Source organism: Hyla sarda (assembly GCF_029499605.1).
Source record: "Hyla sarda isolate aHylSar1 chromosome 1 unlocalized genomic scaffold, aHylSar1.hap1 SUPER_1_unloc_17, whole genome shotgun sequence".
Lineage (NCBI taxonomy): Eukaryota > Metazoa > Chordata > Amphibia > Anura > Hylidae > Hyla > Hyla sarda.
The window spans coordinates 350,115-494,293 of record NW_026607578.1 but is presented as its reverse complement, the minus strand read 5'-3'; the positions used below and the strand labels follow the sequence as shown (position 1 = coordinate 494,293).

General features: G+C 44.8%; 2 protein-coding genes across 3 annotated transcripts; one reads left to right on the top strand and one right to left on the bottom strand.

The window, feature by feature from the left end:
- Positions 1 to 25,871: 25,871 nt before the first annotated feature.
- Positions 25,872 to 126,250, bottom strand: LOC130298028 (oocyte zinc finger protein XlCOF22-like). 2 transcript variants are annotated; one of them, XM_056550910.1, is made up of 7 exons: positions 125,897 to 126,250; positions 124,423 to 124,570; positions 120,435 to 120,611; positions 108,554 to 108,680; positions 108,406 to 108,470; positions 107,585 to 108,239; positions 25,872 to 27,354 (listed from the first exon to the last, which is right to left on the bottom strand). In XM_056550910.1, exons 2-7 carry the CDS (start codon positions 124,498 to 124,500, stop codon positions 26,012 to 26,014), a joined length of 2,445 nt encoding a protein of 814 aa, XP_056406885.1. In that variant the 5' UTR covers positions 124,501 to 124,570; positions 125,897 to 126,250; the 3' UTR covers positions 25,872 to 26,011. The 2 variants fall into 2 exon arrangements, with proteins under 2 accessions (XP_056406885.1, XP_056406886.1); XM_056550911.1 differs by lacking the exon at positions 25,872 to 27,354 and adding an exon at positions 100,075 to 102,365 and having other exon boundaries at positions 107,573 to 108,239; positions 125,897 to 126,245.
- LOC130298029 (zinc finger protein ZFP2-like) lies at positions 53,658 to 75,977 on the top strand. Its single transcript, XM_056550912.1, has 7 exons — positions 53,658 to 53,823; positions 55,144 to 55,291; positions 55,790 to 55,969; positions 58,216 to 58,342; positions 58,426 to 58,490; positions 58,646 to 59,213; positions 74,016 to 75,977. Exons 2-7 carry the CDS (start codon positions 55,214 to 55,216, stop codon positions 75,188 to 75,190), a joined length of 2,193 nt encoding a protein of 730 aa, XP_056406887.1. The 5' UTR covers positions 53,658 to 53,823; positions 55,144 to 55,213; the 3' UTR covers positions 75,191 to 75,977.
- Positions 126,251 to 144,179: the final 17,929 nt, after the last annotated feature.

The window sequence follows — 144,179 nt, the reverse complement described above, 5'->3', positions numbered from 1 at the left end:
AAAAATAAACATATGTGGTATCGCCGCGTGCGTAAATGTCCGAACTATAAAAATATATCATTAATTAAGCCGTACGGTCAATGGCGTCCGCGCAAAAAAATTCCAAAGTCCAAAAAAGCGTATTTTGGTAACTTTTTATAACATTAAAAAATGAATAAAAAGTGATCAAAAAGTCAGATCAAAACAAATCATACCAATAAAAACTTCAGATCACGGCGCAAAAAATTAGTCCTCATACCGCCCCGTACGTGGAAAAATAAAAAAGTTATAGGGGTCAGAAGATGACATTTTTAAACGTATAAATTTTCCTGCATGTAGTTATGATTTTTTCCAGAAGTGCGACAAAATCAAACCTATATAAGTAGGGTATCATTTTAACCATATGGACCTACAGAATAAAGATCAGGTGTCATTTTTACCGAAATATGCACTGCGTAGAAACGGAAGCCCCCAAAAGTTACAAAATGGCGTTTTTTTTTCCGATTTTGTCGCACAATGCTTTTTTTTTCCGTTTCGCCGTGCATTTTTGGGTAAAATGACTAATGTCACTGCAAAGTAGAATTGGCGACGCAAAAAATAAGCCATAATATGGATTTTTAGGTGGAAAATTGAAAGGGTTATGATTTTTAAAAGGTAAGGAGGAAAAAACGAAAGTGCAAAAACGGAAAAACCCTGAGTCCTTAAGGGGTTAAATAACAACGTTAGACGCAATAACGCAAAAAATCCCATTAGCCCCAATAACTTAAATAGTACAATTAACCCTTATAACTCAAATAATAACATTAACCCCAATAACTCTGAAAATCCCATTAGTGAGACTATATGTGTAAAACTTAATGGAAATGGAAAGTGTATGTTCACAAATGCCAGAAGCCTAGCAAATAAAATGGGGTAACTTGAGGCCTTGATACTGGAGGAACATATTGATATAGTTGGGGTCACTGAGACATGGCTGGTGATATAGTTGGGGTCACTGAGACATGGCTGGACTCCTCGCATGACTGGGCTGTCAATCTGCAGGGGTTTACATTGTTTCGCAAGGATAGAATGAACAGAAAAGGTGGTGGAGTCTCTCTGTATGTAAGAAGTGGTATGAAAGTCAGTGTGAACGATGCCATAGTGTGTGATGATTCTGAGGAGATGGAATCATTGTGGGTAGAATTACAAAAGGAGGGAAATACTGAAAAAATAATATTTGGGGTAATCTACAGACCCCCTAATATCACTGAGGAGATAGAAGTTCGGCTTCATAAACAAATAGAGAGGGCCGCCCGGGCAGGTACAGTGGTAATAATGGGAGATTTTAACTATCCAGATATAGATTGGGGTCCGGGGTTGGCTAAAACTACAAAGGGGAGAAAATTCCTAAATTTATTGCAGGATAATTTTATGGGCCAGTTTTTGGAGGACCCAACAAGAAGTGATGCCTTGTTGGATCTGATCATTTCCAACAACGCAGAGCTGATTGGTAATGTAACTGTGCGGGAAAACCTTGGGAATAGCGACCACAATATACTTACTTTTGACTTAAAATGTAGAAAACAAAGACAGGCGGGGAAGGCAAAAACATATAACTTTAAAAAGGCAAATTTCCCTGGGCTGAGGGCTGCACTACAGGACATAGACTGGGGGGAGGTGTTCTCAAATACTGATACAGAAGGTAAATGGGACATCTTTAAATCAACTCTAAATAACTATACAGCTAAATATATACCAAAGGGGAACAAATATAAACGATTAAAACTAAATCCTACATGGCTGACACATGATGTTAAAAGAGCAATAAACAACAAAAAAATAGCCTTCAAAAAATTCAAATCTGATGGGTCAGCGATAACATTTAAACAGTACAAGGAGCTTAATAAAATCTGTAAAAATGTAATAAAAACAGCAAAAATTCAAAATGAGAGACAGGTGGCCAATGAAAGCAAAACTAATCCTAAATATTTTTTTAGATATATAAATACAAAAAACCAAGGACAGAGCATGTAGGACCCCTTAATAATGATAATGGGGAGGTTGTCACGGGCGATCAAGAGAAGGCGGAGCTACTGAATGGGTTCTTTAGTTCTGTATATACTATGGAAGAAGGAGCTGACATTGGCCAGGTCAGTGCTGGTAACACATCATGTACAGGTCAGTGCTGGTAACACATCATGTACAGGTCAGTGCTGGTAACACATCATGTACAGGTCAGTGCTGGTAACACATCATGTACAGGTCAGTGCTGGTAACACATCATATACAGGTCAGTGCTGGTAACACATCATGTACAGGTCAGTGCTGGTAACACATCATGTAATGTACTGAACTGGCTTAATGTAGAGATGGTACAAGGTAAGTTAAGCAAAGTAAATGTAAGCAAATCTCCAGGGCCGGATGGATTGCACCCAAGAGTTCTAAGAGAGGTAAGTTCAGTAATATCTGTACCCTTGTTCATGATATTTAGAGATTCTCTGGTGTCTGGTATTGTGCCAAGGGACTGGCGCAAGGCTAATGTGGTGCCAATCTTCAAGAAGGGCTCTAGGTCTTCGCCAGCAATTATAGACCGGTAAGTCTAACGTGCATTGTGGGTAAATTGTTTGAAGGACTTATAAGGGATTACATACAGGAATACATAGGGGATAATTGTATTATAAGTGATAGCCAGCATGGGTTTACTAAGGATAGAAGTTGTCAAACCAATCTAATTTGCTTTTATGAAGAGGTGAGTAGAAGCCTTGACAGAGGAATGGCTGTGGATATAGAGGGGGGCTGTGTATATAGAGGGGGGCTGTGTAGATAGAGGGGGGGCTGTGTAGATAGAGGGGGGGCTGTGTATATAGAGGAGGGCTGTGTATATAGAGGGGGGCTGTGTATATAGAGGGGGGCTGTGTAGATAGAGGGGGGGCTGTGTATATAGAGGAGGGCTGTGTATATAGAGGGGGGCTGTGTATATAGAGGGGGGCTGTGTATATAGAGGGGGGGCTGTGTATATAGGGATGGGGGGGGCTGTGTATATAGAGGGGGGGCTGTGTATATAGAGGGGGGGCTGTGTATATAGAGGGGGGGGCTGTGTATATAGAGGGGGCTCTGTATATAGAGGAATGGCTGTGGATATAGTGTTTCTGGATTTTGCTAAAGCATTTGATACTGTCCCTCACAGATGTCTGAGAGGTAAGTTAAGGTCTTTGGGCTTGGAAACTTTAGTTTGTAACTGGATTGAACACTGGCTCATGGATCGTACCCAGAGAGTGGTGGTCAATGATTCGTACTCTGATTGGTCCCTGGTTATTAGTGGTGTACCCCAAGGTTCAGTACTGGGCCCGCTGCTGTTTAATTTATTTATCAATGATATAGAGGATGGTATTAACAGCTCTGTTTCTATCTTTGCAGATGACACCAAGCTTTGTAGCACGGTACAGTCTATAGAGGATGTGTATATAGTGGGGGGGCTGTGTATATAGAGGGGGGCTGTGTATATAGAGGATGGTAATAACAGCTCTGTTTCTATCTTTGCAGATGACACCAAGCTTTGTAGCACGGTACAGTCTATAGAGGATGTGCATAAGTTACAAGATGACTTGGATAGACTAAGTGTCTGGGCCTCCACTTGGCAAATGAGGTTCAATGTGGATAAATGTAAAGTTATGCATCTGGGTACTAATAACCTGCATGCATCGTATGTCTTAGGGGGGATTAAACTGGCAGAGTCACTGGTAGAGAAGGATCTGGGTGACTTGTAGATCACAGACTACAGAATAGCACAATGTCAGGCTGCTGCTTCCAAAGCCGGCAGGATATTGTCATGTATAAAAAGAGGCATGGACTCAAGGGACAGGGACATAATACTCCCCCTTTATAAAGCATTGGTACGGCCTCACCTGGAATATGCTGGTCAGTTTTGGTCGCCTGTACATAAAAGGGACACTGCGGAGCTGGAAAGGGTGCAGAGATGCACGACTAAACTAATATGGGGCATGGAACATCTTAGCTATGAGGAGCGATTAAAGGAGTTACAATTGTTTAGTCTTGAGAAGAGACGTTTAAGGGGGGATATGATAAACGTATATAAGTATATAAATGGCCCATACAAAAAATATGGAGAAAAACTGTTCTAGGTTAAACCCCCACAAAGGACGAGGGGGCAATCCCTCCGTCTGGAGAAGAAAAGGTTTAGTCTAAAGGGGCGACACGTCTTCTTTACCGTGAGGACTGTGAATTTATGGAACGGTCTACCTCAGGAACTGGTCACAGCAGGAACAATTAACAGCTTTAAAACAGGGTTAGATACATCCCTGGAACAAAATAACCTTAATGCTTATGCAGAATTATAAAACTACATCCCTTTCCCTTATCCCCTTACACCCTTCCCTTCAATTCCCTGGTTGGACTTGATGGACGTATGTCTTTTTTCAACCATACTAACTATGTAACTATGTAAGATCATTAGGGGGCGGTGGTGCAGATCATTAGGGCAGTAGTGCAGATCATTAGAGGGCAGTGTCAAAGATCATTAGGGGGCAGTAGTGCAGATCATTAGAGGGCAGTGGTGCAGATCATTAGGGGGCAGTGGTGCAGATCATTAGAGGGCAGGAGCAGTGGTGCAGATCATTAAGGGGCAGTGGTGCAGATCATTAGGGCAGTAGTGCAGATCATTAGAGGGCAGGGGCAAAGATCATTAGGGGGCGGTGGTGCAGATCATTAGGGGGCAGTGTCAAAGATCTTTAGGGGGCAGTGGTGCAGATCATTAGGGCAGTAGTGCAGATCATTAGAGGGCAGGGGCAAAGATCATTAGGGGGCGGTGGTGCAGATCAATAGGCGGCAGTGTCAAAGATCATTAGGGGGCAGTGGTGCAGATCATTAGGGGGCAGTGTCAAAGATCATTAGGGGGCAGTGGTGCAGATCATTAGGGGCAGTGTCAAAGATCATTAGGGGGCAGTAGTGCAGATCATTAGGGGGAAGTAGTGTGGTAGTCGGGTGATACAAGCTAGCTCAGGGTCTGGTGGTATTAACCCTGTGTGGGGACAAGTTGGTATTAACCCCTTATTTGTATCGTGACGCCAGGGTGCAGGTTTTTCCAGTTTGTTCACTGCCGCTAATCTGCCCAGAAACGGTGATGGAAGTAATAGAATGTCCACGGCTGAAGTTATGCAGAACGTTAACTCTTTCCTTGTAGCTTGTGCAGCAATAACAACCATTAACAGTCTTTACGGTTCTGAGGTCTCTGGTTTGCAGGTAACCTCGCACACTTGTCAGGACTGAGCATATACTTGAGTGAACCACTGTGCTACTGTTACTTTGGCTTGGAAGTAGTCCCGGAGTTATAAGTGGCTGCTGTGAGATGGCTTGAGGCCTATCCGAGATGAGTAGAGATAAGAGATAAATGTGTGCTTGTCTTATCTGATGATACCGGAACTAACACAGGAACAAACAGGAAGAAGGATCAGAATACAGTGGTCCCTCAACATACGATGGTAATTCGTTCCAAACGAGCCATGGTTTGTTGAATCCATCGTATGTTGAGGGATTCGTGCAATGTAAAGTATAGGAAGCTGTACTCACCTGTCCCCGCCGTTCCGGACCGCGACCCGCCGCTCCCCATGCTGTTCCCGCCGCTCCCGATGGTGACCCCGGGCCTCCGCTGGGCTCTCCTGGTCTTCTCCGGTCCTCCGCTGTCTTCCTCAAGGCCTTACTGGGCCTGCGTAGCGACGTCATTACGCCACTGCGTACGCCGTTCCTATTGGATGACGGGACGGCGTGCGCAACAGCGTATTGACGTCACCGGAGAGGGCCGAGAAGACACCGGAGGACCAGCGCTGGACCCGAAGGGCACCCCGGAGCATCGTGGAGGGGTAAGTAATACTCACCGCACCACACGGGGAACATTAAGCTGCTATCCGGCAGCAGCTTAAGCATTTTGTGCTGCCGGATAGCACTTAATGCGATGGCCCCGACATAAAACGGCATCGTATGTTGATGCTGACATCGACATGCGATGGCCTCTGAGAGGCCATCGTATGTCGATTTGATCATATGTCGGGGGCCATCGTATGTCGGGGGGGGGTCACTGTACAGCCCTTTATATAGTGTGGGCTAGACTAATGCTCATTGGTGGTAGTTGCTTAGTTACCTGTGACCATTGAATCATGGGTACATCACATGACTCGCAGGTCCAAACATATAACTCTATACAAATATCACATGATAAACGTATCACATGACTTAAGGTTTTATATATCACCAATCACATATACCATACAATTTATACAACTTCAATTATAACTGGCAGAGAATATAGAAGAAGAAATAGGGTTCTTGTCATAAACGTCCACGGGGAGACAGGGATCAGAGCCAAGGGCATGAAGTGACTCTGATTAAGGGGACTCTTACCATGGGACAGAACTGTTACGACACTCCCCGACAGGTAGAGGAAGCCGCCGCTTGGAATGATCCCCTTCTCCAGGAACGCAGGTTGGTTCCAGCCGAACGTCCAACTCCCGACTGGAGGATACGAACGCGGCCGCTCCCGATCAGCAAATCAGTCGTACTCCTTCCATAGCTAGAAATAACGAAAGCGCTGTCCCAATAGTAATTCCCCCCCACAAACGAGACCAGCTCCGTCTTGAGGGTCAAATAGGAATGACTTTAATGGGGCTACCTGCCCGGTATTTATGCAGGTCTCCACCAGGTGGACACACCCCTAGGGGACCTGATGGAAGACTGTAAAACATAGTGGACAGTATCCAATCGAGGTGGCTTAAACATAAGCCCTTCCCACTTTACCCATACCTCCCTCCTATCTATCCCCCAGAAAACTGGGAAGAAATCCAATTATCTCCCAGGACGAAGAAAGCCAATTATCTCCCAGAACAGAGACAATCGCCATCCCAGAACACAACAAGAAAACACATTGAAACATATAAATGACGAAAAAGAAGGCGGGCGGCAGCTTCAAGCGGTGTTTGGTAGATAAAGGGTCCGTTTTTAGTTCCATAGGATTTGTACCGAACACTGCTGATTTTTCCTCGGGTCCAAAAACCGCCGCCGCCTCGTGGTTGGCGAACGACGACCACCCGTACGAATGGAATGGAGAGGTGTCTGCGGTTAACCACAACGTTCTAATTGGGGCCAAGAGGTTAACCAGCAGATGGATCCGTCACACAGCTCCCCCCTTGTGGGACACTCCGACAGACCCGGCTTGACCCTTTTGGCGGGTCAACTTGGGGATGACCGGACTAGGAGGTGGTAAGAAAGTTGGTTTGCCGAGACAATCCATCTGCATCCAGGGGCATCCAGGACAGGGGCATTCATAAGAGCTTGTTTAAGGGCTTGAACTCAGCTTCACAAGCTGGAGACCACAGGACCTGCTTAGGGAGATTTTTCTTGGCCAGGTCAGTCAGGGGTTTAGCAATAGTGCTGTAGTCGGGGACAAAGCGTCTATAGTATCCTGCTGTCCCTAGGAAGGCTAGCACCTAGGTCTTAGTGATAGGTGTGGGCCAGTTAGCTACTGCCTCTATCTTGGCTGGCTCGGGTCTCTTGCTCCCACACCCCACTCTGTGACCCAGGTATTGGACTTCAGCCATGCCTAAATGTCACTTTTCTGGCTTCAATGTCAGGCCAGCGGCCCGAATTTTGTACAGGACTACCCCTACATGCACCAGGTGTTCCTCCCAGGACCCACTGTAGATCGCAATGTCATCCAGGTATGCACAAGCAAATTCCTGGAATCCATCGCTGGAAGGTAGCCAGGGCATTCTTCATCCCAAATGGCATGACCTTGAATTGGTACAAGCCAAATGGGGTGATGAAGGCCGACTTGGGGATAGCATCCTCGGCCAGGGGAATCTGCCAGTAGCCTTTACACAGGTCTATGGTGGTCAGATAGCGCCCCCTGGCAATGCGGTCTAATAATTCATCTACCCGGGGCATCGGGTAGGCGTCAGTGGTGGTCCGCTCTTTGAGTCGCCTGTAGTCCACACAGAACTGGGTGGTCCCATCCTTCTTAGGCACCAGGACTACAGGCGAAGCCCACGGGCTATCGGAGGGTTCAATTACCCCAAGCTGGGTCATCTCCTGTATCTCCTTCCGCATTCCTTCTCAGACTGCTTCAGGGATACGGTAAGGGGGTTGTTGCAGAGGGTTCTGTCCAGGGGTCTCTACCTTATGTACAGCTAGGGTAGTGTAGCCGGGCTCTTGGGAGAATGTCGCCTGCTTCTCCCATAGAAGCTGTCTTGCCTGTTCCTTCTCTATGGGGCTAAATTGGTCACCTAGCTGTACAAGGCTGGTAAGGTCAGTCTGGGAGTCCCTCTCTAACAAATCTGGTAAGGGTAAACTCTCTGTATGTCTGCAGCAGGGGCACATACTGCAGCGATATCCTCCGGTCTGTCCTGATACTCCTTCAGCATGTTCACATGAAAGGATCGCTGGATCCTCTCATCTGAACAGCTGGCTATAAGATAGGTAGTATCACATACCTGAGCTAACACCATATACGGGCCCTGCCAAGATGCTTGCATCTTGTTTGCCTTTACAGGTTTGAGCACTAGCACTTTCTGCCCAACCTGAAAGACTCACTGTGGGGCACCCTGATCGTACCACCTCTTCCGTCTCCCCTGGGCCACCTGGAGATTTTCTCTTACCATCAGAGACAGTTTCTCCATGCGGTCCCGGAGTTCCAGGACATACGTCACTATGGGGGTCCCTTCTTGCTCTGTCTCCCCTTCCCAGTGGCCTCTAATGAGATCTAGGGGCCCGCGGACCCTTCTCCCATATAGCAACTCAAAGGGGGAGAACCCAGTACATTCCTGGGGCACCTCTCTGTAGGAAAACAACAGATTAGGCAGGAATCGCTCCCAGTCTCTGCAAGTGTCGGAAAAGGTCCTCAACATCTGTTTGAGGGTGCCATTAAATTGCTCACAGAGACCGTTAGTCTGTGGATGATAAGTTGAGCGAAGCAGTGGTTTAATGCCGCACACCTTCCACAGTTGTTGGGTGAGCACAGCGGTAAATTGGGTTCCCTGGTCAGAGAGAATCTCCTTAGGGAACCCAACCCTGGTAAAAATCCTAACCAGGGAATCAGCAACTGTCTCTGCCTCTATATTAGACAGCGCTACTGCCTCTGGGTAGCGGATGGCGTAGTCCACCACGGTGAGAATATATTTCTTACCGGATGGGATAGCCCTGGCCAGTGGACCTACAATGTCAACGGGTATGCGGGCAAAGGGCTCCCCAATGATTGGCATAGACATAAGCCTAGCTCTTGGGTGGTCCCCCCGCTTTCCTACCCGTTGACAAGTATCACACGTACTACAATATATCCGCACAGCCTGATTGAAATTTGGCCAAAAGAAGTTCTGCAGGATCCTATAGGCTGTGCGGCGGGATCCTAGATGTCCAGCTAGCGGAACATCATGCCCTATCCGCAGAATCTCCTGCCGCTATTTTGCGGGTACTACCAGCTGTCGATTCGGCGGAGGGGCAACACTCCTTGGGGAAGGCTTAGGGATCCTATATAACCTGTCCCCCACCCACTCATACCGCTCCCTATCTACTCCTTCTTCTTCAGTATCCGCCCTGTCTCTGTACTTCTGGAGCATCGGATCTGCTTGGGTTTCCCTCCAAAACTCCTCCGGGGAATCCCAGCTAACAAAGGTCGGTTCTAGGTTACCAGTCGGGGAATCGGGTCTTACCTGGGTCTCAACAGCAGGTGAGCTGGTTCCAGCAGCACGGGTCTGAGCACGGGTAGTCACTGGGTTAACATCCGCAGGTCCCATTGGAGCATAAGCGGAAACCAAAGGGGCCAAGTCATTCCCAAGCAAAACATCGGCAGGTAAGTCTTTCATGACCCCCACATTCACATGTCCAGAGCCCGCTCCCCAATCCAAATGAACCCGGGCAACAGGTAGACGGAACATGGCGCATCCTGCTACCCTCACTGCTACCATATTTCCAGTATGTTGGTGTTCCGAAACCAGGTTCTTTTGAAGCAGGGTCATAGTGGCTCCGGTGTCTCTCAGACCAGTGACCGTTTTTCCATTCAGTTTAACGGTCTGCCTGTGCTGTTGATGGTTATCCTGCTGGGCTGCTTGTACTGGGTCCGCCTCATGTAGTATACCCCAAACTTCCTCCTGCTCAAGACAGTGAGCGGAGGATTGGGGTAGCTGCTGATTTCCGCCGGCTGGTCTTCTCTATGACTGGGCTTGGTTGGAATTGCTCAACAGGCACTCTGGTCTCTTGTGCCCCAATTGTTTGCACCCATAGCACCGGATAGGCTGGGAGTAATCTCGGGCGTTCAATCGGGCTGGTTGAACATAATTGTTCGCTGGTGGCATTGTGGGGTTGCGTTGCGCTGGGGGTGATACACAGTAGAGGTTGGAGGTGCTGCCGTTTTGTACTCCACTCGGGTAGGGACCTTGGTTGTTTCCCGGTCCAGCTTCCGTGCATCTGTGTACTCCTCAGCCAGACGAGCAGCTTCGGGTAAGGTAGCGGGTTTGCGGTCCCTAACCCACTTAGGATTTGTACCGAACACTGCTGATTTTTCCTCGGGTCCCAAAAACGGCCGCCACCTCGTGGTCGGCAAACGACGACCACCCATATGAATGGAATGGAGAGGTGTCTGCGGTTAACCACAAAATTCTAATTGGGGCCAAGAGGTTAACCAGCAGATGGATCTGTCACAAGAACCATGTTCTGTACCAGGACACCACAAACCCCCTTACTTGAAAGAAGTCGTCCCCAACGTAAGTCCCCTGGCAGAGGAACGGAATGGCCAAGGCCTGATGCAGTCCTGGAGCTCAAGTTCGTTAGTGTCCATTCCAGGCTGATGGGGAAAAATAAATGAGGAAAGTAAACAAACAGTCTCTTGTATTCCATAAGAAAGTCCATGTATGCTTTGTATGCTCCGGCACTGTTTTGGAAGTGTCCATGCTTATATAACCGGATAAAAGACAAATATATATATATATATATATATATATATATATATATATATATATATATATATATATATTGTTTGTTTGTTTTTAAACAGGATGAGCATGAACAGGGTTAGCTAAAATATCAGATTTTTCTAGCTCACCAACAGGATTAGCAATAACAAATAATAACCTGTAACTATTGTGTGTATTTTTATTTTATTTTTTTCTGTATGTATCATGTATGTTATACTATTTCATGTGTGGTATAACTCTATACCCTTAATTATTTGGTTTTGTAGTGTACATAGTTACAGTTAGTATGGTTGAAAAAAGACATACATCCATCAAGATTAACCAGGGAATTGAAGGGAAGGGTGTAAGGGGATAAGGGGAAGGGATGTAGTTTTATAATTCTGCATAAGCATTAATGTTATTTTGTTCCAGGAATGTATCTAACCCTGTTTTAAAGCTATTAATTGTTCCTGCTGTGACCAGTTCCTGAGGTAGACTGTTCCATAAGTTCACAGTACTCATGGTAAAGAAGGCGTGTCGCCCCTTAGACTAAACCTTTTCTTCTCCAGACGGAGGGAGTGGCCCCTCGTCCTTTGAGGGGGCTTAACCTGGAACAGTTTGTCTCCATATTTTTTACAATTGTAACTCCTTTAATCGTTCCTCGTAGCTAAAATGTTCCATGCCCCATATTAGTTTAGTCGCACGTCTCTGAACCCTTTCCAGCTCCGCAGTGTCCCTTTTATGGACTGGTGCCCAAAACTGAACAGCATATTCCAGGTGAGGCCGTACCAATGCTTTATAAAGGGGGAGTATGTCCCTGTCCCTCGAGTCCATGCCTCTTTTTATACATGACAATATCCTGCCGGCCTTGGAAGCAACAGCCTGACATTGCATGCTATTCTGTAGTCTGTGATCTACAAGTACACCCAGATCCTTCTCTACCAGTGACTCTGCCAGTTTAATCCCCCCTAAGACATACGACACATGCATGTTATTAGTACCCAGATGCATAACTTTACATTTATCCACATTGAAACTCATTTGCCAAGTGGATGCCGAGACACTTAGTCTATCCAAAGCTTGGTGTCATACAAAGCTTGGTGTCATCTGCGAAGATAGAAACAGAGCTGTTAATGCCATCCTCTATATCATTGATAAATAAATTAGTGTAGTAATACTATAACTATAAACATCAAGTTAACTTATGTAGTACTGAGGTTGTGGAGTATGTATACTATGGTGAGGCTAATACATACTGAATACATTAGAGCATAAATCACATTTGAGTACAGTTCACAGTTGAGTATAGTTCACATTTGATTTTGCATAAAGTTGATATTACGCCACTGACATTTTAGACACTTATACACTGTTTTCGGATTGGGTTGCCTGAGGCTATCTCCCCAATGCCTGTGCTACTAGGGCCTATCGATAACCAAATACCTATCCCTAGAACATTAGATACAGATAACATTTTGGGTGCTATCACCTTTAAGTTTTGACCTTTAACGTGTGTTTTCTGTTAGCTACAGGTATACTTTCTGGCCACAAAAACATTCCTGACACGTAAAGACAAACTAAGCAAGAGAAATGAAAGACATTGAGTGTATAAGGTGGCTTGGAACTGATATGAATAATGTTACAGTCCCTGACGTACATGTACTGAGTAGTGAGAATCATGTACTGAAGTTTATGTGAACTGCAAAGTACTTATTTGTTTGTGTACACTGAAATCAATATTATGTGTACTGAATTAGTGAGATAGATTAGATTAGTCTCGGTATCTAAGTGGAAGCTGCCCTTGTGTCGACCTTTGAGCCCGACGCAACACCACCTCCTGGGTTTAAGGTACTGCTTCTTCTCCCGACACTGCTTCTTCTGAGGCACTCGGTTCTTCGGCCCTTGAGGGACCAGCTTGAGGGCTGGATTCCAGAGTTTCACTTGGACCTGGGCTGAGAGGATCCATAAGGATTGGAGAGACAGGATCTCTACTTGTACTGGAATTTGTAGAAGGTGTTGTCGGAGACAGACTCACAACTGGAGAGGAAACCAGGGTTGGTTGTGTTAGAGTCGGACATGGCATAGCACAGAAAACAGTTGGTTGATGAGGGGAGAACATTGGCACATCCATCGATGGATGAATCCCCTCGCCTGGTACATATTCCCTGACGGGCTTGGTGACTGTGAGAACAGGAGGAGGAGGAGGCTCGGGTAGATCCTCTCGGAGGCACAACTTTATCCGATTGCGATGGACCACCTGCGGTTCAAACCCATCTTTCTGTACTTCATAGACGTCTGTGTCTGGGTATGGCAAAGCGGTAATGGTGTAGGGTTCAGTCTCCCATATGGAATCGAGCTTGTGAGTTCTGGGAAACTTCCGCAGCCATACTCTGTCCCCTAAGTTCAACAGTTGAGCAGAGGCATGTCGGTTGTAGACCCTCTGCTGCCTTTCTTGGGCCTCGCCCATCTTCTTCCCCACAATTTCTTTTGCTTCCTGAATTCGCCTCTGGGGATTGGAAATCCAGTCTTGTGAGGTCTGTGGGGAGTTATTGAAGGATGCTTGCAACCCAAAGGCTCTATCTTTAGGAAGTTGCCCATGTCGGCCCATCATAAGATAGAAAGGATTATATCCTGTGGAGCAGTGAACAGTATTGTTATATATCTCCAGTAGCTTGGGCAAAAATTAGGGCCATTCGTCATGCTTGGACGGTTGCTGCTCGCAGCATGTGTATGAAGACTTGGTTTATCCTCTCACACAACCCATTCCCTTGGGGGGTGGTAGGCTGTTGTCCAAAGCTTCTTACAATCGTGAAACTGGCAAAACTCCTGAAACAGTTGAGCTTCAAAGGCGGTTCCTCTGTCTGTTAGAACCCAGGATCTGGACCCAGTGAGAGTAAAACATCTGTGCAGCAGTCTTCGCCATGAGGTCCTTGATGGGCACTACTACTACCCACTTGGAGTAATGGTCCACAATAGTGAGGTCGTAAGTACACCCTGATCGGGTGGCTGTCAACTTCACATGATCCAAGGCGACCAGCTGGTTGGGTCTTTCCGTCTGGATGGAATGAAGAGGTGCTCTCGCATCCTTGCGGAGGTTCTTGGTGACATTGCAGACAGTGCACTCTCCACACCATTTCTCGATGTCTACCTTCATCCCAATCCAATAGAACCGTTGTCGGACAGTGGCTTCGGTCTTATGGATTCCAATGTGTCCCGATTGGTCGTGGTAAGCATTCAGGACCATTGTTGCATCTCTTCTAGGGATTAGAATCAGATGAAGGCGTTCGCCTGTGACTGGATCCAATGAATTCCTATACAGCAGTCCCTTATGAATGAACAACCGATTTCTTTGACGCCATAAGCTTCATAATTCGAAGTCACACTGGGCCCGGCATAGTCGGGTGGGGACCTTCTTCAGAAGTAGCTAGTCGACCAAATCCCCCATAACATGGCTTTCATCCTGCAACATCTTCCAAGTATACAGGTCCTCGGGAACCTTTGTAGATCCAGGCTCTCCATCGGCCTGAGTTGCCAGAACATTTTGACAGACAAACCTTTGGTAGAAAGGGGACATCTCCCTATCCTCCCATTCGTCCTCAGCCAGGGGCTCTGCGCCAGGTGCCATGTGTGATAACACATCCGCGTTCATATTGGACTTCCCACTGCGGTACTTGATGTTGAACTCAAAATTGGCGAGTCTGAAGACCCAGCGCTGTTCTATGGCCCCCAACTTAGCTGTGTTGAGATGCGCCAACGTGTTGTTGTCCGTATAGACCGTGAAAAGGAGTGGCTGCCAGATAATCCTTGAACTTTTCGGTCACGGCCCAGACCAAGGCAAGGAGTTCCAATATAAAGGAGCTGTAATTGGTGTCATTCTTCTCTGCCCCTCGCAGATGTCTACTGGCATAGGTGATCACCCTCTCCTTGCCATCTTGCTCTTGCGATGGTACAGCACCTAGTCCCTCGAAGCTGGCGTCAGTGTATAGTCGGAAGGGCTGGCCATAGTCAGGATATGCCAGGATAGGAGGCTCAGTGAGCAGGTACTTCAGAGCTCTGAAGGCAGTTTCTTGCTCCTCGGCCCACTGGATAGGGAGTCTCCCATTGTAGTTCTCTTTAGCGGTACCCCGGAGAAGAGCGGTCAAAGGTCTAGCGATTTGGGCAAAGTGTGGGATGAATCGGCAGTAGTATCCCGCAAATCCCAGAAAGCTTCTTACATCCCTTACTGTACGTGGGGTAGGCCAGTCTTTCACAGCTCTCACTTTTTCAGGATCAGGTTGCACTCCATCAGCACTAACGACTTGCCCGAGATAGTGGACTTGTGGCATCAGCAGGTGGCACTTGGAGGGCTTAATTTTTAAACCTTGCTTGATGAGGACTTGGAATACTTCTTTTAAGTGATCTAGATGCTCTTGGTAAGTCTTGGAGTAGACTATGACATCGTCCAGGTAGAGTAGTACACTCTGGAAATTGAGATGTCCAAGGCATCGCTCCATAAGGCGTTGGAAAGTCGCTGGGGCGTTACACAGCCCAAAAGGCATGCTCTTAAATTCAAATAACCCCATCGGGGTCACGAAGGCCATCTTCTCTTGATCCTCTTTGGCCATTGGTACCTGCCAGTATCCACTGGTCAAATCTAAGGTAGAAAAATATGCAGCTGATCCCAGGGCAGTCAGGGACTCTTCAAAGCGAGGCAGAGGGTAGGCATCTTTGTGAGTGACGTTGTTTAACTTCTGGTAATCTACGCAGAAGCGGATGGTCCCATCCTTCTTCTTTACCAGAACCAGAGGTGTGGCCCAAGGGCTCTGACTCTCTTGAATGACGTCAGCCACTCCTCCCACTTAGTCTCTGGGGGTATTCTCATCCCCTCTTTGCAACTGTTTCCACCAGGGTTGCGGCTGACTGTGTCCGCTTCTGGGGACTGCCTGGGTTGTCCCTTGTCGGGCTACTTGTGGCCGGGTGAGTACATCCATGGGTCCTAGATGGCATAGCTGAGCAACAGGAGTGTACTTCGGCAATCAAGTAACAACATCAGACAAATTGATCAGTCGCACAGGGACTCGCCCATCGGACACTGTGACCAGACTTCTCACTGCACGGACTAAGGGGTAATCTTCTGGCTGGATTGGGTCCAAGTAAGGATTGATAACTCCGATTCTTTACCCCTGGTCGAGCCCGACACCAGATAATGGTCTCCATCTGCGGATGAAGTACTACAGAGCGCATGTCCTCAATCCTGACTCAGCAGATCTCTCCTTGTCGGTTAACAAACTTCTGTTCTGCTTGTAGAGTCTTCAGGAGGTGTTGCACAGCTCGCCGGCCTGTGGGTGACATGTGTGGAAGAGATGCATGCAAGGACCCCACTATCTCCTTAAAACAATATCTCATGATATTCATCCCCAAGATGAAATCTGCTGCCCCTCTGTTAATTATATTTGTGATTATTACACCTTGTCCTCAGAGGACATGCTCCCCAATTTGGATGGTGGGCTCCCAGTATCCATGCCTGGGTACTGGTTTCCCGTTCTCTGCCATTACCTGAAAACCCACATAATCTGGCTCACACAACATTTCAGGACCCCAATACTTATAAAACACATATTTTGGTATCGTAGAGACCTGGGAACATGTATCAATAAGGGCCTCTAACTGAACCCCCTCTACTATAACCTACACATAGGGGCATGGGGCTACGTAAAGGGAAAGTCCTGATCGGGTGTTTGTTGCATTTGGACCTGGTGACGATGCTCCTGAGGGGTGGTCCTCGACCTCAGGGGATTACCGTTTAATTTTTATAGAGCCGGCTAGGTTATGCAATTATTTCTTTAACTTCATTTCTTTAACTTCATTCGATACCGAATATTACACCACAGTCAAAGGGGATCCCTTTGAAAAACTAAAAAAGAAGCTAATATCACTGGTGAATACTGCTAAAGAGAAAGGAATACTATCCAGAAATGAACTACAATATATTCTTCAAACCAATCACAATAAACCATACTTCTACCAGCTGCCTAAAATTCATAAATCCAGCACCCAACCTCCTGGACATCCCATCATTGCATGCACAAATTCTACTAACAGTAACCTGGCACACTATCTTGATTTGTTTCTTCAGCCACATGCTACGGAACTCCAGAGTTATCTCAGAGATTCTACCCAGCTTATTCAGCACCTTCTCCCATTATCATGGAAACCGGAATACACCTTCATCAAAATGCGTATCTGATGCACTAGAAAATGATCCATCCGTCTCTCATACACACAGTGAATTCCTTATCAATTCTTTATCCTTCATTCTACACAATAACTATTTTACTTACAACGGCTCCACATACCATCAGAACCTCGGCACAGCAATGGGCTCAAAGGTCGCCCCGGTTTACGCTAACATCTTTATGGGCGCCTCCGAGTCCCATCACATCTGGGATAATCCACTTATCAACAAATACATTGCCATTTATTACTGTTACATGGATGACCTGTTCTTTATCATGAAAGGGCCTGACCACACCATCCTCTATCTTTTGCACCAACTGAATAACAACTCTTGGGGCATAAAATTCCCCCTCCATCACAGTAAGGAACAAATGGACTTTCTGGATATTCGGATTTCTCACAACAAATCCTCACTTCTTACATCCACATACTTCAAGACAGTAGACACAAACAGCTATCTTGATTTCCATAGTGCTCACTACCGTAGATGGCTTCTCAACATTCCATATAGTCAGTATAAGAGAATAAGGAAGAATTGTACAGATCCCCATGATTTCAAACTACAGTCCCGCATACTACAAGACCGGTTCTGTCAAAAACACTATCCTGAAGGAATTCTAAAAGACGCCTACAACCGAACAAAACAACTATCACAATCTGAATGCTGCATAAAAACTACAACACCTGATTTAATGTCTTTCAGCACTAATAAATTCACTTCTAATCTTATTACCACCTACAGTCAAAGATGATTTTAGCCAAACATTGGCATGTCTTGCTAGCAGACCATTTTTTAACCAGTTGCATCCCGAAACAAGTGGAGCTTCAAGTGCAGAAGACCTCGATGCCTTTGTTGCACACAAATTCAACATAACTGTACTAAAATTAAATCTACATCCACTGGCAATACATTCAATATTAAACATCATTTGTCGTGTTATACAGATCACGTTATTTACATGATTGAATGCTCCCATTGCCTCATGCAATACATAGGTCGAACCACTAGACCATTGCATTTGAGACTCAACCAACACAGGTTAAATATAAGGAAAACATTTTTACTCCATGGAGTTTCCAAACACATCACCCTTGCCCACCCAGGGACAAACCCACAGATCAGCATCGTACCAATTGATTACGTTCCAGCATCAATCAACAATCGGTTTGAACAACTTAAAAGACTGGAGATGTTTTGGATCTTCAAAATGAGAACTTTACTGCCTCATGGCATGAATGAAGTTAAAGAAATAATTTCATAACCTAGCCGGCTCTATAAATAAACCCTTGAACCCTCTCCCCCACCCCCTCCCCCCCCCCCCTCTCCTCCACTACCCCCTCTATAGTCAATTTATAAAGTTGTATATGTGGTGATCTCGACCAAGGAATTAGGTTTATGTATGTAATTGTCACTTCAACTATAATATTTTAACAATCCTACCACATCTTTACTCTTAAACCTTACCTGTGATCTATAAAACGCTGCTATCTCAGTTCAGTGAGCTTTGAAATAATTACGCCTCCTACCGATCATAACGGAGTCATACAGCTCACCGTCAGCGGTTTTCTGACAATGACATACTACGCATGCGCTAATACAACAACCTATGCCTGATCCCAGTGGCCGCAAGCAGCTCACCTCCAGTGGTTCTCGGACAGATACATACGGTGCATGCGCATCCATATACATCTGCGATTACTATACAATCCTTTATGACTGACACTTAAATCCTCTTTTTATTATGTGTTTATATGATTATATGTGTTTCTTTCAATTTTGAAGATTTTATCCATCTTATCCATGGACTAGTTCGGTTCCGGTTCGACCTTTGTGGATCCGAACCCGGAAGTGAAGCCTCACATTGTTTTATAACTATCCTCGTGGTTGTTTAATTTTATAACTGCCTGAAGAAGAGCCCGGTTCGGGCAAGAAACGCTTATATAGTTTTGTGCGTTGCATCTTATCCAATAAACCCAGCTTTTATCTACACCAAGGGTTGCACTCCTTTAAGGTTCCTTTTTCCCTGTGATCTACTTGATCCAATATTCTACTAACTACTGGACTCCCGAGTCGGAACTCCAGAGGAACCAGGATGCTGCACCTATACTACATGCTATACTAGATGTTATGCGCTCAGCATAACACCCTAAGGTAAGGGTCCACCCTGCTGGCCCCCCCGTTTGTTTTATTTTTATTGTATCACTGGTCTCCCAGTTTTACCCGCACAAGGTGCGCACCGGTCTTTTGTCTTTGTGTATCTGTTGTTAAACAAAGGTACAAAAAAAAAATGGCCAGTCAGGGCAATGGAGACGTTGTGCCTACATCTCACGGCCACATGAGCCCTGTGGGTGCTTGTGTAATTAGGTCCTTTGTACCCACACGGCGGGGTCCGGGACACAAAATTTTATTTAAATTTCAAATACTAAAATTAGGCATTTCAATGGTCTCCTCATGCTGCAGCCAACTCCAGGCTGCGTCATTCAGGTCCTAAATTTTTTGACAAAAATTTTCGTCAAAAATGTTTGTTCTTAGGGATTGTGAAGCTTTGGTGAGTACTCATGATGCATCAGCCAACTCTAGGCTGTGTCATTCAGGCAATATATGGTTTACTGATGCCGCTGCAGGGCCTGGGTCTGGGAATTTAAAATTTTCTCATAGGTAGCACCCGCTATCCAAAATCTTTTTCAAAAAATGTTGTGTTTTTTTGGGGGGATTGTGAAGCCCTATTGTGTACTTATGAATCAGCCAACTCCAGGCTGTGTCATTCAGCCAATATATGGTTTACTGATGCCGCTGCTGGGCCTGGGAATTTCACATTTTCTCATAGGTAGCACCCGCTATCCAAAATCTTTTTCAAAATTTTCTAAAAATGTTGTGTTTTTGGGGGGGGGATTGTGAAGCCCTGGTGTGTACTCGTGCATCAGCCAACTGCAAGCTGTGTCATTCAGGCAATATATGGTTTACTGATGGCGCTGCTGGGCCTGGGTCTAGGAATTTCACATTTTCGCATAGGTAGCACCCACTATGCAAAATCTTCGATTTCAATTTCTAAATTCATCATTTAATCTTAGGGATTGTGAAGGCCTAGTGCCTACTCATGCTGCTGGCAACTCCGGGCTGTGCCATTCATCCACTATATGGTCTCCTCATGCTGCCAACACCTCCATGCTGTGTCATTCAGCCACTATATGGTCTCCTCATGCTGCCAACACCTCCACGCTGTGCCATTCAGCCACTATATGGTCTCCTCATGCTGCAAACACCTCCACGCTGTGTCATTCAGCCACTATATGGTGTCCTCGTGCTGCCAACACCTCCACGCTGTGCCATTCAGCCACTATATGGTGTCCTCATGCTTCAGCCTCATCCAAGCTGTGTCATTCAGCCACTATATGGTGTCCTCATGCTGCCAACACCTCCACACTGTGTCATTCAGCCACTATATGGTCTCCTCATGCTGCCAACACCTCCACGCTGTGTCATTCAGTCACTATATGGTCTCCTGACACTGATGCCACCACCAGGCTCTGTCATTGTGCTGCTGTGAGGCAGTGATTCTAAAAGCAATGCCAGTAATCTGCATGTTATTCTGAATAACAGTATTATTTCACTCCAGCACACTCCATATGCGTTTTAGAACACAGCAAAGTGTTCTATACCCCTATAGAGGCTGTATGTAGGCTAGAAATAGCCTTTTTTAATATAGATTCGACACAAAAAATTTCGGATCTAAACAAACTTTTTCGGAAAATTTGGCAAATCGTCCGAATCAAATTTTTGAAAAGTTCGCTCATCTCTAGTCTTTTGTCTATAAAGCTTTTGATTCTGTACTGTGGCCATATCTCCGGGAGGTCTTGGGAGTGTTTGGGTTTGGCCCTAGGATTTGTGCCTGGGTCCGCTTGTTGTATGATTGCCCCAGGGCCCGTATTTGTACTAACTTTGATGTTTCTGCCCCCTTTTTATTGGACCCGGGGACTAAACAAGGGTGCCCCCTATCCCCCTTCCTTTTTGCGCTGGCAATTAAGCCCTTAGCAGCGGCTATACGTAGAGATCCCACTATCTGTGTCATCCCCAGGGAATCCATTGTGAAGGTTTCTCTCTATGCGGTTGACACCCTAGTTTATTTGGCAGATGCCGGGGGTTCACTAGTTTCTCTGATTTACTTGCTAGGTAGGTTTAGTTCCATTTCGGGTTTGCGGGTTAATTGGGGTAAATCCTCTCTCGTGGCCTTCTCACCTGACATTTCCCTTTCCTCTTCTCTCCCAGCAGGGGTGCAAGTGGTTTACCGATTTAGATATGTTGGGGTAGAGGTTACTGCATCTCTGACAGATTATGTGTCCCTGAATTTAGACCCACTTTTGTTTTCCACGGTAGATAGGTTGCATGCCTGGTCCTCCCTCCCTAGCTGGAAGGATTAATATTTTTTAAATTATTTATCTGCCTAAATTCCTTTATCTCTTCCATCTGGCTTCTGTGACCCCCCAGGAAGTACAGGGTGGGCCATTTTTATGGATACACCTTAATAAAATGGGAATGATTGGTGATATTAACTTCCTGTTTGTGGCACATTAGTATATGTGAGGGGGGAAACTTTTCAAGATGGGTGGTGACCATGGCGGCCATTATGAAGTCTGCCATTTTGAATCCAACTTTAGTTTTTTCAATAGGAAGAGGGTCATGTGACACATCTTATTGGGAATTTCAGAAGAAAAACAATGATGTGCTTGGTATTAACGTAACTTTATTCTTTCAAGAGTTATTTACAAGTTTCTGACCACTTATAAAATGTGTTCAATGTGTTGCCCATTGTGCTGGATTGTCAATGCAACCCTCTTCTCCCACTCTTCACACACTGATAGCAACACCGTAGGAGAAATGCTAGCGTATCCGTAGTTTCAGGTGCTGCACATCTCGTATCTTCAAAGCATAGACAATTGCCTTCAGATGAGCCCAAAGATAAAATTCTAAGAAGGTCAGATCGGGAGACCTTGGGGGCCATTCAACTGGCCCACGATGACCAATCCACTTTCCAGGAAACTGTTCATCTAGGAATGCTCGGACCTGACACCCATAATGTGGTGGTGCACCATCTTGCTGGAAAAACTCAGATTTTGTTCAGTGATGAGGCAAACTTTTATGTGAATGGTAAAGTTAACAAACAAAACCACCACTATTGGTCTGACACTAACCCACTTTGGATAGATCCCTCCAAGACTGTTGGAACACAAAAATTGATGGTATGGTGTGGTATATGGGGTACAAAGATAGTGGGGCCATTCTTCATCAATGGAAACCACAAGGACACTGGATATGCAAAATTGCTACATGATGGTGTTTCCCTCTTTATGCACTGAAGCTGGCACGTTCCCTGAGTTTTTCCAGCAAGATGGTGCACCACCACATTATGGGTGTCAGGTCCGAGCATTCCTAGATGAACAGTTTCCTGGAAAGTGGATTGGTCGTCGTGGGCCAGTTGAATGGCCCCCAAGGTCTCCCGATCTGACCCCCTTAGACTTTTATCTTTGGGGTCATCTGAAGGCAATTGTCTATGCTGTGAAGATACGAGATGTGCAGCACCTGAAACTATGGATACTGGAAGCCTGTGCTAGCATTTCTCCTGTGGTTTTGCTATCAGTGTGTGAAGAGTGGGAGAAGAGGGTTGCATTGACAATCCAACACAATGGGCAGCACATTGAACACATTTTATAAGTGGTCAGAAACTTGTAAATAACTCATGAAAGAATAAAGTTACGTTAAAACCAAGCACATCATTGTTTTTCTTGTGAAATTCCCAATAAGTTTGATGTGTCACATGACCCTCTTCCTATTGAAAAAACAAAAGTTTGATTCAAAATGGCCGACTTCAAAATGGCCGCCATGGTCACCACCCATCTTGAAAAGTTTCCCCAGTCACATATACTAATGTGCCACAAACAGGAAATTAATATCACCAACCATTCCGATTTTTTGTAAGGTGTATCCAATGGCCCACCCTGTATTTTAATACATTGTGTGGTGCTCTGGGATCCTTCTATTGGCAGGGGAGGTCTCCCAGACTCGGTCGGGCTCTTCTTCAAGCTCCTAAAAGGCATGGTGGATTAGCTTCTACCGATGTCTAACTATTTTCTTGCCTCTCAGTTGGTCTATGCAGCATGGTGGATTGACCTGGATCTGTCGAACTCGGCGACTGCCTTGGCTGGAGCCCTGATGAGTTTGTATGAAGCTCTCACTCACTCTACAGGTATCATTCTGGCTCCTCTTATCCCCTTCCCTTGCAAACTATAGCTAAGGTGTGGTCCGTGGTGTCGAGCAGGTTTCCGCAACCGTTGGCAACTCCTAGGGCACCCTTGTGGAGGAATGTAAATTTAGCTCACCTACATGTGTTACAGGAGGCCGGCTTTTGGGGTTCTCATTGAGTCAGATTTGTGCTTCACTTGTTCCGGGAGGATCAGGTTTTCCTCTCCTTTGCGGAAATGAAGGACAGATATGATATCCCTGGCAGTGTCTTTTATAGGTATCTTCAGCTTCAACATGCGGTCCAGGCGCAGTTTGGCTCCTATGCTCTTCTCCAGACTCTAGGGCCTAGCCCATTTGCGAATGCTTATCATAAATGGGTGGCTGATATCCCTGATCTGTCTTAGGGCCAGTGGAAGGAAGTTGAGGGCTCATATAACTCAACGGTGATGAGTAGCAGAGATATGCTGATTCAATCACGGTATGTTTTACGGTTATATTATACGCCTGCTAAGCTGAAACGTATAGAGTTGTCTTCATCGGATTTATGTTTTCGTTGTTCTGCGGAGGTAGGTACTTTTCTACATGCGATTTGGGAGTGTCCTGTTACAGCCTCCTTTTCGAGGGAGGTGATGGGGTTTTTGGCAGACAATCTAGATTTCTTGCTTACCCTGGTGATATGCCTGCTGGGAGTCCTCAATGAGGTGGTCTCTGGTGCGCATAGATGCACACTGATCCGTTTTTCATTATTTTGTGCCATAAGGTGGTTGTGATGACGTGGGTGAATATGGTAAATAAATATGTCCCATTATACCTAGCTTTGTATAAGAGTCGTAGGTGCCTGAGGAAGTTTGATAAGGTGTGGACTCCTTGGCTTTTACTGGATGTGTCGGGTGACCTTCCATCCTTCTGGGAGGGGGTCGGAGTCACTGGGATGTGTGGTAGTGTGAATGTATGCTCGTGTGTTGGGTCTCTGGACGGTGCCGGAGATGCTCCTTCCCTAGGTGTTTGATTGCCACTCTGTTGTCGTATCCATGTCATTGTGATGGAGTTGTCTTATGGACCTACAGAGACTCTGGTTGTATGTTGCACTTTCTTTATGTTTTGCAAAATTTAATAAATAAATACTTTAAAAAAATTAGAGGAGTCCCATACCCCCGACAATATAACTTATATGAACTTTCCTGTTTACAAATACAGGGGAGAAGCCACATGAGCACTAGAGATAAATCAGCACTGTTCTTCAGAGAGTTGGATATTCAGCTCCTCTTCTCATATAAGATGCATTTTGTTTACTATTAGGAGCAGAAGAAATCAGATAAGAATAAAGCTTAGTATTATTATTTACATAAATACAATCTCTCTAACCAATTTCGGGCACGTATGTTAGTATAACGCTTAAAACATTGGAGAGTAAAGATAAATTTACTTATAAAACCCCAGAAAGCCTGAGATTCCTCTATGGCCAAAGTCTTAGTAGAAGAATATAAATCTCGTAACGTAAAAGAATGTAAACATTCCCACAAAGGGGAATAGGGAAAATGTGTTTAGTAATAACCATAGGGAGTAAAGAAAGTGGGGTTAGGGGAGAAGGGAAATCAGAATCAGTCGTAGAGCAGTCTCGTAATACCGACAAAGTTATATATAAAAGAGGAAAGAACTAGAGAGGCCAAGGAGGAGTGCGGGGGCCACAAAAAGGGCCCTATAGAAGGAGGGACTGAGGAGAATTCCATATCCACATGAGGAGGAATATAAAGGGGAGGATGAGAAAAAGAAGAGCGAACGAGCTCTAATAATCCAGATGAAGGAAAAGCTTTATAATAAGTGTGTAAATCCGGAAACACAAAACCGCCGTCTAATGTCTTCAGGGTGAGCGTCTATACGGGACACGTGGTCTCTTCTGAATCATAACAAAATTACTAAATAACCATCAGATAGAAGAAAAATAACAATTCCGCACTATGATAGGGACGGACTGTAAAACATAAAATATTATTGGTAAATATAAGATTTAAGAACCTTTTTCCTTCCAATCCACTACATATATGGGAATTTACGAGCGTGTAACTGGGTCTTCAATCCGTGTAATAATGGCGCAAAGTGTAAAGTAAAGAGATCTTGTACCAGATGTGATCAGATCTCTAGGGATTTTATACCCCGGGGAGGACAAAGAAAAGGAAAAGAATTACACCGATGTTTACTGAACCCGGGGGACGCCGAGATATTGACTACTTCTCATATAGAAAAATGGATTTTATGATCTGAGATCGAAAATAGACGTCAAGACGGGAAACGATCGTCTAGGGTTTGTGTTAAATAAAAGTATCTGCAGCGTCTTATGTTCAGAAGAGACGATCTTCAAGGGAGACGCGCGGATCCTGTCTGATGCCTTGAATTAAAGTCTCTATAATCATAATGAGAAGGGGGCGGGGACAACACTGACGCATTATATTCCCTATATACAACGTCAGGGACAATATTACATTTATTATAAGTCCAGTGTGCGGAGATGATTATAAGAATAATAAATAATATAAGAAAGAAAACTTTTATTAACCATTGGTAACAAGTTTGGAGATGTAGTATATGATATATGTATAAATGTCAGATATCCTATGTACATGGATAATATATAGATGTGTTATCTGCATCATTTACTGCTCTGAATTGGCTTCTCTCCTGTGTGAGTTCTTTGATGTACAACAAGACTTGATTTCAGAGCAAAACATTTCCCACATTCTGAACATAAAAATGGCTTCTCTCCTGTGTGAGTTCTTTGATGTCGAATAAGATGCGATTGCTGAGTAAAACATTTCCCACATTCTAAGCATGAAAATTGCTTCTCTTCTGTGTGAGTTTTTTGATGTTGAATAAGATTTGGTTTCAGAGTAAAACATTTCCCACATTCTGAACATGAAAATGGCTTGTCTCCTGTGTGAGTTTTTTGATGTACAACAAGACTGGATTTAAAAGTAAAACATTTCCCACATTTTGAACATGAATATGGCTTATCTCCTGTGTGAGTTCTTTGATGTTGAACCAAACTTGATTTTACAGTAAAACATTTCCCACATTCTGAACATGAAAATGGCTTGTCTCCTGTGTGAGCTCTTTGATGTTGAACAAGACTTGATTTTACAGTAAAACATTTCCCACATTCTGAACATGAAAATGGCTTCTCTCCTGTGTGAGCTCTTTGATGTTGAACAAGACTTGATTTTACAGTAAAACATTTCCCACATTCTGAGCATGAAAACGGCTTCTCTTCTCTGTGAGTTCTTTGATGTTTAATAAAATTTGGTTTCAGAGTAAAACATTTCCCACATTCTGAACATGAAAATGGCTTGTCTCCTGTGTGAGCGCTTTGATGTTGAACAAGACTTGATTTTAAAGTAAAACATTTCCCACATTCTGAACATGAAAATGGCTTCTCTCCTGTGTGAGTTCTTTGATGTTGAATAAGATGTGATTTCCGAGTAAAACATTTTCCACATTCTGAGCATGAAAATGGCTTCTCTTCTGTGTGAGTTCTTTGATGTTGAATAAGATGTGATTTCCGAGTAAAACATTTTCCACATTCTGAGCATGAAATTGGCTTCTCTCCTGTGTGAGTTCTTTGATGTACAACAAGACCTGATTTAAAATGAAAACATTTCCCACATTCTGAGCATGAAAATGGCTTCTCTCCTGTGTGATTTCTTTGATGTACAACAAGACGTGATTTAAAAGGAAAACATTTCCCACATTGTGAGCATGAATATGGTTTCTTTCCTGTATGAGCTCGTTGATGTCCAACACCCCTTCTGTGACCTTTCTGTGATGACTGAGAAGACAGGACCTGTATATAAGGATGAGATGACAGATCTTGGCTGTGAAGGGCTGAGGGTGTATCTGGGATAATGGAATGTTCTTCATATGTATCTTGTGTGATATCATCATCTGCTTTATAATCTGAAGATATAAGATTCTCCTCTGATCTCCTGGTACAAGAATCTGCCAAGAATAAAACAGATTTTATTATCAGTATTAACCCTTAACATCCCAGGATATTTAAGCTTTTGTGTTTTTCTTTTTTTTTCCTCCTCTCCTCCCAGCCTAAACTCTTTTCTTTTCCCATCTACACTGGGTTTAAGAGCTTGTTTTTGTGGGACCGATCTTACACTGTATTGCACCACCAATGATTCTCACTAAGGCTGTATAAATGCTGATGTCAGCTTTGACTGTAGCATCTAAGTGGTTAATATCCAGCATCAGAGATTGCTCTGTGTCAGCTATTAGCAGCCGCCCTCAGCTGAAGAATGCAGCCAAGATCCAACAGATACAGAGGGGGCACAGGTCCCGGGGCCACCCCATACACCCTTAACTGCCCGATGAGGTAAATAAAAATCATAAGTCATTAAGGGGTTAAAATTTTCATATATTTTTGTTAAATCTTGTCCAGAATATTACACAATGGAACAATCATCATCCTACCTTGTGTTAATGATCACTGTGTATAGTCTCCTGTAATATCTCCATGATAATCTTCTCCTCGCTGTGTATAGTCCTGTAATGTCTCCATGATAATCTTCTCCTCGCTGTGTATAGTCTCCTGTAATGTCTCCATGATAATCTTCTCCTCGCTGTGTATAGTCTCCTGTAATGTCTCCATGATAGTCTTCTCCTCGCTGTGTATAGTCCTGTAATGTCTCCATGATAATCTTCTCCTCGCTGTGTATAGTCTCCTGTAATGTCTCCATGATAATCTTCCCCTCGCTGTGTATAGTCTCCTGTAATGTCTCCATGATAATCTTCTCCTCGCTGTGTATAGTCCCTGTAATGTCTCCATGATAATCTTCTCCTCACTGTGTATAGTCTCCTGTAATATCTCCATGATAATCTTCTCCTCGCTGTGTATAGTCCTGTAATGTCTCCATGATAATCTTCTCCTCGCTGTGTATAGTCTCCTGTAATGTCTCCATGATAATCTTCTCCTCGCTGTAGTCTCCTGTAATGTCTCCATGATAATCTTCTCCTCGCTGTGTATAGTCTCCTGTAATGTCTCCATGATAATCTTCTCCTCGCTGTGTATAGTCTCCTGTAATGTCTCCATGATAATCTTCCCCTCGCTGTGTATAGTCTCCTGTAATGTCTCCATGATAATCTTCTCCTCGCTGTGTATAGTCTCCTGTAATGTCTCCATGATAATCTTCTCCTCGCTGTGTATAGTCTCCTGTAATGTCTCCATGATAATCTTCTCCTCGCTGTGTATAGTCTCCTGTAATGTCTCCATGATAATCTTCTCCTCGCTGTGTATAGTCTCCTGTAATGTCTCCATGATAATCTTCTCCTCGCTGTGTATAGTCTCCTGTAATGTCTCCATGATAATCTTCTCCTCGCTGTGTATAGTCTCCTGTAATGTCTCCATGATAATCTTCTCCTCGCTGTATATAGTCTCCTGTAATGTCTCCATGATAATCTTCTCCTCGCTGTGTATAGTCTCCTGTAATGTCTCCATGATAATCTACTCCTCGCTGTATATAGTCTCCTGTAATGTCTCCATGATAATCTTCTCCTCGCTGTGTATAGTCTCCTGTAATGTCTCCATGATAATCGTCTCCTCGCAGTGTATAGTCTCCTGTAATGTCTCCATGATAATCTTCTCCTCGCTGTGTATAGTCTCCTGTATTGTCTCCATGATAATCTTCTACTCGCCGTGTATAGTCCCTGTAATGTCTCCATGATAATCTTCTCCTCGCTGTGTATAGTCTCCTGTAATGTCTCCATGATAATCTTCTCCTCGCTGTGTATAGTCTCCTGTAATATCTCCATGATAATCTTCTCCTCGCTGTGTATAGTCTCCTGTAATGTCTCCATGATAATCTTCCCCTCGCTGTGTATATTCCTGTAATGTCTCCATGATAATCTTCTCCTCGCTGTGTATAGTCTCCTGTAATGTCTCCATGATAATCTTCCCCTCGCTGTGTATAGTCCTGTAATGTCTCCATGATAATCTTCTCCTCGCTGTGTATAGTCTCCTGTAATGTGTCCATGATAATCTTCCCCTCGCTGTGTATAGTCTCCTGTAATGTCTCCATGATAATCTTCTCCTCGCTGTGTATAGTCCCTGTAATTCAATTACTATAGGTCACCTAAGTGACCCAAAAGTAACCCAATTTCCCATATATTCCCAAAACTTTATTATTAATTCTTAATTAAGCACACAATAATTTTAAAGATACAGTGTTTTCCCGCTCCTAAAGTAATAGCTGCTATATAGCACTCTCCGTATTTATGATCGGTGTACACCTGCAGCGTGTACAACCAATATAGGAGCTAACACTGATATTTAAAATCAAAGCTCAGCCCCCCTCAACATGTTTCGCTGCTGGACGCAGCTTTGTCAAGAGGTTAATGGGCACTGAGGTTAGCACGCCATAGTTAGGGTTTATAAAAACTCCCCTTGATGACTTCATTGAATTAGAAGCTAGTTACTGATTGGCTGACACGCCATCAGTCCTATCCGCTTGCTGTCATGTGTGTTTGACAGCCCTTTCACCCTATAGTTATGATCGTTCATCAGCAAATCAAATTCCCTGATGCATTGTCTACTCGTGAATGGTTAATTCCTTTATGACGTATGTGCGCAGAGAATCCTGCGCCGACACATAGCGCACAGGCGCTCAGAGATTCATTACCTGCGCACTAAATCCTGCGCGAATACTTAGTAAGTTTTTCATGCCGGCATTTCATCACATATGTATCACTGCGCACAAGAACCTGCGCGAGCACTTAGTCATACACATGTCGCACCATCATACATATCACTGCGCACAAGGAGCTGCGCGAACACTTGTTCATATGCATATCACCCTACTATATGTGAATTGCTGTGCACAGAGGCTGCGCGAACACTTAGTTCTTATCCGTTGTGTCTAGACAATTCTTACAGGTAAGTATAGTGCATCACTCTTCTTATTAGGATACTAAGACCTACCCCAATTGAATTTTATTAATAGATGATAGGAATCATAATCTTCAATTTATTTATATACTAAAAGACATAATGATGATAGTATATGTGACTATAATATCACAGATAGATATAACAGATGGTTTATCTAGGTATATGATTAATACTGATGTCAATATATCTGCTGTTGTATGGAGATAGCCTGTAATCCCCTCCTCCAGATGATAATCAAATTCACTTAATTGAGTTATATAGATTGCTGTTCAATCCAATATTTTGAGAATTATCTATATTCAATGTACCCTATCTCATTACCATCTTCTCCTTTTACAGTTCTCTAGGATGCCATATTTACTATAATCATATGAGGTAAGCGTCCTATCTAGTAGCATAAGGTTCTCTCTTTCCTATTGTCTAGGTGTCCATCTTATTAATATGATTCAGTTATACTATATCACTTATTATATGTCTGCAGTTGCTGACTAATAGGTGAATAAGACTATTATTGCAGTACACCGATATGTAAACATGTGGAATAGCTTCTATTTCATGTCCATCTTAGATTGGCCATGTGCTTCCAAGTTTAGAACAATATATTATTTTATGGTATTGCATGTAATGTCATATAAAAGGTGCGAAGGTAAATCCTTCATTTAGTCCTAATGGGCTCAAACTTTTCAAGCGCTGAATCCATTTCGCTTCCTCTCTTAGTAACTTTTTATCCAAGTTCCCTCTTCTAGGGCCTAAGGTCACTTTCATCAATCCCCAGAATTTGAGGGTAGTGACCTCCCCACCATGACAGTCGCGGATGTGTCTAGCTAACGGTGTGTCCTCTCCAGTGCGGATTGTGCTTAGATGTTTAGATATTCGTCTTCTAAGCTGTTGTGTGGTTTTTCCCACATATATCTTAGTACATCCGCACTGAACTATATACACTACCCCAGCCGTTTGGCAGTTGATAAAATCCCTAATTACATATCTGCGACTGTCAATCGGATTTATAAATTCTTTAACTCTGGGAAAAAATCCACAAAAGGAACAATTGCCACACGGGTATGATCCCTTTATAGTGGACCGTAGCCACGTTCCCTCCCGTTTGTCCTGATACAGACTGTGAACCAGATGTTCACGTATGTTTCTCCCCCTCCTATATGTGACAGCTGGATAAGGAGGGATCACCTCCTTAAGATCATTATCAGCTAAAAGTATTGGCCAAAATTGGCGTAGTAAAGCCATCACTTGTCTGTTGTTGCCATCATATGTTGCAATACATCTCACTGTTTTTGTTTGTGAGGTTGAAGGGATTTTATCTCTCAATAGTTCCTGTCAAGGGGTGTCTCTTGCCCTAGCGAATGCCCGGTGAAGTACTTTTTTAGGGTACCCCCTCCTAATAAATCGCTGATATAATAATCGGCTTTCCTGTAGGAATGTTTCATCATCAGAACAATTCCGTTTGGCCCTGAGATATTGTCCAACAGGTATTCATCTTTTTAATGGGGTTGGATGATAGCTACCCCATTCGAGGAAGCTGTTGGTGGAGGTGGGTTTCCTATATATCTGGGTTTTTACACTATCTCCAGGGTCCAGGGTGATTTCCAAATCCAAAAAATTAATAGTGTTTTCATGTATTTCAGAGGTAAACATCATCCCTATAGTGTTCTTATTTATAGTTGAGACAAATTCGTGAAAAAGTGCAATAGTACCATCCCAAAATAATAAAACATCATCTATAAATCGCCCCCAAAATAAAATGTGCTGAGTATATTGGTGAAGAGAATCAATAAAAACAAAAGTGTCTTCCCATCACCCAAGAAATAGATTAGCAAAATTTGGTGCACAATCCGTGCCCATTGCTGTGCCTTTGTGTTGTAGATAAAACTTATTATCAAAAATGAAATAATTGTGAGTGAGTAAGAAATTAAGGAGTGTCAAAATGAATTGATTGTGTTCAGTGAACTGTGTGCCTTTAATGCATAAAAAATGCTCAACAGCTGTGAGTCCCAATTCGTGCCGTATATTTGTATACAATGCCTCCACATCTAGACTGGCAATGTATGTTAAAGGTGGAAAGGAAATTTCCTCTAGTTTAGAGACTGCATCCGCAGTATCTCTAATGAAAGAAGGTAATGTATACACAAACGGGGCAAGCATCTGGTTCACATACTGGCTAATGCCTTCTGTTAGATTTTCATTCCCCGATATGATGGGGCGTCCCGGGATGGGAACTTTCTTTTTATGTATCTTGGGCAGCGCATACATAGTTGCCAATGTCGGTTTAAGATTGAGCATATATTTGAGTTCATCTTCAGTGATAATGCCCTTCGTCTTCGCCTCCAGTAGGATTGTTTTTAATTCGGTCACATATTGCTCAGTTGGATTCGAGCTCAATCGTTTATACGTACTAGAATCTCTTAATAGTCTTTGAACCATAGCCACATAATCAATTTTATCTATTATGACTATATTTCCCCCCTTATCGGAGGGCTTAACTACAATCTGTTGGTTCTCTTGTAGTTCTTCTAATGCCTGACTCTCTTGAGTGGTTAGATTTCTCACTCTTCTATTTGGCTTGATGTCCATCAGCTCATTACTTACCATTTGTACAAAGATATTAATATTATTGAACTGTCCAAAATTGGGGGTGGTTCGGGATCTGGGTTTCAATGTGGAGAAAGGGGGAGTAGATGTTCTTACTCCATTCTCGCTCTCCTCAAGAAGATCTTGCAGATCAATAAGAGCCTGTTGGTCCTGTCTCGAGGGCTGATCAGTATTGGCCTCTATCCTTTTATGAATTTTGCGTAGAGCGAGCTTACTCGCAAAGAGGTTGACATCTTTGACCCACTCAAATGAGTCATACTGGGGGGTAGGTGTATAGGAAAGCCCCTTTCTCAATAATCCCTCTTGTTCCGGTGTTAACATATGGGATGACAAGTTGACTATCTGCATCTCATCATCATCCTTATTTATTTGATTTTGGATGGGTATGCCCATTTGTCTCTGTCCCCTAATTGTACCCCCTCCCCTAAAAAAGATTGTTGTTGGTGAGTGCCTGCTATCTCCCCAGTCATCATCATTTGTGTAGAGGCACTGACCGGAGGTGATTGCGTCACTCGTGCAGTTCCAGGGGGCAAGATTGGCTGCATTGTGGACGGCATCTGTGCCATCTGTGCATGTCCAGTTGGCATTATTTGGGCAGCAGTAGTTATTACCGGTGGATTGAACAGCAATCTATATAACTCAATTAAGTGAATTTGATTATCATCTGGAGGAGGGGATTACAGGCTATCTCCATACAACAGCAGATATATTGACATCAGTATTAATCATATACCTAGATAAACCATCTGTTATATCTATCTGTGATATTATAGTCACATATACTATCATCATTATGTCTTTTAGTATATAAATAAATTGAAGATTATGATTCCTATCATCTATTAATAAAATTCAATTGGGGTAGGTCTTAGTATCCTAATAAGAAGAGTGATGCACTATACTTACCTGTAAGAATTGTCTAAACACAACGGATAAGAACTAAGTGTTCGCGCAGCCTCTGTGCACGGCAATTCACATATAGTAGGGTGATATGCATATGAACAAGTGTTCGCGCAGCTCCTTGTGCGCAGTGATATGTATGATGGCGCGACATGTGTATGACTAAGTGCTCGCGCAGGTTCTTGTGCGCAGTGATACATATGTGGTGAAATGCCGGCATGAAAAACTTACTAAGTATTCGCGCAGGATTTAGTGCGCAGGTAATGAATCTCTGAGCGCCTGTGCGCTATGTGTCGGCGCAGGATTCTCTGCGCACATACGTCATAAAGGAATTAACCATTCACGAGTAGACAATGCATCAGGGAATTTGATTTGCTGATGAACGATCATAACTATAGGGTGAAAGGGCTGTCAAACACACATGACAGCAAGCGGATAGGACTGATGGCGTGTCAGCCAATCAGTAACTAGCTTCTAATTCAATGATGTCATCAAGGGGAGTTTTTATAAACCCTAACTATGGCGTGCTAACCTCAGTGCCCATTAACCTCTTGACAAAGCTGCGTCCAGAAGCGAAACATGTTGAGGGGGGCTGAGCTTTGATTTTAAATATCAGTGTTAGCTCCTATATTGGTTGTACACGCTGCAGGTGTACACCGATCATAAATACGGAGAGTGCTATATAGCAGCTATTACTTTAGGAGCGGGAAAACACTGTATCTTTTAAATTATTGTGTGCTTAATTAAGAATAATAAAGTTTTGGGAATATATGGGAATTTGGGATACTTTTGGGTCACTTAGGTGACCTATAGGAATTGAATTTGAGTATCAACCCGCCATATATTGGTCTACATATGGCCAATAGTCCCTGTAATGTCTCCATGATAATCTTCTCCTCGTTGTGTATAGTCTCCTGTAATATCTCCATGATAATCTTCTCCTCGCTGTGTATAGTCTCCTGTAATATCTCCATGATAATCTTCTCCTCGCTGTGTATAGTCCTGTAATGTCTCCATGATAATCTTCTCCTCTCTGTGTATAGTCTCCTGTAATGTCTCCATGATAATCTTCTCCTCGCTGTGTATAGTCTCCTGTAATATCTCCATGATAATCTTCTCCTCGCTGTGTATAGTCCCTGTAATGTCTCCATGATAATCTTCTCCTCGCTGTGTATAGTCTCCTGTATTGTCTCCATGATAATCTTCTCCTCGCCGTGTATAGTCTCCTGTAATGTCTCCATGATAATCTCCTCCTCGCTGTGTATAGTCTCCTGTAATGTCTCCATGATAATCTTCTCCTCACTGTGTATAGTCTCCTGTAATGTCTCCATGATAATCTTCTCCTCGCTGTGTATAGTCTCCTGTAATGTCTCCATGATAATCTTCTCCTCGCTGTGTATAGTCTCCTGTAATGTCTCCATGATAATCTTCTCCTCGCTGTGTATAGTCTCCTGTAATGTCTCCATGATAATCTTCTCCTCGCTGTGTATAGTCTCCTGTAATGTCTCCATGATAATCTTCTCCTCGCTGTGTATAGTCCTGTAATGTCTCCATGATAATCTTCTCCTCGCTGTGTATAGTCTCCTGTAATGTCTCCATGATAATCTTCTCCTCGCTGTGTATAGTCTCCTGTAATGTCTCCATGATAATCTTCTCCTCGCTGTGTATAGTCTCCTGTAATGTCTCCATAATAATCTTCCCCTCGCTGTGTATAGTCTCCTGTAATGTCTCCATGATAATCTTCTCCTCGCTGTGTATAGTCTCCTGTAATGTCTCCATGATAATCTTCTCCTCGCTGTGTATAGTCTCCTGTAATGTCTCCATGATAATCTTCTCCTCGCTGTGTATAGTCTCCTGTAATGTCTCCATGATAATCTTCTCCTCGCTGTTTATAGTCTCCTGTAATGTCTCCATGATAATCTTCTCCTCGCTGTGTATAGTCCTGTAATGTCTCCATGATAATCTTCTCCTCGCTGTGTATAGTCTCCTGTAATGTCTCCATGATAATCTTCTCTTCGCTGTGTATAGTCCCTGTAATGTCTCCATGATAATCTTCTCCTCGCTGTTTATAGTCTCCTGTAATGTCTCCATGATAATCTTCTCCTCGCTGTGTATAGTCCTGTAATGTCTCCATGATAATATTCTCCTCGCTATGTATAGCTCCTCCTTGTTCCCAGTCTCCTTTCCTCCGTCATTCTATCCTTGTTCCCATGTATGTGCCCCTACCCCTGTATACACCATAGGTCTTCTTCATTACATTCACTTTCATACCTACACCTCATTTATGTCTTCAGTGAATTCTCCCCACATCGGCCGCTCTCTCCTACCCTCCCCCATGTACAGATCACATGACCTATGCCCTTTCATCAATCACTTTTAACCATCTGATTCCATTGTGTAATATAAAAGTCGTCCCATAAATCACTGCTCCATCTCTTGCCTCTTATCCTCCAGTAATATCTGCAGGGATCTGTCTCTGCTACTTCTATCACAAAGCAGCTATGATAGCAGAGCAGGGACACCTTACTAGGAGCAGGGACATTGTCTTTGACAGGTGTCCATGCTCCCCAGCACAATTTCAATGGTGCCCTACACTATTTAGATCCCATAACGACCAGGGAAATTACATTTTTGCATCTTCATTTGTTTCCTCCTCTTCTTAGAGCCATCACTCATTTTTCCACCTCTAGACCCTTATGCTTGTTTTTTGCAGGAACAATCATGCTATGTGCCATAAAATTGACTTGTTCTCCTCATAGATCAGGTTGGTACGATCGATATGTATAGCATTGCGTTATATTTTACTCCTTTTTTTATTTTTTAAACTTATTTTACTGAAAAGTGAGTAAAGTGACGTACAGTGTAAGCACAGACCATGGAAGCCTATGACAAAATACCATTCAGCACGATGTATACAGAGTGAGGACAGCTGCATAACACAGTCACTGACTACAGACACAATACAACCTAAACCGGGAACCTTAAAGGGGTACCCTGCCCACAGACATCTTATCCACTATACTTTGGGTGGTCCATGTGGTCTGATGAGCACAGTTAAACAGATTTGTAAATTACTTTTATTTAAAAATCTGTATCCTTCCAGTACTTTTCAGCTGCTGTATGTTCTTTTTGTTGTGTAGTTCTTTCCAGTCTTACCCCGGTGCTCTCTGCTGCCACCTCTGTCCATGTCAGGAACTTTCCTGATCATCATAGCAAACTTCTCTTTCTCCGGACAGTTTCTGACATGGACAGAAGTGGCAGCAGAGAGCACTGTGATCAGACTCAAAAGAACTACACAACTTCCTGTGAAGAATACAGCAGCGGCTATGTACTGGAAGGATTAAGATTTTTAAATAGAAGTAATTTACAATTCTGAATAACTTTATAGCACCAGTTGATAAAAAAAATGGTGAATTATACTCACCGATAATTCCACTTCTGGAAGTCTCCACGACAGCTCCCATGAGATTATCTCCTCATCCTGATTGGGACAGGAAAAAACACTGAGAGGTTAAATTCCCCACCCCTTCCTCTCCACACCAGTGTATTTATAAAGAACTTCAATAGAAGAAAAGAAAGTAGGCGACAACTCACCAAACGTAGCTTTAGGCTTCTTTTATTGTAGCAGGTGAATAAACAAGTGCATACTCACATGCAGAGAGCGACGTCCGTTTCACACAATACTGTGCTTCTTCTGGCTCAACCAGAAGAAGCACAGTATTGTGTGAAACAGACGTCGCTCTCTGCATGTGAGTTTGCACCTGTTTGTTCACCTGCTACAATAAAAGAAGCCTAAAGCTACATTTGGTGAGTTGCCGCCTACTTTCTTTTCTTCTATTGAAGTATACTACGGTTGTGTGGACTTTGGTACGCTGAGCACCACCACAGGCTACGATAAGTGACTGTGACCTAGAACTCGGCACAGGACTTTTGCAACACTCCACAGCAATTACAGTAGTGCCAGTTGGAACTTTCTTTGTACATATTTATAAAAAAAACGCCGAGGGAAAAGGAAAAAAAGTACAATAAAACACCACAATAAAAAACAAAAGGGTGGGATGTATGGGAGCTTTCGTGGAGACTTCCAGAAAAGGAATTATCTGCGAGTATAATTCACCATTTCCCCCCACGTCTCCACAACAGCACCCATGAGAAATACCAAAGAATTTATTAGTGAGGGACTATAGCACTGAGAACTTTACGTCCAAAGGCCATATCCTCAGAAGACAAAATGTGAACTCTATAATGTCTGGAAAAAGTATGGAGGTTTTTCCAAGTGGCAGCTTTGCAAATCTGTTCTACAGAAGCTCCTGCTCTCTCTGCCCATGATGAGGAAATTGCTCTAGTAGAATGGGCCTTCAATTGTATAGGAGGGGCTTTACCTCGGGCCACATAAGCCTCTGAAATTGAGGTCTTAATCCATCTGGCTATAGAACTCCTAGAGGCTTTCTTGCCTCTATTAGGGCAAGCAAACTGAATAAACAGATTATCATCCTTCCTCCGCTGACTAGTTCTTTCAATGTAAAGGAGAACAGCTCTTCTAACATCCAAGAGACTATATGATTTTTCTAAGTAATTTTTGGGATTTGAACAGAAGGATGGAACCACAATATCCTGTGATCTATGAAATGTAGAGCCAACTTTAGAAAGGAAGTTAGGATCAAGCTTAAAAATTATTTTGTCATCCAAAATTCTGATATAAGGCTCCCGGATAGAAAGAGCCTGAATTTCACCTACTCTCCTAGCTGTAGTGATGGCAATTAAAAATATAGTTTTCAGAGTCAAACATTTTTCAGAAATAGAATCCAGAGGCTCAAAGGGATCCAGAGGAAGAGCCGCTAGAACTGTATTTAAATTCCACTGAGGACAGATATTTAAAGTCTTAGGTCTGAGTCTGCTGGACCCTTTAATAAATCTTTAAATCCACATGTTATCAGCCAATTTTACATGATAGAGAGCACTGAGAGCAGAAACCTGTACTTTGAGGGAACTAGGGGAAAGACCTAAATCAAATCCCTGCTGAAGGAAGTCTAGAATTTTTGGAATCACCGGAGTGTTGATAGAAAAAGAATCCCCACACCAAGAAATAAACTTCTTCCAAGTTTTAGCATAGATTCTAGAGGTAGTATCTTTATGGCTAGATAGAAGTGTATTTACTACCTTTTCAGAGAAACCTTCCTTCAGCAGAATGGACTTTTCAATTTCCATGCTGTCAAGCTGAGGTTTTTCATCTGACGATGAAAAGGCAGATGGGATCCTCTATACTTAGAGTTTTTAGTCGAGAAAACCAGCTTTTCTTTGGCCAGTATGGGGCTACTAGGATTAGAATGCAATGGCAGTTCATTAGTTTTTGAAGGACCCGAGATATCAGAGGTAGGGGAGGAAATGCATATCCCATACTGAATGTCCAATCCTGAGCCAAAGCATCTACTGCTAGAGGAGAGTCTTTTGGATTTAAGGAATAGAATAGATCCATCTTGTGATTTATCCTGGTTGCAAACAGATCTATTTGAGGAACCCCCCATCTCTCCATAATCATACTGAACGTCCACGGGGCTAGAGACCATTCCCCCTGGTCTAATATATGTCTGCTCAGGAAGTCCGCCTCTAAGTTCCAGATCCCTCTTAGATGGATTGCTGATATCAAAAGTACTTTGTTTTCTGCCCAATAAAATATTTGATGAGAAATTGATTGAAGAGCTGTATGTCTTGGACCCCCCTGACATCTTATAAAGGCCACTGCAGTCATGTTGTCCGAGTAAATGAGGATATGGCGATTCTTGGAGTGTCATCCATATTGCCAGTAGCTCTCTGAAGTTGGAAGACTTCCTTGCTGTCTGAGGATCCCACTTTCCTTGGACTACTCGAATCTCTGAGTGAGCACCCATTCCCCTGCACTGGCATCTGTTGTTATGAGTAACTGGTTTGTCTGGAACCAACCTACTCCCATCTCTAATTTTTTCTTAGATGGGTTTTTACTTGAGAGGGAATTATCACTCTTTTGTCTAAAGACTTCTGTGACTTGTCCCAAATGGTTAGAATCCACTTTTGTAGAGGCCTGGAGTGAAACTGAGCCCAAGCTAAAGATTGGATACATGATGTCATATGACCCAGAGTGGACATTGCCGTCCTGATTGTACAAAAGTGGAAGGATAGGAACCGGGACACTAATGCCTGCAGTAATATCCTCTTGGAATCCAGAAGAAAGGAGGTCTGAATCCTTGAATCCAAGAGGGTACCCAGGAATATCTTCCTCTGACTGGGAATAAGATCTGATTTGTCCACATTTAGAATCCAGCCCAACTTCTGGAGAACAAGAATAGTTCTTTGTAAATGAATGTGGTCTAGATAAGGAATAATTAAAATAGACTCTTTCCTGAGAAGGGCAACCACCTCTGCCAAGACCTTGATGAAAATTCGAGGCGCAGATGACAGGCCGAATGGGAGACAGACAAACTGAAAGTGGCGGACACTGGACCCCCACTGGATGGCAAATCTCAAAAATTTTTGGGAATTTGAATGGATGGGAATATGGTAATAAGCATCTCGAAGATCGCTTGTCGCCATCACAGTCCCCTTCTTTATCAACTGAACTGCAGATTTTACAGATTCAATCTTGAATTTTTTGTAAACCACAAATTTTTTGGACTCTGACTAGTAACAATGTATCTCGAAGGGGGGGTGATGACAACTTGCTCCCCCCTCTGGCCTGGCGTCATTGTTTAGGGTTGGAAGAGGACTGACCGGGGTTAGTGAAGATATTTCTACCCCTATTCCTGTAAGACCACCATCCTGTTTTCCCTTTACCTCCTCTGAAAGATTGGTCTGACTGGGAAAAAATACGAAAAGGAGATTTCATAGGTTGGACCTTATTTAAGAATAGTCCTTTTTTCTTGTCTGCTGCTTTTTCCAATATAGAATCCAGCTCTGGACCAAATAAAAAAAATTCATGGAAAGGAAGGGAGCAGAGTTTACTTTATGAAGTCATGTCTCCCGACCAAGATTTTAGCCACAGTACACGCCTAGTGGTATTGGACAAAACAGCAGTATGAGAAGCAAGTTTTACCGATTCTGCAGAGGCATCTGATAAAAAATTAGATGCCATTTTGAGCAGAGGCAAGGATTCCAAAATTTGGTCTTTATGGGTATCAGACTGGTGGTATTCCTGTTGGTCGAACCAAACTCCTAAAGTTCTGGCCACACAGGTAGAGGCCTTAACAGTGAAGAAGCAGCTTCCCAGTTCTTTGTAAGCAAACTCTCTGCCTTTATATTCATGGGATCCTTAAGTTGTGTAGCATCCTCGAAAGGCAGAGAGGTACGCTTTGCTACCTTAGCAACCGAGACGTCTACTAATGGTATCGTGTCCCAGGTAGTAGAGTCTGCGTCATCAAAGGGATATCACCTTTTTAGACCCCTAGGAATAATAGCATTCTTTTCTGGCTTTGCCCATTCCTCCTTAATAATTTTATGTAAATTCGAATGAACAGGGAACGTACAGGATTTCCTGTCTCCTAGGCCTCCAAAAAGCTCATCCTGGATAGACTTAGTCTCCTGAACTTCCTCTAAATTCAAGGTAGTACGAAAGGACTTAATTAAGGATTCGATATAGTCAGAATTCAAAGAAGAATCTTCCTCTTCATGAGGATTTTCCACATATTCTCCATTCTGGAGATACACTTTCTTCAAAATCCTAAAAGGATACCGTTTTGGTCTTTTTTACAGCTGAGACATGAACCATAGTAGATACCACAGGGGTAACAGGTGTAAAAGAAGCCAATGCAGAGTGAATCTCTGAATGAATCATGGAGTTAATTTCTTGCATGAGTGTGGGAGAATCATCTTTAACCGCTGATGCCATGCATGCTTTACACAGAAGTTTAGAAGCAGATTAAGGAAACTCTTTGTAGCACATTACACATTTTTTTGGGTTTTGATTTTTTTGATTTAACAGAAGAACCTGCAGAATCCTTGTCTCCCTGCAATTAGAAGGAAGAGAAGGATAAAACACCATGCAAACGAAGATAGGCCAGGGAGAACCCATAGGCCCTCAGTACTCACTGATCCTTGGACCGCTGAAGGATCTGGAATCTTTGCAGGCGAGCTCATGATGCAGCCTTGTAATAATAAACGCTGGAATCAGGTAGAGCAGCTTCCATTTGGGAGAGGGGCTTCTTATAGGAAAAAAGCCGGTCTCCAGATTCAAATTCCGCACCCTATGGCGGCTGTAAGTGACGTCAGACGCCATCGTTCCGGCTGGAAGGAGATTCTGCAGACTGCTCATCGGGACTTTTAAACAAGGAAGCGCTCGCCTGAGGCAAAGCCCGGGACACAATAAGAGCAGAGACCGCTGCAAGAACGCCGCCAGCACCTGCAGTGCTCCCGCAGAGTTTTCTCTGCTCCATACTCCTGGAGTGGACCCACAGCACGGACCGGACCTATGGGAGAGAACAAGACAGGGGGTGTGCTGTGCCAGCACCCCGAGTCTGCAAGGCCCCGGTAAGGACCTTCCAATTTTTTTCATGCAGGAGAGAAGACCCCCCTGCACCTCTCAGCTCCTTCCCTGACAGGGACAGGAAAAAACACTGGTGTGGAGAGGAAGGGGTGGGGAATTTAACCTCTCAGTGTTTTTCCTGTCCCAATCAGGAGGAGGAGATAATCTCATGGGTGCTGTCGTGGAGACGTGGGGGGAAAAGTGCACTGCATAAAAATGGAAGCCCACAAAATGATTTTTTTTTTTTGGGTGGTAAAATGATCTATCTACTTTCCACCACTACCTACCTACACCGTCTACCTACCAATGCTATCTACCTACCGCCATTATCTGCCTTCATACTGGCATTATCTACACTATTTAGGGCACTGAGGGTAGGAAAGAATTGGGAAATGTGCTGGAAACGTGCGGCGCCTAACGTGTTTCTCTGGCAGATTCTGTGGGGATGAAAAGGAAAGAGAACGACTTCAGGAAGACGCCCCCTGTGATTCACCACATGTAACTGCACTGTAATCACTTATATGGTCTGCAGCACCTGTATAGAGCTGGGGGCACTGTATGGGGGGATATTGGTCTGTGTACAGGGGTTTTATTCAGTATCAGTATGGCAGTATTATCCCGTCATTATATGGTGGTAATGGTGGTGGTCATGATGTGGTGCAATTATTCATCCCTTTTATTCCTTTATCACGACAAAATCCTGATCAGCTGAGAGGACGGTGGGAGGGCCCTTACCTGCCTCCTCGTCGTCTGATCAGTGTTCTATTGCTCCAAGCCTGAAGCAGCAGAGCACTGATAACAATGATCAATGTTATGGCATAGCACTGATCAGTATATACAATCAGAAGATTGCAGGTAATAGTCCCCTATGGGGGCTAAAAAAAAAAAGTGTCAAATAAAAAGAAAAAGTTAATAAATGTGAATAAGCCCCTCCCCTAATAAAAGTTTGAATCTCCATTTCCATTTTTTTTAAATAAATGTAATAAAAAAAAAATATACAAAACAAAACGTGGTACCGCCACGTGCATAAATGTCCGAACTATTTAAATATAAGGTTGGCCAAACTGCACGGTCGATGGTGTACACGTAAAAAAATACCAAAGTTCAAAATTGTGCATTTTTGGTCACTTCATATACTATAAAAATATTACTGAAATGCAACAAAAAAAGTCCCATCAAAACAGAAATGGTACCGATAAAAACTACAGACCACGGCGCAAAAAATGACCCTCATACAGACGCGTATACGTAAAAATATGAAGTTATGGAGCTCAGAAGAGGACAATTTTAAACATATTAATGTTGGTGCATGAATTTTTTAAAGTAGTAAAATAAAATAAAACCTATATAACTTGTGTATCCTTGTAACCGTCTGGACCTACAGAATAAAGATAAGGTGTTAATTTTACCGAAAAATGCACTGCGTAAAAACGGAAGCCCTAGAAAGAGGCAAATTGGCGTGTTTTTTTTTTTTATTTCCCCCCCACAAAATTTTTTTTTTGTTTCGCCGCAGATTATGTTATAAAATAATTGATGTCATTACAAAGTACGATTGGTGACGCAAAAAACAACAAGCCTCATGTGGGTCTGTAGGTGCAAAATTGAACGCATTATGATTTTTAGAAGGTCATAAGGAAAAAAGCAAAAGTGCAAAAAACAAAAACTTCCTGTGGAGCATACAGCAGCTGATAAGTACTGGAATGATTAAGATTTTATAAAAGAAGTCATTTACAAATCTGTATAATTTTATGGCACCAGATGATTAAAAAAAAAAAAAATTTCCACTGGAGTACCCCTTTAACCCCTTAAGGACCGAGCCCTTTTTCACCTTAAGGACCGGAGCGTTTTTTGCAATTCTGACCACTGTCACTTTAAACATTAATAACTCTGGAATGCTTTTAGTTATCATTCTGATTCCGAGATTGTTTTTTCGTGACATATTCTACTTTAACTTAGTGGTAAAATTTTGTGGTATCTTGCATCCTTTCTTGGTGAAAAATCCCCAAATTTGATGAAAAAAATGAAAATTTTGCATTTTTCTAACTTTGAAGCTCTCTGCTTGTAAGGAAAATGGATATTCAAAATAATTTTTTTTTTTATTCACATATACAATATGTCTACTTTATGTTTGCATCATAAAATGTATGAGTTTTTACTTTTGGAAGACACCAGAGGGCTTCAAAGTTCAGCAGCAATTTTACATTTTTTCACAAAATTTTCAAACTCGCAATTTTTCATGGACCAGTTCAGGTTTGAAGTGGATTTGAAGGGTCTTCATATTAGAAATACCCCATAAAAGACCCCATTATAAAAACAACACCCCCCAAAGTATTCAAAATGACATTCAGTAAGTGTATTAACCCTTTAGGTGTTTCACAGGAATAGCAGAAAAGTGAAGGAGAAAATTCAAAATCTTCATTTTTTACATTCGCATGTTCTTGTGGACCCAATTTTTGAATTTTTGCAAGGGGTAAAAAGGAGAAAATTTTTACTTGTATTTGAAACCCAATTTCTCTCGAGTTAGCACATACCTCATATGTCTATGTTAATTGTTCAGCGGGCGCAGTAGAGGGCTCAGAAGGGAAGGAGCGACAAATGGTTTTTGGGGGGCATGTCACCTTTAGGAAGCCCCTATGGTGCCAGGACAGCAAAAAAAAAAAAAAAACATGGCATACCATTTTGGAAACTAGACCCCTCAGGGAACGTAACAAGGGGTAAAGTGAACCTTAATACCCTACAGGTGTTTCACGACTTTTGCATATGTAAAAAAAATATTTTTTTTTTTACCTAAAATGCTTGGTTTCCCCAAAATTTTACATTTTTAAAAAAGGTAACAGCAGAAAATACCCCCCAAAATTTGAAACCCAATTTCTCCCGATTCAGAAAACACCCCATATGGGGGTGAAAATTGCTCTGCTGGCGCACTACAGGTCTCACAAGAGAAGGAGTCACATTTGGCTTTTTGAAAGCAAATTTTGCTCTGGGGGCATGCTGCATTTAGGAAGCCCCTATGGTGCCAGGACCGCAAAAAAAAAAAACACATGGCATACCATTTTGGAAACTAGACCCCTCGGGGAACGTAACAAGTGGTTAAGTGAACCTTTATACCCCACAGGTGTTTCATGACTTTTGTATATGTAAAAAAAAAATTTATTTTTTTACCTAAAATGCTTGTTTTCCCAAAAATTTTACATTTTTAAAAAGGGTAATAGCAGAAAATACCCCCCAAAATTTGAAGCCCAATTTCTCCCGAGTACGGCGATACCCCATATGTGACCCTAAACTGTTGCCTTGAAATACGACAGGGCTCCAAAGTGAGAGCGCCATGCGCATTTGAGGCCTAAATTAGGGACTTGCATAGGGGTGGACATAGGGGTATTCTATACCAGTGATTCCCAAACAGGGGGCCTCCAGCTGTTGTAAAACTCCCAGCATGCCTAGACAGTCAGTGGCTATCTGGCAATACTGGGAGTAGTTGTTTTGCAACAGCTGGAGGCTCCGTTCTGGAAACAGTGGCGTACCAGACGTTTTTCATTTTTATTGGGGAGGGGGGCTGTGTAGGGGTATGTGTATACGTAGTGTTTTTTACTTTTTATTATATTGTGTGTAGTGTAGTGTTTTTAGGGTACAGTCACACGGGCGGGGGGTTCACATTAGTTTCTCGCTGGCAGTTTGAGCTGCAGCTGAAAATTTGCCGCAGCTCAAACTTGCAGCCGGATACTTACTGTAATCCTCCGCCCATGTGAGTGTACCCTGTACGTTCACATGGGGGGGGGGGGGGGGAAATACCTCCAGCTGTTGCAAAACTACAACTCCCAGCATGTACGGTCTATCAGTGCATGCTGGGAGTTGTAGTTTTGCAACAGCTGGAGACACACAGGTTGTGAAACACCGAGTTTGGTAACAAACTCAGTGTTTTGCAACCAGTGTGCCTTCAGCTGTTGCAAAAGCTACAACCCCCAGCATGTACGGACAGCATAAGGGCATGCTGGGTCTTGTAGTTATGCAACAGCCGGAGGCATACTACATTGGCTGAAGATGCTGGGGATTGTAGTTATGCAACAGCTGGAGACACACTGGTTTGCTACTTAACTCAGTGTGCCTTCAGCTGTTGCAAAACTACAACTCTCAGCAGTCACCGACAACCAACGGGCATGCTGGGAGTTGTAGTTATGCAACCACCAGATGCAACACTACAACTCCCAGCATGCACTTTAGCTGATTGTGCAAGCTGAGAGTTGTAGTTATACAACAGCTGAAGGTACACATTTCCATAGAAAGAATGTGCCTCCAGCTGTTGCAAAACTACAAATCCCAGCATGCCCATAAGGGCATGCTGGGAGTTGTAGTGGTCTGCCTCCTGCTGTTGCATAACTACAGCTCCCAGCATGCCCTTTTTGCATGCTGGGTGCTGTTGCTAAGCAACAGCAGGAGGCTGTCACTCACCTCCTGCTGCTGCTCCACGATGCCGCCGCACACGTCAGTCCCTCGCTGCCGCCGTCGCTCCTGGGGCCCCGATCCCAACAGGGACGCTGGGGATCGGGGTCCCCAGCACCGGGGGTCGTCTTCCCGCACCCGCTCACGTCCTCCGGAAGAGGGGCGGAGTGGGTGCGGGAGTGACACCCGCAGAAGGCGCCCTGTTTGGTCGGCCGGGAATCCGGCCGACGAATAAGGGCGATCGTGAGGTGGCACCAGTGCCACCTCACTCCTGCAGGCTCTGGCTGTTCGGGGCCATCTCTGACGGCCCCGATCAGCCAGTAATTCCGGGTCATCGGGTCACTGGAGACCCGATTAATTCGGAATCCGCCACAGATCGCTGGACTGAATTGTCCAGCGATCTGCGGCAATCGCCGACATGGGGGGACATAATGACCCCCCTGGGCGATATGCCGGGATGCCTGCTGAACGATTTCAGCAGGCATCCAGCCCCGGCTCCCCTCCGGCTAGCGGCGGGGGCCGGAAATGCTCAGGGCGTATCCATACGCCCTCGGTCCTTAAGGACTTGGAAACGGGGGCGTATGGATACGCCCTATGTCCTTAAGGGGTTAAGGTGAAAATGGGCTTAACTCCTTAAGGACTCAGTGTTTTTCCGTTCTTGCACTTTAGTTTTTTTTCTCCTCACCTTTTAAAAATCATAGCCCTTTCAATTTTGCACCTAAAGACCCATATGACACTTGTTTTTTTGCGCCACCAATTGTACTTTGTAATTACATCAATCATTTTACCCAAAAATCTATAGTGAAACCAACCAAGAAAAAAAATATTTGTGGGACAAAATTTTTTTTTTTAAAACGCCATTTTGTACATTTTGGGGGCTTCCGTTTCTAGGTAGTACATTTTTCAGTTAAAATGACACCTTTTGTTTATTCTGTAGGTCCATACGATTAAAATGATCCCCTACTTATATAGGTTTGATTTTGTCATACTTCTGGAAAAAATCCTAACTTCATGAATGAAAATTAATATGTTTAACTTCTTAAGGACTCAGGGTTTTTCAGTTTTTGCACTTTTGTTTTTTCCTCCTTACCTTTTAAAAATCATAACCCTTTAAATTTTCCACCTAAAAATCCATATTATGGCTTATTTTTTGCGTCGCCAATTCTACTTTGCAGTGACATTAGTCATTTTACCAAAAAATGCACGGCGAAACGGAAAAAAAAAATCATTGTGCGATAAAATCGAAGAAAAAACGCCATTTTGTAACTTTTGGGGGCTTCCGTTTCTACGCAGTGCATATTTCGGTAAAAATGACCCCTTCTCTTTATTCTGTAGGTCCATACGGTTAAAATGATCCCCTACTTATATAGGTTTGATTTTGTCGCACTTCTGGAAAAAATCATAACTACATGCAGGAAAATTTATACGTTTAAAAATGTCATCTTCTGACCCCTATAACTTTTTATTTTTCCACGTACAGGGCGGTATGAGGACTCATTTTTTGCGCCGTGATCTGAAGTTTTTATCGGTATGATTTTTGTTTTGATCGGACTTTTTGATCACTTTTTATTCATTTTTTAATGGTATAAAAAGTGACCAAAAATGCGCTTTTTTGACTTTGGAATTTTTTTGCGCATACGCCATTGACCGTGCGGTTTAATTAATGATATATTTTTATAGTTCGGACATTTACGCACGCGGCGATACCACATATGTTTATTTTTATTTATTTTTTACACTGTTTTATTTTTTTTATGGGAAAAGGGGGGTGATTCAAACTTTTATTAGGGAAGGGGTTAAATGACCTTTATTAACACATTTTTTTTGCAGCGTTATAGGTCCCATAGGGACCTATAACACTGCACACGCTGATCTCTTATACTGATCATTGTTATCCCATAGGGACCTATAACACTGCACACACTGATCTCTTATACTGATCATTGTTATCCCATAGGGACCTATAACACTGCACACACTGATCTCTCCCATAGGGACCTATAACACTGCACACACTGATCTCTTATACTGATCATTGTTATCCCATAGGGACCTATAACACTGCACACACTGATCTCTCCCATAGGGACCTATAACACTGCACACACTGATCTCTTATACTGATCATTGTTATCCCATAGGGACCTATAACACTGCACACACTGATCTCTCCCATAGGGACCTATAACACTGCACACACTGATCTCTTATACTGATCATTATTATCCCATAGGGACCTATAACACTGCACACACTGATCTCTTGCACAGATCACAGGTGTGTATTAACACGCCTGTGATCAGAGTTATCGGCGCTTGACTGCTCCTGCCTGGATCTCAGGCACGGAGCAGTCATTCGCCGATCGGACACCGAGGAGGCAGATAAGGTCCCTCCCGGTGTCCTGTAAGCTGTTCGGGACGCCGCAATTTCACCGCGGCAGTCCCGAACAGCCCGACTAAGCCGGGTCACTTTCACTTTAGAAACGGCGGTCAAAGCTTCTAAAGTGTTAATACCGCACATTGCCGCGATCGGCGATGTGAGGTATTAGCCGCGGGTCCCGGCCGTTGACGAGTGCCGGGACCGTCGCGATATGATGCGGGATTGCGGCGGGATTGCGGCGTAAATAAACGTCCTGCGTCGTTAAGGGGTTAAAATTGTCATCTTCTGACCCCTATAACTTTTTTATTTTTCTGTGTACGGGGCGCTATGAGGGTAATTTTTTGTGCCCTGATCTGAAGTTTTTATCGTTACTAATATTGTTTTGATCTCACTTTTTGATCGCTTTTTATAAAATTTTTTAGGGTATAAAAAGTGACCAAAAATACGCTATTTTGGACTTTGGAATTTTTTTTTACGTCTTCGCCATTGACCGTGCGGTATAATTAACGATATATTTTCATAGTTCGGACATTTACACACGCGGCAATACCACATGTTTGTATTTATTTTTCTTTGCATTTTTGTTTGCAAATGGGAAAAGGGGTGTGAACAGTGTTATCGTTGCTCCACTGCTCCTGTCTGTTTCTCAGGCATGGAGCAATAGAGCAACGATCGGACGCCGAGGAGGCAGGTGGGGACCCTCCGCATCCTCACAGCTGATCAGGACACCACGGTTTCATCACGGTGTCTCCGATCAGCCTGACTGAGCTGCCAGGAAGCATTTTTAAAAATTTTAGATGCGGCAATCAACTTTAATCGCCGCATCTAAAGGGTTAATACCGGGCATCACCGAAATCAGTGATGTCCGGTATTAGCCACCAGTCCCGGTCGTTGCTAGGTGCTGGGCCCAACACGCGTGACCCCGCTTTATAACACAGGAGCGGGCGGATCCTGCATCCTTAAAAGGTTAAGGTGATAGTGGTCTGAGTACAGGTGTTTTATTCAGTATCAGTACGGTAGTATTATCCCGTCACTATATGTAGTAATGGTAGTGGTCATGGTGCGGTGTAATTGTGGAGGCATTGGAGGTGAGGGGGGCATGGGAGGTGAGGGAGGGATAGTGGGGCATGAAAGGCAGGGCGACAATCTGATAGAAGGCCTCCTCAAGGGGTCCCAAAATGGTGATCTCTCTCTCTCTCGGAACCTAGTGTAAATTAGGATAATGAAAGACAAAAGCTCCTCGAGATCTCTGACCACAATCTCATCTTGTATAATATCGGAGAGTCCACGAGAGAACGTGTCCACCAGCGCTTCCTTATCCCAGCACACTTCTGCTGCTACAATACAGAACTCTATTGAATTCTTGGCCACAGTTCTCGTCCCCTGTTACATGGACATGAGCTGCTCTGCCGCAGAGGGAGAACGGACAGGGAGATTAAAGGGGTACTCCACTGCACCAGTGGTCAGAACATTTAGTTCCAAATGCTGGGTGTGGGCTGCGGGGGTCATAATGTCACACCATGCCCCCTCAGTGCAAGTCTATGGGAGCGGGTGTGATGGCCTCGTACACATAGGGATATTTCTTGTCCATATTCCAGTTGTAGTATCACATTAGTTTGCATTTTGGCTGAATAGAAGAATATACAGCAAGAGACAGGACAAAGAGATTAAAGAATTCTACACAATTACTACAGTCTCTATATTAAGTTGTTACTACTCACATGGGTGGTTACTTGTAGGAATGTACTCCTTATACTGCTCATCACCGCTCACATCTGTCTCTTCTTCCTTCATATCAGTAGCATTAATATTATCCAGATCTTTTCCTGTCAGAATGTCCTCCTTATACTGCTCATCATCACTCACATCTGTCTCTTCTTCTTCCTTTATGTCTGTAGCATTAATATTGTTTAGCTCTTTCCCTGTAGGAATGTTGTCCTTATACTGCTCTTCACTGCTCACATCTGTCTTTTCCTCTTCCTTTATGTCTGTAGCATTAATATTGATCTTATTTTTCCCTGCAGGAATGTCCTCCTTATACTGCTCATCACTGCTCCCATCAGTCTCTTCTTCTTCCTTTATGTCTGTAGCATTAATATTGATCAGATTTTTCCCTGCAGGAATGTCCTCCTTATACTGCTCATCACCGCTCCCATCAGTCTCTTCTTCTTCCTTTATGTCTGTAGCATTAATATAGATCAGATCTTTCCCTGTAGTAATGTCCTCCATATTCTGTTCATCAAGAGGACGGGGACACCTCTCTAGTGCTGTTCTCTTACTGGATCTGACTGTAGGGAACACAAACAGAGACTGAATTCATTCTTTACATACAAATAATGAGAGGACGTGTGTATATAGTCATGTCTATTACCTGGTGATGTGAGGGGCTGCTGATCCTCCATCATGACCTGATCCTTGTACTGATCCTTGTGTCCTTCTACATACTCCCACTCCTCCAAGGAGAAATAGACCGCCACGTCCTGACACCTTATAGGAACCTGTATTGTGAATAAACATTTAATTCTATACAATTCCAGGATGTTATATGGAGACATTTGAGGGGATATTCCTGCACATGATTTATCTTCTTGCTCTCGGATGATGAGGTGAATACTTGTCGGGGCAGATCCTCTATATTATGGTCACATGTCCTGAACTGACCGCAAGTCTGATGACCCAGCTGTCAGTTCAGGTCATTATACCCAAAGCGCCGTCCCATGGAGTGTAAGGAGTTAAGTGATATTTCATAGTATCACTGCTCCCCTCCCCCGGGACTATATAGATGGCTGCTTACTGTCTGGCCCTTAAGGATAGAATTGGCAGTGCTGTGCGCCACTTAACCCTAGCTAGACTGGATGCTCTTATCCCAGCGAGTAGAAGGGACAATAAGCAGCTATCTGTATAGTGTGTGGCCCCAGAAAAGTTAAGTAGCAATGTATCACCACCATTTAACTCCTTCATGGCTGACTGGGCAGGAGGTATATAATGTACAGCCATGGGCCCAGCTCCGGAGCAGGAGACGCATCAAATCTGGCATATCTTCTGCTCCTGTGCAGGAAACCCCTTTCAGAGCAGGGACTCCTGTCATTAAAGTGATAAGATTTGGAGGGGAGGGAGGCTGCTGCCAGTCTATGAAGCACAGTCAGGAGTTCAGCACAATTCATAGTCCCTAGGACCTACCTGCTATCAGCATCTGGGACTCATTGCTAATGCAGGACATAACCAATGCCAAAAATCTATTTCCGGTAGCTCAGTGGAGCTGATAAGGACCCCCACAGTGAAATAGCGGGGTCCCGGTCAGCTGAGAGAACGTGTGGAGGTCCCTAACCTCGCTCCACGCTGTCTGAACGACGCTCCAATCCTGCAGGCAGCCTCAGCACCACAGCATTGATCAGTGTATGTAATCTATAGATTCCATGTAATAGTCTACTACAGGGACTAAAAAACTGTGAATAAGGTAAAAAGAACATTAACTTAATGTGAATAAGCCCCTCCCCTAATATACTATTAATCTTCCCCGTTTACCAATTATTTTTAAATAAAATAATGTAAACAAAAATTCATCTAAACTTATGTGTAACCGCACGGTCAATGGCGTAAACGTAAAAAAATACAACTTCATGGTCCAAAAGAAAAGTCTTAAAAAGCGATCAAAAAGTCTCATCAAAACTAAAGTGTTTCCGATAAAAATTACAGATCACGGCGCAAAAAATGACTTTCATACATCCCCGTATACGGAATAATAAGAGAGTTATAGGGGACAAGGTAGGACAATCTGATACATACTAATTTTTGTACAATAAGTTAGAATTTTTTATATTTTAAAAGTATTAAAATAAAACCTATATAAATCATTGATCATTATAAACGTTTGGACCTAAAGAATAAAGAGAATTATTACCGTAATGTGCACTGCGTCCAAACAGAAGACCCAAAAAAAATTTTTAAATTGCTTTTTTTTCTATTTCACCCCACAAATAAAAATGTTTGTCCCTTGTTGTAGATTTTGCAGTAAAATGAGTGATGTCATTACAAAGTACAAACCGGTGGTGAAAAAAACAACAAGAACAAGAAGCCTCATATGGGTTTGTAAAGAGGAAATTGCAATCATTATGGCTATAAGAAGGCGAGGAGAAAGACATTAAAAAGATAAATCACTGTGTCCTTAAGGGGTTAAAACTCAAAACTACCGGGTTCTGAAGGGGTTAATAGTACAAAAAAACCCATCTAACAGCAACATGTGACCTCACGCATACCTCCACCTGCAGACTGTACAGGAGCCGTGTGCTTACAGGACCTGCGATGAAGTCACAGTCATGTGATCAATCGGGACTCTGCTGTCACATGACCATTCTCACAGGTCCTTAAATCATCATCCCGTCTATCCTGCACGGCTGACCTCCGCCCACTCCTGTCACATGATCCTCCCCACAGGTCCTTCAGCCACACTCACATCTTTACTGCTAAACTTTGCCCCCAAATGTACTGGTCACATGATTGTGACATCATCACAGGTCCTACACCTCCAGCATGTAACAGATACAGAGCAGGTCCTGGTGGGGCAGTCACTGCTGTTGTGTTGTGTGTGGAGATCTCTCAGAGCAGCAGCCCCTGATCATGTGACTCCTCCTCCTCCATGTGACTGATCACATGAAGGTGACATCATCGCAGGTCCTGTAAGCACACGGCTCCTCTATAGATACAGGTATGTGTGTGCGGTCACCATCAGATCAGGATTATTGGGGATGTTTATCATTAACCCTTAAGGACACGATGTATATTTACATTCTGTGCCCCATATGGGACTTGTGAGCTCAGGAGCTATAAGCAGCCAGGACTCACCACTAATGACGCTCATCGCCATTAACCCTTTAGATTCCATGATCAAAGTCGATTGCAGGATCTAAAATGAGTAAAATGCAGTTGTTGGGGGGCGGAGTCTAGATCAGCTGAGATGACGGCCGGAGGGCCCCTTACCGTGCTCTGTGCTCAGATCGGGGCTCTAAGTATACAGACACCTCCACAGCCTGTATAAGCCGAGCACCGATAACACTGATCACTATGGCAGAGCGTTATTCAGGGTTTGTAATAGAAGCCCCTCCCCTAATAAGTTTATATCCCATTTTTGTTATAAAATAATGTAGGTGGGTGTGGCTTAGACATGGCGCTGTACGGTTGTTTTTCTAGGGAGCGCCGTGCCGACCAGCGGTTGTTCTCCTGATTTCCTGCCTATACTGCCCCCCAGGGGATGTCTGGATGGTGAAGGTATCAGGTCACTTACCCGCCCATCCTGTCACCTGGTCAGTCTCTTTTCTCCGGGTATCAGCCACTTCTTCCATACAGGACTATGTAAGCATCAGGTTTTTTAAGTTTCTCCCGCGCCCCTATTATTACTTAAGACAGTCCAAACCAGCGTGCCTCCAGCTGTTGTAAAACTACAACTCCCAGCATGCCCTGACAGCCAAATGTTGTAACAGCTGGAGGCATCCTGCTTGGGAAACACTGACTCCGGTGGTGGCCCAGACCCTGCGTGTGTAACGGTATATGATGCTCGGCCTCTGCTGCAGGTAATAGCAGGTTCTTCCGGGGGGACATATCACAATTCACATAAAATCCTGATGTAATTGTGATGTATATTGTGCCCCCTAGTGGACACATTTCACTATTCTTCATTGGACAATGTCATATTGAATCCCTCTATTCTTCTCCCTGCTCTGATGAAGACGTTCTGAATACACCGCAGCCTCAGAGATTAGGAGAAATGGATTCACAACGTCTTCAGCAAAGCAGGGAGAGCGACCTCAGAAGACCTGGAGGACCAGAGCGCCACCACTGGACGGGAGAGGGGAGTGCGCTCTAGTCTCTTATTTTACAGCCCTCGGACAATGGATTTTGTTTTATAGAGAAATCTGAAAACTCCCATAATGTCTCCTCAGATGTTTCCCCAGATTATCTCCAGGAAATGGATTTTATTTCTCCATAGAATCTGGTGCGGTTTATCATCGTCTCCTCTTCTTTCCTTCAGGTTTCTCCAATCCAGGATCCTCTGCTGATATCTTCTATATAAGAGAATTCTCCTGGATGACCCATCAACCATGGAGAGAGACAGGAACAAGATGGCCGACAGGATCATAAACCTCACCCTACAGATACTCTTCCGGCTTACTGGAGAGGTGAGGGATTCTGGGAGTGATGTCACATGACCTCATTCTTATCTATGTAATAACAGATGGATATGACTGGAGAGGTGAGGGATTCTGGGAGTGATGTCACATGACCTCATTCTTATCTATGGAATAACAGATGGATATGACTGGAGAGGTGAGGGATTCTGGGAGTGATGTCACATGACCTCATTCTTATCTATGTAATAACAGATGGATATGACTGGAGAGGTGAGGGATTCTGGGAATGATGTCACATGACCTCATTCTTATCTATGTAATAACAGATGGATATGACTGGAGAGGTGAGGGATTCTGGGAGTGATGTCACATGACCTCATTCTTATCTATGTAATAACAGATGGATATGACTGGAGAGGTGAGGGATTCTGGGAGTGATGTCACATGACCTCATTCTTATCTATGTAATAACAGATGGATATGACTGGAGAGGTGAGGGATTCTGGGAATGTATGTAGTGATATTAATGTGTCTCTCCATACACAGGATTACACAGTAGTGAAGAAGTCCTCTAGTGGGCGCTGTCGGGCCCCTGGGTGTGAAGGATGGGCAAGAAACCTGAGCCCAATCCCAGGACCCCCACCTCACTCCCTGATACATGAGGAAATGGATGAACAGAAGATCCTAGAACTCATCAATAAGATGATGGAGCTGCTGACTGGAGAGGTGACCCTGCTGGGACATTATACAGTAATGGAGGGGTCTGGTGATGACTGGAGAGGTGACCCTGCTGGGACATTATACAGTAATGGAGGGGTCTGGTGATGACTGGAGAGGTGACCCTGCTGGGACATTATACAGTAATGGAGGGGTCTGGTGATGACTGGAGAGGTGACACTGCTGGGACATTATACAGTAATGGAGGGGTCTGGTGATGACTGGAGAGGTGACACTGCTGGGACATTATACAGTAATGGAGGGATCTGGTGATGACTGGAGAGGTGACACTGCTGGGACATTATACAGTAATGGAGGGGTCTGGTGATGACTGGAGAGGTGACACTGCTGGACATTATACAGTAATGGAGGGGTCTGGTGATGACTGGAGAGGTGACACTGCTGGGACATTATACAGTAATGGAGGGGTCTGGTGATGACTGGAGAGGTGACACTGCTGGGACATTATACAGTAATCGAGGGGTCTGGTGATGACTGGAGAGGTGACACTGCTGGGAATGCTGGGACATTATACAGTAATGGAGGGGTCTGGTGATGACTGGAGAGGTGACCCTGCTGGGACATTATACAGTAATGGAGGGGTCTGGTGATGACTGGAGAGGTGACACTGCTGGGACATAATACAGTAATGGAGGGGTCTGGTGATGACTGGAGAGGTGACACTGCTGGGACATTATACAATAATGGAGGGGTCTGGTGATGACTGGAGAGGTGACCCTGCTGGGACATTATACAGTAATGGAGGGGTCTGGTGATGACTGGAGAGGTGACACTGTTGGGACATTATACAGTAATGGAGGGGTCTGGTGATGACTGGAGAGGTGACACTGCTGGGAATGCTGGGACATTATACAGTAATGGAGGGGTCTGGTGATGACTGGAGAGGTGACACTGCTGGGACATTATACAGTAATGGAGGGGTCTGGTGATGACTGGAGAGGTGACACTGCTGGGAATGCTGGGACATTATACAGTAATGGAGGGTCTGGTGATGACTGGAGAGGTGACACTGCTGGGAATTCTGGGACATTATACAGTAATGGAGGGGTCTGGTGATGACTGGAGAGGTGACACTGCTGGGGCAATATACAGTAATGGAGGGGTCTGGTGATGACTGGAGAGGTGACACTGCTGGGACATTATACAGTAATGGAGGGGTCTGGTGATGACTGGAGAGGTGACACTGCTGGGACATTATACAGTAATGGAGGGGTCTGGTGATGACTGGAGAGGTGACACTGCTGGGAATGCTGGGACATTATACAGTAATGGAGGGGTCTGGTGATGACTGGAGAGGTGACACTGCTGGGAATTCTGGGACATTATACAGTAATGGAGGGGTCTGGTGATGACTGGAGAGGTGGCACTGCTGGGACATTATACAGTAATGGAGGGGTCTGGTGATGACTGGAGAGGTGACACTGCTGGGACATTATACAATAATGGAGGGGTCTGGTGATGACTGGAGAGGTGACACTGCTGGGAATGCTGGGACATTATACAGTAATGGAGGGGTCTGGTGATGACTGGAGAGGTGACACTGCTGGGACATTATACAGTAACGGAGGGGTCTGGTGATGACTGGAGAGGTGACACTGCTGGGACATTATACAGTAATGGAGGGGTCTGGTGATGACTGGAGAGGTGACCCTGCTGGGACATTATACAGTAATGGAGGGGTCTGGTGATGACTGGAGAGGTGACACTGCTGGGACATTATACAGTAATGGAGGGGTCTGGTGATGAATGGAGAGGTGACACTGCTGGGACATTATACAGTAATGGAGGGGTCTGGTGATGACTGGAGAGGTGACACTGCTGGGAATGCTGGGACATTATACAGTAATGGAGGGGTCTGGTGATGACTGGAGCGGTGACCCTGCTGGGACATTATACAGTAATGGAGGGGTCTGGTGATGACTGGAGAGGTGACACTGCTGGGAATGCTGGGACATTATACAGTAATGGAGGGGTCTGGTGATGACTGGAGAGGTGACACTGCTGGACATTATACAGTAATGGAGGGGTCTGGTGATGACTGGAGAGGTGACACTGCTGGGACATTATACAGTAATGGAGGGGTCTGGTGATGTCTGGAGAGGTGACACTGCTGGGAATGCTGGGACATTATACAGTAATGGAGGGGTCTGGTGATGACACTGCTGGGAATGCTGAGACATTATACAGTAACATCACTGGAGGGGTCGGGTGATGACTGTATCATTATGTGTCAGGTTCCTATAAGGTGTCAGGAGGGGGCGGTCTATTTCTCCATGGAGAAGTGGGAGTATGTAGAAGGACACAAGGATCAGTACAAGGATCAGGTCATGATGGAGGATCAGCAGCCCCTCACATCACCAGGTAATAGACATGACTATATACACACGTCCTCTCATTATTTGTATGTAAAGAATGAATTCAGTCTCTGTATGTGTTCCCTACAGTCAGATCCAGTAAGAGAACAGCACCAGAGAGGTGTCCCCGTCCTCTTCTTCCACAGGATGATCAGGTAGATGGAGATATTCCCTATGATCTGTAGAAGGGCTGTGAAGCTCTTGTGGTCAGTCCCCTCACCCTCCATGACTTCTCATCTATAACATCCCATGTGACTTCTCCTGCTGACTGATGACTTTTACTATATTTCTTCCACATCGTATGTATCAGGGTGAAGATCCAAACAATATTAATGCTCCAGAGACATATGTGAGCAGTGATGAGCAGTATAAGGAGGACATTCCTACAGGGAGAGATCTGATCTATATTAATGCTACAGACATAAAGGAAGAAGAAGAGACAGATGTGTGCTGTGATGAGCAGTATAAGGAGGACATTCCGACAGGAAAAGATCTGAACAATATTAATGCTACAGATAGGGAGGAAGAAGAAGAGACAGATGTGAGTGGTGATGAGCAGTATAAGGAGGACATTCCGACAGTAAAAGATTTGAACAATATTAATGCTACAGATAGGGAGGAAGAAGAAGAGACAGATGTGATTGGTGATGAGCAGTATAAGGAGGACATTCCTACAGAGAGAGAACTGATCTATATTAATGCTAAAGACATAAAGGAAGAAGAGACGGATGTGAGTGGTGATGAACAGTATAAGGAGGACATTCCGACAGGAAAAGATCTGCACAATATTAATGCTACAGATAGGGAGGAAGAAGAAGAGACAGATGTGAGCTGTGATGAACAGTATAAGGAGGACATTCCTACAGGTAACCACCCAGGTGAGTAGTAACAACTTAATATAGAGCAGAGTCACAGATTCTTCTGCTGTAGTAATTGTGTAGAATTCTTTAATCTCTCTGTCCTTTCTCTTGCTGTATATTCTTCTATTCACCCAAAATGCAAACTAATGTGATTCTACAGCTGGAATATGGACAAGAAATATCCCTATGTGTACGAGGCCATCACGACCGCTCCCACTGAGGGGGCATGGTGTGACATCATGACCCCGCAGCCCACACCCAGCGTTTGGAACTAAATGTTCTGACCGCTGGGGCAGTGAAGTACCCCTTTAATCTCCCTGTCCGTTCTCCCTCTGCGGCAGAGCAGCTCATGTCCATGTAACAGGGGACGAGAACTGTGGCCAAGAATTCAATAGAGTTGTGTATTCTAGCAGCAGAAGTGTGCTGGGATAAGGAAGCGCTGGTGGACACGTTCTCTCGTGGACTCTCCCATATTATACAAGATGAGATTGTGATCAGAGATCTCGAGGAACTTTTGTCTTTCACCATCCTAATAGACACTAGGTTCCGAGAGAGAGAGAGAGAGAGAGAGATCACCATTTTGGAACCCTTTGAGGAGGCCATCTATCATGCCCTCCCTCACCTCCCGTGTCCCCCTCACCTCCCGTGTCTCCCTCACCTGCCGTGTCTCCCTCACCTGCCGTGTCTTCCTCACCCCCCCATGTCTCCCTCCCTCACCTCCATGCCCCCTGACCTCCCATGCCCCCTCACCTCCCATGTGCCCCCTCACCTCTCATGCCCCCCTCACCTCTCATGCCCCCCTCACCTCCATGCCCCCTGACCTCCCATGCCCCCTCACCTCCCATGTGCCCCCTCACCTCTCATGCCCCCCTCACCTCTCATGCCCCCCTCACCTCTCATGCCCCCCTCACCTCTCATGCCCCCCTCATCTCTCATGCCCCCCTCACCTCCCATGTCTCCCTCACCTCCCACGTCTCCCACGCCTCCCATGCCCCCCTCACCTCTCATGCCCCCCTCACCTCCCATGCCCCCCTCACCTCTCATGCCCCCCTCACCTCTCATGCCCCCCTCACCTCCCATGTCTCCCTCACCTCCCATGTCTCCCTCATCTCCCATGCCTCCATCGCCTCTTATGCCTCTCTCGATCATATAGTGATGGGATAATACTACCGTACTGTTACTGAATAAAACCCCTGTACACAGACCACTATCAACTTAACCTCTTAAGGACACAGGGTGTGTCCGCTCCCGTGCTGTAACACAGGGTCACGCGGGTTGGGCCCGGCACCTAGCAGGGACCGGTGGCTAATACCGGACATCACTGATCGCGGTGATGCCCGGTATTAATCCTTTAGATGCGGCGATTAAAGTTTATTGCCGCATCTAATATTTAAAAAAATGCTTCCCGGCAGCTCAGTCAGGTTGATCAGGGACACTGTGGTGAAACCATGGTGTCCCGATCAGCTGTGAGGACGTGGAGGGTCCCCACCTGCCTCCTCAGCGTCTGATCGTCGCTCTATTGCTCCATGCCGTAGATCCAGACAGGAGCAGTGGAGCGCCGATAACACTGATCAATGCTATGCTATGGCACAGAACAGTGTCTGCAATCAAAGCATTGTATGTAATAGTCTCCTATGGGGGCTATAAAAAATATAGTTAATACATTTGATTTAACCCCTTCCCTAATAAAACTTTGAATCACCCCCCTTTTCCCATAAAAAAAAAAAATTAAGAAAAATAAATATAAACGTGCGTAAATGTCCGAACTATAAAAATATATCGTCAATGGCGAATAAGTAAAAAAAAAAAATTCCAAAGTCCAAAATAGCGTATTTTTGGTCACTTTTTATACCATAAAAAACTTTATAAAAAGCGATCAAAAAGTCAGATCAAAGCAAAAATAGTACCGATAAAAACTTCAGGTCACTACACTTATTCCCTGGTCCAACGCCATTACACGAGAATAGACTGGATCTTGGTCAACGCTGCAACAGTACCTCAGCTGGTCTTTTCCCGTCATGTCCACGTGTCGTGATCGGACCATGATGTGGTGCTGTCAGTTTTTAATTTTATGTCCCCTCTCACATTGCCATTTAGGTGGAGACTTAACGAGTCTTTACTGACTATGCCGAGAATAAAAACCCAACTGGAGGGTGATATAGCCTCCAACTTCTCTTTGAATAGTTCCCCACAATTGTGTCCACATTGGACGTGGTTGGCTCACAAGGCCTACATCCGCGGACGCCTGATCTCTACGGCCTCGGGAATTAAGCGAGATAGGACTAGAGTCCAGGAGGCCTTGGAGGCCAAACTGTCTAGATTGGTTTTTGCCCATCAGCAGGATCCTACCCCCTTTCTTTATAAGTCTATTGCGGATACTAGATTGCAATTGGATGCCCTGCTCTCCACAAAAGTAGAGAAAGCCTTGAGGTGGACAGGTGCAACTTATTATAGGTTGGCGAATAAGCCTGACAGGCTGCTAGCGGCTATGCTCAAGAAAACTTCCTCGTTTAATCGGGTGCATAGCATTCAGTTGAAATCTGGCCTCCGCACTTCCCACCCTGACCGTATTTATGAGGCTTTTTCTTCCTTCTATACTCACCTCTACTTAGCCCCTCCTACTCCCTCTAATTATTCTTCTTCTTTAAATGCCTTTTTATCTCCGTTGTCTCTTCCCTCTTTATCCGCTCTGGACCGGGAGGCCTTGAATGGTCCCATCACGGCGGAGGAGGTAGAACGGGCTATTGACCATCTCAAACTGGGCAAGTCTGCCAGCCCGGACGGATTTTATGCCTCTTACTTTAAAACCTTTTCCTCTGTTAATTCCTCATCTTGTCTCCAATTCTCTTTTGTCTGGCGCCAAACCTCCCCCTGTCTTACCTAAACCCTCTAAGGACCACTCTTTACCCTCTAAATACCGTCCCATCGCTCTTCTTAATGTCGATTCTAAACTACTTACTTCTATTCTTGCTTCTAGACTTAAATGGGCACTGTCATGAAAAATTATTTTTGATATGTTGAAGTACTCAAGTACTACAACATATCTCTAAAATACTTATATTAAAAAAAAATGCTTTTAAAACATTTTAAAAGCAATTTGAAATCCGGCCACTAGGGGGTCACCCTCCTGCAAGGTACGGGGGGGGGGGGTGCTTGGGTGTTACTCACCGAGCGGCAGGAAGAGGCTCCCCCGCACCTGTCCCTCCCGCATCGGCTCCCGACTCACTCCTTCCCCCATGAAGCTCCTGTCCTGGGTGCCTCCAGTTGTTTGACCACTACAACTCTTAGCATGCCCTGACAGCCAATAGATGTCAGGGCATGCTAGGAGTTGTAGTGGTGAAACAGCTGGAGGCACCCTGTTAGGAGAACTAAGGGCGGAAGTTGCCCCCCCCCCCCCCCCCCCCCAGCAGGCATCAGTGACGTGTTGCCTGCTGGGGAAGTCTAAATGCCATTTTTAAAATAGTAAAAAAATAAAAATAAAGGCAGGGGGGGGGGTCTTGGGGATAGAAGAGCAATAGGCAGGGACAGAAAAAAAATAAACATGATGATGGGAGCTACCCTTTAATTCCTTCTTGCCCTCTCTTGTCCACCTAGACCAGGTGGGATTCATCCCAGGCCGACAGGCACCATTCAGATATTACTAAAACTCCCATGCTTGCCCTAGCATTAGACATAGAAAAGGCCTTTGATACGGTCTCGTGGCCGTACCTGTTTCAGGTATTATCAAAGTTTGGCATCTCCGGTCCCTTTGTTCGCACATTGCATAGCATTTAATTCAATTCCGACGGCCTACTTAAAGCTGCCTTCCACTTCACCCTCATCTATATCTATAGGGAGGGGAACGCGCCAGGGGTGCCCGCTCTCACCAGTGCTTTTTGCGCTTGTGATGGAACCCTTGGTTGCTATTAGAGATAATGTTAATATTAAGGGCCTTGTGGTGGGTTCGGCAGAATATAAAACTAGTCTTTTTGCAGATGACCTTTTCCTGACGTTAACAAATCCTTTGGTTACTTTACCTAATTTAATCACGCTATTAGACAGATTTGCTGGGCTGTTGGGGTTGAAGGTGAATGTGGCTAAATCGGAGGTTATGTATTGCAATGTCCCGCCCATGACACGACAATTGATATCACAAAATTTTGGGTTTCACGACTCCTCACATGGCCTGTCCTATCTGGGTGTTAATCTTACTACATCCCTTAAAACTTTATATGCAGCGAACTATCCTCCTCTATTTTGCTCTATTAGAGCGGATCTGACAAGGTGGACAGGGCCTCATATCTCGTGGGTAGGCCGCATAAATGTATACAAAATGGTTATTCTTCCACGTATCCTGTACCTGTTTCGCTCCCTCCCCATCCCGGTAGTGAAAAAAGATATATGCTCTCTTCAACACACTATTTCCCACTACATCTGGAATGGTAGACGGCCCCGCATGAATAAGACTGTTATGCATTACCATAAAAGGGTGGGTGGTCTATCGATTCCCAACCTAATGAAATATTACTACGCTGCTCAACTAGCCCAACTGGCTCTTTCATACGCCACACAGAGTGCCCCTAGATGGGTAGGGCTGGAAGAATCCCTTATCTCTCCTTACTCTTTCTCCACCTCTTGCTCCTCTTTGGCGCAGATCACTCTATTTTCCCTGTCTCTTTGGCATCTGGTCCGCTTCAAGTTCTTCCTGCAGTCTCCTATTCCTCCTCTCCTCCCCTTCCTTTCTAATCCTGCTTTTCAACCTGGCATTTCCACTGCTCCCTATTCGTGGTGGCGTTCTGCTAAACTGACTAAATTATCTGACCTGCTGGTGGGTAAACAATTGATTACCATGGCACAACTCTGCTCTATACATAAGCGGGGCCTGGGGAACATTTCTGTGCAATGCAAATCCTATCATACTACTCTTCGTTGGGTCCTAAGGGCTATAAGGTGAATCCTACATTCTATGAGTCGGCCTTGCTATACGGCCCTGCGTTACCAGGCTTGCTTTCCCGCATTTATGCCCATCTAAATGCCCCTCCCGCTGATACAAAACTACGCTTCATGGAAGCCTGGGAGCGTGACCTTCGTGTGACCATATCTTTGCCCCAATGGCATGCCTGTTGCACGGCTATTAGTAAGGGTAGCTGGCAGGTCTCCTTAATGGAGACGTCTATTAAAATTCTACACAGAGTCTATATGGTCCCCTCTAGGTTGCACACACTTTACCCGTCAGTGTCACCTCTTTGCTTCAGAGGATGTCAGACTGCTGGTTCCATGCACCATATTTGGTGGAGTTGTCCTAAGGTGGCACAATTGTGGAGAAGGGTTCATACGGTATTGGTGGATTTATTTGGTGAACGCATACCCAGCTCTCCGTCCTTTTGTCTTTTAAGCAACAGGCCTAGTAGGATGCCATTCCGCACTTTTCGAATTGCTCAATTCATTCTTTTGGCTACCAGGATACATATAGCAGCCCAATAGAAGTCCCAGTTATTGTCATTTCAGAAGGTTATAGACAAGGTTAACTTTATTATGCTTTGTGAAAAACTGTCTGCCATTCGTGAGAATAGGGTGGAATATTTTGATAAACTATGGGAGGAATGGCAAGCCTCTTCTTATTGTCCACCTATGCAGAATTGCCTTTCTTTGTATTGAACTGGGGGGTGAGGAGTTCCTCCTCCTTTTTCTATGTGCTTGATTCGACCGTTTGGCGACGACCGATCCTGCTGTTAGCATGTACTTGTATTGTCCCCCATATGTGTAAGATGCTTTCCTTGTTTTCCTGCAAAGCGATGAGATGATAAAACCTCCATGTTATCTGTTTTACCTGTTATTATATGGTAACACGCCCGAAAGGGCATCATTACTATTTTACTTTTGTACTGCCATCATTAATCTTTTCAATAAAAGACTCTTGGTTTGAATGTTAAAAACTTCAGATGACGGCGCCAAAAATTATCACTCATACCGCCCCGTACACGGAAAAAGAAAAAAGTTATAAGGGTCAGAAGATGACAATTTTAAACATTAATTTTCGTTCATGTAGTTATGATTCTTTTCCAGAAGTGCGACAAAATCCAACCTATATAAGTAGGGGATCATTTTAATCGTATGGACCTACAGAATAAGGTGTTATTTTTACAGAAAAATGTACTGCGTAGAAACGGAAGCCTCCAAAAGCTACAAAATGGCGTTTAAAAAATTTTTTTTTCTTGGTTTCGCCGTAGATTTTTGGGTAAAATGATTGATGTAATTACAAAGCACAATTGGTGGCGCAAAAAAACAAGTTTTATATGGGTCTGTAGGTGCAAAATTGAAAGGGTCATAATTTTTTAAAGGTGAGGAGAAAGAAAACGAAAGTGGAAAAACGTTGAGTCCTTAAGAGGTTAAACTCATTTTCACCTTAAAGGGGTACTCCGGTGGAATTATTTTTTTTTTAAATCATCTGGTGCCATAAAATTATACAGATTTGTAAATGACTTCTATTACAAAATCCTAATCATTCCAGTACTTATCAGCTGCTGTTTGCTCCACAGGAAGTTTTTGTTTTTGCACTTTTTTTTTCCTTCTGACCTTCTAAAGATCATAATGTGTTCAATTTTGTACCTACAGACACACATGAGGCTTGTTGTTTTTGCGTCACCAATCGTACTTTGTAATCACAGCAATTATTTTATAACATAATCTGCGGCGAAACAAAAAAAAATTGTTTGTGGGGTGAAATAAAATAAAAAATCGCTAATTTACCACGTTGTACGGCTTCCGTTTCTATGCAGTGCACTTTTCGGTAAAAATAACACCTTATCTTTATTTTGTAGGTCCACACGGTTACAAGGATACCCAATTTATATAGGTTTTATTTTATTTTACTACTTTAAAAAATTCATGCACCAACATTAATATGTTTAAAATTCTCCTCTTCTGAGCTCCATAACTTTATTTATTTTCCGTATACGCGTCTGTATGAGGGTCATTTTTTGCGCCATGGTCTATAGTTTTTATCGGGACTATTTGTATTTTGATGGGACTTTTTTTTTATCACACTTCATTAATATTTTTATGGTATATAAAGGGATCACATGGGATTTTTTTTACTACATTTATTTTAAAAAAAATGGAAATGGGGGGATTCAAACTTTTATTAGGGGAGGGGCTTATTCACATTTATTAACTTTCTTTTTTCTTTTTTATACTTTTTTTTAGCCTCCATAGGGGACTATTACCTGTAATCTTCTGATAGTATATACTGATCAGTGCTATGCCATAGTATTGATCATTGTTATCAGTGCTCTGCTGCTTCAGTCTTGGAGTAATAGAACACTGATCAGACGGCGAGGAGGCAGGTAAGGGCCCTCCCACCATCCTCTCAGCTGATCGGGACATCAGGATTTTGTGGTGATAAAGGAATAAAAGGGATGAATAATTGCACCACATTATGACCACCACCATTACCACCATATAGTGACGGGATAATACTGCCATACTGATACTGAATAATACCCCTGTACACAGACTAATATCCCCCCATACAGTGCCCCCGGCTCTACACAGGCGCTGCAGACCATATAAGTGATTACAGTGCAGTTACATGTAGTGAATCACAGGGGGCGTCTTCCTGAAGTCGTTCTCTTTCCTTTTCGTCCCCACAGAATCTGCCAGAGAAACATGTTAGGCACCGCACGTTTCCAGCACATTTCCCAATTCTTTCCTACCCTCAGTGCCCTAAATAGTGTAGATAATGCCAGTATGAAGGCAGATATTGGCAGTAGATAGATAGCGTTGATAGGTAGACGGTGTAGGTAGGTACTGGTGGTAAGTAGATAGATAATTTTACCACAAAAACAAAAAAAAAATACACATTGGCCCTCATTTACTAACAGGATCCCGACACTTTTTTGTCAGGTTTTGCGCCAGAATTCTGTCTGCGCCAGAATTTGCTCTAGAATCTGGCGCACAACCCGACAAAATCAAAATCACTCAGAGGGAAAAAAACAAAAGAACAAAAGGGGCGTTTTTCCCGACAAAAGGGGCGTGTTCCCGCCAAAAACAGAAAAAACCCTCCGAGTGTGAAGAAAACTTACAGGAAAACCTACAGCTCAGAGAGTGAATTCTGCTACACCAAGCATGGAACAGGGTCTGTTCCATGTTGGGGGTAGTAGTACAGGGGCTGAGGGATTGAACGCACCGGGTCTCACTTCTGAGACCCGATCCGATCAGATGTTATTAAGCAGGGGAGCGGGCGGCATGTTCTGATCCCCTGCAATGTACAGTAAACTTTCATTTTAAATTTCCCACCAGAAGCCCTGAATGGCCGGGACCGAGGAGCCAATCAGGGCTCCCGGCAGAGTTTTACTATAGAAGCGCTGTGGTGGGCAAAGATGTATAGAATCACTGGGGGGGGGGGGGGGGGAGGGGGTATATATCTGGCCCCTCCAGCATTTCTATATATCTTTCCCCCTGCTCTATATCAAACTTAGTGCCCGCTGCGCTTGAATAAATGTACTGCCCCCCCCAGCGCTATTATATATCTATACTGACCCCCGCTGCGCATATTTATATATATACTGACCCCCCCCCAGTTGCGCATATTTATATATATACTGCCCCCCCAAGCTGCGCATATTAATCTTCATCTTCTCCCTCCCCTGGCTGCCAATGAATGAAAACTCTATTAGTGGGGGAGCAGAAGGCTGCATATCATGCTGTGGGGGGTCAGACATATGGATATATATCTGACCCTCACATCATACATATATAAATGCCGGCTCACCGCTATGAATGACAAGTAAGCTATTAGGACCGGCAGCGCGAGCCTCCCTGCACTGCTGTACTTGTCATTCATAGCTGTGAGCCGGCATTAGTATATGTATGATGTGAGGGTCCGACATATATCCATATTTCTGACCCCCACAGCATGATATGCAGCTGCTGCCCGCTATGAATGACAAACTCTTAGCAGCGTGAGCGGGCAGCAGCCTTCCACTCTCTCGCTAATAGAGTTTTCATTCATTGGCAGCCAGGGGAGGGAGAGCATGAATATTAATATGCGCAGCTGGGGGGGGCAGTATATATATAAATATGCGCAGCGGGGGTCAGTATACAGTGGTCCCTCAAGTTACAATATTAATTGGTTCTGGGACGACCATTGTATGTTGGAACCATTGTATGTTGAGGCCAGAACTCTATGGAAACCTGGTAATTGGTTCTAAAGGCACCAAAATGTCATCCAAAAATAGGAAAAAGTGAGGATTAAAGAAAAATAAGTAGATAACTGATATAGATAAAGCAAATTCTTCCATATAAAAGTAATAAAGATCTGCTGGGAGCTGTAATCACTGTCTTTGTCAGTGTTTCCCAAGCAGGGAGCCTCCAGCTGTTGCAGAACTACAACTCCCAGCATGCTTGGAGTTGTAGTTTTGCAACAGCTGGGGGCTCCCTGCTTGGGAAACACTGATCTATGTAGAGGACAGGAGCTTCTTCAGGGTCCTGTACAGTACACAGTGTCCTAAAAAAGTAATATGGAGCCGCCCCCACCTGGTGTCCAAAGGAGCAGCTAACCCTGGTACAGGTAAAGAGTACAGAACATGTAATACCTTTCTTTACTGTAGGGGGCACTACCAGACACCAGTCAGTGCATACACTTCAGTAATACAGGTAAAGAGTACAGAACATGTAATACCTCCCTGTACTGTAGGGGGCGCTACCAGACACCAGTCAGTGCATACACTTCAGTAATACAGGTAAAGAGTACAGAACATGTAATACCTCCCTGTACTGTAGGGGGCGCTACCAGACACCAGTCAGTGCATACACTTCAGTAATACAGGGGTTTTACCAGTGAGACCCGGTGCGATCAATCCCTCAGCCCCTCTACTACTACCCCCAACATGGAACAGACCCTGTTTCATGATGGGGGTAGTAGTACAAGCACTAATGTAGTCAGAATTTGCAGAGACTTTTTTTCTGTCGCACAGAATACATTTTGTGCTACAGAAAAAAACCTGCGACAGAAAGAAAGGGAAATTGGGCGACAGATTAGTAAATAGCATCAGAAAAAAAAGGAGTAAAGGACTTGCAAAAACACAAACAGACACTCCACTCTTAGTAAATGAGGGACAATGTGGGGCTTCCATTCTTATGCAGCGCACTTTTCGGTACCAATGACCCGCCTTCTTTATTGTGTCCAAACAATGACATCGATGCCCAATATATATAGGTTTTGTATTATTGTATTATATTATTATTGTATTATATTGTATTATAACTTTTTGTAATTTTTTTGTAATATTTCTGCCCCCATAACACTTTATTTTCCTGTATGAGGGATTGTTTTTATTTGCACCGTGATTTGTAGTTTTTGTATAGATTGTTCTTTTGTTTCGCTTTTTATACTTTTTTTTCTATTTTTTACATTTGCGCCATTCACTGTGCGGTTTAATTAACAACATTATCTTATAATAGTTCAGATATTTACACCAAATATGTTTATTTTTGTTTACATTATTTTATTCCAAAAATGGGAAAAGGAAGGGGGGTGTAATCAAACTTTTATTAGGGGAGGGGCTTTTTCACATTTATTTCAATTTTTTAAATTTTTTTATTTACTAAATTTATTTAAATTTATGCTATAAATCAGTGATCCAAAACCTAAGGCTCTCTGCCTGTTGCAAAACTACAACTCCCAGCATGTTGCACTTTATAGTAGTATAGAACATTGTACAATATGCTGGGAGTTGTACCATGTTTCGGGTCGGCTGCAAAGCCAGAGGCTGTGTCAAGGAATGCTGGGAGTTGAAGTTTTTAACTACATCACACAGCATGCTCTGATACAGTCTATCAGTTGCGTACCGGGGGGGGAGGGGTGGGTGCCACTCACAAGGGGGGTGCCATCCCTGCCATGCGTCCCACCGTCGGTGTCACTCACTGTGAAATACTGTTATACCCACCCAATTGTGCCCCCCTGCTGGACTCCGAAGGGGTTAATTTGTGCCTGGAGTCAATTTGTCACTGATACGTGACCCCGAGGGGGCGTGGGTGGAATGTGTCGGACAGCGGAGCTGCCCTGACGTCTATTACGTCAGCTGTCAGGACTGGTCCCAGGCATACCAGTTCAGTGAAGCGTGTATGAGGAACGAGCAGGACGATCAGGAACAGCAGGGGTGAGTGGTGCACCCTGCTGGGAGAGCTATGGGGGGGGGGGGGGCGGGGGGGATGGAGAGGAGAGGGGAGGGGGGAGAAGAGAGGAGAGGGGGTGGTGTGGTGTTATTATTGTTGTTTGAGAGACTGACATGAGGCAGATATGTGGCACAGTAATGTGGGAGTTGGGGTGGGGGGATGATGAGGCTGAACCCCCATTACTGTGTATCATGTCTTCATCATCCCCCAACCCCCCCATTACTGTGCATAATGTCTGCATCAACAACCCCCCAACCATCCCATTACTGTTCCTTCCTCATGTCTGCATCATCACCCCCCCAACCATCCCATTACTGTTCCTTCCTCATGTCTACATCATCACCCCCCCCCAACCATTCCATTACTGTTCCTTCCTCATGTCTACATCATCACCCCCCAACCATCCCATTACTGTTCCTTCCTCATGTCTGCATCAACACCCCCCAACCATCCCATTACTGTTCCTTCCTCATGTCTGCATCAACACCCCCCCCAACCATCCCATTACTGTTCCTTCCTCATGTCTGCATCAACACCCCCCCCAACCATCCCATTACTGTTCCTTCCTCATGTCTGCATCAACACCCCCCCAACCATCCCATTACTGTTCCTTCCTCATGTCTGCATCAACACCCCCCCAACCATCCCATTACTGTTTCTTTCTCATGTCTGCATCAACACTCCCCCCAACCATCCCATTTCTGTTCCTTCCTCATGTCTGCATCAACAGGCCCCCCAACCATCCCATTACTGTTCCTTCCTCATGTCTGCATCATTACCACCCAACATCCCATTACTGTTCCTTCCTCATGTCTGCATCAACACCCCCCAACCATCCCATTACTGTTCCTTCCTCATGTCTGCATCAACACGCCCCCCCAACCATCCCATTACTGTTCCTTCCTCATGTCTGCATCAACACCCCCCCCCAACCATCCCATTACTGTTCCTTCCTCATGTCTGCATCATCACCCCCCCAACCATCCCATTACTGTTCCTTCCTCATGTCTGCATCAACACGCCCCCAACCATCCCATTACTGTTCCTTCCTCATGTCTGCATCAACACGCCCCCCCCCAACCATCCCATTACTGTTCCTTCCTCATGTCTGCATCAACAACCCCCCAACCATCCCATTACTGTTCCTTCCTCATGTCTGCATCAGCACCCCCCAAACCATCCCATTACTATTCCTTCCTCATGTCTGCATCAACACCCCCCCAACCATCCCATTACTGTTCCTTCCTCATGTCTGCATCAACACCCCCCCAACCATCCCATTACTGTTCCTTCCTCATGTCTGCATCAACACCCCCCCAACCATCCCATTACTGTTCCTTCCTCATGTCTGCATCAACACCCCCCCCAACCATCCCATTACTGTTCCTTCCTCATGTCTGCATCAACACCCCCCCAACCATCCCATTACTGTTCCTTCCTCATGTCTGCATCAACCCCCCCCCAACCATCCCATTACTGTTCCTTCCTCATGTCTTGCAAGAACACCCCCCCAACCATCCCATTACTGTTCCTTCCTCATGTCTGCATCAACACCCCCCCCCCAACCATTCCATTACTGTTCCTTCCTCATGTCTGCATCATCACTGTTTTATGGGCTACCTGTCCAAATGTTGCAAAACTACAACAGCCATCTACATTAGCTGTCTGGGCAGGCTGGGATTTGTAGTTTTGCAACATCTGGAGGTCCACAGTTTGGACATCACTACATATGTGTTAGTATTATATTCATAGGGTACAGTGTGTGGTAGTATTATATTCATAGGGTACAGTGTGGGGTAGTATATTTATAGGGTACAGTGTGTGGTATTATATTCATAGGGTACAGTGTGTGGTATTATATTCAGAGGGTACAGTGTGTGGTAGTACATTCAGAGGGTACAGTGTGTGGTAGTATTTATGGGGTACAGTGAGTGTGGTAGTATATTCAGAGGGTACAGTATGTGGTAGTATATTCAGAGGGTACAGTGTGTGGTAGTATTATATTTATAGGGTACAGTGTGTGGTAGTTTTATATTCCGAGGTTATAGTGTGTGGTATTATATTCAGAGGGAACAGTGTGTGGTATTATTATATTCAGAGGGTACAGTGTGTGGTAGTATATTCAGAGGGTACAGTGTGTGGTAGTATTATATTTATAGGGTACAATGTGTGGTAATATTATTTTTATAGGGTACAGTGTGTGGTATTATATTCAGAGGGTACAGTGTGTGGTAGTATATTCAGAGGGTACAATGTGGTAGTATTATATTTATAAGGTACAGTGTGTTGTAGTATTAAATTTATAGGGTACAGTGTGTGGTAGTATTATATTCAGAGGGTACAGTGTGTGGTAGTATATTCAGAGGGTACAGTGTGTGGTAGTATTATATTTATAAGGTACTGTGTGTGGTAGTATTAGATTTATAGGGTACAGTGTGTGCCAATATTATATTTATAGGGTACAGTGTGTGCCAATATTATATTTATAGGGTACAATGTGTGGTAGTATTGTATTTATAGGGTACAGTGTGTGGTAGTATTATATTCAGAGGGTACAGTGTGTGGTAGTATATTCAGAGGGTACAGTGTGTGGTAGTATTATATTTATAAGGTACAGTGTGTGGTATTATATTCAGAGGGTACAGTGTGTGGTAGTATATTCAGAGGGTACAGTGTGTGGTAGTATTATATTTATAGGGTACAGTGTGTGGTATTATTATATTTATAGGGTACAGTGTGTGGTAGTATATTCATAGGGTACAGTATGTGGTAGTATTATATTTATAGGGTACAGTGTGTGCCAGTATTATATTTATAGGGTACAGTGTGTGGTAGTATTATATTTATAGGGTACAGTGTGTGGTATTATTATATTCATAGGTTACAGTGTGTGGTAGTATTATGTTAAAAGGGGACCGTGTATGGTAGTGTTATATTCAGAGAGCACAGTGTGTGGCAGTATTATATTCAGAGAGAGTGTCTGGCAGGGTTATAATAATAATTGTTTTCATATAGAGGATCAGAATGCGCTGAAGGAGGAGGTGTAATTAAGGGGGGAAGGGGGGGTGTAATTTGAGGAGGGGGGAGGGAGGTGTAATTAGAGGGGGGGTGCCAAACAAAGGGTCTGCCCCGGGTGCCAAATGCTCTAGGTACGCCCCTGCAGCCTATGGCTCTGCAGCTGACCTAACCCAAAACTACTCCCAGTATGCCCTGATATGGCCTATGGCTCTGCAGCTGACCAACCCAAAACTACATCACCCACCATGCCCTGATACAGCCTATGGCTCTGCAGCTAACCTAACCCAAAACTACTCCCAGCATGTTTCACCATATACTAGTATAGTAAAAGTAATTGTGCAACATGCTGGTAGTCGCATTTTTGGGTCTGCTGCAGAGGTATAGGCTGTATGAGGGCATGCAGGGTGGTGTAGTTGGTTGGTTAAGGGGTTACAAAGTAGTAAGGCGTAACAAAAACTATGCAAACTGAGTATCCTTGTGATTGTATTCACCTGAGAAATAATCGTACCGCACAGTGAATGAAGGATCGGCGCCGCAAAAAATGTTATGGCAAAATAAAGAGTTTTGGCTCTCAGAGGAAAGCTTAAATTTCCTGTGTTGTTAAAGGGTTAATACTGATAATAAAATCTGTGTTATTCTCTGCAGATTCTTGTACCAGGAGATCAGAGGAGAATCTTATATCTTCAGATTATAAAGCAGATGATGATATCACACAAGATACATATGAAGAACATTCCATTATCCCAGATACACCCTCAGCCCTTCACAGCCAACATCTGTCATCTCATCCTTATATACAGGTCCTGTCTTCTCATTCATCACAGAAAAGTCACAGAAGGAATGTTGGACATCAACAAGCTCACACAGGAAAGAAACACTATTCATGCTCAGAATGTGGGAAATGTTTTCCTTTTAAATCAGGTCTTGTTATACATCAAAGAACTCACACAGGAGAGAAGCCATTTCCATGTTCAGAATGTGGAAAATGTTTTACTCAAAAATCATATCTTGTTGAACATCAGAGAACTCACACAGGAGAGAAGCCATTTCCATGTTCAGAATGTGGAAAATGTTATACTCAAAAATCATATCTTGTTGAACATCAGAGAACTCACACAGGAGAGAAGCCATTTCTATGTTCAGAATGTGGAAAATGTTTTACTCAAAAATCATATCTTGTTGAACATCAGAGAACTCACACAGGAGAGAAGCCATTTCCATGTTCACAATGTGGAAAATGCTTTACTTGTAAATCAAAACTTGTTAGACATCAGAGAACTCACACTGGAGAGAAGCCATTTCCATGTTCAGAATGTGGAAAATGTTTTACTGCGAAATCAAGTCTTGTTAATCATCAAAGAACTCACACAGGAGAGAAGCCATTTTCATGTTCAGAATGTGGAAAGTGTTTTTCTAAGAGATCAAGTCTTGTTTATCATCAAAAAACTCACACAGGGGAGAAGCCATTTTTATGTTCAGAATGTGGAAAGTGTTTTATTGAGAAATCAATTCTTGTTCATCATCAAAAAACTCACACAGGGGAGAAGCCATTTCCATGTTTAGAATGTGGAAAATGTTTTACTATTAAATCGAGTCTTGTTTATCATCAAAGAACTCACACAGGAGAGAAGCCATTTTCATGTTCAGAATGTGGAAAATGTTTTACTCATAAATCAGATCTTGTTAAACATGAAAGAACTCACACAGGACAGAAGCCATTTTCATGCTCAGAATGTGGGAAATGTTTTACTGAGAGAAAAACACTTAAAAGACATCTAAGAATTCACACAGGAGAGAAGCCAATTCAGAGCAATACATGATGCAGATATCACATCTATATATTAACCATGTACATAGGATATCTGACATTTATACATATATCATATACTGCAGGGGTCTCAAACTGGCGGCCCTCCAGATGTTGCAAAACTTCAACTCCCAGCATGCCTGTGGGGGAAGTCAGCTTGTTATATGTTTTTATATAACCTTTTATAATAATCCTTTATATGATTATACACCATTTTGTATATCATCAGCCATGTTGTCTATAGTCCACCATCTTGTCTATGTTCCTTCATTATGAACTGAGTGTGAACTTTACCAGAATTATAACCAGGAAACTTGTAAACAAGAACCACAACTGCTGAGCGTACAGAAAACTCCAAGGCTACTGAGTCTGAAGACGTTCACACTTCCCGTCCTTTCTCCTTACAGATAAGACGCCTGTTTGTAACCAGGTATCATTGGGCAGTTTGCCGTCCTTTCATCTTTGCCTATAAGAATTCTGCTGTATGTAGTAAACGTCAGAAGACGCTGTATACAGATCCCAGTCTGTGTCATTTCTTCCAATCAGGCCTGATTGATAAAACATTTCCAATTTGGCCTCGAACAGCAAATGTACCTGAAGGAATTGGTTAAATTCCTTAACATGGCCGACAACGGTTATCTGCAGCCAACGGCTGTCCGGGCATGTCCTGGCATGCTGGGAGTTAAAGTTATACAACATCTGGAGGGCCACCAGTTTCAGACCCCTGATATACTGCATCTCCAAACTTGTTACCAATTGTTAATAAAAGTTTTCTTTCTTATATTATTTATTATTCTTATATTCATCTCCGCACACTGGACTTATAATAAATGTAATATTGTCCCTGACGTTGTATATAGGGAATGTAACGCGTCAGGTTCTTAAATCTTAATATTTAACCCTTCAGGACCCTCCCCCTAAAAAAAAAAATCCAGCTGACCCCCTAATAGGTCCTCAAGGGTCCGCATTTGGCCCCCTTTATTTTTTTCTTATATGGTGTGTGATTTCTAATCACACACCGTTATATATAAGTTACACCAAACAAATTAACTACATACTTCCCTGATAAGGCCTCTGGGGGTATTTTTTTCTCTGGGTCATAGGTCACTGAGTCACTATCATCGGGGACTTTTTATGTTGCCTCAAATGCGCAGCGCTCTCTCTCCACATGAGCAGCGCATTTGAGGCAACAGGTTAGGGACGGCCACACACGTCACATTCCCAGAATGATGATTCAGAGCACAGGATTTGGGGCGGGCATATTTTTTAGTTTTGGCTATGCTCTGGGTCATCATTCTGGGAACATAACAACCTATTTGTAATTTTACGTCCCACTGTACCCCATTTTAGTAACTCAGTGTACCCCATGTAATGTTCCCTGAGGGGGGGGTCCCACTCTTCTGGCTCCATAGGCAGCTATGTAAATACTCAAGGCCCCTGACTGCGCTCCTGCTCCTCCAAGACCTGGTGTGCACCCGCAGAGCTGTTTATGTCCTAATATGAGGTATTTTCTTACTCCAAAGAAATGTATGTACAAATGTACAGTGACATTTTATCCTATTACCATCTTAGTGTAAAAAATCTAATTTTTCCTTTTCACATCCCATTATAATGAACATTTATCAAACACCTGTGTGGTGTTAAAGCTCACTGTACCCCTTGTTACATTCCTTGAGGGGGTTTAGTTTCCAGAATAGTATGCCATGTTTTTATTTTTATTTTTTTGCTGTTCTGGCACCATAGGGACTTCCTAAATTCGACATGCGCCCCAAAAACCATTTCAGCGATATCTGCTTTCCAAAAGCCAAATGTGACTCCTTCTCTTCTGAGCATTGTAGTGCGCCCGCAGAGAACTTTTTTTTTTTTATTCTTTTTTTTTCTCTTTTCTTTTTGTATATTCATAAACATATTGGCATAGAATTGTAGGATTATACATTTACAAATTTGGGCAACAAAAGTTTAAAGAAAAAGAAAGAAGAGAATGGGAAAAAGCAAGAAAGGGAAGGGGAGAGAGAAAGAGGAAGAAGAAGAAAAAAAAGGGGGGGGAGGAGACGGAGTTATTAAGATCTAAATTCAAGCCATTTTGCCCATATAGAAGTAAATCTTGACAATTGGTTATTAGCAGAAGCAATGGATTTTTCCATACTATAATTATAGTGGATTTTATTGATAATATACTGAAGGTCAGGTGTTTCTACGCTTTTCCATTTTAGTGCCACTGCCGCTCTGGCAGCTGTGAGAAAATGTCCCACTATAACCGCATCTGCATAACGGACCTCCTCGAGGCCCAGGTTCAGTAATGCCACTTCTGGGCCCCAAGGGGGAGTGTAGCCTATAATTGTACGCAGAGTAGAGTACACTTTACACCAAAAGGGTTGTATCTCTCTACAATCCCACCATACGTGAATCATATTGCCTTCTCCTTCATTGCAGCGCCAGCATTTGTTAAATTGGCCTGGGAACATTTGTGCCAGTTTATACGGTGTTAAATACCATCTATATAGAATTTTTCGAGCTATTTCTAAATGAGAAATATTATGGGAGATAATATTCAGACTTAATATTCTGCCCACAGAGAACTTGACATCTACACATGGGGTATTTCCATACTCAGAAGAGAAGGGGTTACAAATTTTGGGGGGCATTTTCTCCTATTACTCCTTGTAAAAATTTAAAATTTGGGGAAAAACCAGCATTTTAGTGAAAAGAAATTCCTAAATGTGACATGCCCCCCAAAAACCATTTCAGAAAAACACTCTCCAAAATCCCATTGTCGCTCCTTCCCTTCTGAGCCTTGTAGTGCACCCACAGAGTACTTGACATACACAAATGAGGTATTTCCTTACTCGAGAGAAATTGGGTTACAAATTTTGGGAGATTTCTCTCCTTTTACCCCTTGTAAAAATTCAAAAACTTGGTCTACAAGAACATGTGAGTGTAAAAAATGAAGATTTTGAATTTTCTCCTTCACTTTGCTGCTATTCCTGTGAAACACCTAAAGGGTTAACACACTTACAGAATGCCATTTTGAATACTTTGAGGAGTGCAGTTTTTATAATGGGGGTCATTTATGGGGTATTTGTAATATCAAAACTGAACTGGTCCCTGAAAAATTCAAATTTTGAAAATGTTGTGAAAAATTGGAAAATTGCTGCTATACTTTGAAGCCTGTGATGTCTTCCAAAAGTAAAAACATGTCAACTTTATGATGGAAACATATAGTAGACATATTGTATATGTGAATCAATATATAATTTATTTGGAATATCCATTTTCCTTATAAGCAGAATCAGAATGAAAAGTAAAAGCATCCCAGTTATTAATACTTAAAGTGACAGTGGTCAGATGTGCAAAAAATGCTCCCGTCCTTAAGGTCAAAATGGTCTGAGTCCTTAAGGGGTTATAATGCATCAGCTGGGGACTCTATATGACAATATGACGGTGAGCAACCTCAGTGGATTCCTCCTTGTCTACAGTCAAATGGTGTGGTGGAAATGTCCAAACTAGACACTGTGTATCCTCATCTCTGTCTTTGTCCGCCTCCTGCTATGCAGAAGGATAGCACTAGCCACAAGGAGAGACAAGCTTTAGAGTGTGTTGCCAAGGTGGTGGAGGTGGAATCGGTGGCCGAGCTTAGAACTCGCAGGACTGGTGGTGGTAGGTGTGATGAGGATAATTTAAGGTGTCATAATGGCTATGCTGAGGGCAAGCAAGGAGCCCAAGAAGTTTATGAAGAAAGAAGTAGTTTGGATGAAGAGGAGTTTGTTTTTGAGGATATTGTGTGGGAGAAGATATGGGAACCAGTTGAGGAGGAGTTGACGTGTTCAGAGCAGGATGGTTGTGGCAGTATCAGAGAAGAAAAGCATAGTCAAAGTAGGTGGTAAAAACTGTGAAATGTAACAGATGTAGGGCTGCTGTTCTGATGAGCTCAGGTGACACAGACGCTGCTGCATGTGTAGGTTCTATAAAACACCTTCCAGAGGAGGAGCACAGTCAGGTGGAGCAGTCACTGCCCGGTATTCTTTTCTACCTTACCAGATGAAGATAACATGGTACTATGTCATCTGTACATACAGAGAGTAAGCCGTGGCCAGGGTCCGAGTGTAAGAACTACGTCTCTATGTAGCCATATGGAGTGTCACCACATGGGACAGTCAAGACTGTATCAGTTGGAGAATCTATGTCCTCCAGACAACAGTATTTACCCTGTTGTACTGCGCCTTAATTTGTACCTGGTCAAGCTGTTGATAGGTGTTCCCGCACCATCTTGTTGACTCCACGGCCTTCAGGCTTCTGTGAGCAGAACAATGCATGCTACCGTAGATACATGGAGTAGTAGCTATGGCCAAGGCCAATACATGGCCCAATGGTTCAACATCCTGCAGAATGAGGCTTCACTGTAACAAGGCCAGGTAATTTTGGTGACCACCACCACAGTTGCACCAATCAAGTTGAACTGCTTACACCACCGCCTATCCTCCCCCTCATGCGGGTCCTCCTCTTCCACAAACATCTTGCATCACCCCACAGGGAAGAGCATATCTTATCCTCCTCCCTCCTTTCATCACTGCATAATCAAGCGCTGCCATGTTGTGTTACATCTGCTGAGCCTGGGAAACACACAGGAAGTTTTATCACACTGGCTCTTTGGTCATGATCTGACATTAAGAAACGTGGTCGCTGATAACAGCACAAACATCATCAAGGCGCTGCGTCTAGGTGGTATGACTAACTATCCCTGTTTGGCACAAGTGCTAAATCTTGTCGTGAAGTCTTTCTTGAAACTTTGTGGCAGAAAGTGTGCATTCAGTTCAGCCATTCCTATGCTCTTAACCCCTTAAGGACGCAGGGTGTACCCGTACGCCCCCGTTCCCGAGTCCTTAAGAACTCAGGGCATATAGGTACGGACCGTACCTCTGTGTGTGGCCTGCCCCACCACTGATCAGTGGTTTTTGTTTTTTTGGGTTCAGGAGGATGCTTTTTTTGGGGGGGGGTTAATCATTTTTTTTATTTTTTTGTGTGTTTTTTTGTGTGGGGGGTCTGTGTACGTGCCACCAGCCACTGTTCTTGACTGAGTGGCCTGACCCCCCACTGACTTCTGCACTCCCTGCCACCATCAAGCACTAATCAGTGTGCATACCACTGATTATGTAAACGCTTTTTTTGGCGAAGGGTTTTTTTTTATTTAGTTTTATTTTATATTTTTATATTTTTGTTCTTAGGGCGGGTTAGGGTAGCACCACACTACATGCAGCACACACACCAATAAAGTTTTTCCCCACACATATACACTTCATCCACCATTAGAGTAGGGAAATGGCCCGCAGGGCATTTTCAGCAGAGGAGGCATATGCCTCACTTGCCTCCGACACTGAAAGCGCCTCAGAGGACAAGGAAGACCCCCCTTCCTTATTTCCACATCCTCCTCATCATCTAGTTCTGATGATGAGCCACCAAGGTGACGGAGACGCCGCCATGCTAGGCCGCAAACCTCCTCTGCTCCTGACCCTGTGCCCCATTCTAGTATGAGTCCCCCTGGTGCTCATACTAGTTAAGCCCCAAAGCCAAGTTCACTGGTGCCTGGTACCGGTGAACTTGTCTGGACTAGATACAGTAGTGATATAAAAAATATAAATTTCGTTAAATACAATTTTTTTCCAAAAACATTTTTATACATTTTTAAACAGAGATGAATTTATGTGGGTGGGCAGGGAACTAAAAATGTTGCCGACAATAACAAAAAATTTAGAAAGGGGCCATTTAAATGTAAGTATTACATATAAGTTTTTAATAGTAATGTATTTGAATAATGTGTTTAATAAAGTGTGTGTGTGTTTTTAACTTTTTTATCCTTAATTGTTTAGGTAGTACTACTACTCCCAGCATGGAACAGACTGTTCTATGATGGGATTAGTAGTACCTGTACTAATAGACAGATCGCCCCAGGCAGCACTTCTGACACCCAATGGGATCGTCTTATCAATTGCAGAGATGCAGAGCGGCTTTCTCCTGCGCTGGCTTCTCCGCACTATACTCCGGCCGGCCAGTGATGTGAATAGAATATCACTCATTCATATTTCCCGCTGAAAGCTGTGATTGGCTGCAGCCATCCGGCCAATCACCACTCTGGGCGGAAAATATTCACATCACTGGCCGGCCGGAGTATAGTGCGGAGATGCCAGCACAGGAGAAAGCTGCTCCGCATCTCTGCAAAAGATAGGACGATCGCATTGGGTGTCAGAAGTGACACCCGCTGTGATCTGACCTTAACTGCAGGTACTACTACTCCCAACATGGAGCACACTCTGCTCCATGCTGGGAGCTGCAGTACCTGCATTAATAGTCAGATTGCAACAGATGTCAGAAGTGACTGTCACGATACGGCTTACGGGTTGTGGATCCGCTGTGTCAGCGAGGGATTGGCGTGGACCGTGCTAGTGGACCGGTTCTAAGAGGCTACTGGTTTTCACCAGAGCCCGCCGCAAAGCGGGATGGTCTTGCTGCGGCAGTAGCAACCAGGTCGTATCCACTAGCAACGGCTCAACCTCGCTGACTGCTGAGAAGGCGTGGGACAGAAGGACTAGGCAGAGGCAAGGTCAGACGTAGCAGAAGGTCGGGGGCAGGCGGCAAGGTTCGTAGTCAGGATGGATAGCAGAAGTTCAGGTACACAGGCTTTGGACACACTAAACGCTTTCACTGGCACAAGGCAACAAGATCTGGCAAGGGAGTGCAAGGGAGGAGATCAGATATAGCCAGGGAGCAGATGGAAGCCAATTAAGCTAATTGGGCCAGGCACCAATCATTGGTGCACTGGCCCTTTAAGTCTCAGAGAGCTGGCGCGCGCGCGCGCCCTAGAGAGCGGAGCCGCGCGCGCCAGCACAAGACAGCAGGGGACCGGGACGGGTAAGTGACTTGGGATGCGATTCGCAGGCGGGCGCGTCCCGCTGTGCGAATCGCATCCCCAACGGCCATGACAGTGCAGCGCTCCCGGTCAGCGGGACTGACCGGGGCGCTGCAGGGAGAAAGACGCCGTGAGCGCTCCGGGGAGGAGCGGGGACCCGGAGCGCTAGGCGTAACAGTACCCCCCCCCTTAGGTCTCCCCTTTTTTTTGTCCGGTAACTGCCTCCCCTGGGATGAGGACACCGGGAAAGAATGGAGGGTTTCCTCAACGGCAGGCAGTGCAGAAGGAGTAGGAATGGGGAGGGAGGGCAGAGGGTGAAGCTTGGCACGGGGCAGGGTGACACAAGGACGGGAGCCATGAGGAGGCACAGAGGCTTGCCTGACGGGACTGGGAGGGGGGGGAGAGGCACTTCCTAAGGCAGGCAGAGTCCCAGTTCTTGATCCCCCCGGTGGTCCAATCAAGGGTGGGAGAATGAAGCCGGAGCCACGGCAGACCGAGGAGGACCTCAGAGGTACAGTTGGGGAGAACGAAGAGCTCAATCCTTTCGTGGTGGGGTCCAATACACATCAGGAGGGGTTCTGTGCGGTAACGCACGGTGCAATCCAGTCTGACTCCATTGACCGCGGAAATGTAGAGCGGCTTGACGAGACGGGTCACCGGGATGCGGAATTTATTAACAAACGACTCCAAAATAAAATTTCCAGAGGCACCGGAGTCCAAGCAGGCCACGGCTGAGAGGGAGGAGTTGGCTGAAGGAGAAATCCGCACGGGCACCGTGAGACGTGGAGGAGCAGACTTGGAACCAAGAGACGCCACACCGACGTGAGCTGGGTGCGTGCGTGCGTTTCCCAGACGTGGAGGACGGATAGGGCAATCCACCAAGAAATGCTCGGTACTGGCACAGTAAAGACAGAGATTTTCTTCCCTACGGCGATTCCTCTCTTCCTGGGTCAGGCGAGACCTATCCACTTGCATGGCCTCCTCGGCGGAAGGCCCAGGCGTAGATTGCAACGGATACTGTGGGAGAGGTGCCCAGAGATCTAAGTCTTTTTCCTGGCGGAGCTCTTGGTGTCGCTCAGAAAAACGCATGTCAATGCGGGTAGCCAAATGGATGAGTTCTTGCAGGTTGGCAGGAATCTCTCGTGCGGCCAGCACATCCTTGATGCGACTGGATAGGCCTTTTTTAAAGGTCGCGCAGAGAGACTCGTTATTCCATGATAACTCGGAAGCAAGAGTACGAAATTGGATGGCGTACTCGCCCACTGAAGAATTACCCTAGACCAGGTTCAACAGGGCAGTCTCGGCAGAAGAAGCTCGGGCTGGCTCCTCGAAGACACTCCGGACTTCAGCGAAAAAGGACTGGACTGAGGCTGTTGCAGGATCATTGCGGTCCCAGAGCGGTGTGGCCCAAGACAAGGCCTTTCCTGAAAGAAGGCTTACTACAAACGCCACCTTAGACCGTTCTGTAGGAAACAAGTCCGACAACATCTCCATATGCAGGGAACACTGAGACAAAAATCCACGGCAGAGTTTAGAGTCCCCATCAAATTTGTCCGGCAGGGACAAGCGGAGGCTAGGAGCGGCCACTCGCTGCGGAGGAGGTGCAGGAGCTGGCGGAGGAGATGGTTGCTGCTGTAGCAGAGGCAGAAGTTGCTGTAACGTGGCGGTCAACTGCGACAGCTGCTGTCCTTGTTGGGCAATTTGCTGCGATTGCTGAGCGACCACCGTGGTAAGGTCAGCGAGACTTGGCAGCGGCACCTCAGCGGGATCCATGGCCGGATCTACTGTCACGATACGGCTTACGGGTTGTGGATCCGCTGTGTCAGCGAGGGATTGGCGTGGACCGTGCTAGTGGACCGGTTCTAAGAGGCTACTGGTTTTCACCAGAGCCCGCCGCAAAGCGGGATGGTCTTGCTGCGGCAGTAGCAACCAGGTCGTATCCACTAGCAACGGCTCAACCTCGCTGACTGCTGAGAAGGCGTGGGACAGAAGGACTAGGCAGAGGCAAGGTCAGACGTAGCAGAAGGTCGGGGGCAGGCGGCAAGGTTCGTAGTCAGGATGGATAGCAGAAGTTCAGGTACACAGGCTTTGGACACACTAAACGCATTCACTGGCACAAGGCAACAAGATCCGGCAAGGGAGTGCAAGGGAGGAGATCAGATATAGCCAGGGAGCAGATGGAAGCCAATTAAGCTAATTGGGCCAGGCACCAATCATTGGTGCACTGGCCCTTTAAGTCTCAGAGAGCTGGCGCGCGCGCGCCCTAGAGAGCGGAGCCGCGCGCGCCAGCACAAGACAGCAGGGGACCGGGACGGGTAAGTGACCTGGGATGCGATTCGCGGGCGGGCGCGTCCCGCTGTGCGAATCGCATCCCCAACGGCCATGACAGTGCATCGCTCCCGGTCAGCGGGACTGACCGGGGCGCTGCAGGGAGAAAGACGCCGTGAGCGCTCCGGGGAGGAGCGGGGACCCGGAGCGCTAGGCGTAACAGTGACACTCGGGCCATCTGTCTTTAACTACAGATACCTCAACTCCCAGCATGGAGCAGAGTGTGCTCAATGTTGGGAGCAGTAGTACCTGCAGTAAAAGACAGATCGCAGCAAGTGTCACTCCTGACACCTGTTGTAATCGTCCTGATGTGAATTTCGGGACTCATCTGTGCTTGTGGCTACAGAGCCAGGAGAACAGCTGATGCTGAGCAGTAGATATATACATTGTATATATACTGCCCAGCAAGAACTTACAGTGGGCCTGCAATGGGTATACAGTATACACATTGCTGGCTCACTTAATCCCTTGCTGGGCTGTGCGCTATGCACCAGCCCAGCAAGGAAAAAGTTAACTTACACTGCTGGACAGTGTAGGTTAACCCTTTGAGCAGTATACAGAATATACAGCTATCTATAGATAGCTGTATATAGTGTATACAGAAGATGAAGTCCCCTTACCTCCCTCCAGTCCTGGCTTGTTCCGTGTAGCTCCGCCCCTAGAGATGACATCATTAGGGGGTGGAGCTTCAAACAGGAGCCAGGTTGGTAAGTTTGAGGCTTTGTTCACATTGTATGTTTTGTATAATGTGGACACACCCTCTGGCAGTGTCTTCCCAGACAAGGAGACTCAAGCTGTTGCTAAACTACAACTCCCAGCATGCCCAGATGCTGGGAGTTGTAGTTTTGCAATAATTGGAGGCTACCTGTTCGGGTAGACATTGCATTATGGACGCTCTCCCCAGCGGAGAGCGCCAAAAATGTACCAACCAATTTTTGGTGTTTTTTTTTTTTTTCGTTTCAAATCCGTGTATGCAGAGGATTACGGCAGATTCGGTGGATTGCGGCGGATGAACTGGTTTTCTTTTCTTTTAATACAATGGCTAGCAAGGACTGTGGGAGAGTGTTTTTTTAAATAAAATAATTTTTCCAATGTGTCCTGTTTTTTTTTTTTATTATTGAATTTTCAGGTTGAGTAGTGGAGGCTGTCTTATAGACGGAGTCCATTACTAAGCCGGGGCTTAGCGTTAGCCCCAAAAACAGCTAGCACTAACCCCCATTTATTACCCCGGTACCCACCGCCACAGGGGTGACGGGAAGAGCCGATACCAACAGGCCAGGAGCATCAAAAATGGTGGTCCTGGGCCTAGGTGGTAACAGGCTGGCGTTATTTAGGCTGGGGAGGGCCAGTAGCAATGGTCCTCACCCAAGGTTGGCGAGGACCATTGTTACTGGCCCTCCGCAGCCTAAATAACGCCAGTCTTTTACCACCTAGGCCCAGGAGTGCCATTTTTGACGCTCCGGGCCTGTTGGTACCGGCTCTTTGTGTCACCCCTGTGGCGGTAGGTACTTGGGTAATAATTGGGGGTTATCGCTAGCTATTTTTGGGGCTAACGCTAAGCCCCAGCTTAGTAATGGATTCCTTCAATAAGACGGCTTACACTACTAAGCCTGAAAATTCTATAGAAAAATAAAATAAAAAACAAGACACATTGGAAAAATTAGCCCTCCTATAATGTGAACAGACCCTTCTGCCAGTGTCCTCCCAGATAGGGAGACTCCTGCTGTTGCTAAATCACAACTCATGCTGGGAGTTGTAGTTTTGCAACAATTGGAGGCTCCCTGTTTGGGGGTGACATTTCATTATGAGCGCTCTTCCCAGCGGAGAGCGCCAAAAATGTACTAACCAATTTTTTGTGGGTTTCTTTTTCTTCTCATTTCAGATCCATGTATGCAGAGGATTACTGTGGATTCAGTGGATTACAGCGATGAACTAGATTTTTTGTAAATAATTTTTTTTTTAATTCATTTTATTAAAAGAAATTTGGTGGATTACAGCGATGAACTAGATTTTTTTTTTTAAAAGAAACATTTTTTATTTTATTCATTTTATTAAAAGAAAAAAAATCTAGTTAATCGCGGTAATCCACCAAATCTGCCGTAATCCTCTGCATACACGCATCTGAAACAAGAAGAAGAAGAAAAAAAAAAGAATTGGTTAGTACATTTTTGGCGCTCTCCACTGAGAAGAGCGCCCATAATGCAATGTTTTTTCAAACAGGGAGCCTTCAAATATTGCAAAGCTAAAACTCCCAGCATGAGTTGTGGTTAAGCAACAGCTGGAGTCTCCCTGTCTGGGAGGACACTGCCACAAGGGTCTGTTCACATTATACAAAACATACAATGTGAACAGAGCCTAACACTTACCACTCTGCCTACCATCTGTAGCTAAACCCCATAATGATGTCATCACTAGGGGCGGAGCTACATTGACCCCCACAGGGAGCGAGGGAGGTAAGGGGATCTTCTCTTCTGCATACACTATATACAGCTATCTATAGATCGCTGTATATCCTGTATACCGCCCAAAGGGGCTATAGGAGCAGGGAGTCCTCTATCAGTCTGGTGACAGGATTCCCGGCTCCTGTATAATATACACGTGTACACTATGTCCCCTGTATACTATATGGCGGGGGAGGTGAGTAGTGACGCTATACATCACTCATCACCTCCTTACACTCCATGGAGCGAGTGCTCAGCATCCGACCCACAGAGCGGTACCTGAAGACAGTAAAAAAAAACAACTGCCAAAATGCAGGAAAAAGCTGTGACAGTTTTTCTGATGTTTTTGCTGCTGTTTTTTAAGGTGTAAAAAAAAAAAAAAAAACAAGTGTAAACTTCTCCTTAGTCATACAACGTTTAGACTGAATTTCTCCAGTTAAATAGGGGAAATGAGCCGGGGAGATGGAAAACACCTGCGCCAGGTCATTTAACCCCTCACATTATTAGAAATACCGTAGTATACATAATAGAAGAGAAAACCATCTATAACATATGACTAAAGTGCAGGAAGAAATGAGTGGTGTAATAAGGATCCGCTCTTATATTCAGCCCATTCAGGACCCGTGTACAACAGTCATGATCCACAATATCTCCGGGGATAATACTTTTTGTGTAAAGTCTGACTCGTTCTATTCCCTGGCCAAAGAAAGCAAAACTAATCCTAAATATTTTTTAAGATATATACATACAAAAAAACCAAGGACAGAGCATGTAGGACCCCTTAATAATGATAATGGGGAGGTTGTCACGGGCGATCAAGAGAAGGCGGAGCTACTGAATGGGTTCTTTAGTTCTGTATACACTATGGAAAAAGGAGCTGACATTGGCCAGGTCAGTGCTGGTAACACATCATGTACAGGTCAGTGCTGGTAACACATCATGTAATGTACTGAACTGGCTTAATGTAGAGATGGTACAAGGTAAGTTAAGTAAAGTAAATGTAAGCAAATCTCCAGGGCCGGATGGACTACACCCAAGAGTTCTTAGAGAGGTAAGTTCAGTAATATCTGTACCCCTGTTCATGATATTTAGAGATTCTCTGGTGTCTGGTATTGTGCCAAGGGGCTGGCGCAAGGCTAATCTGGTACCAATCTTCAAGAAGGGCTCTAGGTCTTCGCCAGGCAATTATAGACCGGTAAGTCTAACGTGCATTGTGGGTAAATTGTTTGAAGGACTTATAAGGGATTACATACAGGAATACATAGGGGATAATAGTATTATAAGTGATAGCCAGCATGGGTTTACTAAGGATAGAAGTTGTCAAACCAATCTAATTTGCTTTTATGAAGAGGTGAGTAGAAGCCTTGACAGAGGAATGGCTGTGTATATAGGAGGGGGGCTGTGTATATAGAGGGGGGCTGTGTATATAGAGGGGGGCTGTGTATATAGAGGGGGGCTGTGTATATAGAGGAATGGCTGTGGATATAGTGTTTCTGGATTTTGACAAAGCGTTTGATACTGTCCCTCACAGACGTCTGACAGGTAAGTTAAGGTGCTTGGGCTTGGAAACTTTAGTTTGTAACTGGATTGAACACTGGCTCATGGATCGTACCCAGAGAGTGGTGGTCAATGATTCGTACTCTGATTGGTCCCCGGTAATTAGTGGTGTCCCCCAAGGTTCAGTACTGGGCCCGCTGCTGTTTAATTTATTTATCAATGATATAGAGGATGGTATTAACAGCTCCGTTTCTATCTTTGCAGATGACACCAAGCTTTGTAGCACGGTACAGTCTATAGAGGAAGTGTATATAGTGGGGGGCTGTGTATATAGTGGGGGGGCTGTGTATATATAGAGGATGGTAATAACAGCTCTGTTTCTATCTTTGCAGATGACACCAAGCTTTGTAGCACGGTACAGTCTATAGAGGAGGTGTATATAGAGGGGGGCTGTGTATATAGAGTGGGGGCTGTGTATATATAGAGGATGGTATTAACAGCTCTGTTTCTATCTTTGCAGATGACACCAAGCTTTGTAGCATGGTACAGTCTATAGAGGATGTGTATATAGTGGGGGGGGGCTGTGTATATAGTGGGGGGGCTGTGTATATAGAGGGGGGGCTGTGTATATAGAGGATGGTAATAACAGCTCTGTTTCTATCTTTGCAGATGACACCAAGCTTTGTAGCACGGTACAGTCTATAGAGGATGTGCATATAGAGGGGGGCTGTGTATATAGAGGATGTGTATATAGTGGGGGGCTGTGTATATAGAGGGGGGGCTGTGTATATATAGAGGATGTGCATAAGTTACAAGATGACTTGGATAGACTAAGTGTCTGGGCATCCACTTGGCAAATGAGGTTCAATGTGGATAAATGTAAAGTTATGCATCTGGGTACTAATAACCTGCAGCGTCGTATGTCTTAGGGGGGCTGTGTATATAGAGAGGGGGGCTGTGTATATAGAGGGGGGCTGTGTATATAGAGGGGGGCTGTGTATATAGAGGGGGGCTGTGTATATAGAGGGGGGCTGTGTATATAGAGGGGGGGGCTGTGTATATAGAGGGGGGCTGTGTATACTAATAACCTGCATGCATTGTATGTCTTAGGGGGGATTAAACTGGCAGAGTCACTGGTAGAGAAGGATCTGGGTGTACTTGTAGATCACAGACTACAGAATAGCACAATGTCAGGCTGCTGCTTCCAAAGCCGGCAGGATATTGTCATGTATAAAAAGAGGCATGGACTCAAGGGACAGGGACATAATACTCCCCCTTTATAAAGCATTGGTACGGCCTCACCTGGAATATGCTGTTCAGTTTTGGTCGCCTGTTCATAAAAGGGACACTGCGGAGTTGGAAAGGGTGCAGAGACGCGCGACTAAACTAATATGGGGAATGGAACATCTTAGCTATGAGGAGCGATTAAAGGAGTTACAATTGTTTAGTCTTGAGAAGAGACGTTTAAGGGGGGATATGATAAACGTATATAAGTATATAAATGGCCCATACAAAAAATATGGAGAAAAACTGTTCCAGGTTAAACCCCCCCAAAGGACGAGGGGGCACTCCCTCCGTCTGGAGAAGAAAAGGTTTAGTCTAAAGGGGCGACACGCCTTCTTTACCGTGAGGACTGTGAATTTATGGAACGGTGTACCTCAGGAACTGGTCACGGCAGGAACAATTAACAGCTTTAAAACAGGGTTAGATACATTCCTGGAACAAAATAACATTAATGCTTATGCAGAATTATAAAACTACATCCCTTTCCCTTATCCCCTTACACCCTTCACTTCAATTCCCTGGTTGGACTTGATGGACGTATGTCTTTTTTCAACCATACTAACTATGTAACTATGTAACTACTTGTAGTGCGGTTGTATTGTCTGAATGATATTGTGCACAGTGAGCGGACACTGCGGAGACATTTCCAGTGTAAAGTATTGAGTGTGGAAGAAATGTTTCCTAATTCTAACTATGAGAGGGGTAGTGGTACAACCGCCATATTGGAATTGGCAGTCAGTACATGAAATAAGGGAAATAACCCATAGTGTATGACATCACCGTATTGTCCGGTGTTATTATATATTATGTAAATGAGCCCGTATGTCTTAGCCATGTGGGGACACGTTCGGGAGAAATAGAGAAAAGACTGGGTGACAATAGGTGACCCAATGTGGGTGAACGTCTGGCCTCACATTTCTATCTACCAGTTAGGATATTATTATAGATTATGTGCCGGTGCCTCCTAAACATGGCGGATTTACCGGTTTTGGCGACTGCAGATAGACTATATTCAGCTCTCCTTGAGAGGAGGGTATGAATACTTTTTGGTGTGTGTGGATCTCTTTTCAGGTTGGCCTAAGGCCTATCCGGGGAGAAATGGCGATGTAAAGATGGCAGCAGGGCAGATTGTGAAGGATACGGTAGGTAGTTCCAGAAGTTATTGATAGTGATGGAGGTCGCACTTTACTGGATGAATTATGATGCAGGTAATAGGAGCAGGTTATGGATTTATTGGGACAGAACATTGATCCAGGGATTTATTCTGATATTTTGGGAAGGAATTTTTCCCCCGTCATGGGGCAATGGGAATCAGCCTCATAAGGGTTTTTTTTGCCTTCCTCCGGGTCAGCACAGTAGGGACACAATAGGGATATGGATTGACCTTTATGGACTCTGGTCTTTTACAACCTTATGAACGATGTTATGAAGAAGCAGCGGGTTGTCTCCTTATGGGACACTTTTTGGTTGTGCTCCTAGAACAGGGTTGTACTGTCCACAGCTACTGCAGATGTAACACAGTCACCTATCTAGCTATGTGCGGCCGTACACAAGCGCGTACAACAAGCGCATACACAAGTCTTTATTCTATTCCAGATGGTAAAACTCCTGATATAGATCCTGAAGATCGGGTGGTGAGAAAGAGACACAAAGAGTCCTGAATCCATTCTCCTGGTCTTGTAGTATATAATGCTCGGCCTAGAAGTAAATGACCTGTGGTAAAATCAGAGGCATTAATCCCACTTCTATTGTTATCTGATATACAAACTAATAGAAATGCATAGAATAGGGCCGCCCGGAATTATTAGCTGTATAACCATGGCCCTGAAGAAGTAGAGAACCTGGGTTGTTTTAAAGGGGAACTCCACTGCCCTAGTCTTGGGAACATATAGATCCAAATGCTGTGTGCGAGCTGCGGGGGTGGGGATGTCACAAACATGCCCCTCTTGACGTCACACCAAGCCCTCTCAATGCAAATCTATGGGAGGGGGTGTTGAATGACATCACAACCCTCGCAGTCCACACCCAGTGTTGGGAAATAAATGTTCTGAACGCTGGGGCAGTGGAGTACCCCTTTAATCTACATCCATACAGACAGACAGCCTCCGGTATCAAGCAAGATGTAAGCGGTGATTGGCGGTCCTGGCTTTTGGACCTTCTCCCTGATTGGTTGAGGAATATCTTCTCCTGGTTGAAGGGACTCATAGCTATAGTGAAGGGACTGATTGTATTTATACTCGTAGGTTACTGTACTATAATAAATCTGCTGCTGGGGGCTCCGCAGAGATACTAAATAAAAAAGCTATCGATTAAATAATACGAACATCGGAAACAATGAACATTACTATGAATGGACGGCACCAGGAGATGAGGAGATCCCAAATCCTTCTATAAAAATGTATTTGTTACATAGTTAGTATGGTTGAAAAAAGACAAGCGGCCATCAAGTTCAACCAAGGAATTGAAGGGAAGGGGTGTGGGGCGATATTGGGGAAGGGATGTGATTTTATATTTCTGCATAAGCATTTGTTATTTTGTTCTAGGAATTTATCTAACCCTGTATTAAAGCTTTCAACTGTTCCTGCTGTGACCAGTTCCTGAGGTAGACTGTTCCATAAAGGCGTGTCGCCCCTTTAGACCAAACCTCTACCTCTCCAGACGGAGGGAGAACCACCTTGTCCAAATGTAATTCTTTTAACCTTTCCTCATAGCTGAGATGTTCCGTCCCTTTATTAGTTTATTCGCGCGTCTCTGCACCCTTTCCAGCTCCACAATGACCCTTTTATGGACTGGTGACCAAAACTGAACAGCATATTCCAGGTGAGGCCGTACCAATACTTTATAAAGGGGAGTATTATGTCCCTGTCCCTGAGTCCAGGCCTCTTCTGATACATGACAATATCCTGCCAGCCTTGGAAGCAGCAGCCTGACATTGTGCTATTCTGTAGTCTATGATCTTCAAGTCACCTGATCCTTCTCTACCAGTGACTCTGCCAGTTTATCCCCTAAGACATTTGTTGCATGCAGATGTTTAGTACCCAGATGCATAACTTTACATTTATCCACATTGAACCTCATTTGCCAAGTGGATGCCCAGACACTTAGTCTATCCAAGTCATCTTGTAACCTATACACATCCTCCATAGACTGTACTGTGCTACAAAGCTTGGTGTCATCTGCAAAGATAGAAACAGAGCTGTTAATGCCATCCTCTATATCACTGATAAATTAACAAGAGTGGGCCCAGTAAAGAACCTTGGGGTCACCACTAATAACCGGGGAACAGAGTATGAATCATTGACCACCACTTTCTGGGTACGATCCTTTAGACAGTTTTCAATCCAGTTACAAACTAAAGTTTCCAAACCAAAAGACCTTAACTTACCTGTCAGACGTCTATGGGACGATTAGCAAAATCCAAAAATACTATATCCACAGCCATTCCTCTGTCAAGGCTTCTACTCACATCTTCATAAAAGCAAATTAGGTTGGTTTGACTTCTCTCTGTTACATTCAGTGCTCCGGACAGACAAGCTGACCATGAGCGCTTTTCTTCTCTGTCCTCCTCAGCTGGCGGGGCTGGGATTCGCATTGTGGCACATGCCCGCTTGTGAATCCCAGCCTGTCACTCACCTCCGCTCTCTGCTGTCCCTTCATGCTCTCACAGTGGCGGCGCGTGTGCTCCAGCCTCCTAGGGCACTCGCGCGCCGGTGCTCTTGAATTTAAAGGGCCAGTGCGCCGTTAATTAGGAGTAACACCCGCACCTTTGTATAAATGTCTGCACATCCCCCCCACTCACTGCCGGATCTTTGTTTGCCATTATGCCTTAGAGAAAGCGTTCTGTCTTTGCCATACCGTGTTCCTGACCTTTTGTTCCGTGACCTGACCTTGCTCCAGTGCCACCTGCCTATTGATCTCTTGCCACGTTCCTGACCACTCACCTGTGCTGCCAGCCCTGACCTTCGGCTATCCTGACCACGAGTTGCCGTATGCCTCCTGTACCACGTTACATCTCAGCAACCTGTGAATACGAGTCATGCCAAGGGTAGCTAGCTGGGTGCCGCCTGCCGCAGCAAGTCCATCCCCATTGTGGCGGGCTCTGGTGAATGTCAGCGGCACCTTAGACTCTGCTCCCTGGCACGGCCCACGTAATCTTCCACATAGGCCCTGAGGATCCACTACTGCCGTGTTTCACTATCCTTAGTAAACCCATGCTGGCTATCACTTATAATACTATTATCCCCTATGTATTCCTGTATGCACTAAGAGAAGGACATTGGGGGAGATTTATTAAAACCTGTCCAGAAGAAAAGTTGCCCAGTTGCCCATAGCAACCAATCAGCTTGCTTCTTTCATTTTTAACAAGGCCTCTGCAAAATGAAAGAAGCAATCTGATTGGTTGCTATGGGAAACTGGGTAACTTTTCCTTTGCACAGGTTTTGATAAATCTTCCCCATTGTCTTCACTAACTTAGGGAATAGTGGTTTTCCTGCTCACCGGTTCGGTTTGTTAGAAGTTATACTGTGGGAATTTACCTAAAGTGAGACCATTAAAAGGGACACTCCACTGCTAGACATCTTATCCCCTATCCAAAGGATAGGAGATAAGATGTCTGATCACGGGGGTCCCGCTACTGGGGCTCTCTGCGATCTCCCGCAGCACCGGGTGTTCTAAACAAACACCGGGTTCCTGCAGCAGTGGTCATGATGTCACGCCATGCCTCCTCCATTCATGTATATGAGAGGGGGTGTGACACGGCTGACATGCCCCCTCCCATTGACATGAATTGTGGGGAGTGGCGTGACGTCACGATCACAACCTCCGACAAAATATTCAGAACGCTGGAGCACCAAAGTACCCCTTTAATGGAACTGGGAGGAACATGACCTATGGATGGAAATGTGAGAGAATATGTGTTATCCAGTTATGTTGTTCCAGGCGCCATGAGCTTTAAATGAACAAATGACATCTTACAAGTCCTTTCCTTGAACGGAGAGCGCACAGCTGGCTTCAGCCCCTCAGAGATCTGGGAACCAACCATAGAGCCACCTGGTTAATTCTTCTCCGCACTTCAGCCGAATACAACTTGTTCTTCCCTCTATAACCTAAGGAAGGACCCTGTGTAGAGTAGGAGACCCGACTAATCTAACACCTATAGGATCAGAATGTCCTAGAAGCCAGAAGATAGAAGTGATTTTATATGTCTAATCTGCTCATGTCCTGTTACCATGTAGCCATATATGAGACTCTTTACCTCCCATGTAAAATTATAGAGATGACATCGCTGGATCGGTGACTACGTTATAAAAGGAAAACTTTTTTTCCCCCCAATGTCTCTTTTATTGTTAACAAAAGATTTTTAAAAAAGTAAAAAATAATTGCTTTTTTTTATTTAAATGTATTTTTATCACATCATGTATAACAATAATTACATTCTATGTTAATAACCCATAACATCCCAACCTCCCCCCCCCCACATAAAGAGAGACCGAAGAGAAGAGGAAAGAAAAAATGATTTTAATAAACTTTTAATGCTGTTTTAATCTGTCCATTTCTCCCATGTCTCCACCAGTCTTTTCCCTTCCCTAGCGGATCCTTTGTTTGCCAGTAACTCATATCTCTTTATTTATTAGATTTATCCAAGTCCTTATATCTGGGACCACCTCTGAAAGCCACAATCTTAGAATTAATAATCTAGCAGAAAAGAGGAATTTCAAGCAAAGTTCTGAATTCTTATTTATTTCCGTATTATCTCCCAAAATAGCTACCTCAAATGTAAATGCTATATCTATCCCCAATCTCTTTTTAAGTTATTGATATATCCTTTCCCTATATTTCTGAATTTTTCTGCACGCCCAAATAATATGGGTGTAATCCGCCTCATTTAGCTGGCATCTTGGGCATTCTGCATCAAGCCTATACCCAAATCTCACCAAGTCAACCGGAGCCAGGTGAGGTTTCCACAAAATGTTCCACTGGATAAATCTGTGATCCCTATTAATTGAAACCCTATTAACATTCTTAAACACAGGACCCCAAAAATTTTCATTTTTACGCTGAAATTGATTTATCCACCTCCCTTCTACTTTATGTAAATTCTCTTTGTTTATTTCCACCAATATTTTTTGGTATATTTGGGTCATATCTTTTTAATTATAGAACCCATTCACCAAAAATTCAATAATATTATGTGAATCAACCTGAAAGTGTTGTATCTACAGTGCATTTATACATGTGATATACAGTGCATAGTGAAAGTATTCGGCCCCCTTGAACTTTGACCTTTTGCCACATTTCAGGCTTCAAACATTAAGATATAAAACTGTAATTTTTTGTGAAGAATCAACAACAAGTGGGACACAATCATGAAGTGGAACAAAATGTATTGAATATTTCAAACTTTTTAAACAAATAAAAAACTGAAACATTGGGCGTGCAAAATTATTCAGCCCCTTTACTTTCAGTGCAGCAAACTCTCTCCAGAAGTTCAGTGAGGATCTCTGAATGATCCAATGTTGACCTAAATGACTAATGATGATAAATAGAATCCACCTGTGTGTAATCAAGTCTCCGTATAAATGCACCTGCACTGTGATAGTCTCAGAGGTCTGTTTAAAGTGCAGAGAGGCTGGTCCGAGATACTGTTGTGGAGAAGTTTAAAGCCGGATTTGGATACAAAAAGATTTCCCAAGCCTTAAACATCCCAAGGAGCACTGTGCAAGCGATAATATTGAAATGGAAGGAGTATCAGACCATTGCAAATTTACTTTCAGCTCATACAAGGAGAAGACTGATCAGAGATGCAGCCAAGTGGCCCATGATCACTCTGGATGAACTGCAGAGATCTACAGCCGAGGTGGGAGACTCTGTCCATAGGACAACAATCAGTCGTATACTGCACAAATCTGCCCTTTATGGAAGAGTGGCTAGAAGAAAGCCATTTCTTAAAGATATCCATGAAAAGTGTTGTTTAAAGTTTGCCACAAGCCACCTGGGAGACACCAGACATGTGGAAGAAGGTGCTCTGCTCAGATAAAACCAAAATCCAACTTTTTGGCAACAATGCAAAACGTTATGTTTAGTGTAAAAGCAACACAGCTCATCACCCTGAACACACCATCCCCACTGTCACACATGGTGGTGGCAGCATCATGGTTTGGGCTTTTCTTCAGCAGGGACAGAGAAGATGGTTAAAATTGATGGGAAGATGAATGGAGCCAAATACAGGACCATTCTGGAAGAAAACCTCATGGAGTCTGCAAAAGACCTGAGACTGGGACGGAGATTTGTCTTCCAACAAGACAATGATCCAAAACATAAAGCAAAATCTACAAAGGAATGGTTCACAAATAAGCATATCCAGGTGTTAGAATGGCCAAGTCAAAGTCCAGACCTGAATCCAATGGAGAATCTGTGGAAAGAACTGAAAACTGTTGTTCACAAACGCTCTCCATCCAACCTCACTGAGCTCCAGCTGTTCACAAACGCTCTCCATCCAACCTCACTGAGCTCCAGCTGTTCACAAACGCTCTCCATCCAACCTCACTAAGCTCCAGCTGTTCACAAACGCTCTCCATCCAACCTCACTGAGCTCCAGCTGTTCACAAACGCTCTCCATCCAACCTCACTGAGCTCCAGCTGTTTTGCAAGGAGGAATGGGCAAAAATTTCAGTCTCTTGATGTGAAAAACTGATAGAGACATACCCCAAGTGACTTACATGTGTAATCGCAGCAAAAGGTGGCGCTACAAAGTATTAACTTAAGGGGCTGAATAATTTTGCACGCCTAATTTTTCTGTTATTTATTTGTTAAAGTTTGAAATATCCAATAAATTTCGTTCCACTTCATGATTGTGTCCCAATTGTTGATTCTTCACAAAAAATGTAAGTTTTATATCTTTATGTTTGAAGCCTGAAATGTGGCAAAAGGTCGAAAAGTTCAAGGGGGCCGAATACTTTCACTATGCACTGTATTTGATAATATCTGAATCTATAGGATTCACCGATATTACATCTTACTTTTAATTCTACAAAAGTGCACGTTTTCCCTTTCACAAAAAAGTGTTCAATTAATCTTACCCCAACCTTAATCCAAGAACCACTATCTTGAAATTCATTAAATTCCTTCAACCTAGGGTTAAACCACACCGGTGTAAACCTAAGATTATTTTTTATATGACAAATTCTTTTAAAATGAACCCATATTTTCCTAAATTAGCATTGCGTGATAGTAACAAATCATCGTTACACCACAATATTCATATTGCCGCAATACAGAAATACAAACTCTAAATAATAAACTCTAGAAATAGATAGGAAAAGTAACAGATAAACCTGACGTCTAGCATAAAACGTAAAAATCTATTATCTAATTAAAAGGTTCTAAAAGTAATCTAAGGAGAACAAGTCTCCAAGGAATTGCTTAAGAAATTTTGCAAATGGGGGGCGTGGCTTGGCGCTTGCCGGAGATGGCCGCTTGATCAGAGCGCTACGTGCACTGCTAGCGACTTAAGCGACTTACACCCCTCACAGTTCCTGCAAATTCATCGAAAGTCTTACCCACTGACTTGCCATGTCATATAGGACCCGCAGGAGGCAAAACCGGGCTGACCGACTTCCACATTCAGGCTGATTTGAGCGGATCTCAAGATGGCGCCGGTGCACGTTCTCCGGCGGGGCCAGGCTCTCCAGCGTCCCAGCACTGTGTGTACAGCAAATCGGAGAGGCGGTAGAGGAGTGCTTCCGTGGCACCTTCACCTCCAGTGCCTGGCTTGGTCCCTGCTGCCCTGGATCCGAACTTTCCTGACAGTGCGAAGCGGCACTTGGGTGGAGGAACATCCTTCCCAGCTACACTACCCTCCGGGAGCCCGGCGAAACAGAGACAGCACCTGCAGGGAGAAGAAGATCTCCCCCCTGACACTGAGGTGAGCGACTCCTTATATGCAGTGGTGGAGTGCCTGGCTAACCAGACCTCCTCTGATGCTCCGGTGACAGAGTTAACACTTAAGAATATGCTGGTGGCCCTGCATCATTCCATTCATTGTGATGTACACTTGTTGAACCCAGTGAAACGGGACCTGGCTGAAGTGCAGTCTAGGATATTGCACGTTGAGACAAAGATGGGGGAACTGGTGCCCTCTCATAATGAACTGGTGGATGCTCATTACAAGCTAGAAGATGAAGTATCCTCTATTAAAGCAAAGATTGCCGACGTCGAAGACTGGTCACGCCGGAATAATGTTAAATTCTGAGGTATTCCTGGGACTGTACCACATTCTGCGCTCAAACAGTATTTGCTGGACTTTATTCAATTGGTCCTCCCACATTGTACCCCTATTGATCTGACCATAGACAGGGCTCACAGGGTCCCTAGACTGAAGCACTTATCCGAGGATGTACCGCGTGATGTCTTGGCAAGGATTCACTATTTTCATGTTAAACAAGAACTAATGGCGGCTGCTCGATAATCTCCGCCCTTTCCTGACAAATTTCGCAATGTTCTGCTGTTCACCGACCTGTCTGCTACGACTCTTCAACAGAGGCACCTTCTTGCTCCTATCACCACAGTGTTGCGTGAGGAAAACATCATGTACAAGTGGGGGTTCCCGGTACGCCTCCTTGTTCAAAGGGACAATACTATGCATGTTATTCGTAATTTGGAAGAGGGCTCCAGATTGCTGTTGAAGTGGAATCTACCCCTTCCTAAGGACCCTGCCTTTCTGGGCTCCCGCACATGTTCCTCAGGACTGGCAAGTAGTGGGATCTGCTACTTGAGGGCTCGGCGGGTGCAGTGCCGACCTGATTGAGTGTCCTCTTCGGTGCAAGTGAACTGTGCTCCTACCCTTTTTGGTACCATCTGCTCAATGTGGCAGGTTTTCCAAACTTTGGACTTGCTGTTTCATTCCATGTTGTTTTTGTTATGTCTTTTCTCACCTTGTTCCTTTTCAGGTAGACCATCATCTCCTTATCCTTTAGTATTTGAGAATCCCTCACCTGCTAATGTCGGGTATGCTACATTGCTGATGCATTTTATATTCTGATATCATGGTTTTGATGTTTATTTCCATTAATGTGAATGGGCTTAATTGGGATTCATTGTGGAGGGAGGCTAAGAAGTTGAGGTGCGATATACTCTGTGCCCAAGAGACGCATTCATTAGTGAGTGATTCCTGCAGACTCACAAATCGGTTCTTCCCCCATATATTTCAAGCTCATGCCCCTAAGTATGTGGTGTTATGGTGGCTCTTAAAAATACTGTAGCTTTTCAATTAGTGGACTCCTATGCTGACCCGAAGGGTCGTTTTCTCATTGTGGTGGCTTATCTCAACAACATTCTCTACACCATAGTCACATTATATGCCCCTAACCACGGCCAAATTAGTTTCATCCGTAAAGTGTTGCGCAGGGTGGAGAAGATGGGGAAGGGGAGAGTGGTGATTTGTGGGGATTTTAATGCGGTGGCTGACAAGGAGTGGGACTGCACCGGGATCACATGTACACTCGTCTGACCTTAGAGAGGTTATCTCTTCATCCTCTTACTATGATATATGGAGGGCTATGCATCCCTCAGTGAGGGACTACTCCCACCTCTCCTCTGCCCACAATAGTTACGCCAGATTAGATATGTTCTTAGTCGACAAAACAGTTTTACTAGATACAGCCATAGAACTTAATACATGGTCAGACCACTCGCCCATCACTATGTCGATTAAGGAACAGGGCCGCCTCCCTCTCACATACCTATGGCACACAAATTTATTCTTACTTAACCATGCTACACATAACAATACACTATTGAGAGATTTTAAAGAGTTTTTCCACATTCATGCTAATGACCCCTCCAGCATTCATACAATCTGGAATGCCCACAAGGCCTTCATTAGGGGGTCCTTTATTAAACTTGGAGCCAGAGTTAAGAGGGAACGGGAAAAAGCTATGACCTCCTGGCTTTCTGAAATGACCTCCTTGCTTTCTGAGATCAAGCAGGCAGAACTTACTAACCAACAGACACCTTCCCCTGTTACTATAGATAAGCTGAAGGCTCTGAGGACCTCTCTACAGGAACTCTTATTCATAGATTATGAGAAGAGGGCAAGGAAACTCAGGGCTTCGTATGACATGAACTCGGATAAGGCGGGGAGGCTATTGGCCTCTAGGCTCAAGGCCAAACATTGTAAATCCTTGTCCATCCCATATTTGTGGGATCCGGCACACCGAGGGAAATTGACTGACCTCAGAGCAATAGCTAACAGATTTAAAGAAATTTTGACATTAAACAGGTTTCTCAAATTTTGAACTGGGAACTTTTTTTGCACCGATGGTTTGAACTAAAGTCTCTATAATCATAATGAGAAGGGGGCGGGGACAACACTGACGCGTTACATTCCCTATATACAACCTCAGGGACAATATTACATTTATTATAAGTCCAGTGTGCGGAGATGAATATAGGAATAAATAATAAGAAAGAAAACTTCTTAAAAATTAATAACAAGTTTGGAGATGAAGCATATATTGTATAAATATATATAAGTATGTATTACTGTCAACTATCCTATGTACATGGTTAATATATAGATGTGTGAGTTCTTTTATGTTTAACAAGATGTGATTGCTGAGTAAAACATTTCCCACACTTAGAACATAAAAATGTCTTCTTCCCTGTGGGAGTTCTTTGATGTTTAACAAGATTTGATTTCCCAGTAGAACATTTACCACATTCTGCACATTAAAATGGCTTCTCCCCTGTGTGAGTTCTTTGATGTTGAACAAGATTTGATTTCCCAGTATAACATTTGCCACATTCTGCACATGAAAATGGCTTCTCCCCTATGTGAGTTCTTTGATGTTGAACAAGATTTGATTTCCCAGTATAACATTTCCCACATTCGGAACATGAAAATGGCTTATCCCCTGTGTGAGTTCTTTGATGTACAGCAAGAATTGATTTCAGGATAAAACATTTCCCACATTCTGAGCATGAAAATGGCTTCTCCCCTGTGTGAGTTCTTTGATGTCCGATAAGACTTAATTTCCGAGTAAAACATTTCCCACATTGTAAACATGAAAATGGCTTCTCTTCTGTGTGAGTTATTTGATGTTTAACAAGATTTGCTTGCTGAGTAAAACATTTCCCACATTCTGAACATGAAAATGGCTTCTCTCCTGTGTGAGTTCTTTGATGTTTAACAAGATTTGATTGCTGAGTAAAACATTTACCACATTCTGAACATGAAAATGGCTTCTCTCCTGTGTGAGTTCTTTGATGTTGAACAATAATTGATTTCAGAGCAAAACATTTCCCACATTCTGAACATGAAAATGGCTTCTCTCCTGTGTGAGTTATTTGATGTTGAATAAGATTTGATTTCGTATTAAAACATTTCTCACATTCTGAACATGAAAATGGCTTCTCCCCTGTGTGAGTTCTTTTATGTTGAACAAGATGTGATTTAGAAGTAAAAGATTTTTCACATTCTGAACATGAAAATGGCTTCTTTCCTCTTTGAGCTCTTTTATCTTTAACACCCCTTCTATGACCTTTATTTTGCTGAACATCCTGTGATGACTGAGAAGACAGGACCTGTATATAAGGATGAGATGACAGATCTTGGCTGTGAAGGGCTGAGGGTGTATCTGGGATAATGGAATGTTCTTCATATGTATCTTGTGTGATATCATCATCTGCTTTATAATCTGAAGATATAAGATTCTCCTCTGATCTCCTGCTACAAGAATCTGCAGAGAATAACAGATTTTATTATCAGTATTAACCCTTTAACAACACAGGACATTTAAGCTTTTGTGTTTTCATTTTTTCCTCATAGCAATAACATTTTATTTTTCCATCTACACTGGGTTTAACCCCTTAGCGACCACGGATGCATATTTATGTCCGTGGCCGGCTCCCGATCTGTGAAGCGCGCTCACAAGCTGAGCGCGCTTCATGACTGCTGGGTCCTGGTTGCTATCAGCACCAGGACCCACGGCTAATACCGGATATCACTGATCGGGCTGATGTTCGGTATTAACCCTCTAGTTAGTTGATCGTGGCATCTAAAATGGGAGAAATCCATACCGGCTAGCTTAGCGGAGCTGTTCGGTACCGCCGCGGTGAAATGGTGGCGTACCTAACAGCTGAGAGGACAGTGGGAGGTATCTTACCTTCTTCCCGGCTGTCCGATCGGCGTATGATTGCTCCAAGCCTGAAATCCAGGCTTGAGCAATCAAGCGCAGAAAACAATGATCAATGAATTCCTATGGCAATGCATTGAACAGTGTATGCAATCTTATAGCCCCTAGAGGGGGCTATAAAACTGCATAAAAAAAGTAAAAAAAATAATAATAATAAAGTTAATAGATTTAACCCCTTCCCTAATAGAAATTTTAATTACCACCCCCCTCCTTTTACCATAAAAAAAATATATATACTGTTTTAATAAAAAACATAAGTGGTATCACCGCGTGCGTAAATGTCCGAACTATAAAAATATATTGTTAATTAAACTGCACGGTCAATGGCGTACACGTAAAAAAAAAAATCCAAAGCCAAAATAGCGTATTTTTGGTCACGTTTTATACCATAAAAAAATTTATAAAAATCAAAAAGTCTGATCAAAATAAATATGATACCGATAAAAACTTCAGATCCCGGCACAAAAAATGATCTTTCAAACCGCACCGTACGTGGAAAAATAAAAAAGTTATAGGGGTCAGAAGATGAGAATTTTAAACGTATACATTTTCCTGCATGTAGTTATGATTTTTTCCAGAAGTGCGACAAAATCAAACCTATATAAGTAGGGGATCATTTTAATCGTATGAACCTACAGAATAATGATAAGGGGTAATTTTTACCAAAAAATTTACTGTGTAGAAACTGAAGCCCCCATAATCTACAATTTTGTTCAATTTTGTTGTACAATGATATTTTTTCCTGTTTCGCTGTAGATTTTTGGGTAAAATGACTGATGTCATTACAAAGTAGAATTGGTGGCTAAAAAAAATAAATAAGCAATCATATGGATTGTTAGGTGCAAAATTGAAAGGGTTATGATTTTTAAAATGTAAGGATGAAAAACGAAAGTGCCAAAACGGAAAAATGCTTGGTCCTTAAGGGGTTAAGAGCTTGTTTTTTTTGGGACCAATCATACCAATCTAGCGCAATTTGTTAGTGTTCTTAATGCCAAGAAGAAAGGAGACACCTAATAAAATGGGGAGAAGAAGAAGAGAGCCCACCTAGCCTGTCCTAGAGATAAACATTTGGCTGCAGGGAGGTAAATGAAGTGTTTGTGCTCCATAAGAATTAGAATAGGTCCGGTAGTACCCACAGACAAGTGCGGCCACTCCTTGAGGGACAAATGATGGCCACTGAGGAAAGATTCCTGGTAATAAAGCTATAAGGATAAAATGGTCTCTCTGGGGTAGGAAGGTGAGACACCTATTCTGTCTCAGACGCATCGTATGAACGGGAAAGCTGGGTTGTGGTGACCCAGGATGGGAGCTGTGGTGACGGCAGCTTTCAGGGTGGAAAACGTTTGTGACCTTCGTGGAATTCACATTTCTCCAGTTTGTAATACAGAACAATCTCTCACAACGTAGCAATGCAGCTAAAGATTACAGCGCCGGAACTCTGCATATACTACACGGATGTGAGTAAGTGACCCCTCTTTGTAAAGCTGTTTACCCCACTATAACCCCGTATATTGGCTTTAGTGTGGAGAACAAGGGGTCAGATTCTCTATAAGTTACTTTGGATAAGACTGTAATGTGATTGAGGCCCCTGAGATTGATACAGGGCCCCAACTCACCAATCCCAGGGGCCTCAACTCACCAATCCCAGGGGCCTCAACTCACCAATCCCAGGGGCCTCAACTCACCAATCCCAGGGGCCTCAACTCACCAATCCCAGGGGCCTCAACTCACCAATCCCAGGGGCCTCAACTCACCAATCCCAGGGGCCTCAACTCACCAATCCCAGGGGCCCCAACTCACCAATCCCAGGGGCCCCAACTCACCAATCCCAGGGGCCTCAACTCACCAATCCCAGGGGCCTCAACTCACCAATCCCAGGGGCCTCAACTCACCAATCCCAGGGGCCTCAACTCACCAATCCCAGGGGCCTCAACTCACCAATCCCAGGGGCCTCAACTCACCAATCCCAGGGGCCTCAACTCACCAATCCCAGGGGCCTCAACTCACCAATCCCAGGGGCCCCAACTCACCAATCCCAGGGGCCCCAACTCACCAATCCCAGGGGCCTCAACTCACCAATCCCAGGGGCCTCAACTCACCAATCCCAGAGGCCTCAACTCACCAATCCCAGAGGCCTCAACTCACCAATCCCAGGGGCCTCAACTCACCAATCCCAGGGGCCTCAACTCACCAATCCCAGGGGCCTCAACTCACCAATCCCAGGGGCCTCAAATCACCAATCCCAGGGGCCCCAAATCACCAATCCCAGGGGCCCCAAATCACCAATCCCAGGGGCCCCAACTCACCAATCCCAGGGGCCCCAACTCACCAATCCCAGGGGCCCCAACTCTCCAATCCCAGGGGCCCCAACTCACCAATCCCAGGGGCCTCAACTCACCAATCCCAGGGGCCTCAACTCACCAATCCCAGGGGCCTCAACTCACCAATCCCAGGGCCTCAACTCACCAATCCCAGGGGCCCCAACTCACCAATCCCAGGGGCCTCAACTCACCAATCCCAGGGGCCTCAACTCACCAATCCCAGGGGCCTCAACTCCCCAATCCCAGGGGCCTCAACTCCCCAATCCCAGGGGCCTCAACTCACCAATCCCAGGGGCCTCAACTAGATTTCTGGATGAACTCCTGGGACAGTCTGTCTGTAACATACTCCTCTATGGGTTGGTTCTCTGACATAAACAGAGGGTAGACTCGGCCCTTTGGGGGTACAGCACCTGGTTGAGGCTCAGTGGTACAATCATGGGGTCTGTGGGGAGGTAGTGCCCCCCGCCTACATCTTATCAAACACATTGCTGTACTCCTGGTATACTTTAGGAAGAGAAGATCTTTGTCGTGTACAATTATACGACAGACCGAGGAGATACAAACCAACCAAACTGATCTATATATACAGGTAGAAGCAAACTGAGGGGACCAAGACAAACCTCAGCTGTGACCCAGTCCAAACGGGGATTATGTCTCTGGAAACAAAGAGAACCGAGCACAACAGGATAATGCAGAGAGATAATCACCTGGAACTAGAGGGTCTCCTGGTAAAGTGCCCCCAACACCACAGACAAGGGAACTGTCTCATGGATAAGGTGAGGGGGCTATAAGGGTCTTCTATAAATCACTTCCATGGCCAGAGGACCCAAAGCTGGAGTGGAATAGAGTTTTTGGCTACAAACACATGATCCTTAAAATACCCATCAGCACTGGAGACCACGAGGACCTGCGTGATCACAGAGGAAATATACCATGATAGGATAATCCTAATCATAGCTTTGTCTTTGTGGAACTCTGGGGATGAAGAAAGCCCACCCAATATCTGTCCCTAGCAGGACCCCAAGTGTTTCCTCACCAGGTTTGGTATGATCCGAGCAAAGGGCCACAATAAAGACACATCCCTTCCCCCCTAATATATTCCTTCTCCTCCATGGAAAGGGGGGTGGTCCTGAGCTGCATTGGTTTCACCCTTTCAGATGATCCAGGAGGCCACAATCTCATCTTGTATAATATCGGAGAGTCCACTAGAGCACGTGTCCACCAGCACTTCCTTTTCCCAGCACACTTCTGCTGCTACAATACACAACTCTATTGAATTCTTGGCCACAGTTCTCGTCCCCTGTTACATGGACATGAGCTGCTCTGCCGCAGAGGGAGAACGGACAGGGAGATGAAATGTCTCTGTAGTCGTAGATAATATGTTTATCAGTCTCCAAAGAGGATTCACCCGGGATAGAGCGTTATCAGTAAGGAGGGAGATCAGGAATCCTACCTTACTTCTATCATTAGGACAGGACTGCGGGACCATTTCCAGATAAATGCCCACTTGGTTCAGGGAGCCTCTACATTCATTAGGATCGCCCCCATAATGCTGGGGAAGCGGGGCAGATCCAGTAAACCCACAGGAGGCAATGGCTTCTATGGCAGCAGAAATAGTTGCCGGAGCAGGAGGGTAGGTGGCTGCCGGTTGAGGCACAGGAGGCTCTAGGGGAGACGTACGATTCTAAAGCGTCTGCATTACAAGTGCCAATTGCTCAATCCTCTGATCCTGCAGATCCATTATAGTGAAAATGTTTGGTGCTGGTGGATTGTCTGCATCATCCGGATTCATGGCCCTTGTGTAATGTCAGGAACCACAAAACCAGATGGAGATGATCAGAACAAATCACCTTTATTATATTCTCAACCGTCTCACATTCTCATCATTTATAGTTTATATTCTGACTGAATAAAGGAATATACAGCAGAAAAGACTGACAGGACACAGGGCTTAAAGGGGTACTCCAGTGGAACCACAATTTTTTTTTATTTTAGATCACCAGGTCCCCAAAAGTTTAACAGGTTTCTTAATTACTTTTATTTAAAAATCTTTATTCTTCCAGTACTTATCAGCTGCTGCATGCTTCACAGGAAGATGTGTAGTTGTTTTCTGTCTGACCACAGTGCTCTCTGCTGACACCTCTGTCCATGTCAGGAACTGTCCAGAGTAGGAGAAAATCCTCATAGCGAACCTCTCCTGCTCTGGACAGTTCCTGACACGGACATGAGTGGATAAGAGCTGATAAGTACTGGAGGGCTAAAGATTTTTAAATAGTAATATACAATTCTGAATAACTTTCTAGCACCAGTTGATTAAAAAAAATAGTTTTCCATCGGAGTACCACTTAAAAAAATTCCATAAAAAATTATTACAGTCGGTGACTGAGCAGAATCTGTGACTGATCTCTGCATTTAGTGGTTACTACTCACCTGGGCGGTTACCTGTAGGAATGTCCTCCTTATACTGCTCATCACTGCTCACATCTGTCTCTTCTTCTTCCTTTATGTCTGTAGCATTAATATGGATCAAATCTTTCTCTGTAGGAATGTCCTCCTTATACTGCTCATCACCGCTCACATCTGTCTCTTCTTCTTCCTTTATGTCTGTAGCATTAATATGGATCAAATCTTTCTCTGTAGGAATGTCCTCCTTATACTGCTCATCACCGCTCACATCTGTCTCTTCTTCTTCCTTTATGTCTGTAGCATTAACATTGTTCAGATCTTTCCCTGTAGGAATGTCCTCATTATAATGCTCATCACCGCTTACATCTGTCTCTTCTTCTTCCTTCATATCTGTAGCATTAATATTGTTCAGATCTTTTCCTGTTGGAATGTCCTCCTTATACTGCTCATCACTGCTCACATCTGTCTCTTCTTCTTCCTTTATGTCTGTAGCATTAATATAGATAAGATCTTTCTCTGTAGGATTGTCCTCCTTATACTGCTCATCACTGCTCACATCTGTCTCTTCTTCTTCCTTCATATCTGTAGCATTAATATTGTTCAGATCTTTCCCTGTAGGAATGTCCTCCTTATACTGTTCATCACCGCTCACATCTGTCTCTGGAGCATTAATATTGTTCGGATCTTCACCCTGATTCATAAGATGTGGAAGAAATATAGTAAAAGTCATCAGACAGTAGGAGAAGTCACGTGGGATGTTATAGATGAGCAGGAGATGAGGAGTCATGGAGGGTGAGGGGACTGACCACAGGAGATTCACAGCCCTTCTACAGATCATAGGGAATATCTCCATCTACCTGATCATCCTGTGGAAGAAGAGGACGGGGACACCTCTCTGGTGCTGTTCTCTTACTGGATCTGACTGTAGGGAACACATACAGAGGCTGATTTCATTCTTTACATACAAATAATGAGAGGACATGTGTATATAGCCATGTCTATTACCTGGTGATGTGAGGGGCTGCTGATCCTCCATCATGACCTGATCCTTGTACTGATCCTTGTGTCCTTCTACATACTCCCACTCCTCCATGGAGAAATAGACCACCACGTCCTGATACCTTATAGGAACCTGACACACAATGATACAGTCATCACCCCGACCCCTCCAGTGGTGTTACTGTATAATGTCCCAGCATTCCCAGCAGTGTCACCTCTCCAGTCATCACCAGACCCCTCCATTACTGTATAATGTCCCAGCATTCCAAGCAGTGTCACCTCTCCAGTCATCACCAGACCCCTCCATTACTGTATAATGTCCCAGCAGTGTCACCTCTCCAGTCATCACCAGACCCCTCCATTACTCTAAATGTCCCAGCAGTGTCACCTCTCCAGTCATCACCAGACCCCTCCATTACTGTATAATGTCCCAGCAGTGTCACCTCTCCAGTCACCACCAGACCCCTCCACTACTGTATAATGTCCCAGCAGTGTCACCTCTCCAGTCATCACCAGACCCCTCCATTACTGTATAATGTCCCAGCAGTGTCACCTCTCCAGTCACCACCAGACCCCTCCATTACTGTATAATGTCCCAGCAGTGTCACCTCTCCAGTCATCACCAGACCCCTCCATTACTGTATAATGTCCCAGCAGTGTCACCTCTCCAGTCATCACCAGACCCCTCCATTACTGTATAATGTCCCAGCAGTGTCACCTCTCCAGTCATCACCAGACCCCTCCATTACTGTATAATGTCCCAGCAGTGTCACCTCTCCAGTCATCACCAGACCCCTCCATTACTGTATAATGTCCCAGCAGTGTCACCTCTCCAGTCATCACCAGACCCCTCCATTACTGTATAATGTCCCAGCAGTGTCACCTCTCCAGTCATCACCAGACCCCTCCATTACTGTATAATGTCCCAGCAGTGTCACCTCTCCAGTCATCACCAGACCCCTCCATTACTGTATAATGTCCCAGCAGTGTCACCTCTCCAGTCATCACCAGACCCCTCCATTACTGTATAATGTCCCAGCAGTGTCACCTCTCCAGTCATCACCAGACCCCTCCATTACTGTATAATGTCCCAGCAGTGTCACCTCTCCAGTCATCACCAGACCCCTCCATTACTGTATAATGTCCCAGCAGTGTCACCTCTCCAGTCATCACCAGACCCCTCCATTACTGTATAATGTCCCAGCAGTGTCACCTCTCCAGTCATCACCAGATTCCTCCATTACTGTATAATGTCCCAGCAGTGTCACCTCTCCAGTCATCACCAGACCCCTCCATTACTGTATAATGTCCCAGCATTCCCAGCAGTGTCACCTCTCCAGTCATCACCAGACCCCTCCATTACTGTATAATGTCCCAGCAGTGTCACCTCTCCAGTCATCACCAGACCCCTCCATTGCTGTATAATGTCCCAGCATTCCCAGCAGTGTCACCTCTCCAGTCATCACCAGACCCCTCCATTACTATATAATGTCCCAGCAGTGTCACCTCTCCAGTCATCACCAGACCCCTCCATTACTGTATAATGTCCCAGCAGTGTCACCTCTCCAGTCATCACCAGACCCCTCCATTACTGTATAATGTCCCAGCAGTGTCACCTCTCCAGTCATCACCAGACCCCTCCATTACTGTATAATGTCCCAGCAGTGTCACCTCTCCAGTCATCACCAGACCCCTCCATTACTGTATAATGTCCCAGCAGTGTCACCTCTCCAGTCATCACCAGACCCCTCCATTACTGTATAATGTCCCAGCAGTGTCATCTCTCCAGTCATCACCAGACCCCTCCATTACTGTATAATGTCCCAGCAGTGTCACCTCTCCAGTCATCACCAGACCCCTCCATTACTGTATAATGTCCCAGCATTCTCAGCAGTGTCACCTCTCCAGTCATCACCAGACCCCTCCATTACTGTATAATGTCCCAGCAGTGTCACCTCTCCAGTCATCACCAGACCCCTCCATTACTGTATAATGTCCCAGCAGTGTCACCTCTCCAGTCATCACCAGACCCCTCCATTACTGTATAATGTCCCAGCAGTGTCACCTCTCCAGTCATCACCAGACCCCTCCATTACTGTATAATGTCCCAGCAGTGTCACCTCTCCAGTCATCACCAGACCCCTCCATTACTGTATAATATCCCAGCAGTGTCACCTCTCCAGTCATCACAAGACCCCTCCATTACTGTATAATGTCCCAGCAGTGTCACCTCTCCAGTCATCACCAGACCCCTCCATTACTGTATAATGTCCCAGCAGTGTCACCTCTCCAGTCATCACCAGACCCCTCCATTACTGTATAATGTCCCAGCAGTGTCACCTCTCCAGTCATCACCAGACCCCTCCATTACTGTATAATGTCCCAGCAGGGTCACCTCTCCAGTCATCACCAGACCCCTCGATTACTGTATAATGTCCCAGCAGGGTCACCTCTCCAGTCATCACCAGACCCCTCGATTACTGTATAATGTCCCAGCAGTGTCACCTCTCCTGTCATCACACGACCCCTCCATTACTGTATAATGTCCCAGCAGTGTCACCTCTCCAGTCATCACCAGACCCCTCCATTACTGTATAATGTCCCAGCAGTGTCACCTCTCCAGTCATCACCAGACCCCTCCATTACTGTATAATGTCCCAGCAGTGTCACCTCTCCAGTCATCACCAGACCCCTCCATTACTGTATAATGTCCCAGCATTCCCAGCAGTGTCACCTCTCCAGTCATCACCAGACCCCTCCATTACTGTATAATGTCCCAGCAGTGTCACCTCTCCAGTCATCACCAGACCCCTCCATTACTGTATAATGTCCCAGCAGTGTCACCTCTCCAGTCATCACCAGACCCCTCCATTACTGTATAATGTCCCAGCAGTGTCACCTCTCCAGTCATCACCCGAACCCTCCATTACTGTATAATGTCCCAGCAGGGTCACCTCTCCAGTCATCACCAGACCCCTCGATTACTGTATAATGTCCCAGCAGGGTCACCTCTCCAGTCATCACCAGACCCCTCCATTACTGTATAATGTCCCAGCATTCCCAGCAGTGTCACCTCTCCTGTCATCACACGACCCCTCCATTACTGTATAATGTCCCAGCAGTGTCACCTCTCCAGTCATCACCAGACCCCTCCATTACTGTATAATGTCCCAGCATTCCCAGCAGTGTCACCTCTCCTGTCATCACACGACCCCTCCATTACTGTATAATGTCCCAGCAGTGTCACCTCTCCAGTCATCACCAGACCCCTCCATTACTGTATAATGTCCCAGCATTCTCAGCAGTGTCACCTCTCCAGTCATCACCAGACCCCTCCATTACTGTATAATGTCCCAGCATTCTCAGCAGTGTCACCTCTCCAGTCATCACCAGACCCCTCCATTACTGTATAATGTCCCAGCAGTGTCACCTCTCCAGTCATCACCAGACCCCTCCATTACTGTATAATGTCCCAGCAGTGTCACCTCTCCAGTCATCACCAGACACCTCCATTACTGTATAATGTCCCAGCAGTGTCACCTCTCCAGTCATCACCAGACCCCTCCATTACTGTATAATGTCCCAGCAATGTCACCTCTCCAGTCATCACCAGACCCCTCCATTACTGTATAATATCCCAGCAGTGTCACCTCTCCAGTCATCACCAGACCCCTCCATTACTGTATAATGTCCCAGCAGTGTCACCTCTCCAGTCATCACCAGACTCCTCCATTACTGTATAATGTCCCAGCAGTGTCACCTCTCCAGTCATCACCAGACCCCTCCATTACTGTATAATGTCCCAGCAGTGTCACCTCTCCAGTCATCACCAGACCCCTCCATTACTGTATAATGTCCCAGCAGTGTCACCTCTCCAGTCATCACCAGACCCCTCCATTACTGTATAATGTCCCAGCAGTGTCACCTCTCCAGTCATCACCAGACCCCTCCATTACTGTATAATGTCCCAGCAGTGTCACCTCTCCAGTCATCACCAGACCCCTCCATTACTGTATAATGTCCCAGCAGTGTCACCTCTCCAGTCATCACCAGACCCCTCCATTACTGTATAATGTCCCAGCAGTGTCACCTCTCCAGTCATCACCAGACCCCTCCATTACTGTATAATGTCCCAGCAGTGTCACCTCTCCAGTCATCACCAGACCCCTCCATTACTGTATAATGTCCCAGCAGTGTCACCTCTCCAGTCATCACCAGACCCCTCCATTACTGTATAATGTCCCAGCAGTGTCACCTCTCCAGTCATCACCAGACCCCTCCATTACTGTATAATGTCCCAGCAGTGTCACCTCTCCAGTCATCACCAGACCCCTCCATTACTGTATAATGTCCCAGCATTCCCAGCAGTGTCACCTCTCCAGTCATCACCAGACTCCTCCATTACTGTATAATGTCCCAGCATTCTCAGCAGTGTCACCTCTCCAGTCATCACCAGACCCCTCCATTACTGTATAATGTCCCAGCAGTGTCACCTCTCCAGTCATCACCAGACCCCTCCATTACTGTATAATGTCCCAGCATTCTCAGCAGTGTCACCTCTCCAGTCATCACCAGACCCCTCCATTACTGTATAATGTCCCAGCAGTGTCACCTCTCCAGTCATCACCAGACCCCTCCATTACTGTATAATGTCCCAGCAGTGTCACCTCTCCAGTCATCACCAGACCCCTCCATTACTGTATAATGTCCCAGCAGTGTCACCTCTCCAGTCATCACCAGACCCCTCCATTACTGTATAATGTCCCAGCAGTGTCACCTCTCCAGTCATCACCAGACCCCTCCATTACTGTATAATGTCCCAGCAGTGTCACCTCTCCAGTCATCACCAGACCCCTCCATTACTGTATAATGTCCCAGCATTCCCAGCAGTGTCACCTCTCCAGTCATCACCAGACTCCTCCATTACTGTATAATGTCCCAGCATTCTCAGCAGTGTCACCTCTCCAGTCATCACCAGACCCCTCCATTACTGTATAATGTCCCAGCAGTGTCACCTCTCCAGTCATCACCAGACCCCTCCATTACTGTATAATGTCCCAGCAGTGTCACCTCTCCAGTCATCACCAGATTCCTCCATTACTGTATAATGTCCCAGCAGTGTCACCTCTCCAGTCATCACCAGACCCCTCCATTACTGTATAATGTCCCAGCATTCCCAGCAGTGTCACCTCTCCAGTCATCACCAGACCCCTCCATTACTGTATAATGTCCCAGCAGTGTCACCTCTCCAGTCATCACCAGACCCCTCCATTGCTGTATAATGTCCCAGCATTCCCAGCAGTGTCACCTCTCCAGTCATCACCAGACCCCTCCATTACTATATAATGTCCCAGCAGTGTCACCTCTCCAGTCATCACCAGACCCCTCCATTACTGTATAATGTCCCAGCAGTGTCACCTCTCCAGTCATCACCAGACCCCTCCATTACTGTATAATGTCCCAGCAGTGTCACCTCTCCAGTCATCACCAGACCCCTCCATTACTGTATAATGTCCCAGCAGTGTCACCTCTCCAGTCATCACCAGACCCCTCCATTACTGTATAATGTCCCAGCAGTGTCATCTCTCCAGTCATCACCAGACCCCTCCATTACTGTATAATGTCCCAGCAGTGTCACCTCTCCAGTCATCACCAGACCCCTCCATTACTGTATAATGTCCCAGCATTCTCAGCAGTGTCACCTCTCCAGTCATCACCAGACCCCTCCATTACTGTATAATGTCCCAGCAGTGTCACCTCTCCAGTCATCACCAGACCCCTCCATTACTGTATAATGTCCCAGCAGTGTCACCTCTCCAGTCATCACCAGACCCCTCCATTACTGTATAATGTCCCAGCAGTGTCACCTCTCCAGTCATCACCAGACCCCTCCATTACTGTATAATGTCCCAGCAGTGTCACCTCTCCAGTCATCACCAGACCCCTCCATTACTGTATAATGTCCCAGCAGTGTCACCTCTCCAGTCATCACCAGACCCCTCCATTACTGTATAATGTCCCAGCAGTGTCACCTCTCCAGTCATCACCAGACCCCTCCATTACTGTATAATGTCCCAGCAGTGTCACCTCTCCAGTCATCACCAGACCCCTCGATTACTGTATAATGTCCCAGCAGGGTCACCTCTCCAGTCATCACCAGACCCCTCCATTACTGTATAATGTCCCAGCATTCTCAGCAGTGTCACCTCTCCAGTCATCACCAGACCCCTCCATTACTGTATAATGTCCCAGCAGTGTCACCTCTCCAGTCATCACCAGACCCCTCCATTACTGTATAATGTCCCAGCAGTGTCACCTCTCCAGTCATCACCAGACCCCTCCATTACTGTATAATGTCCCAGCAGTGTCACCTCTCCAGTCATCACCAGACCCCTCCATTACTGTATAATGTCCCAGCAGTGTCACCTCTCCAGTCATCACCAGATTCCTCCATTACTGTATAATGTCCCAGCAGTGTCACCTCTCCAGTCATCACCAGACCCCTCCATTACTGTATAATGTCCCAGCATTCCCAGCAGTGTCACCTCTCCAGTCATCACCAGACCCCTCCATTACTGTATAATGTCCCAGCAGTGTCACCTCTCCAGTCATCACCAGACCCCTCCATTGCTGTATAATGTCCCAGCATTCCCAGCAGTGTCACCTCTCCAGTCATCACCAGACCCCTCCATTACTATATAATGTCCCAGCAGTGTCACCTCTCCAGTCATCACCAGACCCCTCCATTACTGTATAATGTCCCAGCAGTGTCACCTCTCCAGTCATCACCAGACCCCTCCATTACTGTATAATGTCCCAGCAGTGTCACCTCTCCAGTCATCACCAGACCCCTCCATTACTGTATAATGTCCCAGCAGTGTCACCTCTCCAGTCATCACCAAACCCCTCCATTACTGTATAATGTCCCAGCAGTGTCACCTCTCCAGTCATCACCAGACCCCTCCATTACTGTATAATGTCCCAGCAGTGTCATCTCTCCAGTCATCACCAGACCCCTCCATTACTGTATAATGTCCCAGCAGTGTCACCTCTCCAGTCATCACCAGACCCCTCCATTACTGTATAATGTCCCAGCAGTGTCACCTCTCCAGTCATCACCAGATTCCTCCATTACTGTATAATGTCCCAGCAGTGTCACCTCTCCAGTCATCACCAGACCCCTCCATTACTGTATAATGTCCCAGCATTCCCAGCAGTGTCACCTCTCCAGTCATCACCAGACCCCTCCATTACTGTATAATGTCCCAGCAGTGTCACCTCTCCAGTCATCACCAGACCCCTCCATTGCTGTATAATGTCCCAGCATTCCCAGCAGTGTCACCTCTCCAGTCATCACCAGACCCCTCCATTACTATATAATGTCCCAGCAGTGTCACCTCTCCAGTCATCACCAGACCCCTCCATTACTGTATAATGTCCCAGCAGTGTCACCTCTCCAGTCATCACCAGACCCCTCCATTACTGTATAATGTCCCAGCAGTGTCACCTCTCCAGTCATCACCAGACCCCTCCATTACTGTATAATGTCCCAGCAGTGTCACCTCTCCAGTCATCACCAGACCCCTCCATTACTGTATAATGTCCCAGCAGTGTCATCTCTCCAGTCATCACCAGACCCCTCCATTACTGTATAATGTCCCAGCAGTGTCACCTCTCCAGTCATCACCAGACCCCTCCATTACTGTATAATGTCCCAGCATTCTCAGCAGTGTCACCTCTCCAGTCATCACCAGACCCCTCCATTACTGTATAATGTCCCAGCAGTGTCACCTCTCCAGTCATCACCAGACCCCTCCATTACTGTATAATGTCCCAGCAGTGTCACCTCTCCAGTCATCACCAGACCCCTCCATTACTGTATAATGTCCCAGCAGTGTCACCTCTCCAGTCATCACCAGACCCCTCCATTACTGTATAATATCCCAGCAGTGTCACCTCTCCAGTCATCACAAGACCCCTCCATTACTGTATAATGTCCCAGCAGTGTCACCTCTCCAGTCATCACCAGACCCCTCCATTACTGTATAATGTCCCAGCAGTGTCACCTCTCCAGTCATCACCCGAACCCTCCATTACTGTATAATGTCCCAGCAGGGTCACCTCTCCAGTCATCACCAGACCCCTCGATTACTGTATAATGTCCCAGCAGGGTCACCTCTCCAGTCATCACCAGACCCCTCCATTACTGTATAATGTCCCAGCAGTGTCACCTCTCCTGTCATCACACGACCCCTCCATTACTGTATAATGTCCCAGCAGTGTCACCTCTCCAGTCATCACCAGACCCCTCCATTACTGTATAATGTCCCAGCAGTGTCACCTCTCCAGTCATCACCAGACCCCTCCATTACTGTATAATGTCCCAGCAGTGTCACCTCTCCAGTCATCACCAGACCCCTCCATTACTGTATAATGTCCCAGCATTCCCAGCAGTGTCACCTCTCCAGTCATCACCAGACCCCTCCATTACTGTATAATGTCCCAGCAGTGTCACCTCTCCAGTCATCACCAGACCCCTCCATTACTGTATAATGTCCCAGCAGTGTCACCTCTCCAGTCATCACCAGACCCCTCCATTACTGTATAATGTCCCAGCAGGGTCACCTCTCCAGTCATCACCAGACCCCTTCATTACTGTATAATGTCCCAGCAGTGTCACCTCTCCAGTCATCACCAGACCCCTCCATTACTGTATAATGTCCCAGCAGTGTCACCTCTCCAGTCATCACCCGAACCCTCCATTACTGTATAATGTCCCAGCAGGGTCACCTCTCCAGTCATCACCAGACCCCTCCATTACTGTATAATGTCCCAGCAGGGTCACCTCTCCAGTCATCACCAGACCCCTCCATTACTGTATAATGTCCCAGCATTCCCAGCAGTGTCACCTCTCCTGTCATCACACGACCCCTCCATTACTGTATAATGTCCCAGCAGTGTCACCTCTCCAGTCATCACCAGACCCCTCCATTACTGTATAATGTCCCAGCATTCTCAGCAGTGTCACCTCTCCAGTCATCACCAGACCCCTCCATTACTGTATAATGTCCCAGCAGTGTCACCTCTCCAGTCATCACCAGACCCCTCCATTACTGTATAATGTCCCAGCAGTGTCACCTCTCCAGTCATCACCAGACCCCTCCATTACTGTATAATGTCCCAGCAGTGTCACCTCTCCAGTCATCACCAGACCCCTCCATTACTGTATAATGTCCCAGCAGTGTCACCTCTCCAGTCATCACCAGACCCCTCCATTACTGTATAATGTCCCAGCAGTGTCACCTCTCCAGTCATCACCAGACCCCTCCATTACTGTATAATATCCCAGCAGTGTCACCTCTCCAGTCATCACCAGACCCCTCCATTACTGTATAATGTCCCAGCAGTGTCACCTCTCCAGTCATCACCAGACCCCTCCATTACTGTATAATGTCCCAGCAGTGTCACCTCTCCAGTCATCACCAGACCCCTCCATTACTGTATAATGTCCCAGCAGTGTCACCTCTCCAGTCATCACCAGACTCCTCCATTACTGTATAATGTCCCAGCAGTGTCACCTCTCCAGTCATCACCAGACACCTCCATTACTGTATAATGTCCCAGCAGTGTCACCTCTCCAGTCATCACCAGACCCCTCCATTACTGTATAATGTCCCAGCAGGGTCACCTCTCCAGTCATCACAAGACCCCTCCATTACTGTATAATGTCCCAGCAGTGTCACCTCTCCAGTCATCACCAGACCCCTCCATTACTGTATAATGTCCCAGCAGTGTCACCTCTCCAGTCATCACCCGAACCCTCCATTACTGTATAATGTCCCAGCAGGGTCACCTCTCCAGTCATCACCAGACCCCTCGATTACTGTATAATGTCCCAGCAGGGTCACCTCTCCAGTCATCACCAGACCCCTCCATTACTGTATAATGTCCCAGCAGTGTCACCTCTCCTGTCATCACACGACCCCTCCATTACTGTATAATGTCCCAGCAGTGTCACCTCTCCAGTCATCACCAGACCCCTCCATTACTGTATAATGTCCCAGCAGTGTCACCTCTCCAGTCATCACCAGACCCCTCCATTACTGTATAATGTCCCAGCAGTGTCACCTCTCCAGTCATCACCAGACCCCTCCATTACTGTATAATGTCCCAGCAGTGTCACCTCTCCAGTCATCACCAGACCCCTCCATTACTGTATAATGTCCCAGCAGTGTCACCTCTCCAGTCATCACCAGACCCCTCCATTACTGTATAATGTCCCAGCAGTGTCACCTCTCCAGTCATCACCAGACCCCTTCATTACTGTATAATGTCCCAGCAGTGTCACCTCTCCAGTCATCACCAGACCCCTCGATTACTGTATAATGTCCCAGCAGGGTCACCTCTCCAGTCATCACCAGACCCCTCCATTACTGTATAATGTCCCAGCATTCTCAGCAGTGTCACCTCTCCAGTCATCACCAGACCCCTCCATTACTGTATAATGTCCCAGCAGTGTCACCTCTCCAGTCATCACCAGACCCCTCCATTACTGTATAATGTCCCAGCAGTGTCACCTCTCCAGTCATCACCAGACCCCTCCATTACTGTATAATGTCCCAGCAGTGTCACCTCTCTAATCATCACCAGACCCCTCCATTACTGTATAATGTCCCAGCAGTGTCACCTCTCCAGTCATCACCAGACCCCTCCATTACTGTATAATATCCCAGCAGTGTCACCTCTCCAGTCATCACAAGACCCCTCCATTACTGTATAATGTCCCAGCATTCCCAGCAGTGTCACCTCTCCAGTCATCACCAGACCCCTCCATTACTGTATAATGTCCCAGCAGTGTCACCTCTCCAGTCATCACCAGACCCCTCCATTACTGTATAATGTCCCAGCAGTGTCACCTCTCCAGTCATCACCCGAACCCTCCATTACTGTATAATGTCCCAGCAGGGTCACCTCTCCAGTCATCACCAGACCCCTCGATTACTGTATAATGTCCCAGCAGGGTCACCTCTCCAGTCATCACCAGACCCCTCCATTACTGTATAATATCCCAGCAGTGTCACCTCTCCAGTCATCACCAGACCCCTCCATTACTGTATAATGTCCCAGCAGTGTCACCTCTCCAGTCATCACCAGACCCCTCCATTACTGTATAATGTCCCAGCAGTGTCACCTCTCCTGTCATCACACGACCCCTCCATTACTGTATAATGTCCCAGCATTCCCAGCAGTGTCACCTCTCCAGTCATCACCAGACCCCTCCATTACTGTATAATGTCCCAGCATTCCCAGCAGTGTCACCTCTCCTGTCATCACACGACCCCTCCATTACTGTATAATGTCCCAGCAGTGTCACCTCTCCAGTCATCACCAGACCCCTCCATTACTGTATAATGTCCCAGCATTCCCAGCAGTGTCACCTCTCCTGTCATCACACGACCCCTCCATTACTGTATAATGTCCCAGCAGGGTCACCTCTCCAGTCATCACCAGACCCCTCCATTACTGTATAATGTCCCAGCAGTGTCACCTCTCCAGTCATCACCAGACCCCTCGATTACTGTATAATGTCCCAGCAGTGTCACCTCTCCAGTCATCACCAGACCCCTCCATTACTGTATAATGTCCCAACAGTGTCACCTCTCCAGTCATCACCAGACCCCTCCATTACTGTATAATGTCCCAGCATTCCCAGCAGTGTCACCTCTCCAGTCATCACCAGACCCCTCCATTACTGTATAATGTCCCAGCAGGGTCACCTCTCCAGTCATCACCAGACCCCTCCATTACTGTATAATGTCCCAGCAGGGTCACCTCTCCAGTCATCACCAGACCCCTTCATTACTGTATAATGTCCCAGCAGGGTCACCTCTCCAGTCAGCAGGTCCATCATCTTGATGAGTTCTCGGATCTTCTGTTCATCCATTTCCTCATGTATCAGGGAGTGAGGTGGGGTCCCCGGGATTGGGCTCAGGGTTCTTCCCCATCCTTCACACACAGGGGCCCGACAGCGCCCACTAGAGGACTTCTTCACTACTGTGTAATTCTGTGTATGGAGAGACACATTAATATCACTACATACATTCCCAGAATTCCTTACCTCTCCAGTCATATCCATCTGTTATTCCATAGATAAGAATGAGGTCATGTGACATCACTCCCAGAATCCCTCACCTCTCCAGTCATATCCATCTGTTATTCCATAGATAAGAATGAGGTCATGTGACATCACTCCCAGAATCCCTCACCTCTCCAGTCATATCATCTGTTATTACACAGATAAGAATGAGGTCATGTGACATCACTCCCAGAATCCCTCACCTCTCCAGTCATATCAGGGGTGTGGAAATTTAAAAAAAAACTACTTGTCCAAGGGACTAAAGCGGAACACAATCTACTTGTCCCTCAAGAAAATCTACTTGTCCTGGTAGATAAAATAATTTCCACCAAAATAGTCTGATCCCCCCCACTAGACCACCAGGGATGGATATAAGACCCTTTAGACACTGCTGACAGCGCTGATCTAATGGGTTAATAGGCGATCGCAGCATGCCAGGGTATTAGCGGCCGGAGAGCTGTAGCTCCTCTTATACCCCAGACAAGCCCAGATAAGTCTAGATGTAACTTTTTGATCACCATAAAAAATTTCTCATATGAAGTGACCAAAAATGAGCAATTCTGGACTATTATTTTACATTTACACCATTCACCGTACGGTTTAATTAACATCATATTTTAATAGCCTGGACATTTCCACATGTAGCGATATCACTTAGGTTTATTTTTGTACATTATTTTTATTTAAAGAAAATTGGAAACTTTTATTAGGAAAGGGGCTTATTCACATATATACGCACTTTTTAAAATATTTTAATCACTTTTTTTCAGTCTCAATAGGGACTTATGTGTTACTGGGGGGGGGGGGGGGGGGGTTCTGCTTCTCCAGTTTATATGCTGCATTTTGTGTCAGAAAATGCTGGAAGTTGCATTTAGTTACAAGATAACTACAACTCCCAGCATGCCCTGATACAGCCTATGGTTGTGTGGGTGTTGCAGCATGTTGCACTGTATAGTAGTACAGTTAAGGTTATTGTGTAACATGCTGGGAGTTGTAGTTTTGGTTTGTGTCAGCTGCAGAGCCATAGTCTATGTCAAGGAATACTGGGAATTACAGTTAGTAACTACAACACCCAGCATGCCCTGATGCAGCCTATAGCTCTGCAGCTGACCCGAACCAAAACTACAACTCCCAGCGTGTTACACTTTATAGTTCTACAGTTTAGGTTATGGTCCAACATGCTGGGAGTTGTAGTTTTGGTTCGGGCGTGTTTGTCTGCATCCGTGGGGCTCTTGGTTGGCGGGTGAGTATGAAGGGGAGGATTCTGGGGGTGCAATTTAGTGCGGGGGCCACTAAAAATAAATAAAATTAGATGGCACAACTGCCCTAATGCCCGACGTGACAGTCCGCTCCTATACAAAACATTCATGCATACACATATCATACATGCACCAGCCACTGCCCCCCCAACATCATACATTACATACACACATACACTCACACCATACATATGCACACATCATACATAGGCCTGCTGCTGCTGCCCCCCCCCCCACATATCATACATTACATACACACACCCCCCCGCCCCTGCCCCCCCACATCATACATTACATACACACATACACTCACACCATACATATACACCATACATATGCACACATCATACATACACCTGCCGCTGCCCACCCCACAATACATCACATACACACATCACACATTACATACACATCACACATAGACAGACTTCATACACACATCACACATACACTCACACCATAAATATACACCATACATATGCACACATCATACATACACCTGCCCCCTCCATACACTCTGAGGGTCGGTGTGAGGTGTAGACTTCCATCGGCTCCTGCGCCTCACACCGGCATTAAAGAAAAATAATGGGGAAGTCGGTCTGTCCCTGCTTGCCCGATACAGGGCTAAATCTATGAACAATTCACCTGCCCGGCATACACACATCACACATTACATACACATCACACATAGACAGACTTCATACACACATCACACATACACTCACACCATAAATATACACCATACATATGCACACATCATACATACACCTGCCGCTGTCCACCCCACATCATACATCACATACATACACATCACACTTAGACATTATACACACATCATACATTACATACACATCACACATAGACATCATACACATATTATACATTACATACACATCACACATAGACATCATACACATATTATACATTACATACACATCACACATAGACATCATACACACATCATACATTACATACACATCACACTTAGACATTATACACACATTATACATTACATACACATCACACATAGACATCATACACACATACACTCACACCATACATATCCACCAGTGTTTCCCAACCAGGGTGCCTCCAGCTGTTGCAAAACTACAACTCCCAGCATGCCCAGGGCATGCTGGGAGTTGTAGTTTTGCAACAGCTGGAGGCACCCTGGTGGGGAAACACTGATATACACCATACATATGCACACATCATACATACACCTGCCCTTCCCCCCATCATCATACATACATACACACATCACACATACACTCACACCCTACATATACAACCACCCTTCCTGTCGCCTGTATTCTCGGTCTCCTCACCTGAGCCGCCATGAGTGGACATCAGAGCTGTAGTCCCGGATAGTGTAAGGTGAGATTTCCGTCCCCCCCCCGCTCTGTGCTTTCCCCGTGCAAACAAGCAACCTCCCCGTGGTGGATTAGGTCCTGTCTAGACAGAGCAGGGGAGGGGGAGGGATAGAGCTGAGTGCGGGGGATGGAGCTGTGCACGGAGCTGTCTATATCCTCTCTCTCCCCCTGCTGTGTCTTCTGAGCTGCGTCCTCCATTCTCCGGGAGGGGAGATAAGTGGTCTCTGCAGTCAGCTGGGGGCCGCTGCCCCCTCCATACACTCTGAGGGTCGGTGTGAGGTGTAGACTTCCATCGGCTCCTGCGCCTCACACCGGCATTAAAGAAAAATAATGGGGAAGTCGGTCTGTCCCTGCTTGCCCGATACAGGGCTAAATCTATGAACAATTCACCTGCCCGGCACCCAAAACTACTTGTCCCGGGCGTCGGGCTATAGGATTTCCACATCCCTGCATATCCATCTGTTATTACATAGATAAGAATGAGGTCATGTGACATCACTCCCAGAATCCCTCACCTCTCCAGTCATATCCATCTGTTATTACATAGATAAGAATGAGGTCATGTGACATCACTCCCAGAATCCCTCACCTCTCCAGTCATATCCATCTGTTATTACATAGATAAGAATGAGGTCATGTGACATCACTCCCAGAATCCCTCACCTCTCCAGTCATATCCATCTGTTATTACATAGATAAGAATGAGGTCATGTGACATCACTCCCAGAATCCCTCACCTCTCCAGTCATATCCATCTGTTATTACACAGATAAGAATGAGGTCATGTGACATCACTCCCAGAATCCCTCACCTCTTCAGTCATATCCATCTGTTATTACACAGATAAGAATGAGGTCATGTGACATCACTTCCAGAATCCCTCACCTCTCCAGTCATATCCATCTGTTATTACATAGATAAGAATGAGGTCATGTGACATCACTCCCAGAATCCCTCACCTCTCCAGTCATATCCATCTGTTATTACATAGATAAGAATGAGGTCATGTGACATCACTCCCAGAATCCCTCACCTCTCCAGTCATATCCATCTGTTATTACATAGATAAGAATGAGGTCATGTGACATCACTCCCAGAATCCCTCACCTCTCCAGTAAGCCGGAAGAGTATCTGTAGGGTGAGGTTTATGATCCTGTCGGCCATCTTGTTCCTCTCTCTCTCCATGGTTGATGGGTCATCCAGGAGAATTCTCTTATATAGAAGATATCAGCAGAGGATCCTGGATTGGAGAAACCTGAAGGGAAGAAGAGGAGACGATGATAAACCGCACCAGATTCTATGGAGAAATAAAATCCATTTCCTGGAGATAATCTGGGGAAACATCTGAGGAGACATTATAGGAGTTTTCAGATTTCTCTATAAAACAAAATCCATTGTCCGAGGGCTGTAAAATAAGAGACTAGAGCGCACTCCCCTCTCCCGTCCAGTGGTGGCGCTCTGGTCCTCCAGGTCTTCTGAGGTCGCTCTCCCTGCTCTGCTGAAGACGTTGTGAATCCATTTCTCCTAATCTCTGAGGCTGCGGTGTATTCAGAACGTCTTCATCAGAGCAGGGAGAAGAATAGAGGGATTCAATATGACATTGTCCAATGAAGAAGACTGAAATGTGTCCACTAGGGGGCACAATATACATCACAATTACATCAGGATTTTATGTGAATTGTGATATGTCCCCCGGAAGAACCTGCTATTACCTGCAGCAGAGGCCGAGCATCATATACCGTTACACACGCAGGGTCTGGGCCACCACTGGAGTCAGTGTTTCCCAAGCAGGGTGCCTCCAGCTGTTACAGGATTTGGCTGTCAGGGCATGCTGGGAGTTGTAGTGTTACAACAGCTGGAGGCACGCTGGTTTGGAAACACTGTCTTAAGTAATAATAGGGGCGCGGGAGAAACTTAAAAAACCTGATGCTTACATAGTCCTGTATGGAAGAAGTGGCTGATACCCGGAGAAAAGAGACTGATCAGGTGACAGGATGGGCGGGTAAGTGACCTGATACCTTCACCATCCAGACATCCCCTGGGGGGCAGTATAGGCAGGAAATCAGGAAACAACCGCTGGTCGGCACGGCGCTGACTAGAGAAACAACCGCACAGCGCCATGTCTAAGCCACGCCCACCTACATTATTTTATTACAGAAATGGGATATAAACTTATTAGGGGAGGGGCTTCTATTACAAACCCTGAATAACGCTCTGCCATAGTGATCAGTGTTATCGGTGCTCGGCTTATACAGGCTGTGGAGGTGTCTGTATACTTAGAGCACCGAACTGAGCACAGAGCACGGTAAGGGGCCCTCCGGCCGTCATCTCAGCTGATCTAGACTCCGCCCCCCAACAACTGCATTTTACTAATTTTAGATCCTGCAATCGACTTTGATCATGGATTCTAAAGGGTTAATGGTGATGAGCGTCATTAGTGGTGAGTCCTGGCTGCTTATAGCTCCTGAGCTCACCTCAAAGTCCCATATGGGGCACAGAATGTAAATATACACCGTGTCCTTAAGGGTTAATAATAAACATCCCCAATAATCCTGATCTGATGGTGACTGCACACACCTACCTGTATCTGTAGAGAAGCCGTGTGCTTACAGGACCTGCGATGATGTCACCGTCATGTGATCAGTCACATTGAGGAGGAGGAGTCACATGATCAGGGGCTGCTGCTCTGAGAGATCTCCACATACAACAGCAGTGACTGCCCCACCAGGACCTGCTCTGTATCCGCTACATGCTGGAGGTGTAGGACCTGTGATGATGTCATAATCATGTGACCAGTACATTTGGGGGTAAAGTTTAGCAGTATAGATGTGACTGCGGCTGAAGGACCTGCGGGAAGGATCATGTGACAGGAATGGGCGGAGCTCAACAGTGCAGGAGAGAAGAGAATGTAACATAGTAACATGGCAGATGAGCCTAGAGCAGCAGCCCCTGATCATGTGATTCCTCCTGCTCCATGTGACTGATCACATGACGGTGACATCATCGCAGGTCCTGTAAGTACACGGCTCCTCTACAGATACAGGTATGTGTATGCGGTCTCCATCAGATCAGGATTATTGGGGATGTTTATTATTAACCCCTTAAGGACACAGTATATAATAACACTCTGCACCATCTATAGGACTTTGAGGTGAGCTCAGGAGCTATAAGCAGCCGGCACTCACCACTAGTGTTGGTCACCATCATTAACCCTTTAGATCTCACAATCAAAGCTCTGTGGAAGCTCTGTGCCGGCCAGCACTCATTTACCTGATCTCCTGCCTATACTGCCCCCCAGGGGATGTCTGGATGGTGAAGGGCTGCAGGTCACCTCCCCGCCCATCCTGTCACCTGATCAGTCTCCTTCCTCCGGTATCGGACACTTCATTTGGAGGTTACGATCCTGAGCGGCCTCCAGATATTAATCTAAGATGGCCGCCACTGTGGTCCAGGTGGATCTCCCCATCTCCCTTTGTTACCAAAAACAATGGCCCTCATTTACTTAGAAAATCGGGTTGTAAGTCTATGTTGCTTTCTTACCCGACTGCATTTTTTCCCCTGGTATTTATTATTATGTCGCATCCTGTTTGTCGCACGAGGGTTTTGTAGGTTTTGGTTTCCAACTCCTCTGAGTTGTCGGGAAAAAATCCACAACAATTCAACAAATTCGGGTTGGAAACCTTTATAAATACGTGGGAAATCTCAGAATTGTCGGGTTACGCCCCTTTTTCGGGTTTGGGAGAATCCACATCGGGTCCGTCGGGAAAAAATGTTGCATCGTGTCGCAGACTGGCGCACGATGTCTGCGACATGGCGCAGACAAAGATGCGACAAAAAAAAACCGACAAAAGAAGTCGGGTTTAGAATAGTAAATGAGGGCCAATGTGTTCTAGATGAAAAGGGTCCATAATGTGGGTTCCTGGAGGGACAACATCCCCGTCAGGATTCAAACTCCCGACATAGTGTCGTACCAACCCTGGAGACCAGATTGGCTTTCTGCCTGGATTCTGGACAATTCCATAACATTCCGGGACAATAATTCCCAGTGTGACGCGGATCCATTCACCTATGATCCCACCAACGCTTTATGTGAATCCGAGTACGAAAAGCACAGAGAAGTGTCATGTGACCGCGTCATTAACTGAGGAGGACAATGTGGTAAACGCTGTTATAATACAGGACAGATGTCAGCGCCGTTTACCCAATATGACCGTTATATCCAATGATCAAGTCCTGATGAAAGTCATCGCCCGACCGTCTCCCGTAACTCCAGGATTATCATCGTGCTCTGTATCCTGGTGAGATAGAGGACATTGAGGGGGAGTGGAGACGCCTTCCGAAACTGGGAAATAGTCATTAACCCTGACTTGGCATTTCTTCTAGATCATAAGCCCAGCCGTACGGCCCGAATGGTCATCCGTAATGATGATGTCACCGTGGTATGCTGCGCTCTACTTTTGAGGATTTCTGAAACAACTAATCGGTGCGCGATTTATCGGTAAAGGAAATCGTCGACAGCGATTACCAAAATTGATTTTAATCTAAAATGTCCATTAATCCCTTCTCATCCCCCATGTGATCACCGTCCAACAGAGAAAGTGAGGTCCTGTTCCTGGAGCTCGGAGAAGACAACGGGCCGGATCCTGTGTAGAATGCAGGAAAGAGAAAGCGAAAGTTCCTGTTGCCAGGAAAAAATATAGTTAAAAAGCCAAAAACCTAACCCCCCCTCCCCCCCAAATAGACACGTCAGTAAGAACTAAACAGCATTGGATTCCTGTCTCCATATTCTACCCATCCCCCATGACTCTGCCCCAGACTATGATGGATCCCCGACTAGGTTTACAGCCTCCATGATTGTGACTATAATGTCTCCTCAGATGTTTCCCCAGATTATCTCCAGGAAATGGATTTTATTTCTCCATAGAATCTGGTGCGGTTTATCATCATCTCCTCTTCTTCCCTTCAGGTTTCTCCAATCCAGGATCCTCTGCTGATATCTTTTATATAAGAGAATTCTCCTGGATGACCCATCAACCATGGAGAGAGACAGGAACAAGATGGCCGACAGGATCATAAACCTTACCATACAGATACTCTTCCGGCTTACTGGAGAGGTGAGGGATTCTGGGAGTGATGTCACATGACCTCATTCTTATCTATGTAATAACAGATGGATATGACTGGAGAGGTGAGGGATTCTGGGAGTGAGGTCACATGACCTCATTCTTATCTATGTAATAACAGATGGATATGACTGGAGAAGTGAGGGATTCTGGGAGTGATGTCACATGACCTCATTCTTATCTATAATAACAGATGGATATGACTGGAGAGGTGAGGGATTCTGGGAGTGATGTCACATGACCTCATTCTTATCTATGTAATAACAGATGGATATGACTGGAGAGGTGAGGGATTCTGGGAATGTATGTAGTGATATTAATATGTCTCTCCATACACAGGATTACACAGTAGTGAAGAAGTCCTCTAGTGGGCGCTGTCGGGCCCCTGTGTGTGAAGAATGGGGAAGAACCCTGAGCCCAATCCCGGGGCCCCCACCTCACTCCCTGATACATGAGGAAATGGATGAACAGAAGATCCTAGAACTCATCAACAAGATGATGGAGCTGCTGACTGGAGAGGTGACCCTGCTGGGACATTATACAGTAATGGAGGGGTCTGGTGATGACTGGAGAGGTGACACTGCTGAGAATGCTGGGACATTATACAGTAATGGAGGGATCTGGTGATGACTGGAGAGGTGACACTGCTGGGACATTATACAGTAATGGAGGGTCTGGTGATGACTGGAGAGGTGACACTGCTGGGACATTATACAGTAATGGAGGGGTCTGGTGATGACTGGAGAGGTGACACTGCTGGGACATTATACAGTAATGGAGGATCTGGTGATGACTGGAGAGGTGACACTGTTGGGACATTATACAGTAATGGAGGGGTCTGGTGATGACACTGCTGGGAATGCTGGGACATTATACAGTAATGGAGGGGTCTGGTGATGACTGGAGAGGTGACACTGCTGGGAATGCTGGGACATTATACAGTAACACCACTGGAGGGGTCGGGTGATGACTGTATCATTATGTGTCAGGTTCCTATAAGGTGTCAGGACGTGGCGGACTATTTCTCCATGGAGGAGTGGGAGTATGCAGAAGGACACAAGGATCAGTACAAGGATCAGGTCATGATGGAGGATCAGCAGCCCCTCACATCACCAGGTAATAGACATGACTATATACACACGTCCTCTCATTATTTGTATGTAAAGAATGAATTCAGTCTCTGTATGTGTTCCCTACAGTCAGATCCAGGAAGAGAACAGCACCAGAGAGGTGTCCCCGTCCTCTTGTAGAACAGAATATGGAGGTCATTACTACATGGAAAGATCTGGACTATATTAATGCTACAGACATAAAGAAAGAAGAGACAGATTTGAGCAGTGATGATAAGAATAAGGAGGACATTCCTACAGGGGAAGATCTGATCTATATTAATGCTCCAGACATAAAGGAAGAAGAAGAGACAGATAGGAGCAGTGATGAGCAGTATAAGGAGGACATTCCTATAGGGAAATATCTGATCTATATTAATGCTCCAGACATAATAGTAAAAGTAGAAGAAGAGACAGATGTGAGCGGTGATGAGCAGTATAAGGAGGACATTCCTATATGTATCCGCCCAGGTGAGTAGTAACAACTTAATATAGAGAATAGTCACAGATTGTATTCAGTCACCGGCTACAATAATATTTTCGGGAAGTATTGGTGTAACTAGAATCTCCAGGGCAAATACTATCCCCCTCCCCCTCTATATTGACTCTATAGCAGTCGACTTGATACCATCACCACTACATAGTGACTGAATAATACCGCCATACTGTTTATGAATCAAACACATTATATACAGACTAATATTACTCCATATAGAGACCATATAGCAGTAGATACCAGCAGTGATCTGGAATCTGGCTTTTGTTTAGAACGCCCTGTGCTTCGGGAGATCCTGGGGGGCCCCAGCAGTCAGACCCCCGCGATCAGACATCTTATCCCCCCATCCTTTGGATAATGGATAAGATGTCTAGCAGTGGAGTAGCCCTTTAAATCCCTTTATTATTTCCCTCTGATACGGAAATGTTCCGGTTCGGGTCACCTGTGTGGGTCCAAATGGAGGTATAGGTGCGGCTGGCGAGCCGTGAGCCAAAATCATTAAAAATAAAGGTTCCCCTTTTAACTTGGATCCAGGAAAATGTCAATAACTTTTATTAGGACATAAGTCTTTCTATACACATTAATAGACAAAAGACAAAAAATGAGACACTCTCTGCCTAGACAGGATAGGGGATAGATTATAGATCGCGGGGGACCGACCCTTGGGACTCCCCGCGATCTCCTGAACGGGGCCCCAGCAGTCTGCCGGAAGCGGACCGAAACACTGCTTCCATGTATTTCTATGGGATACATGGAGGGGGAGTGTCAGCCGCCGCTCCATGCAGGGGTCGGTCCGCCCCCTTCAAGTAGACTGCCAGGGCCCCGTTCAGGAGATCGCAAGGAGTCCCAAGGGTTGGACCCCCGTGATCTATACGTATGTATCCCCTATCCTAGTGGTTCTCAACTTTTTTTGCCTGAGTTCCCCTTGACAGCCCATTCCCAAAAAATTGTCCCCCCATATTAGAGACATTTGTAATGATTATAATATAATTCATATGCTTCACTTTCCTCTATAACAGGCCCCTGTTCCTCTCCCCAGTCCCCTGATTTACAGGTGACGTCTTCTCTAACCGGAGTTGTTTTCTTATCTTCACTATCTGGCCTAGACCGCCATGAAGATTTCTCCCGTACATGACGTCTCCACAGAACCAGACAAGCAGACATTTTAGGCTCCTTTCTGCAGTACAATACCCACCTATTTACTAACTCCCCATGTTTATTGTCACACACAGTAATAGGACCCGCTTTGTGTCCCCATGAAGTTGTTAGGCCCCCTCTGTGCCCCAAATATAGCTGTAGGCCCCCAAACTGTCCCCATATATAGTTGTAGACAGAGAAATTGTTTTTGTCCACTCACCTGGACCAACCTTAAGCTGACACCTGCGCCATCGGACCTGTCGGCCCCGTCCCGGTTTCATAGACAAAGTCCAAAGAAGAAAATGTCCAGCGCAGAAGGTGCAGCTAAAACTTTATTTTCTTTGACAAGAAGACACAGTGCAAATCAGGAACGTCTGACGCGTTTCACACCAGCCGGTGCTTAATCGTAGACTAAGTTCCAGATATAACATGGTTAAAATAACCAAATACAAGGGTCACATGTATCAAAACGTCACAATAAAATCCTTACAATAACCAGACATGGATATACGGATTGTGTCCTTCTTGTGAACCCATTCATTGGTTTTCTCTGAACAAGAAGATATTTCCATGACTTCAGACAAGCGGCTCATTAGACCCGGGAACTTCTCATTTCTTTTACCTGTAATCACCTGTATATTCATATGGAATCCTGTAGGAAATCTAGATTCATCCTGACAGATTACACACAACCCGACCATATATAGACCAGAAAAGGATCAGACAGATTTTATATATTACAGTCACTGTTTATTATTTACTATACTTCTTATCAATTACCATTGGGATTAATGTATTTATATGTAATGTAATCAGGACTGGGGTAATGTAATATATTCCAGTGTACATCAGGGTATATACCAACCTCAGCTGAATGCGGGAAACGTTCCTTCTTATCAATTACCATTGGGATTAATGTATTTATATGTAATGTAATCAGGACTGGGGTAATGTAATATATTCCAGTGTACATCAGGGTATATACCAACCTCAGCTGAATGCGGGAAACGTTCCTTCTTATCAATTACCATTGGGATTAATGTATTTATATGTAATGTAATCAGGACTGGGGTAATGTAATATATTCCAGTGTACATCAGGATATATACCGACCTCAGCTGAATGCGGGAAACGTTCCTTATCAATTACCATTGGGATTAATGTATTTATATGTAATGTAATCAGGACTGGGGTAATGTAATATATTCCAGTGTACATCAGGGTATATACCAACCTCAGCTGAATGTGGGAAACGTTCCTTATCAATTACCATTGGGATTAATGTATTTATATGTAAAGTAATCAGGACTGGGGTAATGTAATATATTCCAGTGTACATCAGGGTATATACCAACCTCAGCTGAATGTGGGAAACGTTCCTTCTTATCAATTACCATTGGGATTAATGTATTTATATGTAATGCAATCAGGACTGGGGTAATGTAATATATTCCAGTGTACATCAGGGTATATACCAACCTCAGCTGAATGTGGGAAACGTTCCTTCTTATCAATTACCATTGGGATTAATGTATTTATATGTAATGCAATCAGGACTGGGGTAATGTAATATATTCCAGTGTACATCAGGGTATATACCAACCTCAGCTGAATGCGGGAAACGTTCCTTCTTATCAATTACCATTGGGATTAATGTATTTATATGTAATGTAATCAGGACTGGGGTAATGTAATATATTCCAGTGTACATCAGGGTATATACCAACCTCAGCTGAATGCGGGAAACGTTCCTTCTTATCAATTACCATTGGGATTAATGTATTTATATGTAATGTAATCAGGACTGGGGTAATGTAATATATTCCAGTGTACATCAGGATATATACCGACCTCAGCTGAATGCGGGAAACGTTCCTTATCAATTACCATTGGGATTAATGTATTTATATGTAATGTAATCAGGACTGGGGTAATGTAATATATTCCAGTGTACATCAGGGTATATACCAACCTCAGCTGAATGTGGGAAACGTTCCTTATCAATTACCATTGGGATTAATGTATTTATATGTAAAGTAATCAGGACTGGGGTAATGTAATATATTCCAGTGTACATCAGGGTATATACCAACCTCAGCTGAATGTGGGAAACGTTCCTTCTTATCAATTACCATTGGGATTAATGTATTTATATGTAATGCAATCAGGACTGGGGTAATGTAATATATTCCAGTGTACATCAGGGTATATACCAACCTCAGCTGAATGTGGGAAACGTTCCTTCTTATCAATTACCATTGGGATTAATGTATTTATATGTAATGCAATCAGGACTGGGGTAATGTAATATATTCCAGTGTACATCAGGGTATATACCAACCTCAGCTGAATGCGGGAAACGTTCCTTCTTATCAATTACCATTGGGATTAATGTATTTATATGTAATGTAATCAGGACTGGGGTAATGTAATATATTCCAGTGTACATCAGGGTATATACCGACCTCAGCTGAATGCGGGAAACGTTCCTTCTTATCAATTACCATTGGGATTAATGTATTTATATGTAATGCAATCAGGACTGGGGTAATGTAATATATTCCAGTGTACATCAGGGTATATACCAACCTCAGCTGAATGCGGGAAACGTTCCTTATCAATTACCATTGGGATTAATGTATTTATATGTAATGTAATCAGGACTGGGGTAATGTAATATATTCCAGTGTACATCAGGGTATATACCAACCTCAGCTGAATGCGGGAAACGTTCCTTCTTATCAATTACCATTGGGATTAATGTATTTATATGTAATGTAATCAGGACTGGGGTAATGTAATACATTCCAGTGTACATCAGGGTATATACCAACCTCAGCTGAATGTGGGAAACGTTCCTTATCAATTACCATTGGGATTAATGTATTTAATATGTAATGTAATCAGGACTGGGGTAATGTAATATATTCCAGTGTACATCAGGGTATATACCAACCTCAGTTGAATGCGGGAAACGTTCCTTATCAATTACCATTGGGATTAATGTATTTAATATGTAATGTAATCAGGACTGGGGTAATGTAATATATTCCAGTGTACATCAGGGTATATACCAACCTCAGCTGAATGTGGGAAACGTTCCTTATCAATTACCATTGGGATTAATGTATTTAATATGTAATGTAATCAGGACTGGGGTAATGTAATCCATTCCAGTGTACATCAGGGTATATACCAACCTCAGCTGAATGCGGGAAACGTTCCTTCTTATCAATTACCATTGGGATTAATGTATTTAATATGTAGTGTAATATATTCCAGTGTACATCAGGGTATATACCAACCTCAGCTGCATGCGGGAAACGTTCAGGGATATTGTACCCGATTCTCTATGGAGATTCCCATCTGCTATGTCACTCTGTCATAATGAGGTCTCGCCTCCTGTTCACACCTTGTGGATATATTATCAATGTTGTCCGGCATTTTAGGTAAGTATATGTGGGTATCATGGATTCTTTGCACGTGTCTGGTGCGGAAAGAGTTAAAATAGGTGTAAGAGGGGGAGATGGTAGGAGAAGACTCATCAATAGGGAGACTTACCGGATGTTTCTCCTCCACACCAGACATCTGCAAGGTGTGAATAGGAGGCGAGACCTCATTATGACAGACTGACATAGCAGATGGGAATCTCCATAGAGAATCGGGTACAATATCCCTGAACGTTTCCCGCATTCAGCTGAGGTTGGTATATACCCTGATGTACACTGGAATGGATTACATTACCCCAGTCCTGATTACATTACATATAAATACATTAATCCCAATGGTAATTGATAAGGAACGTTTCCCACATTCAGCTGAGGTTGGTATATATCCTGATGTACACTGGAATGGATTACATTACCCCAGTCCTGATTACATTACATATTAAATACATTAATCCCAATGGTAATTGATAAGGAACGTTTCCCGCATTCAGCTGAGGTTGGTATATACTCTGATGTACACTGGAATATATTACATTACCCCAGTCCTGATTACATTACATATGAATACATTAACCCCAATGGTAATTGATAAGGAATGTTTCCCGCATTCAGCTGAGGTTGGTATATACCCTGATGTACACTGGAATGTATTACATTACCCCAGTCCTGATTACATTACATATAAATACATTAATCCCAATGGTAATTGATAAGAAGGAACGTTTCCCGCATTCAGCTGAGGTTGGTATATACCCTGATGTACACTGGAATATATTACATTACCCCAGTCCTGATTACATTACATATAAATACATTAATCCCAATGGTAATTGATAAGGAACGTTTCCCGCATTCAGCTGAGGTCGGTATATACCCTGATGTACACTGGAATATATTACATTACCCCAGTCCTGATTACATTACATATAAATACATTAATCCCAATGGTAATTGATAAGGAATGTTTCCCGCATTCAGCTGAGGTTGGTATATACCCTGATGTACACTGGAATATATTACATTACCCCAGTCCTGATTACATTACATATTAATACATTAATCCCAATGGTAATTGATAAGGAACGTTTCCCGCATTCAGCTGAGGTTGGTATATACCCTGATGTACACTGGAATATATTACATTACCCCAGTCCTGATTACATTACATATTAAATACATTAATCCCAATGGTAATTGATAAGAAGGAACGTTTCCCGCATTCAGCTGAGGTTGGTATATATCCTGATGTACACTGGAATGTATTACATTACCCCAGTCCTGATTACATTACATATTAATACATTAATCCCAATGGTAATTGATAAGAAGGAACGTTTCCCGCATTCAGCTGAGGTTGGTATATACCCTGATGTACACTGGAATATATTACATTACCCCAGTCCTGATTACATTACATATAAATACATTAATCCCAATGGTAATTGATAAGAAGGAACGTTTCCCGCATTCAGCTGAGGTTGGTATATACTCTGATGTACACTGGAATATATTACATTACCCCAGTCCTGATTACATTACATATAAATACATTAATCCCAATGGTAATTGATAAGAAGGAACGTTTCCCGCATTCAGCTGAGGTCGGTATATACCCTGATGTACACTGGAATATATTACATTACCCCAGTCCTGATTACATTACATATAAATACATTAATCCCAATGGTAATTGATAAGAAGGAACGTTTCCCGCATTCAGCTGAGGTTGGTATATACCCTGATGTACACTGGAATGGATTACATTACCCCAGTCCTGATTACATTACATATAAATACATTAATCCCAATGGTAATTGATAAGGAATGTTTCCCGCATTCAGCTGAGGTTGGTATATACCCTGATGTACACTGGAATATATTACATTACCCCAGTCCTGATTACATTACATATAAATACATTAATCCCAATGGTAATTGATAAGGAATGTTTCCCGCATTCAGCTGAGGTTGGTATATACCCTGATGTACACTGGAATATATTACATTACCCCAGTCCTGATTACATTACATATAAATACATTAATCCCAATGGTAATTGATAAGGAATGTTTCCCGCATTCAGCTGAGGTTGGTATATACCCTGATGTACACTGGAATATATTACATTACCCCAGTCCTGATTACATTACATATAAATACATTAATCCCAATGGTAATTGATAAGGAATGTTTCCCGCATTCAGCTGAGGTCGGTTTATACCCTGATGTACACTGGAATATATTACATTACCCCAGTCCTGATTACATTACATATAAATACATTAATCCCAATGGTAATTGATAAGGAACGTTTCCCGCATTCAGCTGAGGTTGGTATATACCCTGATGTACACTGGAATATATTACATTACCCCAGTCCTGATTACATTACATATAAATACATTAATCCCAATGGTAATTGATAAGGAACGTTTCCCGCATTCAGCTGAGGTTGGTATATACCCTGATGTACACTGGAATATATTACATTACCCCAGTCCTGATTACATTACATATTAATACATTAATCCCAATGGTAATTGATAAGAAGGAACGTTTCCCGCATTCAGCTGAGGTTGGTATATACCCTGATGTACACTGGAATATATTACATTACCCCAGTCCTGATTACATTACATATAAATACATTAATCCCAAAGGTAATTGATAAGAAGGAACGTTTCCCGCATTCAGCTGAGGTTGGTATATACCCTGATGTACACTGGAATATATTACATTACCCCAGTCCTGATTACATTACATATAAATACATTAATCCCAATGGTAATTGATAAGAAGGAACGTTTCCCGCATTCAGCTGAGGTTGGTATATACCCTGATGTACACTGGAATATATTACATTACCCCAGTCCTGATTACATCACATATAAATACATTAATCCCAATGGTAATTGATAAGAAGTATTGTAAATAATAAACAGTGACTGTAATATATAAAATCTGTCTGATCCTTTTCTGGTCTGTATATGGTCGGGTTGTGTGTAATCTGTCAGGATGAATCTAGATTTCCTACAGGATTCCATATGAATATACAGGTGATTACAGGTAAAAGAAATGAGAAGTTCCCAGGTCTAATGAGCCGCTTGTCTGAAGTCATGGAAATATCTTCTTGTTCAGAGAAAACCAATGAATGGGTTCACAAGAAGGACACAATCCGTATATCCATGTCTGGTTATTGTAAGGATTTCATTGTGACTAGAGATGAGCGAAGTTACTGTGATTCGATTCGTCACGGACTTCTCGGCTCGGCAGTTGATGACTTAATCCTACATAAATTAGTTCAGCTTTCAGGTGCTCCCGTGGGCTGGAAAAAGTGGAAACAGTCCTATTAGACTCTCTCCTAGGACTGTATCCACCTTTTCCAGCCCCCAGAGCACCTGAAAGCTGAACTAATTTATGCAGGATATAGTCAGCAACCACCGAGCCGAGAAGTTTGTGACGAATCGAATCACTGTAAATTCTCTCATCTCTAATTGTGACGTATTGATACATGTGACCCTTGTATTTGGTTATTTTAACTACGATTAAGCACCGGCTGGTGCGAAACGCGTCAGACGTTCCTGATTTGCACTGTGTCTTCTTGCCAAAGAAAATAAAGCGAGTTTTCACTGCACCTTCTGCGCTGGACATTTTCTTCTTTATATATAGTTGTAGGCCCCCAAACTGTCCCCATATATATAGTTGTAGGCCCCCAAACTGTCCCCATATATATAATTGTAGGCCCCCAAACTGTCCCCATATATAGTTGTAGGCCCCCAAACTGTCCCCATATATAGCTGTAGGCCACCGTACTGTCCCCATATATAGTTGTAGGCCCCCAAACTGTCCCCATATATAGTTGTAGGCCCCCAAACTGTCCCCATATATATAATTGTAGGCCCCCAAACTGTCCCCATATATAGTTGTAGGCCCCCAAACTGTCCCCATATATAGCTGTAGGCCACCGTACTGTCCCCATATATAGTTGTAGGCCCCCAAACTGTCCCCATATATAGTTGTAGGCCCCCAAACTGTCCCCATATATAGCTGTAGGCCCCCAAACTGTCCCCATATATAGTTGTAGGCCCCCAAACTGTCCCCATATATAGCTGTAGGCCCCCATACTGTCCCCATATATAGCTGTAGGCCACCATACTGTCCCCATATATAGCTGTAGGCCACCATACTGTCCCCATATATAGCTGTAGGCCACCATACTGTCCCCATATATAGTTGTAGGCCCCTATACTGCGCCCATATATAGTTGTAGGCCCCTATACTGCGCCCATATATAGTTGTAGGCCACCATACTGCCCCCATATATAGTTGTAGGCCACCATACTGCCCCCATATATAGCTGTAGGCCACCATACTGTCCCCATATATAGTTGTAGGCTTCCATACTGTCCCCATATATGGCTGTAGGCCCCCATACTGTCCCCATATATAGTTGTAGGCCACCATACTGTCCCCATATATAGCTGTAGGTCCCCATACTGTCCCCATATATAGCTGTAGGTCCCCATACTGTCCCCATATATAGCTGTAGGTCCCCATACTGTCCCCATATATAGCTGTAGGTCCCCATACTGTCCCCATATATAGTTGTAGGCCCCCAAACTGTCCCCATATATAGCTGTAGGCCACCATACTGTCCCCATATATAGTTGTAGGCCCCATACTGTCCCCATATATAGTTGTAGGCCCCCATACTGTCCCCATATATAGTTGTAGGCCCCCATACTGTCCCCATATATAGCTGTAGGCCACCATACTGCCCCCATATATAGTTGTAGGCCCCCATATATAGTTGTAGGCCCCATACTGTCCCCATATATAGTTGTAGGCCCCCATACTGTCCCCATATATAGTTGTAGGCCCCCATACTGTCCCCATATATAGTTGTAGGCCACCATACTGTCCCCATATATAGTTGTAAGCCCCCAAACTGTCCCCATATATAGCTGTAGGCCACCATACTGCCCCCATATATAGTTGTAGGCCACCATACTGTCCCCATATATAGTTGTAGGCCACCATACTGCTCCCATATATAGTTGTAGACCACCATACTGTCCCCATATATAGTTGTAGGCCCCCATACTGTCCCCATATATAGTTGTAGGCCCCCATACTGCCCCCATATATAGTTGTAGGCCTCCATACTGTCCCCATATATAGTTGTAGGCCTCCATACTGTCCCCATATATAGCTGTAGGCCTCCATACTGCCCCCATATATAGTTGTAGGCCTCCATACTGTCCCCATATATAGTTGTAGGCCTCCATACTGTCCCCATATATAGCTGTAGGCCACCATACTGTCCCCATATATAGCTGTAGGCCCCCAAACTGTCCCCATATATAGTTGTAGGCCCCCAAACTGTCCCCATATATAGTTGTAGGCCCCCAAACTGTCCCCATATATAGCTGTAGGCCTCCATACTGTCCCCATATATAGCTGTAGGCCACCATACTGCCCCCATATATAGCTGTAGGTCCCCATACTGTCCCCATATATAGTTGTAGGCCACCATACTGTCCCCATATATAGCTGTAGGTCCCCATACTGTCCCCATATATAGTTGTAGGCCCCCATACTGCCCCCATATATAGTTGTAGGCCACCATACTGTCCCCATATATAGCTGTAGGCCACCATACTGTCCCCATATATAGCTGCAGGTCCCCATACTGTCCCCATATATAGTTGTAAGCCCCCAAACTGTCCCCATATATAGCTGTAGGCCACCATACTGTCCCCATATATAGTTGTAGGCCCCATACTGTCCCCATATATAGTTGTAGGCCCTCATACTGTCCCCATATATAGTTGTAGGCCCCCATACTGTCCCCATATATAGTTGTAGGCCACCATACTGTCCCCATATATAGTTGTAGGCCCCCAAACTGTCCCCATATATAGTTGTAGGCCACCATACTGTCCCCATATATAGCTGTAGGCCACCATACTGTCCCCATATATAGTTGTAAGCCCCCAAACTGTCCCCATATATAGCTGTAGGCCTCCATACTGTCCCCATATATAGCTGTAGGCCCCCAAACTGTCCCCATATATAGCTGTAGGCCCCCAAACTGTCCCCATATATAGTTGTAGGCCCCCAAACTGTCCCCATATATAGCTGTAGGCCTCCATACTGTCCCCATATATAGCTGTAGGCCACCATACTGCCCCCATATATAGCTGTAGGTCCCCATACTGTCCCCATATATAGTTGTAGGCCCCCATACTGTCCCCATATATAGCTGTAGGTCCCCATACTGTCCCCATATATAGTTGTAGGCCCCCATACTGCCCCCATATATAGTTGTAGGCCACCATACTGTCCCCATATATAGCTGTAGGCCACCATACTGTCCCCATATATAGCTGTAGGTCCCCATACTGTCCCCATATATAGTTGTAAGCCCCCAAACTGTCCCCATATATAGCTGTAGGCCACCATACTGTCCCCATATATAGTTGTAGGCCCCATACTGTCCCCATATATAGTTGTAGGCCCCCATACTGTCCCCATATATAGTTGTAGGCCCCCATACTGTCCCCATATATAGTTGTAGGCCACCATACTGTCCCCATATATAGTTGTAGGCCCCCAAACTGTCCCCATATATAGTTGTAGGCCACCATACTGCTCCCATATATAGTTGTAGACCACCATACTGTCCCCATATATAGTTGTAGGCCACCATACTGTCCCCATATATAGCTGTAGGCCCCCAAACTGCCCCCATATATAGCTGTAGGCCACCATACTGTCCCCATATATAGTTGTAGGCCTCCATACTGTCCCCATATATAGTTGTAGGCCTCCATACTGTCCCCATATATAGTTGTAGGCCTCCATACTGTCCCCATATATAGCTGTAGGCCACCATACTGCCCCCATATATAGTTGTAGGCCTCCATACTGTCCCCATATATAGTTGTAGGCCTCCATACTGTCCCCATATATAGCTGTAGGCCACCATACTGTCCCCATATATAGCTGTAGGCCCCCAAACTGTCCCCATATATAGTTGTAGGCCCCCAAACTGTCCCCATATATAGCTGTAGGCCTCCATACTGTCCCCATATATAGCTGTAGGCCCCCAAACTGTCCCCATATATAGCTGTAGGCCCCCAAACTGTCCCCATATATAGTTGTAGGCCCCCAAACTGTCCCCATATATAGCTGTAGGCCTCCATACTGTCCCCATATATAGCTGTAGGCCACCATACTGCCCCCATATATAGTTGTAGGTCCCCATACTGTCCCCATATATAGCTGTAAGCCCCCAAACTGTCCCCATATATAGCTGTAGGCCACCATACTGTCCCCATATATAGTTGTAGGCCCCCATACTGTCCCCATATATAGTTGTAGGCCCCCATACTGTCCCCATATATAGTTGTAGGCCCCCATACTGTCCCCATATATAGTTGTAGGCCACCATACTGTCCCCATATATAGTTGTAGGCCACCATACTGCCCCCATATATAGCTGTAGGCCTCCATACTGTCCCCATATATAGCTGTAGGCCCCCATACTGCCCCCATATATAGTTGTAAGCCCCCAAACTGTCCCCATATATAGCTGTAGGCCACCATACTGCCCCCATATATAGTTGTAGGCCCCCATACTGTCCCCATATATAGTTGTAGGCCACCATACTGCCCCCATATATAGTTGTAGGCCCCCATACTGTCCCCATATATAGTTGTAGGCCACCATACTGCCCCCATATATAGTTGTAGGCTTCCATACTGTCCCCATATATAGTTGTACGCCTCCATACTGTCCCCATATATAGCTGTAGGCCACCATACTGTCCCCATATATAGTTGTAGGCCACCATACTGTCCCCATATATAGTTGTAGGCCACCATACTGTCCCCATATATAGTTGTAGGCCACCATACTGTCCCCATATATAGCTGTAGGCCACCATACTGTCCCCATATATAGTTGTAGGCCACCATACTGTCCCCATATATAGCTGTAGGCCTCCATACTGTCCCCATATATAGCTGTAGGCCACCATACTGTCCCCATATATAGTTGTAGGCCCCCATACTGTCCCCATATATAGCTGTAGGCCACCATACTGTCCCCATATATAGCTGTAGGCCACCATACTGTCCCCATATATAGTTGTAGGCCACCATACTGTCCCCATATATAGTTGTAGGCCACCATACTGTCCCCATATATAGCTGTAGGCCACCATACTGTCCCCATATATAGCTGTAGGCCACCATACTGTCCCCATATATAGTTGTAGGCCACCATACTGTCCCCATATATAGTTGTAGGCCTCCATACTGTCCCCATATATAGCTGTAGGCCACCATACTGTCCCCATATATAGTTGTAGGCCCCCATACTGTCCCCATATATAGCTGTAGGCCACCATACTGTCCCCATATATAGCTGTAGGCCACCATACTGTCCCCATATATAGTTGTAGGCCACCATACTGTCCCCATATATAGCTGTAGGCCCCCATACTGTCCCCATATATAGCTGTAGGCCACCATACTGTCCCCATATATAGCTGTAGGCCACCATACTGTCCCCATATATAGTTGTAGGCCACCATACTGTCCCCATATATAGTTGTAGGCCTCCATACTGTCCCCATATATAGCTGTAGGCCACCATACTGTCCCCATATATAGTTGTAGGCCCCCATACTGTCCCCATATATAGTTGTAGGCCCCCATACTGTCCCCATATATAGTTGTAGGCCACCATACTGTCCCCATATATAGCTGTAGGCCACCATACTGTCCCCATATATAGTTGTAGGCCACCATACTGTCCCCATATATAGTTGTAGGCCTCCATACTGTCCCCATATATAGCTGTAGGCCACCATACTGTCCCCATATATAGCTGTAGGCCCCCATACTGTCCCCATATATAGCTGTAGGCCACCATACTGTCCCCATATATAGCTGTAGGCCTCCATACTGTCCCCATATATAGTTGTAGGCCACCATACTGTCCCCATATATAGCTGTAGGCCCCCATACTATCCCCATATATAGCTGTAGGCCACCATACTGTCCCCATATATAGCTGTAGGCCACCATACTGTCCCCATATATAGCTGTAGGCCACCATACTGTCCCCATATATAGCTGTAGGCCCCCATACTGTCCCCATATATAGCTGTAGGCCTCCATACTGCCCCCATATATAGCTGTAGGCCCCCATACTGCCCCCATATATAGTTGTAGGCCACCATACTGCCCCCATATATAGTTGTAGGCCACCAAACTGCCCCCATATATAGTTGTAGGCCCCCAAACTGTCCCCATATATAGTTGTAGGCCACCATACTGCCCCCATATATAGCTGTAGGCCACCATACTGTCCCCATATATAGTTGTAGGCCACCATACTGCCCCCATATATAGTTGTAGACCACCATACTGTCCCCATATATAGCTGTAGGCCACCATACTGTCCCCATATATAGTTGTAGGCCACCATACTGCCCCCATATATAGTTGTAGACCACCATACTGCCCCCATATATAG

Bases quoted from the DNA above. Each gene is read 5' to 3' on its own strand.
- LOC130298028 (XM_056550910.1), bottom strand. From the start codon at position 124,500: ATGGAGAGAGAGAGGAACAAGATGGCCGACAGGATCATAAACCTCACC. The intron at 108,681-120,434 runs GTGACCCTGCTG...ATTGTGTGTCAG, and splicing joins TGGACCTGCTGACTGGAGAG to GTTCCTATAAGGTATCAGGA. The intron at 108,471-108,553 runs GTAATAGACATG...TGTTCCCTACAG, and splicing joins GCAGCCCCTCACATCACCAG to TCAGATCCAGTAAGAGAACA.
- LOC130298029 (XM_056550912.1), top strand. From the start codon at position 55,214: ATGGAGAGAGACAGGAACAAGATGGCCGACAGGATCATAAACCTCACC. The intron at 58,491-58,645 runs GTAGATGGAGAT...CGTATGTATCAG, and splicing joins TTCTTCCACAGGATGATCAG to GGTGAAGATCCAAACAATAT. The intron at 59,214-74,015 runs GTGAGTAGTAAC...TATTCTCTGCAG, and splicing joins TCCTACAGGTAACCACCCAG to ATTCTTGTACCAGGAGATCA.